Source organism: Aotus nancymaae, unplaced genomic scaffold, assembly GCF_030222135.1.
Source record: "Aotus nancymaae isolate 86718 unplaced genomic scaffold, 86718_ANA_hifiasm-v0.15.2.pri h1tg000004l, whole genome shotgun sequence".
NCBI lineage: Eukaryota > Metazoa > Chordata > Mammalia > Primates > Aotidae > Aotus > Aotus nancymaae.
Window position 1 is genome coordinate 9,014,146 of NW_026988415.1, and position 144,179 is coordinate 9,158,324.

The window sequence follows — 144,179 nt, forward strand, 5'->3', positions numbered from 1 at the left end:
TTAGAAATGAAATGGGAGATATTACAACTGATACCACAGAAATACAAAAGATCATTCAAGGCTACTATGAATACCTTTACATGCACAAACCAGAAAATCCAGAAGAAATGGATAAATTCCTGGAATTTTACAATCCTCCTAGATTGAATCAGGAAGAAATAGAAACCCATAACGACCAATAACGAGCAGCAAAATTGAATCAGTAACTTTAAAAATGCCAAAAAAAAGTCCAAGACCAAATGGAATCACAGCTGAATTCTCCCAGACATTTAAAGAAGAAATGGTATTAGTAATACTGAAACTATTCCAAAAGATAGAGAAAGATGGAATTCTTCCTAAATCTCTCTATAAAGCCAGTATAACCCTAATACCAAAACCAGGAAAGGACATAACAAAAAAAGAAACTATAGAACAATACCCCTGATGAACATAGATGCAAAACTGCTCAACAAAATACTACCTAACCAAATCCAACAGCACATCAAACAGATAATACATCATGATCAGGTGCGTTTCATCCCAGTGATGCAAGGATGGTTTAACATACACAAGTTAATAAATGTGTTACATCACATAAACATAATTAAAACAAAAATCATACGGTTATTTCAATAGAAGCAGAAAAAGTATTTTATAATATCCAGCATCACTTTCTGAAAAAAGAAAAAGAAAAAACAAAATAGTCATAGAAGAGACTTACCTCAAAGTAAGAAGAGCACTCTATGACAAACCCACAGCCAACATCATACTAAATAGGGAAAAGTTAAAAGCATTCCCTCTGAGAATTGGAACAAAACAAGGGTGCCTACCTTCACCACTTCTATTCAACATAGTACTGAAATTCTAGCCAGAGCAATCAGACAAGAGAGAGAAATAAAGGGCTCCCAAATTGAATAAGAGGAAGTCTAACTGTTGCTATTCACTAATGATATGATCACATACCTAGAAAACCCCCAACACTCACCCAAAAAGCTCCTAGATATCATAAATAAATTCAGCAAAGTCTCAGGACACAAAATCAATGCACATAAATTAGTGGCACTGCTATACTCCAATGACAACAAAGATGAAAATCAAATCAAGAACTCAATCCCTTTTACAACAGCAGAAAAAAAAATTAGGAAACTACTTATCAAAGGAAGTATAAGATCTCTACAAGAAAAACTACAAAACATTGATAAAAGAAATCATAGATGAAACAAACAAATGGAACCATATCCCATGCTTATGGATGGGTAGAATCAATATTATGAAAATGGCCATACTGCCAAAAGCAATCTGCAGATTCAATGCAATTCCCATAAAGACAGCATCATCATTCCTCACAGAACTAAAAAAAATTTCTAAAATTCATATGTAACCAAAAAAGAGCTCACATAGCCAAAGCAATATTAAGCAAAAAGAACAACAATGGAAGCATAACATTATGTGACTTCAAATTATACTACAAGGCTATAGTAACCATAAAAGCTTGGTACTGGTATCAAATTAGGCATGTAGCCCTATGGAATGGAATAAAGAACTCAGAAATAAAGCCAAACACTTGCAGCCAACGGATCTTCAACAAAGCATACAAAAACATAAATTAGGAAATGGACACCCTATTCAATAAATGGTGCTGGAAAAACAGAAAAGTTACATGTAGAAGACAGAAACTCGATTCCCATCTCTCACCTTGTACAAAAATCAACTCCATATGGATGAAAGACTTAAATTTAAGGCTTGAAACTATAAAAATTCTAGAAGATAACATTGCAGAAATTTGTCTGGATATTGGCTTAGGCAAAAGTTTAAGACCGCAAAAGCAAATGCAAAAGAACAAAAATAAATAAATGGGACCTAATTAAACTTAGAAGCTCCTACACATCAAAAGAAATAATCAGCAGAGTAAACAGGCAAACCACAGAATGAAAGAAAACATTTATAAACTATGCATCTGACAAAGGGCTGCTATCCAGAATCTTCAAGGAACTCAAACAAAAACAAATAATCCCAGCCAGAAAAAAAAAAAAAAATCCCTGCTGCTTGAGAGGCTGAGGCATGAGAATTGATTAAACCTGGGAGGTAGAGGTTGCAGTGAGCTGAAATTATGCAATTGTACTGCTCCATCCTGAGCAGTAGGGCAACGCTCTGACTTAAAAAAACAAAAAAAGAAAATTCATACAGTATAATGTTGTATCCTTCCACTACACAAATGTCAGAATATATACTATATAATATGCCAAAAGGTTTTTATTAGGTTTTCAATTGTTAGAAATTATAAACAATATTGTGTTGAATTGTTTGCCAGTACACATCAGTATCATATGAAAATGACTGGATGCATTTTCACCAAATTTGTAAAGTATGTTTAGAATAGTGTAACCCAAAATATAAGCTATGTAAGATCTATGAGATTTACTTTGAGAGTCAGGAGGGAAACATTTCTAAAAATATGCTGCAATGCAGCTGTATCTGAGTTTCAGCAAGAGGCCTCTATGATTGCTAATCAGGAAAGCCCTGCTACATGCATTAAGATGCCAAGGAGTCAGAAATCAAGCAGTGCTTAAACAGGGGCTTCTTTTTTAAAAATCACAAGGTCAGATACTACAGTACATCAAATTATAAGGACTCACTTTCAATTAGATTGTTTCTCAAATAGACAACTTTATACTATTAATATGTGATCCAGAGTGAGAAACAACAGGAGTAGTATTTATATTATGGTCATCGATGATTAACATGAATAACTCACAAGAGGACAACTGAAAAATAAGTGAGTCAATGTGTGTCTTATAGGTATTCTAAATGATAAGAAATAAAAAGACAAATGAGTTGATATGGTTTGGCTGTGTTCCCTCCCAAATCTTACCTTGAATTGTAGTTCCCATAGACCTCACATGGTGTGGGAGGGACCAAGTGGGAGGCAATTTAATCGTGGGGGTGGTTACCCTCATGCTTTTCGCCCTTTTGCTCCACACTTCTCCTTCCTGCCATCATGCAAAGAAGGGATGTGTTTGCTTTCCCTTCCGCCATGACTGTAAGTTTCCTGAGACCTCCTCAGCCCTTTAGAACTGTGAGTCAATTCAACATCTTTTCTTGATAAATTACCCAGTCTCAGATATGTGTTTATTAGCAGTGTGAGAATGGACTAATACATGGGTAAAGAAAGAAAAGGACAGGGGCAAACATACAGAAATGGGAAAAATGCATGGCCATTTTTACAATAGACCATGTTCTTCCTGCTGATATATCCCCTACCGCTTCCTTTATCACTTTCTCCCCTTCAGTCAAACTATCCTTCTTGATTTTCTTCAGAAATGGCAGGCAGGTTTTCAACTTAAGGCCTTTGCCTGGAATACTCTTCTCTTCCATTACCTATCCACAGAATTACTTCCTTTATCTCCTTCAAGTCTGTGGGTTGGCAATTTGCTTTGAGCTCAGCTGGGTAAATATTTTAGTCTTAGCTGGGATTACTCATGTGCCTGTGATCACCTGGTAGATCAGCTGGGTGCTAGGAAGGCCTCAGATGTAATGGCCTATGTCTACTCCACATGACTTCCCACCCACCAGCAGACTGGACTGGGCTTGTTTATATAGTAGTCACACAGCAAGTACAGAAGCATGCAAGGCCTCTCAACACATAGCTTGGAACTATGAGGTCACTTCCACATTTTATTAGCTAAAGCAAGTCATAATGGCAATTCAGATTCAAGTGGTGGGGATATAAATTCCACTTTCACTATGAGGGACTTCGGTCACATTGCAAAGGGTGTGAATAGTCAAAGGGGAATAATTTTGGCCTTGCAGCAATATATCATAGTGAGTCATTTTTTCAGCACTTTTTTCAGAGTAATAGTCTTCAGGCAGGGAAGCACATCTTCTGTTACTCATTTATTATTAAGCCACAAAGTTTTCACATGGTTTCTTATACAACAAAAGTTAACAGATGCACACACTTTATAAATTATAAACATAAAGAGAAAATCATGTAAGAAATCAAAGAGGGGGAATAAAAGGTTGGAACTATTACCTAGTATTGAATTCTCCATTCACAGTAGGGGATGCTAATAGACATTGGGCTAATGTTTATGGAATTATGAACGTGAAGGATTTTTAGCCTAAAACACCATTCTGAAAGGAGACAAGTTTTGGGTATACCAGAAAACTATCACCTAGGGGCAGAGAGAATTTCCAGTAACTCAGGGATTTTATTTGAAAATATTCTCTTCAATGAAAGCACATGGATTAATTTTGTATACTTGTATTTGTTTGCTTGGGCTGTCATAACAAACTTGAGCAGACTGGGTAATTTAAATAAAAGATATCTATTTTCTCACAATTCCTAGAAGTCTTAACCTCCTGTCAGCAAGTCTGGTTTGGTTTCTTCTGAGGTCTCTCTCCTTGGTTTGCAGATGACCTCCTTTTGTCTGTGTTCTCACATGGACTTCCCTCTGTATGCACGTGTACATCTCTAGTGTCTCTCTGTATATCCTAATCTGTTCTTTTGAAGACACCAGTCAGATTGGATTAGAGCTTATTCTAATGGCCTCATGTTAACTTAATTGCCTCTTTAAAGCTCCTGTCTCTAAATAAAACCACATTTGTGGGTTTAGGTTTTTACAAATTTTGAAGGGACACAATTCAGTCTGTAACAAAACTGTTCTTGAATAGTGACATCATTCTTGTGAATGAAAGGAAGGCAGTTCAGGAACACTTGAGCTTCTCATGTCTGTCATGATTCTTTTCTGTATAAACAATGTCAATGGCAACTGTACCCCTGAAATGGACTCTGGGGGCCAATGGAGGCTGGTAGGACATTGGCTGCATATGTCCCCAGTTTTGATGTTTACCTTGCTTCCAATAGTATTCTGAATTTTAATATAAAACCAATCAGGGCAATATCAAATCCTACCAGGTGTGGGTGTGCACGAGTAATTTTCTATGTGGTCTTTCTTTCCACCACTTCATAACTCTCTGAAATACTGTAGTTGATATCAGAAGTGGGACTAGCCTAAAGAAACACACCACCACCACTGTGAGATTTGGGAAGAAATTTGGAACAATGGCAAATTGAAATCGTCTTGGAACAATTCATCCACAGCATCAAACAGCCAACTACAGTGTTTCAGACATGGTTTTATTTAGGAATAATGCAACCGTGCTGGTTGATAGCTGGTTGAGATAAAAACAGTTGCCAAGGAAATGAAAGAAATAATAAAATTAAAAATTGTGATAGGAAGTTAACTGTGTGAAAACTCAATAGCCTAAGGCATGAGACTGCTAGATTATTGTGGAATTTTCCTTGGAGAGAGGAACTGTATAATAGCAGAATTCATCAACTCTTCCCTTAACTTGAATCGGTTGGATCCAAAAGATAATTAAACAAGATGGGGTATTTAGAGGAAAGACACAATGAGAGTAGAGCCATGAAATACTTTAACTGAAAGGAAAAAAAATTGAAGAGTTTATATATTTTTTAAACTGCAGAGGCGGGGTGGGAAAAAAAAACTACATATACTCTGCTTTAACAAGATATTAACAGATAAAAACTTACAGCTAGGTAGGAAGAATAAGTTCTGGTGTTCTGTAGCACCTTACGGTGACTATGGTTAACAATAATTTATTGTATACTTTCAGAACCCTAAAAGAAGATTTTTGAATACTCTCAACACAAAGAAATAATGATTTTTTGAGATGATAAATATATTACTCTGATTTGATTATTGCACATTGTATACATGTATCAAAATTTTACTCTGTGTCCCATCCCATATATACATATATATACACAATATGTATATACACATATATATACACAATATGTATATATACACATATATACAACATATACATGTATATATGTACATATATGTATGCATACATATATGTACATATATACATATATACATATGTATATATATACAATACATATATATACACACACACAATTATTACACGTCAACTAGAAATAAAAGGAAAAAAGTCAAAAAGTCAAAGAGAACTATGGCCCTGGAGTACTGCAATTTGTGCAAATATGTTATAAACAAATTTAGTTTTCTTTTTCAATTCACAGAAAAATATTTCAGGAAAAGTTTTCTACAGAAGATAGTTTCTAAATGAAAAAATAACAGTACCAAATTGAAATGATATTGAGTTAATTCAACGAAAGCATTAACCAACCAACTACTGTGTTTCAGACTTTGTTTGTTTAAGAATAAGGCGACTGTGCTGGTCAGTACCTGGTTGAGATAAAAAGGACAAGACGTTCATTTCATGGCTAGAAATCTTAGGGAGAATTTTTCCCCTTTGTCTTCAATGTCATGTTAAAATGTTCACTTGAAACCTTGGCTTCTGTGGCTACTAAGCCAAGCACATGGGTGGGTAGGTAGAGGTAGCATGCTGAAAAGCATTCTGCCTTTTTTTTAATAAACATACATGGTAAAAGATCACAAAAGGAAAAGCGTAAAATGTTTTCAGGTTTGGGGAAATTTCCCAAAAGGTATTCCAAATTGTCTTTTAAACAAAGGCTATCGTAAAAAGGCAATCAAAGATAGGAGAGGAAGTCAACTAACACCAGGTGAATAGCATCCCAAGTCTACTTCTTAGGTTTAAAGTATGTGTACACTGAAGAGGAGAGCAGTGAGGAGGGAGAAATTATACACTAACATGAGAAACTTTACAGAAAATCAAGCCCTAGAAAGGCAAAGGAAACTACTCTAAGGCAAACTGAAAATGAGGCTAAGGAAATCTCCACACAGAACATTGAAAATATCACTTGGTTACTCCTAGCTGTGTGTGACCAGGTACAGCAAGAACAAGACGAGGTAAAGAAAGATCTGGCCAGTTTGTAAGCTGAATTTAGAGGAAACACAGAGAAGCCAGAACTTACTGGTTGAAAAATAAAATTTTTTTTTTTCTCCAACCCCTCAATCCAGTAAAACACCAAATAAAGGCATTGCCAAAAAGACATGATCTTTTTATAAAGATATAATTCAAGTTTTAACTGTAAGATACTTTGATAATACCTCCAAAAGAATTAAAGTGGTATCTGGTATTGCTCCACAGCAGATTGACATGCCCAGAGTAGATGGGGATTACCTGTGGAGAGAATGCTGGTCTCTAAAAGATTCGTAGGTATGGCTTTTGTCCAATGAAGTAGATTCAGATTCATAGAAAACCCACAAAATTTTGAGGATCTGTGCTGGTAAAAGTGCTGCCAATCTAGACTAAAAGGGACTAAATAATTCAGAATGCAAATGAATTCTTGGGCTCCCAACTTTCTATGAACAGAAAGCACATTGAAAAAGTTGCTCAAAGGGCATATCTTCCAACATATTCTTTGCCAACGGCTCAGAATAGAAGAAGAGAAAGAATATCTGAGATATTCTTAGAGGACAGAGTCAAGATCCATGGAGAACAGTAAACTATGGTGCCTCTTAGAACCAGACTGTAATCAAGGACATGCCTTGTCCCTTGGCATTCTTCTGAATTTTTATAATTGTTATAGATCAGTGACTATTATGTGTCTTTCATCCTTCTTCTTTTGGAATCAGAGAATTTATTGTGGCTGCCTCATCTCTGCCACACCATTGTATGTCCAGTATGTGGAGGTCAGACAAACTTCTTGATAGGGGATCATGTATTTTGCATGTGGGTTGATGAGGTTAATTGGGGGCAGAAGGTAAACTATGGTAGATTAACTGCATTGATGATCACCGTTAATAGACTCTCCATATTCACACCTGTTGCAAAGTGACAGTGCAGTTCTCTAGAAGAAAGCGTGGAGTTTACTTCCCCACACCTTGAATCTGGGATGACATTGTGGCTTGCTTTGGTCAACTGAATGTGGCAGAAGTGATGGTGTGCCATTTCCATCTACAGGTCTCAAGAGGCATTGTATACTTTTTCTTTCCCTCCTGAAACTCTGCCATGCCGTGAGAACAAGGTTGCACTATCTTGCTGGAGAAAGAAAGACTATGTGGATGGGAGCCTGGCTAACCCAGCACACTCCCAAATATGTAAGACAGCCCAATCAAGATCAACAGAGCTTCCTTCCTACCTTATCCACAGCTGACTGCTAACACATAGTCTAACCAAAATGAGAAAAAGATGACTCATAGACTCATGAGCAAAAATAAAGGGTTATTAATTTAAGTCACAAAATTTGAAGTGATCTGTTATACTGAAATAGGGAGGTAATATAGGTTCTAGCAACCAAGCAATCTAGAAGAAAGCGCATAGTATTTCTTTTATGTGGTGACCATTAAGTTTCCCATAAACTCAAAATAGAGCTTATAAAGATGACATGACTTAACCCATGAAACAAGTTTATTTTTACACTAAAAATTTAAATGGTTGTTTTATCCTTGGTTTTATAAGAAACCCTGTAAAATATACCAATACCCATATTGGTGAGAAGAGGGGAAGGATTATAAAAGGAGGGTAAATACTGAATATTTTTCCCCACAAAATTAATATGTTGAAACATAATCACCAATGTGATGATATTCAGAGATAAGGTCTCTTGAAAGGAGATTAGAATATGAGTACAGAGCCCTGATGAGTGGGATTAGTACGCTCATAAAATAGGCCCCAGAGAGATGCCTTAACAAAAGGCACCCACACCATGTGAGGAAACAGCCAGAAGGTGCCATCTATGAACCAGAAACTGGGCCCTCACCAGACACTGAATCTGCCTTAATCTTGGACTTCCCCATCTCCAGAACTATGAGAAATAAGTTTCTGTTGTTTATAAGCCACCCAGTTTATGGTATTTTGCTGTAGCAGTCTGAATGGACCAAGACAGTAATAAATGTGACATGAACATAAAATTGAAGTTGAAGTTTGTTATCTTAATTTTCTGGTTTTATTAATTGGTGCTTATGATGAATAATGCTGCAAATTTTACTAATGTACACAAATAATCCCACTTGAAATTTCTGCATAAAAATGTTAATGTCTGACAATTTTTGACATAAATATGGCTATATTTCTAGTATTTTGAATTGCCATTTGCAAAGATAAGCTGATACAGCAATGAGATAATAAATAGCTGCATTTATCTGAAGACTTTTAAAAGAAGCTGGAGTTCAACATTAGAGCTGCCTGCATGCAATTAAAAAATTGTGAGTTAACTTAAAACTAAATCAACAAAGGGAACTTTTAGATAAAGTATGATTTTTTTCAGCTATTTATGATTCTTGCATTCCCTTAAGGAAGATATGGATTTTTCTTTGCACTTAGCTGGAATCTGAGTGATCATTACGGAGATGGTCTAAAGCTACCCAATTTGTGACTGCTTTCAAGAAACATAAGCTATTAGAGGGAAAAAAATGAGAAAAAAATGGAGGCTGCTAAATGTGAGTGAGGAGAACAACACTATAATTTGAATACATGGTGTGGTTTTGTAACACGTAACATGGTAAAATAAAGCCAATGGAAAAGGAGAAAAACTGGTAGCACAAAAACACAAATGAAAGATTGAATTAATAAACTCACATTAAACCAGGTAAAAAGAAACAGTGACATAACAGCAACAATGTGAAACTGTGATGTGTTTCTGAAAAAAATGATACTTTTGATCCACTGTGAAAGTGGGTAGTAGCCTCCATTTTACTTTGTTCTACCCCAAGCACTCATGTGAAATAATTTCAACTTTAATTTTAATATTTATTTATTTGTATATTTTTATTGTACTTTAGGTTCTGGGGTACATGTGCAGATCATGCTGGTTTGTTGCATAAGTACATACATGGCAATGTAGTTTGCTGCCTCCATCCCCCCATCACCTATATCTGGCATTTCTCCCCATGTTATCCCTCCCAACATCCCTACCCACCACTGTCTCTCTCCTAGTCCCCGCCAACAGATCCCAGTGTGTGGTGCTCCCCTCCCTGTGTCCAAGTGTTCTCATTGTTCAGCACCCACCTATGAGTGAGAACATGCAGTGTTTGATAATTTCGACTCTTAGCATCCTGAATTTGATCTGCTTTCTGCTAAAACAAAACTGGAATCATTCGAGAGTTGCATACTTTAAAATGGGATGGAAGCCTCCTATTCTTTTGAGGAAGCAAAGTTACTTTCAAAGATGTTTGGAAGTTGTGACATAGGAACCAGCCTGAAATTGCTCCCACTGGTCTGTGAAAATTTGAACTTTAAAATGCTGATAATGATCACCTGGAATCAGTGGTCTATGAAAGACCAAAAGTCAATGGTAAGGCTTAAGAGGACAACATGAAGTAAGCAATAAACAAGTTTTATGTAATATGTCATTAGAAACCACTTTAGCTTAATATCAAAATCTACCAAGGGTCAGGGGCTGGGCTGTGGAAAATGCATGTGTGATTACAATCCTCAGACAAACTTTATCAGGTCCATCTGAGTCTAGATATTAAATCAGATCTGTGTACTTTCTTGGCTACTGGGAACATGGGGGCAGATATTGCATGGGCCCTTGGGTATTCACATTGCTAACCAGGACAGAACCTTTATGATGATGAAAATGAATTAAAACGAAGCCATATATATTGTGCAAGGTCTTTCTGAATGGCATAATACCACATATAAAGAGGTGGTGGTACAAAAGTAGGTTGAGACGTGTTGGAATCCCATCCTGTGTGGACATTTGCAGCTGTACTTCCCCAGGTATCATAGGTACCAAAGAGGTTTGTTGAGCTAAGAAAAACTCAGACCTTATACCACCATTCAAGAAAAAAAACTACATGCTTTAGTCACCAAAAACTAGAAATGTACACAATGATATAGTTGGGCTTCGTTACCGCCCAAATCTCACCTTAAATTGTAGCTCCTGTAATTCCTATGTGTTGTGGGAGGGACCTGGCAGGAGATAATTGAATCATGGGGGTGGTTTCTCACATAATTTTCTTATGGTAGTGAATAAGTCTCACAAGATCTGATGGTTTTATAAGGGAAAACCCCTTTTGGTTGGTTCTCATACTTCCATGTAAGAAGTACCTTTCACCTTCCACCATGATTGTGACATCTCCCCAGTCGCGTGGAACTGCAAGTCCATTAAACCTCTTTTTCTTTACAAATCACCCAGTCTCAGGTATATTTTTATCAGGAGAATGAAAACAGACTAATACACTAAGTTGGTACAAGTAGAGTGAGGTGCTGCAGTAAAGATACCCAAAAATGTGGAAGTGATTTTGTAACTGGATAACAGGCAGAGATTGGAACAGTTTCCAGGGCTCAGAAGAAGACAGGAAAATGTGGGAAAGTTTGGAACTTCCTAGAGACTTGTTGAATGGCTTTGACAAAAATGCTGATAACATGTACAGTGAAATCCAGGCTGAGGTGGACTCAGATGGAGATGAGGAACTTGTTGGGAACTGTAGTAAAGGTGACCCTTGCTATGTTTTGGTAAAGAGACTGGCAGCATTTTGCTCCTGCCCTAGAGATTTGTGGAACTTTGAACTGGAGGGAGATGACTTAGGGTATCTGGCAGAAGAAATTTCTAAGCAGCAAAGCATTCAAGACGTGACTTGGGTGCTGTTAAAGGTATTCAGTTTTAAAATGAAAACAGAGCATAAAAATTCAGAAAATTTGCAGCCTGACAATGCAATTGAAAAGAAAAACCCATTTTTCTGGGGAGAAATTCAAGGTGGCTGCAGAAATTTGCATAAGTAATGAGGAGCCAAATGTTAATCAACAAGACAACAGGGAAATGTCTCCAGGGCATGCCAGAGACCTTTGCAGTGGGCCCTCCCATCACCAGCCCAGAGATCTAGGAGGAAAAAATGGTTTCATGGGCTGGGTCCAGGGACCTCTGTGTGCAGCCTAGGGCCTTGATGCCTGGTGACCCAGCCGCTCTAGCTATGGCTAAAAGAAGCCAAGTACAGCTCTGGCTGTGGCTTCAGAGGGTGCCAGCCCCAAACCTTGGCAGCTTCCACATGGTGTTGAGCCTGTGGGTACCCAGAAGTCATGAATTGAGGTTTGGGAACCTCCAACTAGATTTCAGAGGATGTATGGCAACTCCTAGATGTCCAGGCAGAGGTTTGCCGCAGGGGCAGGGCCCTCATGGAAAACTTCTGCTAGGACAATGCAGAAGGAAAATATGGGGTTCAAGCCCCCACAGAGTCACCCCTGGGGCACTGGCTAGTGAAGCTGTGAGAAGAGGGCCACCGTCCTCCAGACCCCAGAATGGTAGACCCACCAACAGCTTTCACTGTGTGCCTGGAAAAGCTCCAGATACTCAATACCAGCCCATGAAAGCACCCAGGAGAGAGGCTGTACCCTGCAAAGCCGCAGGGGCAGAGCTGTCCAAGACCATAAGAACCCACCTCTTGCATCAATGTGACCTGGATGTGAGACATAGAGTCAAAGGAAATCATTTTAGAGCTTTAAGATTTTACTGCCCCACTTGATTTCAGACTTGCATGGGGTCTTTAGCTCCTTCATTTTGGATCATTTCTCCCATTCAGAATGAGTGTATTTATCCAATGCCTGTACCCCCATCGTATCTAGGAAGTAACTAACTTGCTTCTGATTTTACAGGCTCATCAGCAGAAGGGACTTGACTTGTCTGGGATGAGATTTTGGACTGTGGACTTTTGAGTTAATGCTGAAATGAGTTAAGATTATGGGGGACTGTTGGGAAGGCATGATTGGTTTTGAAATATGAGACAAGGACAGAATGATATGGTTTGGCTTCCCCACCCAAATATCATCTTGATTCGTAGCTCCCATAATTCCCACATGTTGTGGGAAGGACCTGGTGGGAGATAACTGAATCACAGGGGTGGTTCCCTCATACTGTTCTTGCAGTAGTGAATAAGTCTCATGTGATCAGATGGTTTTATAAGGGGAAACTCCTTTCGCTTGGTTCTCATGCTTTCTTGCCGCCACCACATAAGAAGTGCCTTTCACCTTCTGCCATGATTGTGAGGCCTCTCAGCTACATGGAACTGTGAGACCATTAAACCTTTCTTTCTTTATAAATTACCCAGTCTCGGGTGTGTCTTTATCAGCAGTGTGAAAACAGACTAATACACGCAATAAGGGAGATGACTTGGTGCTCACAGTGATCACAAGGAAAACATATTGTCTCAATAATTATTGTTAATGTGGCTATGAAATTAAGAAAATTAAATACTTTTTTAAAACTAAGAAAATTAAGTAAAGGTCCTAAAATAAAAATGCATAGTATAAACAAACAAAATTATTTTAAAATATAGAAAAAGGGCAGTGGTTCAGCAAGAATTCAGCGTTACTGTTCCAACAGAGCTCCACCTCATGAGGATAGTATTGTTTGCAGCCGTTCTCTCTGCTAGGAACTCTGAGGACAGAGTCATCTGGAGGAAGTGGTAGAAGAAGAAGTAAAAGTATTGAAAATATAAAGTATGCTAAAGACTTTGTCTTGTTGGGTAGAAACAGCATAGAAAGCTGATTACTTTGTGATACCAGTAAGAAAATGTACATTTTTTTCAGTGCCTACAGTTCTTGGGCCCCATTCCTAGTTTCATTCCAGGACAGGAAGGGCCACACTGACCAAAATGAAAGCAAAGGCCTTGTTGGAATCTCAGTCCTGGAGCAACTGATAGAAACTTCCAGAGGAGCTCAAGATCATGAAGCAAATGCTAGCATGGTCAAACCAACTCTCAAAGAAGTGAAAGATCAACTTTCCTCTGGTAGGGAGGATTCAAAAAGTGCAGAAACTGGAGAAAATATTTAAATTGGTGGTGATGGTGACCAACACTGCTACTAAGGTAGAAGTGTAAGGAAAACTCCGGTTTGGTGTGAGGGATTCATATCAATCTCAATGTTATTAGTTTGCTGCAAAAGTAATTGTGATTTTTGCCATTTCTTTTAATAGCAAAAACTGCAATCACTTTTCACCAACCTAATAAACAATTTTTAAGATATGGTCAAAATGTTTCTTTTCAATACAAATCAAATGTTTGAAGGCTTCAGGGTCAAAAATAGTTTATTCTCAAGGTTTTGTAATGAGACTATTTCTCCTTCCTGAAGATGTAGGTGTTCCCTGATGGAAAACTATTGGAATAGAATAATACATCTTCTGAGAGAGGTATGGTTGGGTAGGATGCTGAGAAAACAGAAAAACTTTGGAGAACAACATGAATGAAAGTAAAGGAAGGAACAGATACTGATGTATGAGGTAGTGAGAAAAACAGTCTGACTAGAGTAGATGATCCATGGGCAAGTAGAGAACAAAGATGATTATATAGGGAAGGTCATGGGCACTTGGATGTCACAGGTGGACATTTAGATTTAATGATGAAACTTGAATTGTATGTTTTTGAGTTATGTGAAAAGATGATACGTAAAGAGACTAATCTGTTAGCAATAAACAGGATGGGCAGTAGTGAGAGATCAAGAGATTGGTGGAAGGACCTAAAATTTGAATGATGATAGACTGAGCAAAGGGAATGAGGCTGGTGATGAAGGAACAAATACTAGACATATTAAAAAGCACATGTTTCTTTCCTCTATTTTTATTACAAAAATATTATATACTTCAAAAGTTCTGATAGCACAAAAGTACATAAAGTAAAAAATAAATATGTATGTATATATGTATCTATTTGAGCATAATCACTATTAGAACTATTAGAAGTGATATTTCAAACTTCTAAACCAGTATGGGAAATAGTACATATACTTTGACAAATCTATCAAGACTTCAAAAAGACAGAAAAATTAATGAATATTACCAAATTATAATAAACATGAAATGTTTAATGGTGAGATATTAAAGCAGACATTGTGAGACAGAGTATAAAAACTAATCACATCCTGTTTTGAAAAGATACACCCAAAACAAAACAACAGAGAAAAGTTGAAAATACTGGTATGAATATAGTAGGCAAATGGTAACAAAAATAAAGTAGAGGTAGCATAGGGGAGTCAAGACAAAAATCAATAAATGAGTCAAGGAAGGTATCTTTGTGAATTAATACATATTGTGGACCAATACAATCCAATAAGATAATCATAAAACAATGCTCTGAAAAGCAATTTCAAATATGTCAAACCAAAGCAGTTAGAAATAGGAGACTATAAACAACGAACTGAGACATTTTATATATTTTTATTAGAAAATTTAGATAAATCAGACAAAAATAGAAGATTTGAATAACAATGAACTAATTTGCTTTAATATGTAGAAACATGATATAATATTTATCTCAACAAAAAATACATATTATCTCCAATTGTCCATGGAATATTTTTTAAAAATTTATTTCACATAGAATACAAAGAAAATATTCCAAGAGGTACAACTCATGCAAGACACATTCTCCATCCATGAGACAGTATAAGCAGTAATTAAGGAAAAAAGGGATAAGAAAGCAAAACATCAACTAAAAGCTAACCATACTGAAATACATACACTTCTGAATAACTCTTGGATTAAACAGGAAAACAAAACTTTAACCAAAGATGAGGTGACAAAAGAAACATGAAAATGCTGAAAACTGTTGGATACAATCAAACATGTATTTAGAGGAAATTTTCTAACTTAAATGCACTAAACAGAAAAGAAAGAATTAAAAGTAAACTAGGCATTCACCTAGAGAATCTAGAGAGAGATCAAACAGAACCAAAGAATGTACAAAGAAGGAATTTACAAAAGCAGAAAGTGATATTTGAAAATACTTGGTATTTCAAAAAAAAAGATAACTGAAAATAAAATAAACAAACCTATGGAAAGTCCTATCTAAGAAAATAAAAAAGTGTATAGCCACATATATACAAATTAAGACATATTAGGAAATACTATGTGTAATTTCCAATCAATACATTTGAAAATCCAGGTGAAATGGACAGTTTTGACAAAACTGACTCCAGAAGAGAGAAAATCTTGGATAAAATAATCATACAAGAAACGGAAAGGTTTAAATTTCTAGGCTCCAAGCAAGCACTAGGACAAAATAGTTACATTGGTGAGTGGTACCAATTGTTGAAGGAACAGCTTGTGTCTAAAGTTATTCACATTGTGGAAAAAGAAACAAAATTAAATTTATTCACAAAAATATCATAATCCCAATATCAAATCAGAAAAGGGGTATCACAGAAAGGAAAACAATGAGTGAGAGTTTCCCAACAAGTGTACTTTGGCACGCTGACGTCCTATGAATGGGTAAGTGTACTGTAATTTTTATCTCCTAAGGCCTTTGGTCAGCCAAGCAGATCTTGGGAAGCCCGTTGCCTCTGCCCTAAGCAATCTTGTCTATTTACCCCAGGGTACCATGATGTGAAAGAGGTAAAAGGGTACTTCTGTAGGCATTTGTTAATATAGTTTTATATCCTAAATAAAACAATGAAACACCACAACACCACTACCAAATCAGTTTTATTCCAGGAATCTAACAATAGTTCAACATTAGGTAATTAAGTACATTAATTGATTAAAGAGAATAACCGTATCATCACCTTGATATCAGCTTATCAGATGCCAGAAAAGGCATCTTGATAACATTCTATATCCATCCCTGATAAAATTATAAGTCAATCAAGAACAAAAGGGCATTTCCATAACTTGAAAAGGGGCATTATCAGAAACAATCGCAATTATAATATTTTAGAGTGAAACAATGAGGCATTTCTATTAGAGCCAGAAACAGAAGGTTTCCTGCTCTTTATTAATCAATATCAATCTGTAATGTCCTGGAAGTTATAAAGTCTTTACCAATGTGTTGAAACAAAATTTAGATACAAACATTAGCATGGAAAAGACAAATGTTTTATTACTTACAAATGGCATGATTGTGTACCTAAGAAATCAAGATAATCAGATGAAAAGAAAAACTACTCTTAGAGCTAGGAATAGAGTTCAATATGACACCTGGATACAAGATAAATATTAAATAGCTTTCCTATGCACTAATGATAATGAATTTTTAAAATGCAATATCATTCACATAAGAGGAATTAAAACTATAAACTGACAAAGAATAAGCCTTACAATTGTTTTAATATCTAAATGGAGACTACAATAAATTTAAATAAACTGAGACAGACACCTTGTTACTAGGTGCAAAACTCACTATCATAAAGATGGCAGTTCTTGACATGTTACTCAAAAGGTCTGAAGCTTTTCCAAGGGATGATTTTTTTTTTTTTTTTTTTTTTTTTGAGACGGAGTTTCGCTCTTGATACTCAGGCTGGAGCGCAATGGCGCGATCTCGGCTCACCGCAACCTCCGCCTCCTGGGTTCAGGCAATTCTCCTGCCTCAGCCTCCTGAGTAGCTGGGATTACAGGCACGCGCCACCGTGCCCAGCTAATTTTTTGTATTAGTAGAGACGGGGTTTCACCATGTTGACCAAGATGGTCTCGATCTCTTGACCTCGTGATCCACCCGCCTCGGCCTCCCAAAGTGCTGGGATTACAGGCTTGAGCCACCGCGCCCGGCCCCAAGGGATGATTTTTTTTATGGATATTGATGAGTTGATTTTAAAATTATTCTGTAAAAATAGGATGCACAAAGATAGTGAAAATTTCTGAAAAAAAAAAAAAAATAAATAAAATAATGTAGGGAAAGCAGTACCATCATACGTCAAGACACAATGCTACAGTAGTTAAAGCAGTGAGATACTGGCTCAGTACTAGAGAAATATTATCAGTTGAACAGAAAAGAAACAATAAAAAATATCCACATAGTTCATGATAAAAAGAGAACTCCAATTCAGTATGGACATAATTCAATGGATTAAGTTGAAAAAACTGACTTTTCTGAAAAAATAAGTTTAGATTGCTACTTTCTACCATATACACACTTATAAAGAAAAAAAAGGCAGTGGGGCACAGTGGCTCATGCCTGTAATCCCAGCACTTTGGGAGGCCGAGGCGGGTGGATCACCTGAGGTCAGGAGTTCTAGACCAGCCTGACCAACACGGAGAAACCCCGTCTCTACTAAAAATACAAAATTAGCCATGCGTGGTGGCACATGCCTGCAATCCCAGCTACTCAGGAGGCTGAGGCAGGAGAATCACTTGAACCTGGTTGGTGGAGCTTTCAGTGAGCCAAAATTGCGCCATTGCACTCCAGCCTGGGCAACAAGAGCCATACACCGTCTCAAAAATAAGTAAATAATAAATAAAAATAAAAAAATTTTAAAAGCCAATTCTAGATAGGTTAGAGTACTAAGCAATAAGAATCTACGAAATATTGGAAGAACCGGGCGCACTGGCCCACACCTGTAGTCCCAGCTACTCAGGAGGCTAAGGTAGTAAGATCTCTTTGGCTCAAGAGTTCAAGACCAGCGTGAACAACACAGAGAGACCATATCTCAAAAAAACATATTTTTTAATTAGAAGAATATATAGGAGAATATTTTTATAATCTTGGGAGTGCATAAGCCTACCTAAGTATGAAACAAAAACAAGAAACTATAAAAGAAAGATTAAAATGTTTGTCTATTTATGTAATTAAATCTTCTTTATGGTAAATAGTGCCATAAATAAATTTGAAAGACAAATGATAAACATTTGCAACATACACCAGACAAAAAGATACCAACTCTAATATCCAGATATCCACAAATTAGTAAAGAAAAAAGACAAATGACACAACAAAAGAACAGGCAAAAATACAAACAAGCAATTTTTTACAGAAGAAATAAAAATAACTAGTAAATGTATGAAAAGTTGCTTAACTTTACAAATTATTAGAGAAAAATTATTTAAAGGAATGAGATTAGATCTTCTATCCAAAATATTGACGAAAGTAAAAACTAATGGCATTCAGCATAGCAGGAGGGCAATTTAGCTCAAACATGTTGATGCGGAAATTATATTTCTCGGGTACTAGCTTTTAAAAATCCTTGTAAAAGTGCAAAAAACCTGAAAAGATGCTTTTTATAGCATTATCTATATTAGCAACAAACTGTTAACAACCTAAAGATCTATCATGTGCAAAGAACTGAATAAATAATAGATTGTAAAGATGCTTTATATAGCATTATCTATAATAGCAACAAACTTAACAACCTAAAGATCTAATGTGGAAAGAATTGAGTAAATAATATAGTATACACTACTCTGGAATTTCCTGTAGCTGTTTTATAAAATGACTTTCTACTGAGCTGGAAAAAAGCAAGTTGCAGAATAAATGTATAGGATGATTTTATTTTCTAAAACACATGTGAATACATTCAAGTACATAAAAGAAGTATGAGAATTAGGAGAAGTTTATTTTCACTTTTTACTTTATATACTACTGCTTTTTTTTTTACTTTTTACAATAAACATATATTACTTTTATAACAAAAAATAAGCCCACCCTATAAAACAAACACACACACACACACACACACACATATATATATAAGATAAGCCCACCCTATAAATCTTGGGAGTACAGAAGCCTACATATATATAAAAGAAGCCCACCTTATAAAACAAATGCACATATACATATACATATATATACATATGCATACATACAAATATATATAATGTATATATAATATATAATGTGTATATAGATATACGTGTGTGTATATATTTATATATACATGTGTATGTATATATGGAAACAAAAAAAGTGATTTGAAATCTGACTACACAGAAGCAATTATTGTTAACATATCAACACTTTTCACTTCATGTTATGTATTTTAATCATATGCTATGTAATTTTGAGCTTGTTTTTCAATAAATATAATATTGCATTTCCCTATATCATTAAATACACATTAACATAAAGTTTAATATATTTTAATTTGGAAAATACACATGTTCAAAATAGAAAATTTCGAGAACAAAGAACCAAAAGAGAAAGAAAATCCCACATAGTCTTAACTACCCACAGATAAATTACTTGAAAAAATAATGAAAGACAAATGTAAAGAATGGGATTAATAATCCTTAGATTGTGCACACTGTCTCATTGATTCATGCATGGACCTCTTTTATTTTTACCCATTAACTTGTCTTGTTATTTAATGTTAATAATAATCATACAATTATTATATAATCAATAATGGAATTTTAATTACATAAGCACACCAACCACTACACAACACACTTGGGTACTAGAATATTAACCATAATGTGAATTCATTTACATAATCCTCCCATATCTGACCTTCTTTCCTCAACCTCAATGACCATTATCTTCAATTTTTAAAATTTTTTTTGCTTTATAATAAATTATTTGTATGTTATGTGTATGTAGCCCTAAATAATATAGTGCTTAATTTTACTTGTTTTTGAATAATACAAAAAGGATATCCTATTATATGTAGTCTTTTGAGCCTTGACATCTTAATATTCTTAATGTAAAATGTACCCATATTGTTATATGTAGCTGTAGAATACTCATATCATAACTATACAATATTTTATGTGAAATATACCATGATTTATCCATTTCCTTTTTGGGACTTTTACAACTAACGTTTTAGTGTAAATATTCTAGCTATTTTCCTGAAGGCATTTAGTTTTCCCTCTACAAAACATGAAAATTATACATATTTTCCTGTGACCTATTTCTCTCACTGATGATACCTTATGAACATATTCCCATTTCAGTAAATATTCTTCTATGGTATAAATTTAAATGACTGCACAGTATTCCATTAGATAGTTACAATACAATATTTCAACCACCCTAACTGTTAGACATCTGATTGCTTATAATGTTTTGGCCATGATAAACATTATGAGGTACATGGTCTTGTTTGGCGCAGTAACTCTCCTTTTAGAAATTTATCCTAAGTATAAAGAAAATGTGTCACATATACACATTGGAATACTACACAGCCATAAAAAAGGATGAGTTCATGTCCTTTGCAGGACCATGGATGGACCTGGAAACTATCATTCTTAGCAAACTAACACAAGAACAGAAAACCAAACACTACATGTTCTCACTCATAAGTGGGAGTTGAACAATGAGAACACGTGGATACAGGGAGAGGAACATCACACACTGGGGCCTGTCGGAGGTGGGGGGTTAGGGGAGAGATAGCATTAGCGGAAATACCTAATGTAGATGACGGGGTGATGGATGCAGCAAACCACAACGGTACGTGTATACCTCTATAACAAACCTGCACGTCCTGCACAGGTACCCCAGAACTTAAAGTATAATGGGAAAAAAAAAGAAATTTATCCTAAGTAATATTCAAACATATCTGCACACAAATATGTATAGGAACACCACGTAGAATGACACAGCTTCTGTTCTTCACACCTTACATAAAGTATGCTGCTGATCACAGAAGTTTTTATAATACAAAAAAATTGGAAGGAACTTAATGCCGATCAATAGGACATGGAGTAAATATTTATTAAAATTATTACATAGCTGCACAGTAACTGACATAGAAAGTTGCTCACAACTTATTAAGTGTAAGAAAGAAATAGGTTAAATTGCAGTATGATTACATTTTGTACAAGAAAAATATACTAGTAAAAGTGCCTAGAAGAACATACACAAAAATCTTTACAGTGATTATCTCTGGATATTAAAATTATTTGAGAACTTATTTTTTTCAACTTGCTAACTTATATTTTGAAGCGTTTTCAACAGCAAAACTTGATTCCGTGTACAAGAAAAAAAGATGAACAAATAATAGTTTTGTGCACAATTGTTTAAATATTTTTCTTGACTAGAAAATGCCTGTACATTGTAAGAACTTAAAAGAAAATAAAATCTATCCATCCAGTGATAGTTTATAGTCTCCAATACATTTAGTTATAGTCCTTTGTCATTGATTATATATTTTAAAATAGTTGCCATCACACTTTTGTGTAAACTTGTATGCTGATTTTTCACTTACATTATAAAATGAATATGCCATAGTATTTTAATGGAAGAATATTCCATCATAGGTACATGGCACATTTATTTAATCATTCCTTTAATGTCAGCCTAAAGTTTTTCTGTTTTTCACTATGCCAAATAACCACATGAGGAGTATCGTTGTGCATGAATTATCCACATTTTAGATAATTTCCTTGGACAGATTCCTTGAAGTGGAATATACTAAACCATTTTTATATCCCTTGATATATATTTTCAAGTAATACTTTATATATTTTTTAAAACAAAAAAGTAGCGAGGGAAAAAAAAAAACAGGTCAAAACACCTGGATCCCATGGCTGTTGTTAGCACTCAGATTAGTAAAACTGACATATAAATATGCTTTTATCTAAGTCACAAGGCTATATTGTGAGAACCCAATGAGAAAATAGATTCTTCAGTCACAATAAATGTGACTTCCTGAGGAATGCTTTCCTTGATTTTCCAGACTCTCATAGCATCCCATATGTACTTCTTCTTCATGGCTTTACAATTGATAAGTAAGTTTTTGATTATCTGTATATTGTTTGTTTCTCCCAGATGATTTTAATCTTTATCAAAACATGCCTGGCATACCGTTAGCACTCAATAAATATTTGTTGAATGAATGAATGAATGAATGAATGGACAGCACTTTTAGTAAACTATAAATCATTAGACATTCAGAAGGTATTTCTATTTTAATTGATATTATTGTTATTGTTCCTTTTCATTATCATATAGATGATTCTTAATCTTTAGAGATTCCCTGCCTAACTAAAAATTTCATTATGTGGTTTTCTTGCTTTTCATGCCAGCCAAAGGCATGGGTAGCAACATTGCTGAAAGCACCTGGTGGGAGCTGAGACTTAGAGAACCAAGTAGTTAGTTCTCTAGATCAGCATGTTGGGATATAAGGAGTTGTAGCTACCATCAGTCGGACACAATGAAGTGGTCGGGAACCCAGGAGGTTGTGATATTTGAAGCAGGTAGATGCTGGAAGTTAGAAATAAACTAATGGTAAGTGCTCCACATGGTAAGGTGCAATCTGGAGAATAGTCAGTAATAAGGGATTTAGATAGATAAAAGAGTTAAATTCCAAGCACCGGGACTCAAAGCATGGAGCTAAGAATATGATTCTGAAGCAAAGGGTAATTGAACTCAGTGCTCCCTTATATTCTTCCAGCCAAAACTGAAAATGGTATCAGAAAGTGATTACACCTATTTCCATATACATGACCAAGGGAATGGTAGTAGCTAGTTGGGGAATAAAAGCTGTGAATAAAGATAGATTCTGGTAGTGACAGGATCACAAAAGACCATTTGTATATGGGATTGTATAATATTCTACACATAATATGGAAGCAACCTTTGGATCACATCATTCTATCATGATTTTAAACAGCAGATATTATAGCATAGTGGTTACAATCATGGACTCTGGCAACCGGCCAGCCGGGTTTAAATCCTGGCTCTATTATTTCGTAGTTGTGTCCTGTGGACAATTTACTTCACCTCTGTGTGCCAGTTTCCTCATCTGTAAAATAGGGATAATGATAGTATCTAGATTCAATGGGTTGTTGTGAAGATTAAATGAGTGAATGCATGTAAGGATCTTAGAACAGTGCCTGGACATAGCAAATGCTATGTTAAGTGTTATTGTTATTATTATTATACTACTCTTTAATCACATAAGACCAATGATAAAAGTTAGTATCATTTAAAATGGACAAATAATACACTACATGTTAACTTTACCTATAATACCAGTCTTAAGCAGGACTTTTTCTCATTAAATAAAAATTTCACTTAGACCTAAACATATAAAAACTGTAGGCACTAGTGAAGTAGCAAAATTTATTGCAGCAGTCCTATCCAGTTATTCTGCAGAAGCTTTATTATGGACACTATCTTTAAAAATTGTAGGGATTAAATACTCACTTCCTAATTGTAAAAAACACAAACTGCAGTACAGTTGGTTCATAAGATCTGGTCTATAAGGAGGAATGTCCCATTAAATGTTTTTGAAGCTAATTCAACTAGAAGCAGAAATAGTTGAGTTGGAAGATTTTTCTGTAGAGTGATTTTAACATGGGAAGGCTCAGACAGGGGAAGACTAGATTTGAAAATCCCTGGACATGGGGAAAGGTGGGAAGACTTGGACTATAGAACATGGTAGAATACCTGGATAATACAGACCTGAATGTTAGAAGATCAGCACACTGGAGACGTTGGAAGACATGGATATTGAGCCATTGATGGAAGACTGGGTAGGTGTTGGAAGACCTGAAGATGTTGGAAGACATGAAGATGCTGGAAGACACACAAATGCTGGAAGACGTGGAGATGTTGGAAGACGAGCAGATTCTGGAAGCCCTGGAGATGCTGGAAGACATGGATTTGTTGGAAGACGTAGCTTAGTTGGAAGACATAGCTTAGTTGGAAGACATATTTTCAGGAAGACGTGGATTTTCTGGAAGACATGGCTTCGTTGGAAGACATGGATTTTCTGGAAGACGTACCTTTGTTGGAAGACGTACCTTTGTTGGAAGACGTACTTTTGTTGGAAGACATAGGTAGGCTGGAAGACATTAATTTGATGGAAGACATGGCTTTGTTGGAAGACATGGATTTGCTGGAAGACATGGATTTCCTGGAAGACCTAGATTTTTTGGAAGCCATGGATTTGACGGAAGACAAGGATTTTGTGGAAGACATGGACAGTCTGGAAGACATGGATACTTTTGGAAGACGTGGATTTTCTGGAAGACATGGCTTTTTTGGAAGACGTAGATTTTCAGGAAGACCCGAATTATCCGGAAGACCTGGATTGTTTGGAAGACGTGGATTTTCTGGAAGACTGGGAGGTTACTGGAAGACATGGACTTTCTGGAAGACGTGGATCTTCAGGAAGACATACATTGGCTGGAAGACCTGGATTTTTTCCGGAAGACGTGGATTAACTGGAAGACCTGGATCTGGTGGAAGACGTAGATTTTTCTGGAAGACACTGACTGATTGGAAGACCTGGATTTCTTTCTGGAAGACACTGACTGGAAGACCTGGATTTCTTTCTGGAAGACACTGATTGACTGGAAGATCTGGATATTTCCGGAAGCACTAGATTTATTGGAAGACTTGGATTTGGTGGAAGACATATTTTTCTGGAAGACATGGATTAGCTGGAAGACGTGGATTTTCCTGGAAGATCTGGATTTGGTGGAAGACCTATAATTGCTGGAAGACTGGATTTACTGGAAGACTTGGAGGTTCTTGGAAGACATGGATTGTCCGGAAGACATGGATTGTCTGGAAGATGTGGATTTTCTGGAAGCTCAGGATTGTCTGGAAGACCTTGAGATTGTTGGAAGACTTGAAGTCGCTGGAAGACCCGGAGTTGCTGGAAGACCTTGACACTGGCGCCAGTGGAAACCCTGGACATTGGAAACATTGTGAGCACAGGACGATGGAGACATTGCAATAGATTTTAAAGACGTTGGTTATTCTGGACATTGACGATTCTGGAGGCCCTGAACATTGGCATATTAAATATTGGAAGTCATAGAAATTGAAATCCCTGGAAATTACAGATATTGTAAGTCCTGTACCTTGGAACTCCTAAATACTGGCAGATATGAACAACAGCAGATGAAGATTATTTAGAAATCCTAAAATAAGAAGACCTGTATATTGGGAGACATTGGTAAGCATGGATATTGACATGTTTATGCCAAAAGACAATTTGGAAAAATTAAATTTTAATGAGGCTGGAGGTCAAGAATACTGGCAGCCTGGAAAATACAAGACCAAGATATTAAGAGATTTATTTATTCAAACATGAGGATATTGAAGTACCTGAAAACTCTAAGATCTAGTTCTTGCAGGTATTTAATAACTTGGGCATTGGAGGAATTGGCAGTGAAAAGACACTGTAAAACTAGAATGTAGGAGACATTTAAAAATGTGGAAACTGAATGACGTAAGTGCTGGAAGACATTGAAGAAGCTAGGCTTAAACACTATGAAATACATAGACTCTAGAAGAACTGTATATAGGAGACATTGGAGGATTAGGACCATAGACAACTTGCAATTTAGAACTCTGGATCCTAAAAGACAAGACCTGAACTTCAAAGACAGATTGTTGGAAATATTAGAAGACTTAAATTTTTAATGACTCCAATATTGGGAAGTTTAGAAAACAAAGTCATTGGAGATGGGGCATGATGGGAACTGGAACACATGGATGTTATAATATTTGGAAGAGCTGTCAATTGATATTGGAAGCTGCAGAGCTTAGAAGACTTGAGTTAGAGAAATGGAAGAATAGAAAGGCCTAATCTTAATGGTATTGGAAAGTCATGTTGAAAGATAGTAGCAATATTGGAAGAGTTGTGTATTAGGGCCTAGATATTAAATTAAAACACATCATGAGACTACTCTTGTAGTCTTTAATACTATTGCATCTCTTCTGCTAAAAAGCAAAATACAAGGAAATACCATCTTAGGAAGGTAAGAAAGAGAAGGCATGGAAATTCAAGAAAAAGCATATAGTTTAAATGGGTTGGAAGCTATCTTCATAGTCTCAATGAACTGGCCTTATTGGTTAACAAGATGGGAATGGGAAATTATCAAAGAATAAGCAGTATCTAGGTTAAGAGAACTGCTTGGCTTTAGATCGCAGATAAATGAACATTTTCTGTAAAGGTTCAGAGGTAAATATTTAAGGCTTTACAGGTACATGGTCTCTGTTACAACCACTCAACTCTCCCATTGTAGTGCAGTTACAGACAGTAAGTAAATGAATGGGAATGGCTGTGCTGCAATAAAACCTGACTTAAAAAAAACAGTTGGGCTTCATTTGGCCCAAGGGCCTTAGTTTGCCATGCACTGCTCTAATGCCAAATCAAAGATACGGTAAAGTTAAGTATATTCTAGGCTAGCATTCGCATATAGAGAACGAACAGAGAAATTTGAAGCCCGATGGTAAAGAGCAGTATCATGTGCCATAATGATACTCAGGAGATGAAGCTAGCAAGAACCTAAGAATGGGGTTTAGATCTCTAGGCAACTGTTTGGACAATTGCCCAAACAGGGAGTCTTGTATTCAGAGCCAAAATTAAATGGGTTGCATTCAAGGGCCCAACCAGTAGGGCTGAGGATCAATGAGGATGTCCTCCTAATTTAGTAGGCTGGAAGTTTAAGAAAACTATTGAAGAGCCGGGCGTGATGGTTCATGCCTGTAATCTCAGCACTTTGGAAGACCGAGGTGGGCGGATCACAAGGTCAGGAGTTTGAGACCAGCCTGACCGACATGGTGAAACCCCGTCTCTACTAAAAATACAAAAATTAGCTGGGCGTGGTGGCATGCGCCTGTAATTCTAGCTACTCAGGAGGCTGAGGCAAGAGAATTGCTTGAACCTGTGAGGCAGAGGTGGCAGTGAGCCAAGATTGTGTGACTGCACTCCAGCCTGGGTGACAGAGTGATACTCCATCTCAAAAAAAAAAAAAAAGTTAGAGAAGAAGCCCATCCCTACAAACTGGACATATATGGAGGGGAAAAGGAAAAAGATTATAGCTTGGTAGACTCTTCTTAGGCACCCTGGCTTCAGGTAATATATGCAATTTCTTAAGAGACAAAGAGCTTAAGTGATGAGCTTAAGGGATTAGAGTTGAGCTATGATGGGCTGAAGGCCCTTAGTACTTAGATGAGGCTGAGAAAGTCGGGAACTATCACATATATTACATGAAAGAGAACATTGGCATACAAAACTGGGAAAGTACACTGGAACTGGGCCATGCATGATTTAAAGATCAAGCAGGGGAATATATAAACAATGGGTAGTCATTAAACATCTTTGAACAAAGAGGTATTGGAAGCAGAACTATACATAAGGAAAGTCAGTTCAGCAGCAAGGCACTGAGTAGCAAAGACTACTAGATATGTATAGTAGAACACCCAATACTCCAAGCTAAAACACTTGAAGGGTTGGGATGTGAGGCTAATATAGTTATGCAGGTAAGTGGTAGTGAGGGCTAGAATTAAGGCAGTGACATTTCTGTCACTCAAGAGACAGAGCATCAGAGTTATGATGAATACTTAGCATTCTGAATACCACTATTTTAAACTTCTTGAATGCCATCATAGAATACATGAAATACAAAGAAGTTCAGAAGCCAGCTGTGAGGAATTTCCCTTCCCTACTAAGATTACGTAGACTTACACAAATTCTATCAAAAGGCAGCTGAGCTAACAGCTTGGTGGTCAAGCAAAGCAGGTCCCATTTAGCTTTATCTTTATCCATCTCACAGTTACTTAATTTTCTTTAAAGTGGAAACAAGTGGATGGATTATTTTCTGGAGAATAGGAACATATCCGTGTCCAAAACTGTGATTACCTCTAGTCACCACAGAAATAAATGTCATGCAATAATAACCACATAATAGAATAAAGAATCACTGCAGATCAGGGAGTAACTTACAGACAAGGAAATTATTGATTCAGGTATCCCTCATCAGCAAACAAAAATAAACACTAAAACTCATTTTTAAACTTCCTTCTCTCATCTTAAAACCATGCATACCTTAATTTGAGGGAAATTAACTATCGAAATATTAAAATGTTGCAAAGATAGATATAAATTCATATTCTAGTTGCATAATGCTTATTCATGTTATAATAATAATAAAAACAATTTATTGAGTGCTTACAATGTGCCAGGCACTGTACTAAGCATTTCATATAGTCTTATAACAATCTTATAATGCAGGTACTTTTGACCCCATTTTACAGATCAGAAACTGAGTCTGGAATGGTTAAGAAATATGCCCACAGTCACACAGCTGGTAATTGGTAGGAGCAGGATTTCAAAGCAGATCTGTGTGATTACAAAGCCTTAGCTCTGTGCTGATTCTACACAACCCAGTAACCCAGGGATTATACCGCCAGGACTAAGCACAACTCACCCGAAAAGAGGGAGCCCCCAGCCCAGAGCAAACAAGAAGTCAGTGGCAAAGCCCTCACTTTAAGTCCCATTTTCTTATAATTGTGACACTCACCATACCACCGCCAAGTACTCAAGAACCAACTCTAGGTGTTTGCAAAGATGAGTTAATTATATCTTTGGCTTTATGTAGCAATGCAAGAAAGATGAAGCTGCAATGTCTCAAACACAATAGATTCATACTTAATTTCTCAATATTTGTCATTTGTGCTAATACTTATTCTTTCATCTATTTTCTATTTGATTTTATAGTTCCTAGTAATATATATACTCTGTTCATAGTATATCATATTTACTTCTGAGTTCTTAACCATAACACACTGACTTCAAAGGCCATTAAAAGGTAATAATATTATGTAAAGTTCAGTGAGCAATGCATTTCACATCACAAACATTGCTCGCACAAGCTTTTAGACTGTATGTACTGTCAAAACCCTTTATTAGCATTTGGGTGGTAGAAGCTATGTAATACAAATGCGTAATTTAAAGAGCTTTCTCTGCATCTTGAACTTAAAAGATTTTAAACAAAAAGTTTGTTTTAGATGTAATACAAATTTCCTAACATATTCCTTATATTTCATCAGCCTGGGCTGCCCTTTCTCCTCACCCCCCTTTTTTTTCTTTTTGTAGCAATGGTTAAATATGTTTATAAAGAAAGAAATTTTCATGCACTTCATAATATTTAACTCAAGAATTTACCCAAACCATTGACAACAGATTCTCTCCAATCAAACCGTGCATAAAACATACTAAAAGAAACTTCAGCTTTTATATTTGGGGGACTATTCTTAAAGAAGAAAAAAAAATGCCCATTTACACGGCAGTGTTGTCATTAACTTCTATTTCTACCTTTAGCTTACACCAAACTTTCGGGTCCTCCTACAAGTTTTACAGACTTCTTGAACTCAACCACAGTAAAATGTTCTTTTACTCTCATCAGTGATACTTCCTAGGTTGTTTCAACTGGACATTGTCTTAAACAATAATTAGATTTATCCCAATATTTTATTTCAAATGACCTGGGACCTGGACAAATGTTTCCATATATCAAGCCAAAGTCCTTTGACAACTAAAATCATATAATAGTCAATTTCTCATCACTTATATTAAGAGTTTCTAGTTGATGTAATTCAATTTAAACTTTTACTTCTCTAATTCTGGCCAAACTAAACGAAGAAAATATTGCCAAGGTAGTTATCTCAATAAATGGTAAAATTATCAAAACAGCTCATTCCTTAAAGTCATGTAGAACCACTGATTATACTAATGAAAATATCATTCACTTAAAAATATTTACCTGTATACATGATTAAGAATACGCAAATGACCTATGAAAACAAAGAATTCAGCATAGAGAGTTCTCTGCTTTGGTTTATGGAAACAATAGATACAAAATATTAGAGCATTTTACACACAATATCTGTGCATGTTTTTCCTAAACCCTATAAGCCAGAGGAAAATAAAAAAGCAGTTATCACAGAAAAAGAAATTCCCAGTTGGTACTTCCTCTCTTTCCTTTAAGACAATTGATGCTTCTATTGCCTTGTTTCTATGGCATTATGCTCTACTTTGTTTTCTGGGAGGGACTAAAACATGGTAAAACGTGAACCATGAGTACAATTACGCAATGCAATAATACTCTTCTTTACCTTGGTCTCTATGAAAAAGTTTAGGTATTCTCAAAATCAACCACTGACGTTGATGCAGCTTTCTCTCAAAGTAATGTTAGAATAGAAAGACTTTAGACACCAAGTGGTCTTATCCTCTCACTTGAAAGACAAGGAAAGACAGGAGTGACTTGAATAAGACCATTCATTGAACCAGTGGCAGAACAAACACTTTGAATCAAGGTTTCCTAGTTCCTGGACCCACCACCGTTTATGTTTTCTATCATAATTTTCTTTAGCTTTAAAACAGTTTGCAAGCCATGGCTATATAAAGAAACACTGGAGGAACTTTTGAAATACACAGATTCTGGCCCTATCCCTGATTGAGCACGTCTGTGTGCAGTTCCTTGAAATTTATATTTTTCAAAGCTTTCTGTCATTACTCTGATATACAGTCAGTGTTGAGAACAACTGTGGTTTAGATCAAGAGTATAAGCTCTCCTGGAACTGTGGCAAATCACTAGATCCCTAATATCCTACAATGGGTTTTCAACCTTCATCTTCCTCATTTGAGCATGTTGAAGAATATCTGTCATCTCAACCATAACCATGCAAGCAAGCCCTTTTTAAAATTATTTCACTTTAAGTTCCAGGATACATGTGCAGAATGTGCAGGTTTGTTATATAGGTATACATGTGCCATGGTGGTTTGCTGCATCCATCACTCCATCATCCAGGTTCTAAGCCCCGCATGCATTAGGTATTTGTCCTAATGCTCTCCCTCCCCTTCGTCCCACTCACCAGCAGGCCCTGGTGTGTGTTGTTCCCCTCCTCGTGTCCATGTGTTCTCATTGTTTAACTCCCACTTATAAGTAAGAACATGTGGTGTTTGGTTTTCTGTTCCTATGTTAGTTTGCTGAGAATGATGGCTTCCAGCTTCATCCATGTACCTACAAAGAGTATGATCTCAATTCTTATTTATGGCTGCATAGTATTCCATGGTATGTATGTGCCACATTTTCTTTATCAAGCCTATCACTGATGGGCATTTGGGTTGATTCCAAGTGTTTGCTATTGTGAACAGTGCCACAATAAACATAAATGTGCATGTGACTTTATAGTAGAATGTTTTATAATCCTTTCAGTATATACCCAGTAATGGGATTGCTGGGTCAATACTTCTGGTTCTAGATCCTTGAGGAATCACCACACTGTCTTCCATAATTGTTAAACTAATTTACAGTCCCACCAACAGTGTAAGAACATTCCTAGTCTTCCACAGCCTCACCAGCGTCTATTGTTTCCTGACTTGTTAATAAGCCCCATTCTGACTGGCCTAACACACGGCAGGCGTGCATGAGCCAACACAGGACACACCTGGAGCAGGTGGGTACACGACCGCTGGAGTAACAAGGCCCCCTGGGGGTGGCATGAGGAAGGAAGGAAGAGGGACTGATGGTACTGGACGCACCCGGCCCTGAGCATGCCCCTGGACAAACCCTTGTGTCGAGGGTTCACTTTCAATAGATCACAGTGAGGGAGCTGCTCTGTTACTCATGAAACCCCGACCCAGAAGCAGGTAGTCTAGGAACGGTTCAGCGCCAGGTTTTCCACTAACGTTGGGTGACAGATGAGGGGGCAGCCACCTTTCTGGCCATGCCCCATTTCCCAGGATGAGGAGCTCTCCACACCAGACCCTGGTCTGGTGTCTCATTGTGGTTTTGATTTGCATTTCTCTAATGATCAGTGATGAACTTTTTAAAATATTTGTTGGCCACAGAAGTGTCTTCTTCTGAGAAGTGCCTGTTCATATCCTTTGCCCACTTTTTGATGGGGTTGTTTTTTTCTTGTAAATTTAAGTTCCTTGTAGATTCTGGATATTAGACCTTTGTCAGATGGGTAGATTACAAAAATTTTCTAATATTTTTTAGGTTGCCTGTTCATTCTGATGCTAGTTTCTTTTGCCGTGCAGAAGCCCTTTTAAATTTTTTTTCCTTTTCCTTGAAAATATCAAACTCACACATAGTTCACAGACTGGGGAGAAAATTACTGGACTCCCTCCCGCCAAATCTCACGTTGAGTGGGCTCGTTTCCTGCTTCCTACAAAACCAAATTCAATTTATTCTCTGGTGTCAATTTTTCACACTGCTGTTTACAACATTTTTTTCTCATTACTGTACATAAATTTCATCATTCCAAGTTGTCTTTATGCTGTCTCAAGTTACATAAAGTCTCCTTTTGGCAAGCACATGCCAATGAATTATCTTTCTTCTTTTCTCTATTCAGGTTTTCTGTGCATCATTATCAGATACAATGATGATGCCAGTGCTGTGAATCTGGCACAAATAGCAATTAAGACAGAAACAACAGCAATGTTATGTTGACTTCCTTTCTATTCCCCAGAGTAACTGTCCAACTGAGTTCAAAATGGACATCAGCTGGGAATGTGAACAAGCCGCCAAAAAAACAGGCAGGTTCATCATATGCCTTTGCCCAAAATTCTTAGAACAAGATATCAGCATCATATTTCTGACTGTGATTTTTTTCCATCTGTTAAATCTGCCTGGAAAATTCCAAACATCCAAAATTAAAACAACCATAACAATAACTTCTGTAAAATAATTGAATTGAATAAAGTAAATACGTGGAATTACAGAAGATATTTAAAAACAATCTGAGAATGAAGTCTCCATCACCTTCAGAGAACAGGAAGTATATTTAACTCTTCAAATCACTGGGGAGGCCAGATATGAAAACAGAGGGGAGCTATGAAGATGAACACTAGCAGCTGTTTCTCCTTGATTAGGTATCAAAGGAAATCTGGAAATTTAACATAAACATACTGCCTTTCAGGATCAGCCAACAGCTAACAAATATAATTGCTGCAAAACAAATAATCTTAACGTATACCAAACTAGTCCTTTCTGGTGAGATTGCAAGTTAGGCTTAATCAGAATTAAAGCAAATTTCGGGTCAAGAGTACAAAATCAAATTATCCCGCCAAGTAGAGTAGTAGCTCCCTCCTTAACTGCTATAGTTGAGTTCCTGAAACTCTCATAATAACTGTGTAGGAGGAATTTAAGACCTTTTAGGAAAAAATTGGGACGGGATGTGAGTATTATGAAAGCCCAGACAATTAGCTTATTCAAAATAAAACGAAATAAATATCAATGATATTTTATGTTAGCAATAGTGGATATCAGGCAATTAATTTCCTTTGTGACCTCAAGATGAAGATGATAATGCATCAATGAAAATGCTTGGTCATAACACTGGTAACAGGGAAAGAATAGAGAAAATTGCATTTCATCTGAAGAGATGTAAGCTTGGTCTTCTGTTCTTCTTTCATCCCCAGCACACGAATCATCACATCAACAGAGCCATCAGAGTCTGAATCCCAAGGTTCAACTTGTGTGTGACATTTCTACTTCCTGTTTGCAGAATGGGTTTGAATGACATGGCCTAATTGTCCAACCTCTTCTCCCCTGTCAAGCAAGCAGAGAGAAAAGACTTATTGGTGTTTGTTTGGAGGTTTATTACTACTGCTTTATAGGATTGTGAGTAATCTTATAAGCCTTACCTGAGAGTCAATATGTAGTCCACCAAAGGATCTTTTGAATCATTGTTTCAATTTCATTTGTGGAATAGATACTTGGACACTCTTAGAGTTCTGGATGTTAACCTATGCTGCCTTCTTCTATTACCTTTTGATGTGATCACACCTCCAAAATAGTTCTCATCTATGTTTTGAAGGTGAGAGTCTAACAATTCAGTAATGTCACTTAGCTCAACGTCTTCAACGCCTTCACTACTCAAATGCTTTGCAGATATTACAGTATTTTCCATTTCTTCTACCACAGGAAGGAAGCCTTCTGAGTCAGTCACAATCTCATTCCAAAATTTCTGCCAGACTTCATGAAATGTTAATTGTTTTATTTGTCTCACTGATTCTTCTACACTTGTGAAAGCATTACAAATGGAGAAATTTTGCCAAGCTACTTTCGTGGTAAAGTTCTGGTGTCTCTGGTAAGATCTGCAGGTAGTCAAAATACATGCTGAGTACAGTACATCACCAACTATTTTAGCACTCTCGGATGCATGAGTTGAAGGAGTGCAGTCACACTGGGGTAATGGAGATGACTTCAACACAAGGAGCAGCATTCACAACTGCATTTTTGTCTCGAGGAGCAGTGGCCAGAATCAGCAACACTGTGAAGTCAAGATGTTTTATTTATTTAAATATTATTTAACCTAAGAAGAAAACACTTCAAAGACCAGTTCAAAAAGGGTTTCTCAGTGATCCATATTTTATGGTTTCTCTTCATGTAGACAAAAAAGTGTTTCTGGCTTTCTCTTTAAAGAAGGTAATAACTTTGGCATCTGCAAAGCAACGTGGGTTTAATCAGAAAGCACTGGAACAAAGCAGAACTTTGAGCTTGTCTTTTCCAGGCTGAAGCCTCAGTCCTTTTCTCATGCTTTGCAATGGATGTGCAGGCAAGCATTTGCTTCCAGAGTTTCAGCAGCACTGACAACCTGCTCAGGCAAACTGCCATTTTCCTCAATCATCTTCTTCAGGTATTCATGATACTCTTTGGCAACTTCATAATCTGCTTCCTCTGCCAGCCACGTCTCCACTTCTTTTCATTACAGGACATAAAATTGGTTTTTTTTTTTTGTTTTTTGAGATGGAGTTTCGCTCTTGTCACCCAGGCTGGAGTGCAATGGCACGATCTGGGCTCACTGCAACCTCCGCCTCCTGGGTTCAAGTGATTCTCCTGCTTCAGCCTCCTGAGTAGCTGGGATTACAGGCGCCCTCCCCCATGCCCAGATAGTTTTTGTAGTTTTAGTAGAGACAACGCTTCACCGTGTTGACCAGGCTGGTTTCGAACTCCTGACCTCAAGTGATCCACCTACCTTGCATTTCTTAAACCTACCCAACCACTCATTACTTGCAATGAATGTTTATAACTTTCCATCCAGATTGAAATTTAAATTTGCATTTTTGTGATGCTCACTGGCAGATTTCACATACAGAAAGAGACTTATTCAACCTTCTCTGTTTTAGAAGCCACAAGTACAAATCTTTTTATATTTTCTCTGTGAGATTTTGAGTTATGTATGATTTTCTCATTGATTCTGCTGTACCCCTGATTCACTGGCCCCAACTGCTTTCTCATTTTTCTTTATTGTATGATGTGTAGGTTTCTTTAACACCAAAAATATGCCCTAGGAAGTGTTGCTTTCACTATTATCAAGCATTTAAAGAACTTTCACTGTGTTCGCTATTAACATGACCTTTCTTACCATCTCTGCCCTTCTTGCATTTCTAGCATCCCTCTTCTTGTTCTTTTGCTTGCACCCATTCTCACCCTAACTCATGCAAATTTACAATGACTGAAAGTTCTATATCACTGAGAAGTACACAGTATTAATTTGTAATACCTAAGAACCAAATGATAAAATTCACAAGACAAATAAAAGGCTAACCAGTTTTTGTATGACAACACGTGTGTCACCAATGGCTGCAGAGGCAACGATAACAAGCAGAAGAACAAGGGTAGAAACAAGTAACCCAAATGTTGGTCTTCTCCCAGGAGATAGCAAGAAACATGATGGTGATTTGAACTTGCATATCATTCCAAAGCTCTCAAAGGCGCAGACTTAGGTAAACTCAAATTTTGTATGAGAATGACTTGCAGTTGTGAAGCGATTCCGGAACTCAGGAGTCAAGGACAGGCTACCAGGCTGAGGTGAGAAGCACACCATCTAGGAAAAAGCAAACACAAAAATAAGAAATGAGGTCAGGAACAGAGGCAGTCTAAATGAGTAGCTTAGGAGCTAGTGAGAAAGACAGAAATTGGAGTAATAAAAATATATGCCAAATTGCCCTTACCAACGTCGTGCCTATTTGTATGTTAAAAGCAAATGAGAGTTCTTCCCTCTCATGTACTCACCAACATGACACATAATCAACATTTGTGACTTGTATCAATTAGAAGGTAAATAACAAGGTGTCTAATGTTTGTTTTAATTCATTTTTTAATCATCTTTCCTGTTTAAGTACTTGTTCTGTCCTTTTTCCATGTTATAATTTTTTTCTTACTGATGTGTAGGTACTGTTAACATTTTAGAGAACTTATTTTTAATCCTGTCTATATTGCAAATATTTTCTCCAAGCATGTCATTTACTTTTGAATTTTATTTATTTTGTCTTTTACCATAAAGATGCTTCAAATATTTATGTAGTCAACTGTTTCTGCCTTGCTTTGAAAAGCCTTCCCTCCAGTAAGATAATACAAATATGTTCACTTATTCTTAGTATTTTTATAGTTCTTTGGTAGTATTTCAAGGTATTAAGGGAAGAATGGACTACTCAAAAAATGGTGTTGGAATAAACAACTGACTATTCCTCCACAAGTGTCTGGAGTTCTCTCTCAGTGGTCTTTCTCCTCTCTAGAACCTGAGAGGTTCTGGTAGTGTCATAACTCCTAGGTAACCAGGTTGAGGGCTCAAGCTGATCTTAGCTGATCCCTCAGTTTTCATGGGTTAGTGAAGCTTAGAGAGGAAAGTGTTTTCTAATAATAGTTACTATCTATTTTGCTGGCTTAAGTTTTGTTCTTCTACCAATCCATACTATGACTCATATCAACTGAGCAACCGTACCAAGTTCTCAGATCTCAGATCCTCTGACAACGCTTCACTAATAATTAATAAATTAATAGTCACTCATAGTTTTGGAAGAACTGAGGAAATCTGAGCATTAGTAGGCTGTTAGATGACATTAGGTAAATGCTGTTGATTCTACTGGGTGCAGTAATGGAACTGTGGTAATATAAGTAAATATATGTTCTGTAGGAGGAGGAGCTGAAGCAAATACATATATTATGTTATCAGTAATTTATGTTATGAAAAAGTGTTAACAATTTTTATGTTAGTGTTTTGAGATGGAGTCTCACTGTGTCGCCCAGGCTGGCATGCAGTGGCACGATCTTGGCTCACTGCAACCACCTCAGCCTCCGGAGTAGTTGGGATTACAGGCATGAGCCACCAGGTCTGGCTAAATTGTTACCAACTTTTAAATCCAGGTGCTTGGGAGGTGGGCATTATAATTAGCATATAATGAGCAGTGAGACGACCAAAGGTCACTTCCATCGTGATCTTGGTTTTGGTGAGTTCTGGCTGGCTTCTTTATCACATGCTGTTTTACCAGCAAGGTCTTTGTGACCTGTATCTTGTGCTGACTTCCTAGCTCATCCTGTGACTAACAATGCCTTCACCTCCTGGGAGTACAGCCCAGTAGGTCTCAGCCTTATTTCACCCAGCTCCTATTCAAGATGGAGTCACTCCGGTTCAAACGCCTCTGATACCACCTCTTGAGGAACTTTTCCCTGATCCCTCCTGCTGGCGCTGAATTGATGATGAAAACTCTCAGAGCCTTCCTCCAATGCTTACTCTGATTACAACACTTAGGTTATTTCACTATAGTGCCATCTGTTTCCCTGTGTTTTAATCATTTGGGAATGCCTTGACAATAACTGGAATAGAATAGGTCCTCATTTTATAGCACAAATGTGTATGGTACAGAAAGTAAGGCCAGCATGCAACACTCTCAAAACGAGTAGCATTTGAATGGGACCTTGAAGAATGGGTAGAATTTTTAGGGTGTGAAGGAGAAAGCAAGCAGGTGGAAGGGACAAAGGCAGGGGCACAAAATTGCTGGGTACAATGGAATTAGATTAGGGATGAAGCTGAAACAAAGGATAGCTGAAGTGGGCAGTAAAAATAAAACTGGAAAAGATTTGTTGAGGCAAATGTAAAGGGCTTCAGATGCCAGATTTCTTAGATGAGGTGGAGTTGTTTGGCTGTCTTGATATTAACAAAAGGGTTTATGTTTGCAATGAATAAAAAAGCAGATATTTAGGATTAATCTGACCTATTCGTCCTTGTTACTAGGTTTCAGCACACAAAATGTATGGAAAATTTGCTTTCATGGGGGGGAGAAAAAATGAATTTCATTAGATGCTATGGAAATCAAATGGGATTATAGAATCACCACTTGCAAGTAGAAGACAGAATCTAAGACTGAAATGGAAGACGTCTGTAAAACATAAAAGGACTGGTCTAGAAAGATGTAAAAGCTGAAGTAAATGTAGATGAAGGCATGATTGGGGCCTATGAGGCCCTCCATGATCTGGCCCCAGACTATTACAATAGTTTCCTGACTAATTTTGCTATAACCAAGTCCACCCTCATAGCCACTACCCTTTTATTGCCAAATCAGCACCTCTGCTGTGTTGTGCTTACTCAACAAGCCTTCAGTGGCTTCCCAATACCTACAGGACACATTCCGAACTCCTTGAACTGACCATCAGTGACCTTGTCCTAATTCTTGCTTCCTGCGTTTGGGGGCACTACAATTCGCCTTCCCCAAGAAAGGCTCTCTGGAAAGACTAGTTTACTCATTGGCTCCTGACCAAAATCACATTTGTGCCTCTGCTCACACCATTCCGTCTGGCTGGAATACCTCCTCTTTCCCCTCTACCTATGGAATCTGATGATCCAACTCAAGTCCAATTTACTCCATTAAATCACCATCAAAAAGACATGAAGCCTTACAGACAGTAACTAGGTCTTATACTTACATATATTTGTGCATGTATATTAGTACAAATATATATATAATATATATACTAATATATACATACACTAATATGCATTATATATAATATATATATAATGTTTGAGAATATTATATATACTGCATCATTGATTCATTCAGAGGCCCAGAGAGAAGCAGCAGTGATCTTTCACAGCTTCTAAGATTACTATTGCACTTCTATTGCATAGGTACAGAATGAAAGTGTTAACACTAACCCTTTAGTTACAGTCAAATTATCTTAACATTTCATTTCCTCTCTGTTCCTGAAGTCTTCAATTTATACTTTGAATGAAGCATTATCAAAGGAGGAAGGGAGTAAGGTCAAGGAAATGGAACTAATATGTTTTGATATGAACCCTCGGTATGTGGCAAACCCTTTATAACTGGATCATATTTTGACCTTACAATAGCCTTGTATTTGAAGAAGCAGAAGCTCAAAGATGACATGTGGCATGCCCAAGGTCACACAGCTAGCAGCCAGGCTCCAAACTCCAATACCCATGTGTTTTACACTAAACTAAGCTGTTTTCCCTTAAAATGTCTGCCAAGTAGCTGTCATTCACATTCTGGTTCATGTGAAAATTCTGTCATGGATCTGTGTTATGGTTCGAATGTTTGTCTCCTCCAAAAGTTATGTTAAAATGTAATTACCACTGTAACAATATTAAGAGGTGGGATCTTTGGCCAGGTGCTGTAGCTCACGACTATAATCCCAGCACTTTGGGAGGCCAAGGCGGGTGGATCACCTGAGGTTGGGAGTTCAAGACCAGCCTGACCAACATGGAGAAACCCCATCTCTATTAAAAATACAACATTAGCTAGGCATGATGATGCATGCCTATAATCCCAGCTACTCAGGAGGATGAGGCAGGAGAATTGCTTGAACCTGGGAGGCGGAGGTTGCAGTGAGCCAAGATCACGCCATTGTACTCCAGCCTGGGTAAAAAGAGTGAAACTTCGTAAAAGAGGTGGATCTTCAAGAGGTGACTAGGCTCCACTGTCATGAACAGATTTATGCCATTTTCATGGGAGTGGATTCCTTACAAAAGGGCAAGTTTGGCCTCTCTCTCTCTTTTGCCATGAGATGACACAGCAAGAAAGCCCTCACCAATTGTCAGTCCCTCAATCTTGGACTTCTCATCCTCCATAACCACATGAGCAAATTCCTCTAATAAATCCCCTCTCATCCGTCTATCTAGCTATCTAGCTAGCTATCCCATCGGTTCTGTCTGTCTAGAGAACTCTGACTAATACAAACTAGTTTATAGCGTGTCTAAAAACGTCAGAGAAAAGATGTCTTCAAAATATTCTACTCTGAATAAGAGACAAAGATTACTTTACGAAATTATTCAAGAGTTCTCTTGCATAACCAATGTTTAAGAGGCACAAGTTACTAAATGTGTATAGAACCACTTATTTAGAATTAAATAAGCAATATTATATGCAAATGAATCTAAGCAGCTCTAGACCTAAACAATAAGCTAAGGGGAAATTAATACATCATGTTCAAATTAAAAATATTATTAACAATAATGGAAAAACTAATAAGTAAATAACACTTATAAAGTGATTTTTCTGGGCCAGGCACTGTTCTAGCTGCTTTACATATATCAACTCACTTAATATTTAATACAATCCTATGCGATAGATATTATTATTATTACTTTATAGATGAGGAAATTGAGGTTCAGAGAAGTTACATACTCTGTCCAAGGTCACACATTTATTAAGCAGCAAAGCCCAACATGTACAGCTATGCAATCTTGCTCTAGACGCCACACTCAACCATTACAATATACTTGAAACTAATGATGTTAAGATCTTTTCTTGTAATTCTTAACTGCTCAAAATCATCCTAACACAAGAAACTTCTGGTTAAATAAAACGGCCTCCACCATTAGAAAAGATGTATGATACTACCTGTAGCAAAGCAACGAGCAAAAACCATATTAAAATAAAACACCCAGAATAGCTCATAGGTTCTAACACAAAATGCAAGTCTAAGTTTCTACAATATGAATTTTCTTTTAGTTTCATATATTCCTATCAAAACTGTAAGAAATAAATAATTCCATTAAGTTTCCACAAATATTACCTAAACACAGCGAACAGATTTTAATCCTAATCCCGCTCAGAGTCGTACACATACTTTGTTATTTTATTTATGGTATTTAATTATAAATCTTTACATTTTTAATTTTAAATTCCCACTGCACATAGGAGCATATTTTACTGGAGACATCTATGTGGAAAACTGAATTGTACATTGTAAGATCACATGACTATTCATATCCTAGTTTTCATTCTTCCAAATGAGTAATATAAATTCACAAATTAATTTTCTTTATTTGAAAATTTAAAATATCATCCCTATGAGCAAAAGCTCTAACTACTTATGTTCTAAACAATTTAGGGATATAATGCTGATATTTATTACCACATTGCTTTTTTGTTCTTGCTATTTTAATCTTTGTTATGAAACATCTTCACTTTCTATAGTTCAATGAGTTAACAACCAAATAGACATCCATCAGTTTTTAATAATAATCTATTTTTCACATTAAAATTTCGTGGAAAATGGTTCATACTTCTTAGTGGATGGAAGTTTTTAAAATAGCTGTGAAAATTCACCACCAAAAACAGTCAAAAAATATTATATGTAGCAATAGTGCCCTCTGCTGGCCACAGCGTGGAACAGCTAAACGAGGCCGATAAACGCGAAAGCTAAGGTGATCTGCCGTGATCCCCGTTTGACGATGCTCAAAATGACCGTTCTGCCCACATTTTCCCCATTCCAGGTTAAGTAGAATTTGGCTTGTTACCTCCTCAAGGGAAGCAAACTTTTTTTAGCAGGCCAGGGATCACAAGTGCTATGACAAATTCCGTTTTCTTCCTTTTGAAGAGCTGGCCACGCCCAAAACTTTAAAAGATTTTAAGAAAAGGGACACGGATTTGAACAATAGTTTCCTGATCTTCTCCAGATCGTTTCCAGATCTTCCTCTTAACCTCATTTTTCAGTGGCCCGCATCAGACAAAAAGAAATATTTATAAATAAAACCAGCCCATCCCCTACTCCGGAGCTAGTTGCCCCTCTTGTCACCTTCCTTAACCAAAATGGCATCAAACAATTCAAGATCAGCATAAAATGGCTCCAGAGGGTAATGAGAATTGAAAACCCCTTTAGCCAGCACCTAACAGTGTCTGGTCACTTACTAGGAGAGGTAAATGATGCTTCCTAAGTTACTGAGTGTGATACTCATTGAAGGTGCTTGGATCATTGCAACTTCAGACTGAACTGCCATACCACCAAATACACATGGCAGGCTAGAGAGGAACAAGGCGTCTCCAAGCGCAGAAGCATCCCTCTTCTAGCAAAATAATTCCAAAAGCCGTTCCCTGCTATTTGTAGTTCCTTTAAAGATTTTATAGTCAATCCAATTACTGAAGGGGTTCCTAAATGCTAATTAAGGGAGTGCAGTTTCCCCTTGCACTTTCTTCTGTGGGGGTCGGGCGGTTCCAAGGCAAAGCTTTGCAACCTGAGGAGGCTGCATAAGCTGTCACTTTTGGGCCACTCCAAAATCCATATTGACCCCAGGGCCTCGGTGAACAAAGCACTGGGCTGATTACTGTCTTGGTGCCGCCTTAAATTTTGGACCCGAGGCGAGTGCCTTGCTCGTTTTGCCGTATTTACAACCGTGGTGACTGAGTGAGGGCGATTTTCCAGCTACCGATGTGGTAAATGATAGCCCGGAGGAGGAAGCCGGGAGCCGAGGAGGCCGGAGCCCTCAGGATGGGAAGGAGGAGGAGGTCGCAGAGGCGGCTCAACTGGCTGGCTGTGAGCCAATGTAGACGCTCCGCTCTGGGAATTTGTGCCAACGCCTGGGAAACCAGCTTGGTTAAAGGGGAATACGGGAAGGAGTCGGCTTACCGGGTCTGGCTGCTCCGGGCCACGCAATCTCCTCTCCTCAACCGCTTCCCCTCTCTGGGGAGGATTCGTCTCGTCTATGCAGTGTGCCTACTCGGATGCAGTGTCGTTCAGTGTCTCGTTCTTACCCGGCTGCTCTCTGGAGAGACCTACCCCCGCGGATGGCCTCTCCAGTGTCTGTCTGCTGGAGACTGGCCTCCCTCTGCACTGGGCGGGGTCACCCCCTTCCCCGACTCCCCAAGGAGGGGAGGGCTGACTGCTGACACTTCTGACCTGGTTGCAGTGTGCCAGTGACTCTTCCTCAGTTACACCACTCACCACCACCCCCATCCCCGCCCCACCCCGTCTCTGCAGCGGGATTAACCAACTCGAGTCCAGAGCGGTAAAAGACCCTTCAAGGGTCTGTCGGTCGGTTATTCAACAACTGTAAAATTCGTGGTTGGATTAGATCTTCACGGCGTCAAATCTTAAAACTGGAAAGAACATCAGATTTGGAGAGTATTTAACATTCGATATCTAGTGTGAAAATTCACCAAGCAAATTAAAAGCGGGTCAATATTTAATACCAGTAATGAACCCTAACAGATACACCCAAAAAAGAAACCTCGCTAAAACCGGCCTGTGCACGCTTGAAACCTCCATCAAGGGGTATTAAAAAGCTTTGAGAAGAAGACGCACTTTCTGTTGCGAAACCACCTGAAGGACACTCAGTGTCATAGAACACCAGCTTGGGGGGATTTTTTTGCTCTTCCCACTCAATTCCTTTCTAAGACCTCAAATTTCTCTGAAGCCCTTTGCAACATAAAACGGCAAGGTCTTGTCCACAAGTTACTTTGAGTTTCTTACAAAGCATTTTAAATGGCTTGTCCAACTGAGACTGCCAGCTCAGAAACTGTTCTTCTAGGAAATGGATGTGAAAAACAGCTGTTTATGCCATACAGGTGTTTTAATGTGTTAAAGTGCAGGGAAAACAACCTAGCCAGTGAAGATCCTTATTTCTCCCAATTCCCAAAAGACATGCTATACTGAAGGAGACTTGTCTTCAGATCTTCAAGTTCATTTATTAAGGCCTTAATAAATGAGGATCGTTCAGAACAAGAACAAATGTCAGAGTTAGCAATTTAGTTCACCCAGTTAAAATTGAATCTCAGAGAAACAGCGAATCCCTTTTGGTTTTTGTTTTTTTAACTGAAATTCACATTTAACTGTGTGCTCTGTTTCTTTCTGACAACTCTAAGAACAATATACCAACTACTTGAATTTTTTTTTTTTTTTTTTTTTTTGAGACGGAATCTCACTGTCACCCAGGCTGGAGTGCAGTGGCACAATCTCAGCTCACTGCAATCTCTGCCTCCTGGGTTCCAGCGATTCTCCTGCCTCAGCCTCCTAAGTAGCTGGGATTACAGGCATCCACCACCATGCCCAGCTAATTTTTTGTATTTTTTCTTTTCTTTTGTTTTTTTTTGTAGAGATGGGGTTTCACCATGTTGGCCAGGCTGGTTTCGAACTCCTGACTTCAGGTGACCTGTCAACCTCGGCCTCTCAAGAGCTGGGATTACAGGCATGAGCCACCGCACCCAGCCTACCACTTGATTTCTTTTGTCTATACTCTTTAACAAACAAGAAAATAACAGACGTAGGCAAAATTACCACAGGGATTTTTAGTAATTTATACATGCAAAAGATATACTAACCACATTGAAATATTTGTTATTAAAGTTGTAAATATATAGATTGAGGAGATTGCCAATCTGATAGCTAAGAAGCCTTTAACGTTAGCCCAGGGATCTGCAAACTACTGCTTGCCAGTCAAATCAGCCCTATGGCCACTGTTTGTATGATCTTTCACCTAAAAATAATGTTTACATTTTTTTTGTGCTCTAAAAAAAGAATATTTTGTGACAAGTGTAAGTTATGTATATTTCAAGATTTGGTGTCCATAAATAAAAGTTTATAGTAATCTATTCATGCTCACTTATTTTCATATTGTCTCAAGCTGCTTTCCTGTTACAATGGCAAAGCTGAATAGTTTCCACATAAACCATATAACCTAAAAATCCAGAAATATTTACTGTTACAGAAGCAGTTTGTCAATCCCTGATAGAGATGAAGACATTACTTGTAAAGTGGTGTTACAAATAATCGTTATGTCTGTTAGCTGTAACTGAGTGGGCTAAACATTTTCCTTCTTTGAGAAATTATGTGTTTAGTTATCCTTTCTCACAAGTCAAAAGAAAAAGACCGTGTTTTCATACACGTGAAATGTTGGTAAACGAAACCAATGGGATACAGGCTTACCCTGCTTTTCATGATTTGTAATTCATCCTTTGTCCACTGCTATGCTTATGCTGCCTCACAATCCAGAATGTTGCTGTCGTTTCTAGGCCTAACCCAGTCAGTACCAAGTGGCTAGCCTGCCATCTAGTGGGGAAAGATAAGAGTGCTTGCTTGCTTGCTTGCTTGCTTTTTTTTTTTTTCCTTTTGAGATAAGATCTTGCTCCGTTGCCCAGGCAGGAGTGCAGTTGGGCAATCTCTGCCTGCCGGGTTCAAGCGATTCTCCTGCTTCAGTTTCCCAAGCAGCTGGGACTACAGGCGCATGCCACCATGCCCAGCTAATTTTTTGTATTTTTAGTAGAGACAGGGTTTCCCTGTGTTAGCCAGGATGGTCTTAATCTCTTGACCTCATGATCCGCCTGCCTCGGCCTCCCAAAGTGCTGGAATTATAGGTGTGAGCCACTGAGCCTCTTTCTTTTTCTTTCTCTCTCTCTCTCTCTCTTTCATTTTCAAAAAACTCTGACTAGGTAGCTATAAGCTGTAAGACCTCAGACAGTGATGATCATAATAGCAATTCCTTACATTTTAATAGTACTTTGCAATTTACAAACTATTTCCCAAAGTATTGTATTTTAGTTAATCCTCCTTCACCACAATTCTGTGATGTAGGCGCATCTTCTTTGCCATATATTTTCAGATGAAAAAACTGAGTGTAAATATTGGCTTACTCAAGGTCATATAGGTGAGCTCGAACTCAAATGCCATGTTCTGTTTGCTGAACCTAACACCTCTGAATGTAGGCTCTCTCATTTCTACATTTCCAGTTCTATGAATGATTTTGAGTCTCTATTTGCCAAAAGGACATTTATTTTGGGAAACTCCCTTGGATAGACTTTTTAAACAAACAGGGCCCATCCAAAACATCCCCTCTCAAAAAAATATTCTAAGGAGGCAAAAATAATTTTTTTAGCTAAAGGCTTAATTAATGCTTATCAAAACATGTTATTTTAGACTCATTTTATGATGCAAGACACATAAATTGGGAAGAAGATACTTAAGGCTTAAACCTTGGAGGGCTGTGAGACTACTGGCAGAGTATCTGCTACTAGCCGCCCTCAATCCTTTTCTGATTAAGACATATAATAGTTTTTCCAACTTGGCCGGGTGTGGTGGCTCACGCCTGTTATCCCAGCACTTTGGGAGGCTGAGGTGGGTGGATCACCTGAGGTCGGCAGTTTGAGACCAGCCTGACCAATATGGAGAAACCCCATCTCTACTAAAAATACAAAATCAACTGGGCCTGGTGGCACATGCCTGTAATCCCAGCTATTCGGTAGGCTGAGGCATGAGAATCACTTGAACCTGGGAAGCGGAGGTTGCAGTGAGCCAAGATCATGTCACTGCACTCCAGCCTGGGCAACAAAAGCAAAACTCTGTCTCAAAAATAATAATAATAGTAACTTTTGCAATTCAGTGTGAGTTCCAACTTTTAGGCCTACAAAACAATGTATGCTTAGAGCTTTGAGAGTATAAGCCACAGAGTTCTGAAAAAGAGGTCAGTTGTAATTGTTCAGTGTCTCAGAAACTTCCAGCGGCTTGTCATGAATCTGTCTGCAAAGGGACCTCAGAGCTCACTGTGCTAATGTTCATTTGAGAGGGAAGATTTGTGGAGTTTCCACTACTCACTAAGGTGTATCTGTCTTGTAGCAGCAGCATTTGTGCTTAGCGATGACCAAGAGCCAGAGGAAATGAACCAAAGGTTAGGGCAACCCATAAGAAAGAGTCATGTTTACACTGACATTCATCTGCTGAGTCTGCAGTGTGGTATGCAATGAGAATGGACCAAATCATGGACCAGCTGCTAAATGCAGCTGTACTTGAGTGTGTCCCAAAATACAAGGAGGGTTAATGCAAACAAAAGCAGTTTCCAGAGCTTTGCAAATCATTGTTCCCAGGCTGTGCCTATTTCTAGTGAACAAGCCTCCTGTGAGAATACTTTACTGTTACTCGCAGATAGTCACACTTCCATATTAAACATTTCAAGTTGAGGTAGGGGTGTGAAAACTAAGACACCTGTGACATGGTAAAGAAACAGTTTTATTGCTAGATTTTATGAACAGCCTTAGGTTTAACCACAGGTGAACCTTACTGTTTGCAAGCTCTCCTGATGACGTGATTTGTATCATAGACGGAGGAGCTCTCTGAAACTCTCCAGCTCAGACATGACATTTTATTGGTTGCCCACGTTGCCTTGGTTGCCAACATTCTGGCTAGGCCATTTTTATCTGTTGAGGACCAGCTATTTATGTGGCTATTATGTGGTTCAACTCAGGTGTACCTCAACAATTTGCAAAGAGTGTACACGGTATTGATCATTTCTCAATAGTCCCTGAGGTTCACTCCTGGTTTTCTCAGCTATGCCAGGTCATCCCAAGTATGTTCCTACAAGTTTCCAACACAAGAATTTCCTAAAGCTGCTACGAATTATGTCACAACTATTACTGCTGCTGCTACTACTACTAACAACAAGTGACACTTATATAGTGTTCTCTCCTGTTAGGCATGGTTCTAACAAGACTAAACAAAACTAAACCAATCCTCATTGACTGTACCTGTGGAGTGTAGTTTTACTAATGTCCCCAATCAGACACAAAGCCTAAGAGACTTGCTTAAGTTCACACAGCTAGTGAGTGGCGGGGCAACATTTAAACCCAAACAGTCTGATTCCAGAGCCATCATTACGAATTACTACTGCCTCCATCCTAAAGCATGGTTCGAAGAAGAAAAAACACACCAGTCTCCACTGCCTACTCAATAAAATCCAATGACCTATCTTGGCATTCAGTGCCTTCTGTGACTTTCCTCAGCCTGTGGCACCATCCAGACTATTCCACTTTGGCCACTTCAAAAGACTCACCATTAACAGGCCATGGCTCTATTCAACCTATTTCTTTCCTTTTTCTTTTTTCTTTTTTTTTTTTGAGATGGAGTCTCAGTCTGTCACCCAGGTTGGAGTGCAATGGCGCGATCTCAGCTCATTGCAACCTCTGTCTGCCCGGTTCAAGCGATTCCAATGCCTCAGCCTCCCGAGTAGCTGCGATTACAAGCACTCGCCACCACATCTGGCTAATTTTTGTATTTTTAGTTGAAACAAGGTTTCACCATGTTGGTCAGGCTGGTCCTGACTCGTCTCTGACCCAGTAAATAGACTCAACAATACTTTCTGAATGAATTATTTGTCACAGTGACTGTAGCCACTTAATGCTGGGCTCATAAGTGTTCCCAAAGAATAAACAAGCCAAACATGGTGGCTTGTAACTGCAATCCTGGTGACTTTGGAGGGAGGCAGGAAGACCACTTGAGGCCAGGAATTTGAGACCAGCCTGGGCAACACAGTGAAACCCAATCTGTAAACAACAACAACAAAAATTAATTAGCTAGGCATGGTGGTGTATGGCTGTAGTCTGAGCTTCTCTGGAGGCTGAGGCGGGAGAATGACTTAGGCCCAGGAGTTGGCAGCTGCAGTGAGTTATGATCGAGCCACTGCATTCCAGCCTGAGCAAGACAGTGAGATTCCATTCTTACAAAAAAAAAGCAAAGAAAAAAATGAATAGATGAAAGAAGGCTGAGCCATGCAGAAATCAGCCATCTAGGGTGAGGTGAGTTGTGTGTGACAGAATGGCTGTGAGCTACCAGGCGATCATTCACACCGATACAGAGAAGCAGTCATCAATTGTCACTGTCAGTAGTTCCATTAGAGATAATTCATTATTCTTTGCCTTGCCACACTAGAAGTTAGGAGTACAAATATCAACGTCTTCCAAGAGAATTGAACAAAGGTGTAAAAACCTATAAAGAAAATATAGCTTTTGACCAGGTGCAGTGGCTCACGCCTGTAATCCCAGCACTTTGGAAGGGCGAGGTGGGTGGATCACCTGAGATCAGGAGTTCAAGACCAGTCTGGCCAACATGGTGAAACCCCGTCTCTACTAAAAATACAAAAAATTAGCCAGGCGAGATGGTAGACGCCTGTAATCCCAGCTACTCGGGAGGCTGAGACAGAAGAATCTCTTGAATCTGAGAAGCAGAGGTTGCAGTGAGCCGAGATTGTGCCATTGCAGTCTAGCCAGGGCGACAAGAGCAAAACTCCGTCTCAAAGAAAAAAAAAAAAGGGAAAGAAAAGAAAATATAGCTTTCATACAGTACATCATTTTTTACACAATAGCTGCACATATTCTAGAAAAACATGCATTTATTGGCCAGTCCAAATGTATTCCAATTCTAGTATTCCTTTTACATCACAATTTTAAATCATTGAAAATAAAATAATTGATAATTCTAAAATAAAATAATTAAAGATTATTGTTTCATTATCTTAGCCCCTGGTAAGATAAATAATAGGTTAAAATGCTTATAACACAATGGTAGAAAGGTTTTAAAAGTTCATAAAAATATATAGGTTTACAAGTTAATCGTCATTCCTATGCCGTAATGAATAAATAAATAAAAATAAATTTTCTGAGAATGAAATGATCCCCAAAACTCAGTTCTTTATAAAATAACACAATTCTAATATTTACAGGAAAAAAGAATGACATTTCTGAGAACCAGTTCTGTGTCAAGTACTGTCCTAGATGCTTTGACTACATTATCTAATTTATCCCTCCAAAAACATTATAGAAAGAGGCCGGGCATGGTGGCTCACACCTATAACCCCAGCACTTTGCGAGGCCAACATGGGTGGATCTCTTGAGGTCAGGAGTTTGAGACTAGCCTGGCCAACATAGTAAAGCCTGTCTCCACTGAAAATACAAAAATTAGCTGGATCTGGTGGTGCATGTCTGTAATTCCAGCTACTTGGGAGGCTGAGGCAGGAGAATCACTTGAACCCAGGAGGCGGAGGTGGCAGTGAGCCAAGATTGTGCCACTGCACTCCAGCCTGGGTGACAGAGGGAGACTCTGTCTCAAAAAACAACAACAAAAAATATATACAATGAGAAGTCACACAGCTAACAAGCATCTGAACTGGATCTTGATCCTATCTCTTTGGTGTCCCTCCATTTATTCTGTCCCTTTAATAAAGAATTCATTACAGGTATCAGTACTGTTTAATCTCCTTCCTCACCACAAACAGCATTTCAGATGCTATCTGGGCCAGTTAATTGAATTTCAGAGGCTCATTCAATATATCTAAATCCAAGTGGTCAGCATTTCTGCCATTCAGCTTGCCAATACCTATCATATTGTTCACTTTAGATAGTTTAAACCTGTTTAGTCCTTTAAAAGTTTTTTCATCTCCTCAAGGCACACGGTTGTAATAGCCTGATGACAGAAAGTCAATCATGGCAATCCAAGCAGGCTGAGTTCCATTGGATCAATAACTCACTTGGTGGCCTGCCGCCAAGTGGCCAATCGCCATCAGAAAATATGGAGCCAACTCTTCTCTCATCTGCCACTGATTAATTGGCAGTTCTAGCATCAAAAATGTTTTTCCTTGGCAGCGGTGACAGTCTCTTCCAAGCAATCATAGGCGTGAGAGTGAATGTGCAAACAGCCTGCAGATAGGGGAATCACTGCAAACATTTATAGACATTTTTGGATTGGGGAAAAGTTTGTGGAAATGTATGTATAAAGTACTTATGTAATAGGGCATACACAATCAGTTTAAAAACACTAAACACTTGTCAAAATGGCAGTTACATTTTTTTAGAATTCAATGAAAATGATGGAACAAGAATCAGGAAACTAATTAGCCAGAAAAAAATGTTTCTCGGATTTGTAATTACAGTTAATTGCAAAGAAACACCATGTTGATTTGAAAAGCTGTTAACTAAATTGAAAATAATGATATTGTGAATGCATATGTTTTTATGTTTGCCTATGCGTACGGGCTAGGGTAAAGCCCCAGATGACTCTCTGAACCAGCTCATTATAGCACCTTCCGGACTGACTTTTTATCCTGGTTGCATCTGCTTTCTCTTTCTCACTCTGTCCCCACACATGTGAAAGTTCCCTTCCCCTATTCCATAGAGCTCGTAGGATGGAGATGTCAAAAGAAAATAATTTATGAGATTAAAAAATAATAAAATGAAGCTCTGCAGTTGACCTGGCTTTATAATTGGCATTCCATGGAATCATGCCAAGGTCGAATCTTCCTACACTTTACATAACGTCAAAGCACGTCATTTTTATTCACTGTAGCTACAACTACCTAAATACAAGAGGTTTCCAGTTTCATTCTTCTTGAAGTTTTTCATTCAAATGTGATTTAGGTTATAACTACAGTATGACGATGGACTTTCAGAAAATCTGTCCTAAATAACAAAGGGTGATTTTATCTTTTCAAACTTTACCTGACACAAAAAATAATCTAAGTCCATGGCTCCACGTAATGTCTCTTTGATGAGTTAATATTGCTATCTTCTTACAGCTGTTTTTAAAAAGAAGTTGGGGCCTAGTTACTTATTGTTCTATTTTGGACAGGGGGTTATATAAGTAATTCAAAGAAGTCTACCTTTTTGTTGAAGTAATTACATGTACATGTCTCAATAATATTTAAATACCGATCCAATACATGCTTGTGTGCTTGTCCATTTTAATGACTCTTTATTTAGTAAAATTTATTTATATTCGACTATAATTTACCCTCATTATCTTTCACATTTGAGGACAATCTGACCCTCTAAAATACCTCTATCTTTGCAAAATGCGTACTGTCGTAGAAAGTGGTAGAGGAGTTTTACTAGCTTTCCATCTATGCCTAGCCTCTATTTTATGAAAATGTGGCTGGGCACATTTTCATGTGGCTCACACCAGTACTTTGGGAGGTCGAGGCGGGTGGATCACGAGATCAGGAGATCGAGACCATCCTGGCCAACATGATGAAACCCCTTCTCTACTAAAAATCCAAAAATTAGCTGGGCATGGTGGTGTGCACCTGTAATCCCAGCTACTCGGGAGGCTGAGGTGGGAGAATCACTTGAACCCAGGAGGCGGAGGTTGCAGTGAGCTGAAATTGTGCCACTACACTCCAGCCTGGGCAACTGGGCAACAGAGTGAGACTCCACCTCAAAAAAAAAGAAAAAAAAAAAGAAAAGAAAAAAGAGGCTGGGCAAGGTGGCTCACTCCTGTAATCCCAGCACTTTGGGAGGCTGAGGCAGGTGGATCACGGAGTCAGGAGTTCGAGACCAGCCTGGCCAACATGGAGAAACCCTGTCTCTACTAAAAATACAAAATTAGCCGGGCGTGGTGGCACATGCCTGTAATCCCAGCTACTCAAGAGGCTGAGGCAGGAGAATCTCTTGAATCTAGTAGGCGGAGGCTCTGGTGAGTCAAGATCGCACCATTGCACTCCAGCCTGGGCAACAAGAGCGAAAACGCCATCTCAAAAAAAAAAAAAAGAAAGAAATAGAAAAAAAATGCCAGGGAAATGGAGATAAGCTGAATTTAAGTATTTGATAGAAAAACTAATTAGGCTTTGAGAGTTAGCTACCAAATTAAAATCTGGTACCTTCAGACTGACCCAAACAGAGGGCAACTCTGTAAGCATATACTTTTACAAGATTAATATTCACGAATTCTTTCATCTATTCATTCCACCAACCTTTCATTAGCTGCTATTCTGGAGACATCACTGTGCAAGGTGTGGGAAATAGGTAAAGCAACTCATGAAATCTTCACAAGACTATGCAGTGGATAGTATCATGATTCCTATTTTACAAGTGGAGATCAGAGAAGTTATTTGCCCAAGGCCATACAGCTAGTAGTGGCAGAGCCACTCCAAAACAACTCAAACAACAGATACACCTTTAATTTAATCTTTCACTCAGGGAAGTAGTATTTGATCAAAAACCTTAGGCAGAGGATTGGTAGAGTTTTAAGGCACTGTGGACACATAGGATTATTTACTGGAACTTTTATCAACTCTTTACTACCTTGACAAGATAGTACCACCACTAAAGGTGGCACCAAATATGGGCATTCACGATCACAGTAGCTCACCATCTCTTTTTTAAGCACCTGTGGTGTCAGGAAGTTCTCTGTGACTTACCAGGATCACAAGATACAATTCAACAGAGTCTGATTTAAAAGCTTAGGGTTTTTAGTTATTTTGAAAATCTGCTCTAAATTCATTACCAGGACTCCAATTTTAGTCATCCATAGGAGTTGGGCAAGTACCTATGGCTCTGAGAATCAAGAGGACAATTAGAAAAGGAAAGAGCAGCTTCCCTTCTTACCTAAGGCCCATATCTAGAGCCTAACCACAAGTAACTACAGATCTTATGATCATATAGGGATGGCAGACTTCAGTGACAGTAAACTCCAAAATTGGAGGATGAGGCTAAAAAAACAGCCTATGCTGCCAGAAATCAACATGAAATCGATGGCTGCTTGTTCCATGTTAGAGGTCCATCTAATTTCTATCTAGCCACATTGCCCACTTTACTTCCTTCATTATCTTAGGAGTCTAAAAAAAATCCCCCAGTAGAAAAAGTAATCTCCTGGAAGAAATTTTCTTTACCTAGGCGATAGTCACACTTCTTGAGCTCCATTTTCCCCTCTGAAAACAGACCAAGCAATGTCAAGTATCTCCCTGGGAGATGATGGGAGATGAGATGGAATGTAATAAACTGATTTTCAGAAACTCAAACAAGAAGCAGCAGCTAAGACAGAATTATTTCAAGATACTAATTCCTGTCCGTTTGCTTGATTTTTAAGTACTAAAGAGCTAAACACTTTTGCCCTTGAGAATGGTTAAGTGTCAATAACTAAGCCTGCTTCAGTGATTCATGCCCCCTTAATCCAGTGACTGTCCAACTTGGATGTATACAAGTTTCTGGTATACATATAACAAAGTCTTATTTTTTTATGATTACACCACCCATGGCCTTACAGAAAAAAATCAGAGCATATAAGAAAGATCACTATGAGTCAGTTTAATTAGAATCATATTTTTCATTTTTTTTTTTTTGAGACAGAGTTTCGCTCTCGTTGCCCAGGCTGGAGTGCAATGGCACAATCTCAGCTCACTGCAACCTCTGCCTCCTGGGTTCAAGCAATTCTCCTGCATCAGCCTCCCAAGTAGCTGAGATTACAGACATGCGCCTCCAAAACCAGCTAACTTTTGTATTTTTAGTAGAGACGGGGTTTCTCCATGTTGGTCAGATTGGTCTCGAACTCCTGACCTCAGGTGATCCACCTGCCTCAGCCTCCCCAAATGCTGGGATTACAGGCATGAGCCACTGAGCTCTGGCCCATATTTTTCAAAAGATGCCAATGTGATTCCAGTGTACATCCAAGACTAAGTGCAACTAGTTTGGATGGTTTCAACCTTGGGAGGTTTTTGAACTTGAACTCAGGTCAAATGTAGCAGGAGTAACTCTCTAGACCAGGATTTTCCAATAGAAATATAGGAGCCATGGGTGTAATTGTAAATATTTGGAATAGCATATTTTTTAGAAGTGAAAAGTAACAGGTAAATTATTTTTATAATATATTTTATATAACCAAACATATCCAAAATATTTCCACACATAATAAACAGAAAAAATAATGGGATATTTAATAAACTTTTCAGACTAAGTCTTGGAAATGTAGTACATATTTTTCATGTTACCCATCCTCGGTACTAGACAACACAGCTCTAGAAGCTAAGGCACTCTTCCACCATGGGAGTATGCTCAAATAAATACCCTCCAAAGTATATGGCTCTTACTGACCTATTGGTTATCACTCCAGCATGGCACTGTATAAAACAATAAAGGCAAAGATGTTTCACAAAGTCACAAACACTCAAAGCTGAAAAGGCCCATAGATATTTGGTCCAATGTCCAGATCTACTAACAAGGTAATTAAGGCCCAAGAGTGGAAAGCTTGTCCCAAATTATACTGATAATTAGTAGCACAGACTCTAATTAGTACAGACTTTGGAATCTTAGTCTGCTCTCACTATCTTGAAAGAGACTGGTAATTGAAAAGGTGGCATCTGTCCTAATTTTCCCTTTTCTTGATTTTCAAAACAGTATTTAATCCTGAAAACAACTAAGAAACTGATCTTCCTCTTCTACTCATGTATGTAACAAAGAAAATTCTGTTGTCAGCAATTCAATCATATCACCTAGTCAAATATATCAGAAACTTTACATTTTATGTTAAATAATTAAAATAACTAATTCTCACTTCGTTGGAATTTTTTGTTGTTGTTGTAGCAGGCTTTAGATAGCTTATTTGATGCTTCCTCAACCGTCAATGTCACCACACAAAGAATGAGATGGCTAAAGGCCGAATTAACTCAGGAGGTTCCCAGTTGAATGGAGTCATTGATTTCTGGAACAATCCACACATCTGGTAGGAGCAATCAGATGCCTCATTAACAGACTTGGTGTTAAACAAAAGGCTATTTGGGGTGTCACAGGCCATTGCTTGGTTATACAACCTCCTTAGTCTCTCATCTTTTTTTTGAGGAAATAAGTGTCAGCAAAGGTCACAAATACTAATAGCCACCTGCCTAACATTCAGGAATGTGCGGTAACAAAAAAGCCTTTTTTAAAAGAGAGATGCTTAGTAACTATCAACATGTGCTTCTCTAACATGCAATTGTGTGTACCAGAAAGAGATGTGGGTCAGTGTGTTTGGGTCCTTCTTTGTTCTTTTAATTATTCTCCTCTGTGGTTTGTGTTGGTGTTATCCTGGAGACAGTTCTGTCCCACTCAATGTTGGCTTGTCTATAGCTTGTCACTTTACACCACATAACTGTGCAAATAACCAACACATGGATACATACCAACACATACATACTGATTCTATTCTTCACGCATTCATTCATTGACTGAACATCTCTATAGAAGGCACTGTGCTAGGCCCTCCGTGGGACATAAAGAAGATATGACTTCTACCCATAAGATGCTTAGGTGCATGTAGAGGGAACATAGAAACAGCTGAAACAGATGACAAAATCTTTGTGTTCACAGACATGAATTGTGCAATATTACGGGATATATAACATATTTTTACAGCTGTGTATCTGTATAATTTGTTACTATATCGTTTTGAGTAGATGTATGTAAGAAAGGGACACACAGATGAGGGAGGGACAAGTGACAGGCAGTTTTGACAAACTCCAACACTTGAGTGTTTTCTCTTTATTCTGCTTTAATTGCACAGTGGTAAGAAAATTTCTATTCGCCTAGAAAAGTAATGTATTTTTGCTTCTCCAATTTTACATTACCTGATATGTGTTGGGCATAATTTTTTTTACAAAAAAAGTGAAAAACAGCCTTCATAATCAATGATACTTTTACAAGCTATTCATACAGTGAAAGTCAGGGAATCTTTACTATGGGGCTTGCACAGAGCCCAGTTCACCTGGCAATATTCATGCACCACATTGTGAAGATACAAGCAAATGACTATGCCTGGTGGTTGGACCAATAGACAAGTGAAGTATTATTGATGCTAGAGACAGAGAGGCCCTTCCTCACAAAACATCTAGGAGCATTGTTCTCTCTACCTCCTCCTCTAGACCTTGGAGTTGATAGGATTTTGTGATGTCACTACTATTCAAGATGTGGAAACACCAGAGATTGCTGAAAACTGTTTATTGTTTATGGTGGAAGGGATAACAGGGATGCATTTGAGATGAGCTTTAACAGATGGGATGAGTTTTGAACAGCCGAATTGAGGACAAGTGGCACTATAGGCAAACGCAGTGACAGAGAGATCCTAAAGAACTGGAAGAATCCAGAGCAAGGGGGAGCTACTACTATGCCCTGTCCCTAAGATAATTCTCACCAAGGGATCAAGGGAGGGGGATAAGAAGATGATTGTGGTAAAGGTGAAGAAGCAATTGCAAACATCTCTGTTCCTTTTGGCCAAGTTCCTCCTAAAACTCTTCCAACTCTCATTTATCTATTTATTTTATTTTATTTTACTTTATTTTATTTTATTTTATTTTATTTTTCTGAGGCAGAGTTTCACTCTCGTTGCCCAGGCTGGAGTGCAATGGTGTGATCTCAGCTCATCTTAACCTCTGCCTTTCAGGTTCAAGCAATTCTCCTGCGCCAGCCTCCCAAACAGCTGGGATTACAGGCATGGGCCACCACGTCAAGCTAATTTTGTATTTTTACTAGAGGTGGGATTTCATGGTGTTGGTTGGGCTGGTCTCAAACTCCCAACTTCAGGTGATGCACCCACCTCAGCCTCTCCAAGTGCTGGGATTACAGGCATGAGCCACCCTGCCCGGCTCCTTTACCATTTTTTAATTCCTATGTAATAAGGATGCCTGTGGGATAGATATATAGACTCCTTTCTGAGTTGCTGCAGGAAACTGAATAATGGGGCTTTGTAAACAAGGCTCTTTAAAAGTCCTTAATCCTAAGACATTTAGTAATATTCACGTATACAAGTTTAAATGAAAAATGTGAAAAGCAAAATATGCCTGCTACATTAATAAAGTATTATTGAACTATAATAAGGTTTTCATTTAATCTCTTTAGGAAGCCCGTAAAACCTGCATTGACTACAAAACGATTCTTCTTGTTTCCTCTGAAATTCTACCTCAGCAAATTGTTCATCCAGCCATGGAAAGATATTGAAGCCTCTTCAAAATGTATTCTGCCCACTGGCAGATCAGTTTAGGTTGTCAAGTCTTATTTTATATAACATGCATCTTGCTTTGGTCTCACAGTGATTATTTCCTAGATTAAATAATCCTCTATTAGATATACAAACAACCAACAAACATATGAAAAAATGCTCAACATCACCAATTATCAGGGAAATGCAAATTAAAACCACAATGAAATACCACCTTACTTCTGCAAAAGTGGCCATAATTTAAAAACCAAAAAATAATAGACGTTGGCATGGATGTGGTAAAAAGGGAAAACTTTTACACTGCTGGTGGGAATGTAAACTAGTACAGCCACTATAGAAAACAGTATTGAAATTACTTAAAGAACTGAAAGTAGAAGTTCCATTTGATCCAACAATCCCACAACTGGGCATCTACCTAAAACAAAAGAAGTAATTATACAAAAGAGACACATGCATATGCATGTTTATATTAATAGCAGCACAATTCGCAATTGCAAAAATATGGAACCAACCTAAGTGCCCATCAACAAATGAATACATAAAGAACATGTGGTATATATGCACCATGGAATACTACTCAGTCATAAAAAGAATGAAATAATGTCTTTTGAAGCAACTCGGATGGAGCTGGAGGCCATTATTCTAAGTGAAGTAACTCAGGAATGGAAAACCAAATATTGTATTTTCCCACTAGTAAGTGGGAGCTAAGCTATGAGAATGCAAAGGCATAAGAATGATATGATGAACTTTGGGGATTCAGGGGGAAAGGAAGGTGGAGAGTGGGCAATAAAACACTACATATTACAGATGGGTGCGGTGGCTCACGCCTAGTAATCTAAGCACTTTGGGAGGCCAAGATGGGCAGATCACGAGATCAGGAGTTCAAGACCATCCTAACTAACATGGGGAAACCCTGTCTCTACTAAAAATACAAAAATTAGCTGAGCTTGGTGGCACACACCTGTAATCCCAGCTACTCAGGAGGCCGAGGCAGGAGAACCGCTTGAACCCGGGTGGCGGAGGTTGCAGTGAGCCGACATCATGCCACTGTACTCCAGCCTGGGCGACAGAGCAAGACTCCATCTCAAAAAAAAAAAAAAAGAGACTACATATTAGGTACAGTGTATACTGCTCAGGTGACCGGTGCACCAAAAGCTCAGAAATCACCACCAAAGAACTTATCTATGTAAACAAAAACCACCTGTACCCCAAAAACTATTGAAATAAAAAACAGTCCTTTATCAATAGACATAGTTTTTAAAAATTAATTCGTTTCTAGTTGACCAAAAATGCATATATTTATCGTGTATATGATGCTTTATTGAAATATGTATACACTGCGAAATGGCTAAGTCAAACTAACATATGTATTACCTCACATAGTTATTATTTTTGTGGTGACAACACTTAAAATCTACCCTCTTGACAACTGTCAAGAATATGATATATTGTTATTCACCATATTTATCATGTACAATAGATTTCTTGAACTTATTCTTCCTGTCAAACTGAAATTTTGGATCTTTTGACAAACGTCTCCCCATGCCCCCTCCTCCTTACCCCAGTCCCTGGCAAATGTCATGCAACTCTCTGCTTCCATGAGTTCAACTTTTTTCAGACTCCACATATGAGTGAGATCATGCAGTATTTGTTTGTCTGTGTCTGGCTTATTTCATTTAACAAAATGTTCTCCAGGTTCATCCATGTTGTCACAAATGACAAGATTTCTTTCTTTTTTATGGCTGAACTGTATTCTATTGTGTACATATACCACATTTTCTTTATCTATTAATTCACTGATGGACTTGTAGAACATGTTTTTAAAACTTCAAAACTTGGCCAGGCATGGTGTCTCACACCTGTAATACCAACACTTTGGGAAGGCCAAAGCAGGAGGATCACTTGTGCCCAGGAGTTTGAGACCAGCCCGGGCAACATAGGAAGACCACGTCTCTACAAAAAACATTTTTAAAAATGTTTAAAAATTAGCCAGGCGCTGGGCACAGTGGCTCATGCCTGTAATCCCAGCACTTTGGGAGGCTGAGGCAGGCGGATCACGAGGTTAGGAGTTCGAGACCAGCCGGACAAACATGGTGAAACCCCATCTCTACTAAAAATACAAAAATTAGCCAGGCGTGGTGGCACATGCCTGTAATCCCAGCTACTCAGGAGGCTGAGACAGGAGAATTGCTTGAACCTGGGAGGCAGAGGTTGCAGTGAGCCGAGATCATGCCACTACACTCCAGTCTGGGTGACAGAGCGAGACTCCATCTTAAGAAAAAAAAAAAATTTACCCAGGCAAGGTGATGGGAGCCTGTGGTCCCAGCTACTCAGGCAGCTAAGGTGGGAAAATCACTTGAGCCCAGTCAAGGCTGCAGTGAGCTGTGACTGTGCCTCTGCACTCCAGCCTGGGAGACAGATCAAGACCCTGTCTCTAAAATAAAATAAAATAAAATTAAATTAAAACTGCAAAACTTAAAATACTTTTCAAGTAGTTACCCACAAACATTACTTCTCTTCCTCCTTCCATCACTGTCTTTCCTCCTCCCCTACTTATAATTTGTAGAGACTCTGAGTCTTCTCCCCTGGAGAAGCTGCATACTGTGTACCTCCTTCTTCCTTGATATCTGGGCAGTTCACTGAGCCTCAAATTGCTCCTCTGTTCTGGCTCCTCCAGTCTTCACTGGAGGAGTCAATATCAAATTCATTGCATTGTCAACTGTGTGCTTCAGAATAAACCCATTCTGCCCTGCAAGCTACAATGCCTCTTCCCCTGTTATTCACTATTTTTAAAAATGAACCAAATAGTTTAACTTCAAAATTAGAGAAAATAAAACGTATCACAAAACTTTCCCATCCCCATTACTCAGGAGGATTACATAATGTTTTGGCAAATTCCTGATGTTAAAAAGTTTTATATTCCTTAAACTATAGGTATTTAGAATGTAACATCTAGACAACTGTGTCACATATGAAGGGTTGTCACCTAAAAGCTATTTCAGAATTGGATAAACCACCTTTTTTTACACTCATGAAAAGTGACCAATTGTAAGAAAATGTTGGAGTCTAATTCAGCTGAATGACTCTTATCTTTATAAAGTACATCAAAACATGTCTGCAAATTTTATCTGAGAATCAGAATTATACACTAAAATCTACAGTTGCAGTAATTTCACTGGGGCAATAAATGTCACTAATATTCAATGCAATATTGTTGTCCACATCTAAAAAGTTACTTATACACATTACAATTAACAATTATAATGCTTCACAATTATATATCACATTATATTTTATAATGTGTGTTCATACGTACTTTCTCACTTGCCCTCACAATAACCCTGTGAAGAAGGCACAGCAAATATTATTGTTCCTCCCATTTTAAAAAGGAGAAAACTGGAAATGAGATCAAGATCACCCAACTAATTAATAGTGGAGTTAGATGTTGAATTTACTTTCTGACTTCCTGTTTGACAGTAGACAGCAATGGGGTACTTATCTGGCACTCAGTAGTAAGATGTTTCATAGTCTGAATAAAATGGATGGCAATTATGTCAGAGAGCTGACCCTTAACTGATTAGGTTGAGGGAAGAGAAAGAAGGTGAATAGAAAGACAAAGAGATCTGTACCACTCTCAGATCAAGTGTTCACCTGCAGCCATTCAAGTGAAATTCAATGAAATGCTTTTGCTGGTTGATGGTCCCACTTTCTCCAAAGAAGAAGCATATTTTCCCCAACATTTCTATTAATTTTTAACCTCATAACTTTAACAAATTTTCATTAAAACAAAAATGAGGTGGCTTCTTCTGGGGTGGAAGTTAATATTTCACATTCTTCTATCCCAGTTTGTTTATCTGAAAAGGATCATGAAATGCCCCTTTAGCCGCATAAAATATTGTCATCCACTGTATACTCTGCTTCTTACAAGCTGTTGGACAAAGAGGAGGGAAGAGACCAGGGCAGGGATGGAATGTGGCCAAATAGGCCAGGGTTGCAAGGACACAACCAGAGGAATTTTGCTTTCCATAGCCAATTCCACACCTTCAAAAATAAGGCAGCTCTTAGCGAAGACAGTTGGGCACAGCCATCCCATCCCATTGCCAGCTGGAAGAAAACAAAAATCAAAGCCAGTACACCTGGCTTCACATGTTTACAATGCCTGTGCTGTTCTGCAAGAAAAGGCAGGGCAGGATTCAATGAAGACCAATGTCATTCTTTTTTTTTTTTTTTTGAGACAGAGTCTTGCTCCATCACCAGGCGCCAGGCTAGAGTGCAATGGCTCGACCTCGGTTCACTGCAACCTCCGCCTCCTGGGTTCAAGCAATTCTCCTGCCTCAGCCTCCAGAGTAGCTGGGACTACAGGCACGTGCCACCACACCCAGCTAATTTTTTTTTTTGTATTTTTAGTAGAGACGGGGTTTCACCATGTTGGCCAGGATGGTCTCAATCTCTTGACCTCGTGATCCACCCGCCTCGGCCTCCCAAAGTGCTGGGATTACAGGTGTGAGCCACTACACCCGGCCCCAATGTAATTCTTTATTCATCAGTTCAGACATTTTCAAGCTTTGAAAAAAATGCAAATTATGGCCCATCTTACCTCATAACTAAATTTTTTTTTCAGAACACTTCCAAATACAACAAAGTTTTTGTTGCATTTATTATTTTTCCTACTAAGAAAACTTCTAGGCATTTATTGTAGAAAATTTTGAAACTGCAGGGAAAATGTATTTATCTTTCCTTCTTAAGATGAATTCAGTTGTGCTTTAGAAGCTTACATGCTCTATCTTTCAGAGCACCAATCTTAGGGCAAAAAGAAGGAACCATATTTGAAACTGGTTTTGGAGTGAGTCAATATGTGGGAACAAAATAAGGTAGATACTGCAGGAACTCCAGTCCCAAGAAGGGAGTTAGACAGAACAGTAAATATAGTAAATGTCAAGGGTGGAGCTCTCTCTCATCCAACTATATGAAACATAAATCTGCCAAATCACATTTTCTTTACATTCTACTGGGGATTATTACTTAGTTAATTAGATAAAGAATATATCACACTTTTTAGCCCACGTAGTGAACAAACTTAGTGAACATCTAGAGGAATGGAAGAAGGACAGACGTTGATCCGAGGATACAAAGTTTCAGTTAGACAGGAGGAATAAGCTTTAGTGATCTATTTCACAGAATGCTGACTGAACTGACTGTAATAAATAATTATGCATTGTATATTTTAAATGCTTCACCACAAAAAGTTATTAATTAGCTAAAAGAGTAGATTTTAAATGTTTTCACCATAAAAAAAGATTAAGTATGTGAGGTGATGGATTTTTGTCAGTTTGAGTTAATCATTGCACAATGTCAACATGTATCAAAATATCACACTGTGGCCAGGCACAGTGGCTCACACCTGGAATCCCGGCACTTTGGGAGGCCAAGGAGGGCAGATCACCTGAGGTCAGGAGTTCAAGACCAGCCTGACCAACATAGAGAAACCCTGTGTCTACTAAAAATACAAAATTAGCTGGGCATGGTGGTACATGCTTATAATTCCAGCTACTGGGGAGGCTGAGGCAGGAGAATCGCTTGAACCCAAGAGGCAGAGGTTGCAGTGAACTGAGATTGCACCATTGCACTCCAGCCTGGGCAACAAGAGCGAAACTTTGTCTCAAAACAAACAAACAAACATATGAAAAAAAGCTCATCATCACTGGTCATTACAGAAATGCACATCAAAACCACACTGAGGTACCATTTTACAACAGTTAGAAATGCGATCATTAAAAAATCAGGAAACAACAGATGCTGGAGAGGATGCGGAGAAATAGAAATGCTTTTACACAATTGGTGGGAGTGTAAATTAGTTCAACCATTACGGAAGACAGTGTGGTGACTCCTCAAAGATCTAGAACTAGAAAGACCATTTGACCCAGCAATCCCATCACTGGGTATATACCCAAAGGATTATAAATCATTCTACTACAAAGATACATGCACATGTATGTGGATTGTGGCACTGTTCACAGTAGCAAAGACTTGGAACCAGCCCAGATGCCCATCAATGATAGGCTGGATAAAGAAAATGTGGCACATACACACCATGGAATACTATGCAGCCATAAAAAAGGATGAGTTCATGTCCTTTGCAGGGACATGGATGAAGTTGGAAACCATCATTCTCAGCAAACTGACACAGAAACAGAAAACCAAAAACTGCAGTTTGTCGCTTATAAGTGGGAGTTGAACAATGAGAACACATGGACACAGGGAAGGGAACATCACACACCAGAGCCTCTCAGGGGGTGAGGGGCTAAGGGAGGGAGAGCATTAGGAGAAATACCTAATATAGATGATGGGTTGATGCATACAGAAAACCACCATGGCATGCGTATACCTATGTAACAAACCTGCACGTTCTGCACATGTACCCCAGAACTTAAACTATAAGAAAAATCATACTGTACCCCATTAATATATACAACTACAATTTGCTAATCAAATAAATATTTTCTAATCTAGTGGAAGAAAAAATTTAAAATGCTATATCTGTGAGTGACCAAGTTCTCTTTTCCTCTATTTGCAGGCAAAGTCATTCATTCCTAACACATTGGTTGGGGGTGGGGGGTATGAAAAGAGAAAGGCAGTTTCAAGTTCTCTCCTGATTTATTGTGAGCAATGCATATGACTAATAAAACTCCTCAATCTTATGTAAGTTTCACTTTTCCATATTTTCTTGGGCCTGGTCCCAGGCAGCATAGGAAATGACAAGTGACTAAACTAGGGATAATATATAGAAGAAAAACAGACACTAAAATTATCAACAGAAAATATTATCAGATAACATTCTGTCCTCCATTTTATTATTTTTTATTATTTTCTGTGTCACAGGACCTATTTTCAGTAGTGAAATACTTTTGGTTGGAAGCACTGGCTGTCCCTATAGTTCTTTGTGAAGCAGCATTGGGGCATCTTCCAGCTGGGTTTAGACTGTCTAGAAACTATGGCTGAGTCAACAATGCAATCTGACCATAGATGTCACATGGTCAATAGAACAATGAGGTTCATCTTGGGGAATGAATAGTCAGACTCACCAGGAATACTATGTAAGACTTTGGTACCTTGGCCCATGGACTATTGAGAGGAGAAAGCATGGATAACAGAAGCCTCAAAATTGTCAGATGAGGATTGAGAGAAACTTAGCTAGGCAAAGATAAGAATTAAATGACACATAGGTGCTGTCTTCAGTTATCAAAAGGGTCATGTATCAGCAGGAGGTGACTTGCCCGACAGATCAGAACCTGTATCAAAGGAGGCAGATTTCAGTTCAATATGAGGAAGAATTATCTAATGAAGATGGCCAGAGACTGAATGAGCTACCTTAGAAAACACCAAGCTCCCCAGTACCAGAGATGTTCAAGCAGAGGTAGAAGAGATAATTTCAAAACTGCGATATAGGGATTACACTAAATGGCCTTTAAGGGTTGTTTGCAACTCTAAGACTACATCATCATCTTCCCTTGACTTGTCCTCAGTCTCAACTGGGATCTAAGGGAAGCACTGGAAATTTTTCCTGTATCATAAATTAGGTCATTGCTTAGCTTTCAACCCACCTTCACCGACAGGTGTGCCCTCTCTTGGTTGGTCTGGGAACACAGTAGGGATTTCAGATAATACTGCAGGTAGCTTTAAAAAAGCTCTGATCCAGGTCGCACGTGGTGGCTCACGCCTGTAATTTCAGCACTTTGGGGGGCCAAGGTGGCTGGATCACGAGGTCAGGAGTTCGAAACTAGCCTGGCCAACATGGTGAAACCCCGTCTCTATTAACAATACAAAATTAGCTGGGTGCTGTGGCGGGCGCCTGTAATCCCAGCTACTCGGGAGGCTGAGACAGGAGAATCGCTTGAAGCCGGCAGGCAGAGGTTGCAGTGAGCCAAGATTGTGCTACTGCACTCTAGACTCTAGCCTGGGCAACAAGAGTGAAACTCCATCTAAAAGAAAAACAATGGTTCTGATCTAAACTAGAGCTGGACTTGACCTAAGTTACCAATAGGCACCTGCACAGATGACACCCATCCAACTAGTTCAGGAAGCCCTCTAGAGCACGTTCCCCACTACCAGCTTCTCATATACAAGGATCTCTATGCTTGAACAGACCTCTGCACAACAACCAACTCCTCTCTGTAGGCTCCTTTGTGAGGAAAGCCTCTCAAAATGCACGGGTTTAGTAATAATGCTCAAGACCTCTTTAGCACAAATGCAGATGCCCAACCACATCTTTACCTCCTATCTCCCTAACTGATCTAGATTGTGACTCATCCTTCTCAAGCCAACTTGTAAAGCAGTTGGAAGTCTCTGATCTGAACCAGTAACAGATCAGAGGTTGGCTCTTTGCTATTGGTTAACCAGGTTTAGAGCCCTTGCTGCAGCCTGAACCTAGTGAACAAACTCAGGGGCAAAAAAATCAAAATATTGCAAATACTCCTACCTACCTTACCCTTGCATTCTGACACAACACAACAAACCCCTCCTCCTCATTTCCCAACAGAAATGTGCAACCAAATACATTGTATCATTTTAGCCACGAAAACAGCCTTCTCAAGAATGCTCACTCCTAAAAACTGCATTCTTTCTGCACTTACAAGAAACAATTTCAGCAATTCTGATATTTTCAGGGCAGCAGAGTCAGCACCAACACCTAAAAATTTTACCAACTCCAAGGTCAAAAGGAGGAGGTGGAAGAAAAGCCTCTCGACTTTCTCATGGGGGAATGGCTTCCCAGTACCTAACATCAGTAGTGCTTCCAAATGTCTATTGATGTAACTGCCCGCAGGATCCTGTGCTTGTATCTTCACAATATGGTGCATGAATACTGCCGGATTAACTAGACTCTGTGCAAGCCGCATATTTTCTTGCTTTCTCTATGCAAATATTTTAATATCTTATAAATGCATCATTAGGAAGGCTGTCTTTATCTTTTTGTGTAAAAATTCACACCCAATTCATATTGGGTAATATAAAGTTAGACAAGTGAAATGCATTACTATTCAAGGTAGAAAGGGATTTTCTCACCATTGTGCAATTAAAGCAGAGTGTAAGGCTGGTTGCGTCGCGGAGAGCTTGGACACGCCCCCCTCCCTCGTGGGGACCTCGGACACGGCCCCCTCCCTCGCAGGGAGAGAACAAGAGTGTAGGGACGTCTCCTCTTAACACTCAGGTCCTAAACTGGAGTCACGGACTCGTGGGGAAGGAAGCAGGAGTCACGGACTCGCGGCGGGAGGCCTCCCAGGGTCACGGACCCATGGGGAAGGAAGGGAGGGAAGCCAGAGTCACGGACTCATGGTGGGAGGCCTGCCAGGGTCACGGACCCATGGGGAAGGAAGCCGGGGGTCACAGACCTCACAGCAGGGAAGCCAGGGGTCACGGACCCTGCGGCGGTGGGAATCCCTGATGCTGCGCAGCTGTTTTCGGACAGGGACTCCCTGAAAGCAGCAGGTGGGGTAGTGGGTAACAGAAGTCTTACCTTATGCTGAAACAGCAGCTCCCCGGTCCGGCTCTGCATGGAGGAGTCAGTTTCCCCCAGGAGGGGTTCCCGGGTTTCGGCACCATCTGTAAGGTCTGTTCTTGCCGAGGATAAAATGAAGAAACTAAGGCCAGCACGAAAATAATCCTATGTAAAGGAATTTATTCAGGCTCCCGGGTGAGGTTCTGCGGTCCAACAGGAGGGGCCCGGAGAAGTCTCCCAGACTCCTGTCAGGCACAGGGTTTTATAGGGAGTGGAGGCGTTTGATTGGCTGTGCCCAAGGTGAGTGAGACAAAATGGTGGGGAGTGGGGCCCGGATGAAACAAAATGGCAGGGAGTGGGGCCCACATAGGACAAAATGGTAGGCAGGGAGTGGGGCCCAGATAGGACAAAATGGTAAGCAGGAAGACAAAATGGCAGGCACAGAGTGGGGCCTGGATAGGACAAAATGGTAGGTAGGGAGTGGGGCCTGGATGGGACAAAATGCTATCAGGTAGGTCCTGACAGGGCTTTTTTTTTCCCAGGCTCCCGAGGCGGGGTGGGTGGTGGGAGGTGTGTCTGAGCTCCCGGCAAGGGAAGGGGGCGTGTCCGAGCTCCCCTCGAGGGAGGGGGGCGTGTCCGAGGTCCCCGCGAGGGCTGGGGGCGTGTCCGAGGTCCCCGCGAGGGAGGGGGGCATGTCTGAGCTCTCTGCGAGGCAACCAGCCTTACACAGAGTAGACAGAAAAAAAAAAATCTCTCTTATTGCAGAAGCTGATAAGCTTGTAGCTATCATCTTTAAGCCCTGATTCCAAGTGTTGAAGTTTGTCAAAACTGCCTGTTACTTCTCCGTCTTTCATCTGTGTGTCCCATGTCTAATAGAAATGACCTAATAACAAACACCTGGCATTTTACCATATATAAATCTCTATTTCTATTTCTCTCTCTATCTTATTCTCTCTCTCTCTCTCTCTCTCTCTGAGACAGAGTCTTGCTCTGTCGCCCTGGCTGGAGTGCAATGGCATATCCCGGCTCACTGCAACCTCCATCTCCTAGGTTCAAGCAATTCTCCTGCCTCAGCCTCCCTAATAGCTGGGATTACAGGTGCCCATCACCATGCCTGGCTAATTTTTGTATTTTGAGTAGATATGGAGTTTCGCCATGTTGGCCAGTCTGGTCTCGAACTCCTGATCTCAGGTGATCTGCTCTCCTTGGTCTCCAAATGTGCTGGGATAACACGTGTGAGCCACCGCACCCAGACACTATTTCTCTCTCTCTATCTCTCTCTCTGTCTCTCTCTCCCTCTCTCTCTCTCTCTATATATATATCACCTTCTACCATAAGGCCTTACCAAGAAATATTCTTTCTGCTATTCACTGAGTGTTTTGTCAGCTCAAAGTCACACTAATTGCTTTCTACATAAGTATTTTAGAGGGATACTTTGTTGTCGTGCAGGAATTTTCTATCTACATGAATATGAACAAATCTCAGGATATAGAATCGCTGCCTGAATGCATGCTCTCTTTAGGGGATTTAAGTAGTTTGATTTTTTTTATTCACTTGCAAAAGAGACCACGTTTCAGCAGGGCAAAATATAGTACAGAAAGAGGAAAGTTAAAAAGTTGTCTACTTGGATCTACCTGGTGGGCTGCAGGAAAAATTAAAGTGTTTCTGTCCTGCCTTTTAATACCTTGGATTCAATGTACAAATCTAAGAGCAAAGCTCAAATAACTGTGAATTAATAATCCTCACTTTGCCAATGGGAAAGTCATTTACTTGAAGATTTTGACCTTTCTCTCTCATAGAAATCCCAACAGTGCACCTACTCTAATCAAGCTAAGAGCCGTACATATTAACAAATATGTATCAGGTGTAATTGGTGGCTTTTCAAGATATTCAGCACACAATCTGTTAACAAGCTCTACTCAATAATTTTAACCATAATCCAACTTACACAAAAAATTTCCAATAAACTTTTGCAAAACAAAGTGTCCCTGGAAAAGCTTTCTTTAGGTAAGTTGCAACCAATATAGTCAGTCTATTTATTATAAAGATAGATTAGAAGTTCCCTACAAAGATCAGTGAGGTTTAATTAAGTTGATTCCCTAGGACTGATTAGAGCTGAGAGACAAGGAGGAGCACACTGGCCATTTTGCCAGCAATGCCGAAGGGACAGTGTGAAATAAGGCAAACTGTTGTTCGCCATCTCCCATCAATGAGAAAAAGCATTGCCAAGATTGTTTGTAAATCATCTTTCAACTGGCATTTTCATTTACTTATTTATTTATTTATTTGAGACGGAGTTTCGCTCTTGTTGCCCAGGCTGGAGTGCAGTGGTGCGATCTCGGCTCACCACAACCTCTGCCTTCCGGTTTCAAGCGATTCTACTGCCTCAGTCTCCCGAGTAGCTGGGATTACAGGCGCCTGTCACCACACCTGGCTCATTTCAACTGGCACTTTCTGTGGCCTCATTCGAACTTCTACTTTCACCTCTGTCCACTGCACTTCATAGCAAGACCCTGTAATTGTTTAAGTCAGACCCTCAGGATGTACTACAGAAGTCAGTATCTACAGGCATTCTTGCATACTCTGGAGCCATCTGGTTATTTCCTGCCTTCCTCAAGATCTCTATTATGAGCTATTCCCTTTATGGGATAGCTTTATTCCATTTATGAAAGGAAAATAAATTCCTTCATGCAATAGAGTCAGGAGAGTCCTTTCCTTATTCAAATAATGGCAACTCTGAATACAATTCTCTTCTGGGTAACAGGAAAACTTCTGTTAGTCTGAGATGCCTGGCACCCTTGGCCATTCCCTCCTCAATCCTGGTGCCCAAGATAAGTGCATGTGACCATGCCCCTGTGGCTCAGAGGATCTTTCCAAGCTGCATTTCCTCTCCTCCCTTCCAAATCCTCTAACCCTGTCTGCGTTTCTGTGATTTGCATCCAGATGCCTCAACCCAGCCCTTTTGACAGCAGTGGGATGCCCTGGTTGGACTCAAGATTTCAAAGGCTTGATTTCCTGGCTTTAGTACCCCCTGGAATACTTACTCTGCATTCATGGGTCAGAGCAGCCTCACTACTGAGTCAAACTCAGATCACTAGAGCCCCTGGCTGGCGCTTGCCACCCAGGCTCCAAGCTCTGGAGAGGAATAAACAATCTTTTACATCTGTTTCAACCTTTACAGTTTCAACCGTTGCAGGTCACAATTGAATTTCAATTTCATTCTAACAATTGCCTTATCTGGGGTTAAGCAGGGCAAGTGTAATGTCACAGACATTTTATAGATGAGGAAATAGAGACACAGAATATGCCCCAGGTTGTGTCATGGAAAAATGAAGAGTTAATATAAGGTACTGTTGAGTAGTACTAACTACTCCTGTTCTACAACTATGAATCCTAACAACACAACAGTAACAATAATAGCTTATGAATCCTATGTTATAAGCTGACAGCAAGAATTCAGTGCACATTAGAAAAGTAATGCTTCTCATTTAATTTTGCAACTTCAGTTAATTATTCACTGGCAAGTATCTCCTTTTGAACGGCATCAGCTGCATAATTGGTAGGGCCTAGTGCAAAATGAAAATGTGGGGCCCTGTTTTCAAAAATTATTAAGAATTTCGGCCGGGCATAATGGCTCATGCCTGTAATCCCAACACTTTGGGAGGGCGAGGTGGGCAGATCATGAGGTCAGGAGATCTAGACCATCCTGGCCAACATGGTAAAACCCTGTCACTATTTAAAAAACACAAAAAATTAGCTGGATATGGTGGCATGTGCCTGTAGTCCCAGCTACTCAGAAGGCTGAGGCAGGAGAATCGCTTGAACCTGGGAAGTGGAGGTTGCAGTGAGCCGAGATTGCACCACTGCACTCCAGCATGGGTGACAGAGCTAAACTCCGTCTCAAAAAAAAAAAAAAAAAGAATTTCAAGACGGTAACAGCAAAGCATTAAGTCAAGCATGAAACCTTTGTAAGCAAGGGGCCCTGTTCAGAAGCCCCTTTTGCCCATGAAGTTGGTCTTGCTTATAAACCCTCAAGAAATACCTAAGTCTTAATGTAAGGTTTCACTGTAGGGACAAGAGAAGAAATGTGTCATTGGTTCTTTTATTCTCCTTGCATAAAAACATTCACTTTGTTACTTCTTGTAAATCCTTATATCATTAAGAGTATCATTAGAATCAGGGAGGTGCCATAATTCCTGGTTGACAAATCTCGTTATTTTATTGATTTCCTGAGATAATGTACTTCCTGTGAAATTTTGATGCATCTTGCTGACCTCCCAAATATAATATTAAACAAAAACTAGGGAAGCTGCTCAATCTTCATTCCTTCCCTTCTTAGAACCTTCAGTCAAGAAAGGATATACTGATTATGTTAAGACTAAACTAAGCCTTGACAAGAACTCCATCTGTCAGCCTACTTATGAAGAAAAACAGAGTCACTGAAGTCATAGCTTCACACGAGACTGTGCTAAGCAGCTCTCCCAATGGAGATACTAGACCTTTTCAGTCTGGAGAGATCCAGTCTGTCCCAGCCCTGCCCCACCTGTCACCATTCTTCCCTAGTCTTCCCACTTCCAAACCAGGAAACAACTAACAGAATGCCAAGAAAACCGTGAAATACCGATCATGATGAGACGCATGATGGAATGTTATTTAAGGGGACTATGACAAAATTTTAAAGAGAATCACATTTTAAGTTTTGCAAATACAATAATATATAGAAAAAATGTTTTCACTAGGCTGATGTCTTCGAGTTTGACTTTCTGCCCTCCATGATCCTTTTCTCTTGATAAATGACCTGTTGTATTTTATCAATTCTAGGATGCATTTTTTTAAATCACATTTCACATCACTAAAATCAGAATGGATCTTATAATCAATGGCATTTTACAGTCACTGTAGGCCAGAAGGTGGTTGAATGGGGGTAGACATTGTCTGTGTATGCTCAAATTTGGTCACGGTTGTTGTTATATCATGATACATAATAAAAATGTATATCTAAATAAGTCTAAAAGAGTTCATTAGTAAGTATAAAATTAAAATTCTATAAATATGAAAGCATTACATCATAGTTTATCTGAAAGTATATTTTTCTCTTAATTTTACATTTAAAAATTACATTAAAAATTTCAGATGTGATTAAATACTTCATGTCTTCAACAGAATGCATTATCCACCACTAGAATTATGAAGAGTTTGAAAAGCTTTACATGTAACCACCAAGAAGCCTTTCAAAGTTCATACTGGAAAAGTTTCCAGGTACTAATAGAAGACTTTTCCCAATATTCTTAATGAAATATTACTTTTTTAACTTTTTCCTGTTGACTACTAAAAATCCCCCAACATGGAAACCCAAAATCTAGTAAAAGGCACAGGTTACATCAGAATAGCAATATACTGAACCAGATTAGTGGAAAATCAATTTTTTCCACAGAAGTCGTTTTAGAGAAACTTGGAGAGATTTCCTATATATACTTTAGACCAGCACTGTCATCTAATATATATAATGTGCGCTTCACAGTAATTTTAAATTTTCACGTTGCAACATTTTTTAAAAGTTTAAAAATCAGGTAAAATTAAATTTAGTGATATGTATTATTTAATTCTATATCATCAAAATATTATTTCAACATGTTATCAACATAGAACATTAGTGAAATACTTTGTTTGTCCTGTCCTTGAAATCCAGTGTGTATTTCATACTTATAGCCTATCTGTTTGTACTAGCCACATTTCAAATGTTAAATAGCCACATGTGATTGTGGCTCCCATATTGGACAAAACAACTTTAGTCAATATATATATTTATCAACAAAACAAAAATATTCCCTTCCAGAACATTTTGCTAAAACATGATCACTCATGGAAGCATCTGGCAGAAATTCAAAAGTGACTTCCACTGCACAATTGTGAACATGAACTACAATAAATGGGTTATTTCAACAATTACAACAATATATTGTTCTTCTGGAACAATCTTGCAGGAGACATACTAGAACATTGGTCTTCAAAGTAGGCTACTGTTACACAAATTCTTTTGGTTTTTTTTTGTTTTTGTTTTTGTTTTTTGAGATGGAGTTTCACTCTTGTCACCCAGGCTGGAGTGTAGTGATGTGATCTCGGCTCACTGCAAACTCCGCCTCCCAGGTTCAAGCAATTCTCCTGCCTCAGCCTCCTGAGTAGATAGAATTACAGGCATGCACCACCATGCCTGCCTAATTTTTTATTTTTAGTAGAGACGGGGGTTTCTCCATCTTGGTCAGGCTGATCTCCAACTCCCAACCTCAGGTGATCCACCCGCCTTGGCCTCCCAAATTGCTGGGATTACAGGTGTGTGCCACCACGCCCGGCCCACAAATTCTTTTCAAGAAGTGCTTGAGTAGAAACAGTATCAATGAATCCACTTTCAGGTTCTCAACTCTCACATGTATTCTGTCTTAAATGAATCTGCCTAAGAACACCATTTTTTCCCACATGCTTAAAATTAAGCATTATTTTCCAGCTGTTCTCAATACTAATCACTAACGTGTCATCAACTGGAAAAAAAAAAAGCATCTCTTAACTAATTGCAGTATATATTGCTGGCGCTGATGCTTTTCAATATAACTGGACTGTCTTTTAGTACTAAAAAATTATTTAGACTGGTAAAACTTATGTATAGAAATTGGCAATACCACTACTGGGTATTTATCTAAAGGAATAGAAATTAACATATCAAAGGGATACATGCACTACCATGTTTATTGCAGCACTATTCACAATAGCAAAGATATGGACTCAACCTCAGTGTCCATTCACAGATGAATGAATAAAGAAAATATGGCACATATAAACCATGGAATACTACTGGGCCATAAAAAAGAATGACATCCTATCATTTGCAGCAACATGGATGGAACTGGAAGTCATTATCTTAGGTAAAATAAACCAGGCACAAAAAGACGAATAGCACATGTCCTCACTCACATGTGGGAGCTAAAAAAGTTGATCTCATGGAGGTAGAGAGTAGAATGATACACATCAGAGACTGGGAAAGGTGTATAGGCAGGAGGGGAGAGATGAAGACAGGTTTATTAATTGCTTCAAACATACGGTTAAATAGAAGAAATAAGTTCTAGTGTTTGATAGCATAGTAGGGTGACTATATGTAACAACAATATATTGTGTTTTTCAGAATAGCTAGACGAGAGGATCTGAAATGTACCCAACACATAGAAATGATAAATACTCAGGTGACAGAGACCCTAAATACCCTGACTTGATCATTACAAATTCTATGCATGTAACAAAATTTCACATGTACCTCGTAAGTATGTACAAATATATCAAAAATATTTTAAAATTTAAATTTTAATTAATTAAAGAAAAAATTATGTGATTTATTTAAGAAATTATGCGATCATTCTATTACACCTGTTAGAACCTGTTTTCTCAGACTGTAATGTAAAATTTCCAATTAAAATCAATCATTGGCCAACTGCGGGGACTAAAAAAAAAGCACTTTGGGAGGCCGAGGCAGATGGATTGCTTGAGTCTAGGAGCTCGAGACCAGCCTGGGCAACATGGTGAACCCCTGCCTCTACTATTAGCCAAGTGTTGAGGATCGCACCTGTAATCACAGCTACTCCAGAGGCTGAGGCGTGAGAATCATTTGAACCCAGGAGGCAGAGGTTGCAGTGAGTTGAGATCGCACCACTGCACTCCAGCCTGGGAGAAGGAGCAAGACTCTGACTCCAGATAAAATAAAATAAAATCAATCTTCATTTCATTTTATAAATAACCTTTATATTTTCTACCTCCTATTATCAAAAATAAAATGATTTGCTAGTTTTATATTTAGCAATATTTTTAGATTCTTTCATAAAATATCGTTAAAAAGTTTAATTCTAGGCCGGTAATCCCAGCACTTTGGAAAGCGGAAGCAGGTGGATCACTTGAGGCCAGGAGTTCAAGACCATCGGCGCCAATGTGGTGAAACCCCATCTCTACTAAAAATGCAAAAATTAGTTGGGCTTGGTAGTATGCACCTGTAATCCCAAGCTGCTCTGGAGGCCGAGGCATGAGAATTGCTTGAACCTGGGAGGTGGAGGTTATAGTGAGCCGAGATGGCGCCACTGCAGTCCAGCCTGGACAACAGAGCAAGACTCTGTCTCAAATTATTTTTCATTTTACTAATTACCAAATGTGTGATATTTTGTGTTCTTCAGATTAAGTGTGTACTACTAATAATTTTATGATAAAAATTTTAATCTTGGCCAGGCGCAGTGGTTCACGCTTGTAATCCCAAGCACTTTGGGAGGCTGAAGCGGGTGGATCATTAGGTCAGGAGTTCAAGACCAGCCTAGCCAACATGGTGAAACACCATCTCTACTAAAAATACAAAAATTAGCCGGGGTGGTGGTGGGCACTTGTAATCCCAGCTACTTGGGAGGCTGAGGCAGAGAAGTGCTTGAACTTGGGAGGTGGAGGTTGCAGTGAGCCGAGATTGCACCACTGCACTCCAGCCTGGGTGACAGAGCGAGACTCCATCTCAAAAAAACTAAACTAAACTAAAACAATAAATTAAATTAATCTTTTGAGGCTTAGAGTCACAGAAAATTTATTTCAATTCTTGTATGCTTTTTGCAGGCATGTATGGTAAGGTGAGAAATAAAGGGCCTTTAAACATTAAAAATATATAAATTACTATACATTATGTAGAGAAGTTTACTGGGATGGCAAGTTCAAGGAGATAGAAAAATTATGTAAAATTTCTGACTGCTAAAGAAGACCTTGTTCATGTTTTTTTAATCAACAATTACGAATATCAAATGAGTATGGTATTTTTATTTCATTGAATGCATACAAAAATTTGATGAAATCAATTTAAAAGTATGAGTATTCACAATATGCTGGAAATAATAACACTACAAATATTTAAACTTACGATAAGAAATTTCAGATGTTCATTTCAAGATGTGTGATGGAGTTGATTATTTTCCAAAATGATTTTAGGTGGTAAATAATTCGAAAGTATGAAGATCACTGCTATAGAACACAGTCTCAGTGAATTCCAAAGGGAAATACGGGGTGGCAGGGGGAAAAGTTAGAGATAAAGATTTCTTTTTATTTTATGACTTTTTTATTTCTAGATATGTAGCAGAAACCGCTATAACCTTATGTATACATGCTTATTCACCAGGGTGGTTACACAACCTTGCAATGGGTGAAGTTTAGGAACGTTTCTGAGCAATCCACAAATACAGTACTTACTCAGTTTGGTCACTAGGTGGCTAATGTGCACTGGGCACGAAGCCCTCTTCCCCTTCTTGCATCCCGCTCTCTCAATCTTCCATCTCTTCCTGAAAAGAGGAAAAGAATACTAACAACAGTAATAACAACAACAAACCACACTAGCAGGAAATATTTGCTTCAGGTCTTTCCATTTGCCAGAGACTGTAATAATCCCTTTGATCACTGAGAATTTCAGAAGTGACCTTGTTTGTGAACATAATCTATATTACTACATTAATAAATTATTTTTTATTTATTTATTTTTTGAGACGGAGTCTCACTCTGTCTCCCAGGCTGGAGTAGAGTGGCGCAATCTTGGCTCACTGCAACCTCCGCCTCCCAGGTTCAATCGATTCTCCTGCCTCAGCCTCCCAACTAGCTGGGACTACAGGCACACGCTGCCACACCTGGCTATTTATTTATTTATTTATTTTTGTATTTTAGTAGAGATGGGGTTTCACCGTGTTGTTCAGGCTGGTCTTGAACTCCTGAGCTCAGGCAATCCACCTGCCTTGGCCTCCCAAAATACTGAGATTACAGGCGTGAGCCACCACACCCGGATAATTATTCTTTATTAATACATTTACAAAAAAAGTTGAGTAATACATCTCTATGAAATAATCATACAGCTTGACCACAAAAACCAAACCCTATCTAGCTAAGCACTTTGTATCCAAACCAAAAAATACCCAGGCTAGAGCGCAGTGGCACGATCTTGGCTCACTGCAACTTCTGCTTCCCAGGTTCAATAGATTGTCCTGCCTCAGCCTCCCGAGTAGCTGAGACTACAGACACACGCTGCAATATAGCAGCAATAGCAGCAGAATCTATGACATTCTAAGCACTGAACTAAGCCCTTCATTTCATTACATCTTCAAATGACTCTAAAAGATAGGTGCTAATATTACTCCCATGTTACAGGTGAGAAGGCAAGAAAATGGCCCCAAATCATTGAACTAGTAAGTGATAGAGCTGGGATAAAAATGCAGGTTTGGTTTTGTTTTTAACTTCAATAGACATGCATTTAAATATTACAGTTTGACATTTCAGTGAGGTGTGTGTCTGTCTGTCTATCTTTCTATACATGTCTATGCACATGTTTCCATTTCTGCGAGTCCACGTGATTTTATGTCTCCGATTCTCTGCACGTGAAAGTGCATTTGCATGTGGGTTTGTGAGGTGTGTACATACTCACATGTGAACTCAAGATCTTTTAGAGATACTTCTCGTGATGTCCACATCTACTTTTATACAGTATATGCAGCAGAAGGAGCTTGATAATTTCCATTCTCTCTTGAAGAGATTAAGACAAGGGCATATTAAAAGTCCTAGCCTCCTTTGAAAAAGTGCTTCTGGCTGGGCGCAGTGACTCATGCCTGTAATCCCAGAACTTTGGGAGGCCGAGGCGGGTGGATCACGAGGTCAGGAGATCAAGACCATCCTGGCTAACACGGTGAAACCCCGTCTCTATCAAAAATACAAAAAATTAGCTGGGCGTGGCAGCATGCACCTGTAGTCCCAGCTACTCAGGAGGCTGAGGCAGGAGAATCTCTTGAACCCGGGAGGCGAAGGTTGCAGTGAGCTGAGATAGCACCACTGCACTCCAGCCTGGGCAACAGATTGAGACTCCGTTTAAAAAAAAAAAAAAAGAAAGAAAAAATGCTTCTTTGTGGTTAGGTGTCTGTGTTTTTCATATGTATAAATTGCATGTGTCTCTAGCGTCTGTTTATGTGTAAATCTTTGTTTCTGTTTGTGGCATAATTAAGTCCGTGAATGCATCCACGTACTGACACTGGCACATGCGTGCATGTATACTCATATATTCAATGTGCATTTAGGACTTTTATTTCATGAACATAGGCATACATTTGTAGATCAGTGTATGTGGATATGTGCATGCCAGTGTGTATATATGTTGACATGTGAGGGTGCATGTCTCTACATCTGTGCATTTGTTCGCCCACGGCTATCTATATGTACATCTGCATGTTTTAGAGTGTATTTGGGTAGGTATTATCTAGAAATATGTGTATGTCTCTTACATGCTTAAGATGGAGTCTGCTTGAGTGTTTCTGTGTGAGTATACACAGCATGAGCGTACATCTGCATGTGCATTTAAATGTCTATGTACACAAGTACATTTACGAGGCGCTTTGTGCATGTGCCTGTAATGGTTTTTTTTTTTTTCTTTTTAAGGTGGAGTTTCAATCTTGTCGCCCAGGCTGGAGTGCGATGGCACGATCTTGGCTCACTGCAAGCTCTTCCTCCTGGGTTCAAGCGATTCTCCTGCCTCAGCCTCCTGAGTAGCTGGGATTACAGGCACCTGCCACCATGCCTGGCTAATTTTTGTATTTTTAGTAAAGATGGGGTTTCACCATGTTGGCCAGGCTGGTCTTGAACTCCTGACCTCTGGTGATGCACCTGCCTCGGCCTCCCAAAGTGCTGGGATTACAGGCATGAGCTGCCATGCCCAGCCTGCAATGTGGGTTTTGAGTGTGTCATAATTTCAGTGGGTGAAATCCTGTCTTGTTTGGGGGCAGTAGCCATGTCTAGGTGTACATACGTAAGTCTGCGGGACCTTATCTGTATTCACCTGTATTTATCTCTGCACAAGTCCAGGCATATAAGATAGCATCTATGTCTGTGTGGACATGTTTGGTCCCTATGTTTACCACTTGCAAATATTCATCTGTGTGAGCTTCTGCATGTCTATGTATCCATGTGTACATAATATACATATACTCATGCACTGGGTGTGAGTCTCTGTCTGTGCCTGTACATTCTTCCTTGTTAGATTAAGATGCCAGGAATCATTTAATTCTTAACAACAGCCTTGAATGCAGGGACCACCATCATCCCCAATTTATAAGTGGGGAACTAAAGATCAGTGAATTAAAGTACCTTGCCTACGGTCATATGGCCAATACGTGGCAGAGACAAATTTCAAAACCAGGTCTGACAGACACCAAACACATATTTCTTGTGCTCTATCACAGAGCATTTCAATATCTAATGTGCCCAGGTCATAGCACCAGGGAGTGGTGGAGCCAGGACTGGAAGCAGGCAATTCTGCCTCTAAATTTTGTTCTGAACCTTGATTCTTTCCTGAAGTTATCTCATTTAATCCTTGGAATATTCTAAAAGTAAATATTGCATCTGTGTTTACAAATGGCTAAACCAGACTCAAAGAAATAAAGTCACTTGTCAAAGCTCTGTGTGAGCATTTAGGCCCTCTCCTCATATTCTGTGTAGCAAACAACATGGTATTGGGTATTCGATGTAACTGACTGAGTTTGTCCCTTATGAGTGAATCTGAATGTTCTAGAGTGAGCGTACATATCATACTGCTTTTTTTAGGTGCTGTAAGGCCTTCTGAGTGTTGTGTAGCAAGCCTGGGAATTATGAGAGCCAGCTTTGAAATTTGGGACAAGTCTATGTGTTGTGGACTGAGAATGTGCATTGTGGATTACACTTCCCTGTATGTGCCTCTTCTCTGCATCCTGATATGAGTCTAAGGTAGGAGTGTATAAAGACCATGAGGCAGGCTGGGTGTGGTGGCTTATGCCTGTAATCCCAGCACTTTGGGAAGCTGATGTGGATAGATCACAAGGTCAGGAGTTCAAGACCAGTCCTGGTCAAGATGGTGAAACCCTGTCTGTACTAAAAATACAGAAATTAGCTGGGCGTGATGGCGGGTGCCTGTAATCCCAGCTACTCGGGAGGCTGAGTCAGAGAATTGCTTGATCCCGGGAGGCAGAGGTTGCAGTGAGCCGAGATCACACCACTGCACTCCAGCCTGAGCAACAGAGCGAGACTCGGTCTCAAAAAAAAAAAAAAGCCATGAGCCAACTCTGAGTGTTCTGGGTGAAATGGCATGTCTCTGTGTAGTGGTTCAAGGCCAGATGTTGTGGGCCAAGTGTGGTGAGGTGAGGTAAGTCTGAGTGTGGTAGAGAACATCTTTTTGTTACAAGGGAAGTCTCTTTGCGTTGAGAGTTGGTTCTATGTGCTTTGGAATAATGAGCTTTATGTTGTGGCATGAGTCTTTCTGATAGGAACGTAGGTTGTGATCAAGTATGTGGGTTATTCAAAGTATAGGTAAGTGTAGGTCCTCTGAGGGAGTTCCTTGTGGTGCCAATCTGTGCCAAGTGGGATACATGTCTGCGCTGCAAGTTTCTTCTCTACATTAAAAGAGGCATATATAGTCTCGGTGCAGTGGCTCACGCTTGTAATCCCAGCACTCTGGGGGGTGTCGAGGAGTGGATCACGAGGTCACGAGTTTAAGAACAGCATGGCCAAGATGGTGAAACCCCATCTCTACTAAAAATACAAAAATTAGCTGGGCGTGGTGGCACATACCTGTAATCCCAACTACTCAGGAAGTTGAGGTAGAGAATTGCTTGAACCCAGGAGGCAGAGGTTGCAGTGAGCGAGGTCGCACCACTGCACTCGAGCCTGGGTGACAGAGCGAGACTCCATCTCAAAAAAAAAAAAGAGGCATATCTAAATAGCACACAGGGAATCTGTGGGTTGTCATACATCTCTCTCTGTATATTTTTTTCTTCTCAAATTCCTTTTTACCATAGGTTATCTCTATAAAATGTGGACCCAGTCAGTCATGGGCATCTGGTTTGGGGTGAGTATGCTTTGTGGGAGTGATTCTAGGTGCTGGGACTTTTATGATTATGATTTTCTAGATGCAATTATATGCAGAGCTAGGGGAGTCTACAGAGTGTGGATCATGTCCTCACCTTGTAGAGCATGTCCTGGTGTTGTGGTCTATACATGACTGTCTGCACATTGTGGGATGTGTCTTGAAGTCATGGGGTGAGACTATGTATTTCATAGGTTGATTCTGGACAACTATAGTAAATCTCCATGTGATGGAGCAATATTTGCATTTTATAGTGCATCTGTGCCTTACAGGAAATCTATGGGTTTTTTTTTTTCTCTGAGGTTTGCAGTCCCTCAGGAATGCGGCTCTATCTATACCTAGCATGGCAGTTCTGGAACTTGTGGTCCAATTCTGTGCATTGTCAGGCAAGTTTATATGATACATGCTGGTTCTAGATGTGATATGCGGTGTGTCTTGCTGTTGTAAGCAGAACGTGGGTGGTTAGGGGCAATTCAGGGGTGTGGTGAAGCTTGCGTTTTTATAATACTATAGGACCATGACTATAAAGTCAGCCTGCATTATAATGCAATTTTGTGTGTTGTGGGGTATGCCAAGTTATAATTAAGCATGCCTTGAATTGTGGGTTTTTGTGTTATGTGATGGCTTGTTTTGTCGGGTTATTTCATGTGATAAGGTGTGTCTGTGCATCACAGGGTATGTGTCTCAGTGTTGTGGGGCAAGTCTGTACATTGTGATGCTTGGTGTGAGTTGTCATGTACACTTTATGTTTTGTAGGTCACGTATTGATGTTGTGGGGTGATGTGAGGTTGTGATGGGATTCTGTGTGTTCTAGGAGAGTCTGAGTGCTGTGGAGCATGTCCGTGCACTATGAGGAGAATCTAATATGGGTTGAGTCTGCAGGTGTAATTTGATTCTAAGTGTTTTAGAGTAAGTCTGCATTTGGAAGGTCTAAAAATGATGTGGCAATTCTGGGACTGTGGGAAATGTCTATGAATTTGCAAGATATTTTGTACATTGGAGGACGTGCCTTTCATTAGAGAGTTTTCCAAGTTGTTGTGGGGATAAGTATACTGTAGACCATGTCTAGGGTTTCAGTCAAGGGTACCTTATGGGGTGAGGCTGTATTGTAAAAGGCATGCCTGGTGAGGAGCATGTCGGTAGGTCTTGATCCTGTGATGCAAGTCTGTGAGTCCTAGGGTAATTTTGGGTGTTGGGGGGGGCACATGGTTTTTTGTGGGGCATTTGCATTGCAGAGTAATTGTGTGCATTTGTGGGGTAAATCTGTACATCAGAATGCAATTTTGTGTTTGTAGGAAAACCTTTCTGTCATAGGGTTCATGTGTCCACTGTAAGTTGTATCTAAGCATTGTGGAGCTAGTTTGTGCCTTGTAAGACATGTCTTAATGTGGTGTGGCAGGACCACAAGTTCATGGGTGAGGCTGGATATTTGGGATCTCTTCCTCTCACAGTGGAGCAATTGTATGTTGTAGAGTGAGGCTGTGCATTGTTAGGGAGATTTTTCCATTATGGAACTTATCTGTGGGTTACAGGGCATGTCCCGGTGTGAGTATGGGCAATATAGGGCAAGGCATTTCCTTGTAGGTTCATTGTAGGCATTGTAAGGCATATGTGTAGTACTCTGGTACATGACTGACTCTAGTCAACTTTAGGTGTTATGGTAATATTGAAGGAGCTGTGGGGTATGTCTTGGCATTTTGTGAATTTTTGCACTGTGAGGTAGAATTGTTCATTGTGACAGGGTTCCGTGGGCTGTGCTGGGAGTCCTATGTCATGGAGCATGTGTGACGTAGTAAGCTGGTCTAGATATTGAGTGATGCGTGTGGAAGTTATGGAAGAGACCAGACAACGTGGGCTCATATGCACGTTGTAGAGTGTTTCTTGCTGTTGTGGCACATGTCTATGTGTTTGGCTGCATAGCTGGTGGCTCTGTGAATTTTGAGGTAATCATTTGCTTTGTGGGTAAGTCTCTGCATTGTGGGGTAATGCTACATATGAGTAAAAGTCTGTGCATTGTAGAATGAATTTGAAAGTTGAGTAGAATTCCATGCAGAGTGGGGCAAGTCTGTTTTCTGCAGTATATCTTAGACCTGCTGCATGCACTAGCAGGGGGTGGTGGGGAGGAAGGCAAGTCTGTGTGTTTGAAAATGTGACTAGATGTTGTGTATCCATTAATTATGGAGTGTATGTTTTGAGAAATGCTTGTAAGTTCTTATACAATACTTCATGTTTTGGAGGAGTCTATATCTTACAAGACATATTTGTGTATTGTGAGCTGTATCCAGGAGGTGTGGAAGAAGCCATATATTTTGGGTGGAGTGTCTGTTCTGATACAATGTGGGGTGCTGTGAGGTAAGTCGACATTGTAGGAAGAGCTCTGTGATGTTACAGAATTCTGTGCATTGCTCAGGCAATGTCTACATTGCAAAATGTCTGTACATTGTAAGGTGTGTCTGCGCATTGGGTGACAAGTGTGAGCTGTGAATTTATTCTAAGTGAGGGCAAATCTATGTGTGGTGCTGCATCTGTTCTAGGGTGGGTTTATGTATTTGGGGATGAGTGTGAGTGTTTGGTGTAAATTTAGGAATTGTGTGGTAAGTATGGGGGTCTTTGTTCTGTAGGGTAGATCTGAGTTGGTTGTAATTGTGCACTATGATGCCATTCTTTGGAGTCAGTCTATGTTGTGTAAAACATTTGTGTATTGTGGGTGTGTCCCTATGTTGGAAGGTATGTGCATACGTTGTGGAGCATGGACATGTAAGTATATTCTGGGGCCAAGCTGAGTGTTCCAGGGTGAATGTATATAGTATAGGTACATGAGGGTGCCATAAGGTAAGTCTGAAAGTAATGAGGCAAGTCTGGGTGCTATGAGGCACATCTTTGTGGTTTATTTGTGTATTATCCAGAATGTCTTTGTATTGTGAGACAAGTGTTGGCAGTGTAGAGAAAGTTTGTGAATTATGTGGCATACCCTGTATTGTAGGGCATGTCTGTTAGTTGTAGATGTTGTTTGTGTGTTTTGAGCTATGTGTGTATATTGTGAAGTAATCAGTCTTATTAAGTGAGTCTGAGTGCCATAGTGTGAGTCTGAATCTTGTGCAGCAAGTCTGGGTGTCATGGGACATGTTCCTGCATTGTCTGATTTGTCTGTGTTGTTCATCCCGTGTTCTGTGAGGTAAGTCTTCATGCTATGAAGAAGGCAAAAAGTTGTTTGGTAGGGCATGTCTGCAGTTGTGGGCCACATCCAATTGTTGCTGTGTTAGTCCTTGTGATTCAAGGTGAGTATAGGTTAATGGGCCAAGTCTGTATATCATGGGGTAAGTCTGGGCATTTTGCAGCAAACCTTCAAACAATAGATATATCTGGGCAGTGTAGGTTTCATTTGTGTGCTTCAGTATTTATGTGTGCTCTGAGTCAAGTTTGGGTGGTACAGACGTCCAGAAATATTTCGTTGGGTTCATATGCACATAATGGAGACAATCTATTTCTTTGGGGGCATATCTGTGTGTGTATATGGAATGTGTCTGTATATTGTGGAACCAGCAAGGATCTTGTCGTATTACCCTGTGTAATGTGAGGTCAGTACTGGTGTATATCTGCACATTGCAAAGTTTTTCTGCATGTTTTCAATCCTTTTGTATTCATTCTGTGTGCTTTGAAGTAAGTCTTGGTGTGAGACTGTCAAGAAGTTGTTTTTCCTGGCAAGTTTCTGTGTTCGGGGAAGGTTTGTTGGGTGTGGAGTATTTTCATGAGTTGTGGGACTGCTTTGCATTATGTCTGGCTGTTGTGAAACTAGTCTGGGTGATATAAGGTGTATCTAGTTTTGTGGAATAGTATGGGTTTCATGGGGTTAGATTTCATGTTGTGGAGTGAATCCGGGTGATATTTATATATGTTAAGGGTTTTGTCTGAGTGTTCTCCCGCATGTCAGGCTTGTGCTAAGAGGTGAGTCTTCGTACTGTAGAAGCAAGCAGGTGTTTTATGGAGCTAATCTGGTGCTGGGGGGTAGATACATGTGCCATAAGATGATGCCTGTTATTACGTAACACATTCAAGTGATGAATGCTATGTCTGTGAGGTTGAGTTTTTTTAATTGCATGTGCACTGTCCAGCATTTCTCTGTTCTGTGAAGCTAGTCTTTTTGTTGTTGAGGCCAAAAAGGTGTTTGTGGGGACAGTGTGACTGTTGCGTGATGAATTCATATATTAGACGGCATGTCTGTTTACTGTGGGTATTAACTCTGTGTTATTGGGTCAGTCTAGGTCATGTGTTACGGGTTGAGTCTGGATGTTATGAGGCATACCAGTATACTCTGGGGTTTTCTGCACTTTGTTCATTGTTTCTATGTGCTGTGTGGGAAGTCTTGATGTTGTGAAAGCAAAAAGATGCTTTCTGTGGCCAGTCTGTAAGTTGTGAGAAGTCTCTTGGCTGTGGGCCATTATTATGTATTGTAGGGCAAGTCTGGGTTGCCAGGCAAGTCTGATTGTTGGAAGGTGGTTGAGAGATATGTGATGTTTCTGGTTATGTGGGGCATGTCTGGGTGCTGTGGGGTAGGTCTACGTATTTGGGGTAAATCTAGCTGTCACAGGTGAACCTGAGCATTATGAAATGAGTGTAAATGTTACAGGGGATATCTGTTATTTGTGTGTTTCTTTGCTGTGTGTTATCCAACATTTCTACATGGTCTAAAGCATGTCTTCATGTTATTGAGGCAAGTAACTATAGAGTCAGTCTATGTTATTAGGAAGGTTTGTGTATTATGGAGAATGCCACGTGGTGTAAGGCAGGGGCCCCCACCCACTGGGCTATGGACCAGTACCACTCCATGGCCTGTTAGGAACCAGGCCACACAGCAGGAGGTGAGCAGTGAGTGAGCAAGCATTACCACCTGAGCTCTGACTCCTGTCACATCAGCGACAACATTAGATTCTGGTAAGAGTGTGAACCCTATAGTGAACTGTGCATGAGAGGGATCAAGATTGTGCACTCCTTCTGAGAATCTAATGCCTGATGATATGAGGTGGAACAGGTTCATCCCAAAACCACCCCTCCACCTCACACCCAGACAGTGGAAAAACTGTCTTCCATGAAAACGGTCCCTGGTGCCAAACAGGTTGGGGACTGCTGGTGTAAGGCATGCTCTGGTGTTGCAAGGCATGTATTCTTATTGTGGTGCATTTTGGTGTTGTGAAGGGACATTCTGGGTGTTGTGTGGCAAATCTGGGTGCTATAGGTGCGTATCTTGGTGCTGCAGGACTTGGTTGTGTGGCAAATCTGGGTGCTATAGGTGCATATCTTGGTGCTGCAGGACTTGGTTGTGTGGCAAATCTGGGTGCTATAGGTGCGTATCTTGGTGCTGTAGGACTTGGTTGTGTGGCAAATCTGGGTGCTGTAGGTGCGTATCTTGGTGCTGCAGGACTTGGCTGTGTGGCAAATCTGGGTGCTATAGGTGCGTATCTTGGTGCTGCAGGAGTTGGTTGTGTGGCAAATCTGGGTGCTATAGGTGCATATCTTGGTGCTGCAGGAGTTGGTTGTGTGGCAAATCTGGGTGCTATAGGTGCGTATCTTGGTGCTGCAGGACTTGGCTGTGTGGCAAATCTGGGTGCTATAGGTGCGTATCTTGGTGCTGCAGGAGTTGGTTGTGTGGCAAATCTGGGTGCTATAGGTGCATATCTTGGTGCTGCAGGAGTTGGTTGTGTGGCAAATCTGGGTGCTATAGGTGCGTATGTTGGTGCTGCAGGACTTGGTTGTGTGGCAAATCTGGGTGCTGTAGGTGCGTATCTTGGTGCTGTAGGACTTGGTTGTGTGGCAAATCTGGGTGCTATAGGTGCGTATCTCGGTGTTGCAGGACTTCGTTGTGTGGCAAATCTGGGTGCTATAAGTGCGTATCTTGGTGCTGCAGGACTTGGTTGTGTGTCAAATCTGGGTGCTATAGGTGCGTATCATGGTGCTGCAGGACTGGTTGTGTGGCAAATCTGGGTGCTATAGGTGCGTATCTTGGTGCTGCGGGACTTGGTTGTGTGGCAAATCTGGGTGCTGTAGGTGCGTATCATGGTGCTGCAGGACTTGGTTGTGTGGCAAATCTGGGTGCTGTAGGTGCGTATCTTGGTGCTGCAGGACTTGGTTGTGTGGCAAATTTGGGTGCTGTAGGTGCGTATCTTGGTGCTGTAGGACTTGGTTGTGTGGCAAATCTGGGTGCTATATGTGCGTATCTTGGTGCTGCAGGACTTGGTTGTGTGGCAAATCTGGGTGCTATAGGTGCGTATGTTGGTGCTGTAGGACTTGGTTGTGTGGCAAATCTGGGTGCTATAGGTGCGTATGTTGGTGCTGCAGGACTTGGTTGTGTGGCAAATCTGGGTGCTGTAGGTGCGTATCTTGGTGCTGTAGGACTTGGTTGTGTGGCAAATCTGGGTGCTATAGGTCAGTATCTTGGTGCTGTAGGACTTGGTTGTGTGGCAAATCTGGGTACTGTAGGTGCGTATCTTGGTGCTGTAGGACTTGGCTGTGTGGCAAATCTGGGTGCTGTAGGTGCGTATCTTGGTGCTGTAGGACTTGGTTGTGTGGCAAATCTGGGTGCTGTAGGTGCGTATCTTGGTGCTGCAGGACTTGGTTGTGTGGCAAATCTGGGTGCTGTAGGTGTGTATCTTGGTGCTGCAGGACTTGGTTGTGTGGCAAATCTGGGTGCTGTAGGTGCGTATCTTGGTGCTGCAGGACTTGGTTGTGTGGCAAATCTGGGTGCTATAGGTGCATATCTTGGTGCTGTAGAACTTCGTTGTGTGGCAAATCTGGGTGCTGTAGGTCAGTATCTTGGTGCTGCAGGACTTGGCTGTGTGGCAAATCTGGGTGCTGTAGGTGCGTATCTTGATGCTGCAGGACTTGGCTGTGTGGCAAATCTGGGTGTTATAGGTGCGTATCTTGGTGCTGCAGGACTTGGCTGTGTGGCAAATCTGGGTGCTGTAGGTGCGTATCTTGGTGCTGTAGGACTTGGTTGTGTGGCAAATTTGGGTGCTGTAGGTTCGTATCTTGTTGCTGCAGGACTTGGTTGTGTGGCAAATCTGGGTGCTGTAGGTGCGTATCTTGGTGCTGTAGGACTTGGTTGTGTGGCAAATCTGGGTGCTATAGGTCAGTATCTTGGTGCTGTTGGACTTGGTTGTGTATTTTTCAGCATTTGTGTGTGTTCTTAAGAAACTGTCAGTGTTGTAGAGACAAGCAAACATTTTGGGGGTTTCTGTATATATTGTGTGGATGGTCTTGTCTAGTTGTTATGGGACAAATCAGACTATTACAGGTCAAGTCTGGCTACTGCAATGTAGCTCTGGTGACAAGGGGCAATTAGGGTTAGGTGTGGGTAGATCCTGGTGCCATAAGTTAGTCTGAGTGTCTCAGGGTGAGTGTGCCTCAGTGTGTTGCAGTGAGATTGTGTGATATGAAGTGACTTTGGGTGTTGTAGGGCATGTCTATGCATCGTGGGCTTTTATGCATGTTTTGCTCAGCATTTCTGTGTGCTCTCAGCTAAATGTTGGTGTTATGAAATCAAAAACCTGTTTTTCAGAACCAGTTGTCTGGAAATTCTATGTGTTATGGGACATGTCCATGTATTTTGAGGAAGGCCTGGGTGTCATGGGTAAGTTCAGTTGTCCCCAAAATACATGGACATTTCCCATAATACATATAATGTTGTGATTCTGTGTGGCTTGGATAAGTCAGCATGTGTTACAGCAAGTGTTACTATTGTGAATCACATCTGTAAATTATAGGAAGTGTCTGTACTGTCCAGCAATTCTATGCACTGGGAGGTAAGTGTTGGTGTTGTGGAGCAAGAAAGTGTTTTGTGGGATCAGTTGTTATGTTGTAGGAAGGATTTATATATGTGGGGTTATGTCCATATACTGTGGCTCCTATTTGGGTGTTCTGGAGCTAGGCTGGGTTGTGGGGGGTCCATTCTAGGTGTGACATGATGAATTTCTATGTTTCAGATGAGTCTTGGAGTTATAGGACAAGGTTAGTTGATGTGGGATATGTCTATGCCTTGTTGCGTCTATGTGTATTTTCGAGCATTTCTTCTGATATTAAGCTAAGTTTTGAAGAGATAAGAAAGTGTTTTGGCCGGGCGCGGTGGCTCAAGCCTGTAATCCCAGCACTTTGGGAGGCCGAGACGGGTGGATCACGAGGTCAAGAGATCGAGACCGTTCTGGTCAACATGGTGAAACCCCGTCTCTACTAATACAAAAAATTAGCTGGGCATGGTGGCGCGTGCCTGTAATCCCAGCTACTCAGGAGGCTGAGGCAGGAGAATTGCCTGAACCCAGGAGGCGGAGGTTGCGGTGAGCCGTGATCGCGCCATTGCACTCCAGCCTGGGTAACGAGCGAAACTTCGCCTCAAAAAAAAAAAAAAAAAAAAAAAAAAGAAAGTGTTTTATGGACATTTGTGCGTTAAAAGTAGAGTCTGTGTATTTCTATGTATTGTAAGGCATGTCCATGCCTTGTGGTTTTCTCCATGCATTGTGAAACATGTCCATGGGTTGGCAGACTAACCTGGGATATGAGTCTTTATGATATAAAATGGATATGGATGTTTCCGGGCAAGTCTAGGTCTTGTCCAGGAAGCCTGTGTGTTGCAGAACATATCTGCACATTGTGTTTTTCTGTGTGAGGACCATCTTTGTGGGATGCACTGCTGTGGGGGAAGTTGTGGCAGGAAGAGGCTATTTTGTGTGGCTAGTCTGTGTGTTAAAAAGAGAGACTGGCCAGGTGAAGTGGCTCACGCCTATAATCCCAGCACTTTGAGAGGCCAAGGTGGGTGGATCACGACATCAGGAGATTGACACAATCCCGGCCAACATGGTGAAACCCTGTCTCTACTAAAAATACAAAAATTAGCTGGGGGTGATGGCGTGTGCCTATAATCCCAGCTACTCGGGAGGCTGAGGCATGAGAATCACTTGAACTCAGGAGGCAGAAGTTGCAGTGAGCACTGCATTCCAGCCTGGTGACAGAGTGAGATTCCATCTCAAAAAAAAAAAAAAAAAAGACAGAGAGAGAGACCAAGGCTGGGCATGGTGGCTCATGCCTGTAATCCCAGCACTTTCGGGGGCCGAGGTGGGTAGATCACCTAAGTAAGGTCAGGAGTTCAAAACCAGCCTGGCCAATATGGTGAAACCTCATCCCTAATACAAGTACAAAAATTAGCTGAGTGTGGTGGCGCATGCCTGTAGTCCCACCTACTGGGGAGGCTGAGGCAGGAGAATCGCTTGAACCTGGGAGGCAGAGGTTGTGGTGAGCCGAGATTGCGCCACCGCACTCCAGCCAAGGTAGTGACAGACAGAGACTTTATCTCAAAAAAAAAAAAAAAAAAAAAAGGAGACACTGTTTATGGGGTATTGCCATGTGTTTTGGGGCAATTGTCTGGTGACTGTGAGTCAAGTCTGGGTGATATGGGGTATGTCTAAGTGTTGTATAGCAAGTCTGTCTGTTATGAAATATATATGTACATTTTGAAATATTTTAATTTGTGTTGTCCAACAGGTTTGTATTTTATGAAGCAAATCTTAGTGTTGTATAGGCAAGATAGTATTTTGCTGGACCAGTATTTATGTCATGGGGATAATGTATGTGTTACGGGGCATGTCCTGGTTTCTTGTCTGTTCATTGTAGTCAAGTTTATGTGGTGCGATGCCATCCTGCATATTGGAGAAGGCTATGGTTTGTGGGTTGTTTCTAGAGATTTTAAAGTGAGTTATTTGTGTTGTGGAGCCAATGTGATGTTCTGGAGTGAGTATGTGTATTGTAGAGCACATATGTGTATGGTAGGGTACATTTGGTTACACTGAGATGAGTCTTTGCATAAATGAGTTTCTGTTTCATCAGTATGTTGTACATAGTAGTGTGTCCAGGTGTTGTGTGATAAGTCTAGGTGTTATGCAGAGACCTATATGATAGATGCTTCCAGGCATTATAGAATAGGTACAGTCAGGGCAGGTGTGGTAGCTCAAGCCTGTAATCCCAGCACTTTGGGAGGCTGATGCAGGTGTATCACCTGAGGCAGGAGTTCAAGACCAGCCTGGCTTACGTGGCGAAACCCCATCTCTACTAAAAGTACAAAAATTAGCCGGGTGTGGTAGGGGGTGCCTGTAATCCCAGCTACTCGCGAGGTTGAGGCAGGAGAATTACTTGAACCCAGGAGGTGGAGGTTGCAGTGAGCTGAGATGGCACCACTGCACTCCACCAGGGCAACAAGAGTGAGACTCTGTCTCAAAAAAGCAAAAAAATAGGTGCAGTCAATACGGGTGTTATAGGAAAAGAGTGGTGAGAGTATTCATTGTGATGTGATTCTGTGATTTATGAGGGATATTCTATGCATTGCGGGTTGATTCTAGTTGTTTTAGATTGAGTCTTACTTACCTTTATGGTCCAGTTCCACACGGAGTAATGACAACAATGACAACCTGATCAGCTAACACCAATAACACTACCAAGCATTGTTCCAAACACTAACTCTTTACCAAGCATTGTTCTAAACACTTTGTAGGCAGTAACTCATTTATTCTTCTGAACAGTCATGAGATAGGTACCACTATTTACAATATTATTCCTAATAAATAGCTGAGGGTCGGGCGCAGTGGCTCAAGCTTGTAATCCCAGCACTTTGGGAGGCTGAGGCGGGCAGATCACGAGGTCAGGAGTTCAAGACTAGACTGTCCAATATGGTGAAACCCCGTCTCTACTAAAAATACAAAAATTAGCCTGGCATGGTGGCGCACGCCTGTGGTCTCAGCTACTCGGGAGGCGGAGGCAAGAGAATCTCTTGAACTCAGGAGGCAGAGGTTGCGGTGAGCCAACATTGCATCACTGCACTCAGCCTGGGTGACAGAGTGAGATCCCGTCACAAATACAAAAACAAAAAAAAATAGTTCAACTCTCTAGGGCACAGAGAGTTCAAGAAACCTTTCCAAGATCACACAATTAGTAAGTGATACATGTGGGATTGGAACCCAGGCAGTCTGAGACCTGAGTATAAGCTTTTCACCATTGTAGAACAAGTTTTATATTATGTGGGTTGAGACTTGATGAGTTGAAGCTAGTCTTTGTCGTGTTCCAGTCTGGGCACTGTGTGGTAGGTTTTAGCATTGTGGGCCTGGGTTTGCTTTCTGGGAGTCTCGGTGTTTTAGTACAAATCTGCATGTTATGGGATGAGTTTATGTGTCTGTTGTGATGTGACACGGTGCATTTAGGAGAGTTTTGTGTTTAAGAGGATATCTCTGCATGGTAGTACTTATCTGGGTATTACAGATACCTGTGTGGTGTGGCACCTGGTCATATGTGTGGTAGTATTCTGAGGTAAGTCAGATTTGTGGGCAACTTAGGAGATGTGGGGCATGTAATTCTTTATGGGATAAGCATGAGATAAGTGTTAGATGCATTGTGGAATGGGGGCTCTGTATTATAATGTGATGCTGCCAATCTTAGGAGCATGCATTTAGGAACATGTTTGTGATGAACAGGAGTATCCACATGTTGTAAAACAAAAATATGTGTGTGATAGGATCTGTTTGTGTGAGGTAGGGCATATCTATGAGGTTAGGATGTATGTGTGTGTGTGTGTGTGTGTGTGTGTGTGTATGTTGTGTGCCTGTGCTTTGTGGGGTAAGGCTAGGTACAACACACAGCCTGGCTTCCAGTCTGGGTATCGTGGGATGTGTTATGGAGCAAGCCTGTGCACAAATTTCTTACTTGTGATTTGTGATGTAATTCTGTGTGTGGCGAGTGATGTCTGGTGAGGGTTCTGGTCTGTAGAGTATGTGGGTAATATGGTAGGGTATCTGTGTGCTGTTGAGCGTTTCCAGATATTCTAGGGTATATATATATATATTCTTTAGATGAAATCTCGCTCTGTCACGCAGGCTAGAGTGCAATGGCACGATCATGGCTCACCATAACCTCTGCCTCCCCAGTTCAAGCAATTCTCCTGTCTCAGCCTCCTGAGTAGCTGGGACTATAGGTGCCCACCACCACACATGGCTAATTTTTGTACTTTTAGTAGAAATGGGGTTTCACCTTATTGATCAGGCTGGTCTCGAACTCCTGACCTCAGGTGATCCGCCGGCCTCGGCCTCCCAAAGTACTGGGATTACAAGCGTGAGCCACTGTGCCTGGCTGCTAATCTATATATTATATGGTGAGTCCTCGTGTTGTCAGATGATTCTAGGTATCTAGGGTAGGCCTTTTTGGTTTTAGTAGTAATGATAGTGATGGTTGTAATATAAATTAACAATTCTAATTGTCACTATGTGTCAGGCACTGGACTAAGCACTTAACAAATCTTAATGTATTTATTATTCACAACAGCTCTTTGAAGTAGGTACTATGTTATTTTTGTTTTACAGTGGTGCAAACTAAAGAACAAAGAAATATACTTACCCAAGGTGACACAATCAGCAACTGATGGGGCCTTGATTCAAACCCAGTTAGTATGGGTCTAGAGGCCTTGCTGGGAATCATTACACAAGCTGTATTCTGTTGTTGTAGGCCAGAGGTGTAGCTCAATAGCATGGTTAAACATGTCTGTCTACTGAAATCTTTACATTGTAGCGGTAATATGTGTGTTGTGCATCTGCTGACTGGGAAATGTTTATGTGCATTGTTAGTTTTGCACTGTAGAGTAAGTCTGTGTTGTCAGGCAATTCTGTGCATTGTGGAGGCAATTTATGTGTTTACAGGCATACTGTGAATTGAAGACACATCTAAGTGTGGTAGATATGATTTAGTATGCTACAGAGTAAGTCTGTGTCCTGAAGGGCTTGTCTGTACATTTAGGGTGAGTCTAGTGCTCGATGTTGTTTGTGTGAGTTGTGAGGAAAGGATGTATATTGATGGGTGAATCCGTGCATTTTGGTGAATTTCTGTTCATGACTGGACATATCCTGTTTTGTAGGCAGCAGCTTGAACAGTGAAACTGGTCTATGTGCTTTGGGGTAAACCTAAGAGTGACATAGCAAATAGATTCATATATTTTGGGATACATGTTTGCATTGTATAGGCACTGTCAGAACGTTTTTCGTGTATGAAATAAATCTGTATGGCAAATGTGTGCTCTGACATTTCTGAGCACCGTGGGGTTAGAGTGTTATGCTGTGGGATGTGTTTCTATGATGTGGGTTGCATCAGTATTGTGGGATGAGTGAGGGTATTGTGGATCACATCTGTGACTGTGCCCAAAAGGGTAGGTCTGAATACCTTAGAGAAAGATTAGGTGTCTCTACAGCACAAGTATGTCTGTTGTGGAATAACTCTGTCTGTTGTAGAGCCAGTTTTCCCTGCTCTGATGCCAACCTGTGTATTGTGAGGTATGTCTATTGACCAGAGTGGGTCTGAGGAATTTCAGTTGTATTTTGATGATGCAGGGACACAGCATATGTTGTGTGGTAACTCTGTTTTGGGGAAGGTCCAGATATTTTAGGGCAAATGAGTGCACTCTGGAGCAAATATTTGTATTATGTGGTAAGTATGTCTTTTGTGACATAAATTCATGCATTGTAGAACAAGTTTGTGTGCTGTTGCACAATTCTGTGCATCAAGGAGTGACATATGTTGTAAGATGTCTTGTTGCATTTCTATGTGGTGGGGTAAGCTTGTCTGAAAGCTATAGGGAGAGTCTCTGTAGTATGGGTTTACTCTGCTTTGTAGGGTGAGTCTATGTGCTCTGGGGAGTGTCTGTGTAGTGTTGGGCAAGTCTGTGTGCTGTGGGGTCTGTGGCCTGTGGTGCTTGTCTGTACACAATGGGGTGAGTCTGTCCGTTGTGGGAGTCTTTGTGTCATGAAGCGGGTCTTCAAGCTGTCTTATGAGTCTGTTCTTGGGGAAAGTCTGTTTCGTTGGCAAGAGTCCCTGTGCTCTAGGATGAGTCTATGATCTGTGGTGAGAGTGTGTGATGTCAGGGGAGTCTTTGTGCACTGGGGAGAGTCTGTTTGCTGTAGGAAGAAGCTGTATCCTCTGGAGAAAGTCTGTGTGCTGTGCAGTGAGTCTATTGGCCTTGAGAATATGTGTCTTGTGGGGGGAAGCCGCGTTCTATGGGGTAAGTCTGTAGGCTTTGTGTTTCCTAGAAAGAGTTTGTGTGAGGTGGGAACAGTATGTGATGTTGGGAACGTTTGTGTGCCATAGTGGAGTCCTTATGGGAGGGCAAGTCTGTGTCATGCTGGGTGCATCAGTGCGTCTTAGGTGAGTCTCTGCATTAAGGAGAATATAGGTGCCTATGGGAGAGTCTATTGATATAGGGAATGGGAGTGTCTGTGTGCTCTGGGGAAAGCCTTTTTGCTGTGGTGCTTGTCGGTGTGCCTTTGGTTATGTCTGTGTACTGGAAGGCAAGTCTGCGTACTGTGACAAGAGTCTGTGTGCTGTGGGGATAAATGTGTGTTTGTGTTATCTGGCCATTGTGTGCATTACAGGGTGAGTTTGTACACTGCGGACACAAGTCTGCTTCCAGGGAAGTCTCCCTTTGTATCTACAAATAATAATAGACAACACTTACATAATGGTTACTATGTGCTAGACACTGTTCTAAACATGCTGTCATCATCCTCATTTTACATCTGAGGAAACTGAGAGATTTAAGTAGCTGTCCCACAGTCATGCAACTAGCAAGCAGCAGAGGTCTGAAACCAGGCAGTCTATTTCCTGTTCTCATACTGTTATGATTTCCCTCGGGGCCCTGAGGGCATCGGTGGCCTCAAGCCTTAGAATGACTTTGTGGTCACTGGTGAGCATACAGAGAGCAGTTAATTTGGGAGAAAAGAAAGGGAGTGGCTAAAAACCTTCCAAGCTTTATTTAAAAAAAGAAAATGTAAAGCTGTATATACAATAACAACGGCAGTTTAGCTCAGAAAAATTGACGTCATGTCTGCCAAATAACTCCAGCCGCTGCGGCCCTCAGGATCCCTCCCCCGCAGCCGCATTCTGCTACTGCAGTGGAGCAATTGCGCATGCCCTGGCGAGCTGCCATTGCCAGGGAAACCAGCCTCCTAATAAACAAAACACGGCCTAATGCGGCAAGTCAGGAAACTACTGGGACTGAGGCTGCGAGCCAAAGGAGCCCCTTGCAATAACCGCTGGCCAGGCAGCTTCCCACTCACGTGCCATCCTCCGCCCCCCTCCCCCCCTTTTTTTCCCCAGAATCAGTAAAGCTAGAGGCCCGGGCCCGAAGTCAATAGAGAAAGAAAGCTTCATTGGGGGCGAGAGAAGGCGTTGGTAATGGATAGCAAGTGATTTTATTATGTCGGATCTCTCTGGGCAATATTTAACCCATCTCCTACTAAAAAACTCCTTGCTTTATAGCTCGAGCCTTACATCTGCAGTGAAAAGAGGTGGACCACTGGGGTGTGTCCCTATTTAGAAGAGGTAGTGGCAGTGGTAGCATATGGATTAGGACTCACCCTAGCTCCTTTAAATCCTTACATCAGACTACTGTCAGCAACAGGCTGGCAAACATTTACTTCAACTCCTCACACATTTCTTCTATTTCCCTCTTATATCATTCTAGAAAATTCCAGAAACTGAGTCCATGAAACTAACTCTTTGAGTATCTAAGGAGCGAAAAAAAGAAAAAAGAGGTTGAAGGACAAACTTTAACCCTGGGGGCATTTTTTAAACACACAATTGGGATATCAGGTGTGCCCAAGAGGAATAGCACACCTCAAACAGTGGTTTCATATATTTGGATTCCTTAATTTTAATTTGTATCAAGCATGTGACAAACATATTTAAAATGAAAAAACAAAATCCTGTTTAAAAACCACTACCCTAATCTGCATGTCCCTAGGATTTTTGAAAGGCACAAGCACAAACATGGTGCTCTAGTATGCTGTAGAAGCTGCAAGAAGGTAGGAGTACTATTGCGAAATGTAACCATCTTGGGTAAAGAAAATGGCCGACCTGTGTAAAGCTACACCCTATCTAATGGAAGAACAGTTGTTGCGTTGGATTTTTCAATAAGTGATGCTGAAACAATTGGTGACTTATTAGGAGAAAACACATTAATTCCTTCTGTATACCATAAATCAAAATGAATTATAGGAGGATCAACGAGTTAACTGTAAAAAATGAAGCAATTAAATAACTAGGAAAAATACAGGTGAATACACTAATCAAAGGAAAGAAAAAAAATCACAACACTTAAAATGGTCAGATATGGAAATCTAACATGTAGAACTATAACGTATTAAAAAATCACAACTATAAATGATACAAATCAATAGGCAAACAATGGCTAAAAAATAATATTTCTATCACATATAATAAATGAATTAGGTGATAGGTGTTTTGAAGAAGAAACCTTAAACTGGTTCATACCATTTGATCCAGGAATTCCACGTCTACGAATTTATCCTAGGGGGGAGAAAACCAGAAAAGCACACAGAGATTTATATGGAAAGACATTCCTTCAGTTATTTATAACAGCAAAAATAATGCACATATAAACATTCAATAATTGGACATTTAGTGGGACATCTAAATGACAGAAAATTATACATCCACAAAATATCACATTCTTGGGGAATATTTTAAAATATGGGGAATTGCTCCCAATATATATTTAATGGATAAAACAGGCTAAAAATTGTATGTACATGTGATCTTCATTTTGTATAATATATATATATTTCTATGCATTTATTTGCATATATTCAGACTAAAGAGATTGGCAGTAATTAAATTAGTAGTAATTATCTCTAAGTTATGGGATTGTGGGTAATTTTTATAGTCATCTTTAAATTATTCAAAATTTTCTACAATAACTATGATATTTTTGTAATAAAGGGGAAGGCATCATTTTTAAACGTTTTAGTAAGTGTATAAAAGCACATGAAGCACAGAGAGGAAGGTGTAGACGCAAAGACAAAATACCAATATACACCAGTAGAGGATCACGCAAAATGAACTCATTATGTACTACAGAAAGATTATAGCATTATTTGCATGCTAGTATGTATGGAATTTCTTATACAAGATGGAGTCCTGGCAAATTTTCTTCGCCACACCAGAGAATGGTCACATGTCCCTGGATGCGTCAGTCACTCTCTTTGCCGCAGTGCTCTGTTCAACACCCCCTCCCTTTGCCTCCAGTATGTTCTCTCCCTTTCCCTCTGCAAAACATGCTACCAGCAGACATGTTCAACCTGCGAAAATGGCCCATCCTGTGGACTTTCTTTTAAGCTTTTTCATTCTTCTTTTTCCTCCTTGATTGCTGCTGCATTGTCATCTAACTCAAAAACCAATCTACCTATTTATCTGTCATTTTTCTTTTCCTCCCGTTCAAGTGTCAATCTGAATTTCAAAGAAATAAACCACCACGTCACTTTTTTTTTTTCTGGCAGAAACAGAACTACAAAAGCATAGATATTTTCAGAAATGTTTCAGAAACAAACATTAAAGCTTTGTTGATAAGAATCCCTGCTATCCTTCTTACATCCCTTTAAAATAATAGAAGCACCGAGAACATTCTGTCTTTACTGTATAAATCACTATCCAAAAGTACAAATAAATTTTTTCCTATGAAGGCACGATCACAATATTCATTACTTTTTCATGATTTTTTCATCCTAAAGCCAAATTTTAATGTTTCTCATTGAGTACACGTTCATATCTCACATGAAGCAATCAGTCTGAACGTTATTACAAAGTGCCCCTTCCTCATTTTCTCTCTAGTACAGACATCCAGTCACACATCTTTCTTAATTCTAAAAAATGACGCATCATATCATTTTCTCCACTGCAAAATAATATTGTTCTTATGCTCTCCCAGCACTGAGAAAATAAACCAGATTTGAGAACATCTTGAATCATAACCCATTTCATCATATCAAATCCAAATATCTTAAAGCCGAGGTACAATTCTGAAAGCAATTTTCCAATTTAGTAACTTCGTCATTAAATCTTATTTTGGAAACATCTTACAAGAATCACGAGGGGAAAGTTTCTACATTTCCTCCTAGCAACTCCATGATTTAAGAAACAAGCTTTAAACTAGAAAAATGACCAGGGAATATTTAGAATTAAATTAATCCATTCCCCAATACTGCTGATTAGAATCAGATTCCTACACAGTTTTGCATTATTCTATTCCATCAAAACACGTCACTTGCTTTAAAAATCTTAGTCTGGTTATCTATGTTACAAAATATTTCTCTGCTACTTACCAGTGGCATGCAGTCTTTCCACCAGCTCTGAGGCTGTCGCACTGAAGGAGTGGGGGCAAACAGCGGCGCAACAGCCACTTGGAAATGAGATGTGCTCTGAAAAAGGGATTATCCCTATTGAAAGAAATGAAATGCCTTGAGATTATTCTCAAGAATTCTCCAAAAATATGAAATCATACTAAACATTATATGCTAAAATGTGCATGCTCATCAAAGGGCAGATTTTAATAGCTAAACCTCTAATCCAAAGCATACTTAAGTTGCCTTGATTTCCAGAGGAACCCCTACAAGACTATGAGCTTTTGGCTCTCCCGTCTCCTAGCAACAGTCTCATTAACTTTTTTTTTTTCCTGCAGTGGTCCTACTAGGCATCAGAGAACATTGACAAGGTCTAGCCTCTGAGGATGAACACTACCATTTTGTTGTTCAATATGCGTTTTCCCCCAGGCAAGTAATAAGGAAAGTTAGAAATTCAAATAACAAAGTCCCCAGAAGAAGATTTCTGATTCAAATGACATTCCACGGTGAAAAGCAGAAACTGTTCTGGTCCCCTCACTTGGTACAATGCTGCCACTAGAACCCTGTTCTAATATAAATGTGCTCAATGCTACCAAACTATACAGTTAAAATAAAGTGGAAAATTTTTGTTACATATTTTTTTCCTACAATAAAAAGGAGAGAAAGAACGATTCATTCCCTCCCCCCGCAAATACATGTTGTGCAACAAAATGAGATATTACCACAGTCAAAATATGGTGCTGGGGACAGGGATTATAAAAGTGAATAAAAAATAGTCCATCCTCCCTCCAAAAATTCATAATGTGATAATATGCACATGCTGCAAAATAGAAGTATTTTGTCAAAGTTATTCTTTTTTCATCAGTTTTGGGTAACATTATCATTAGAGTTGATATATAATCTGCCCAAAAATACTGGACTCCCAATGGGTAAAGAAATACATATTTAATTTTAAAATATGTAAACATATATTCATATATCTCAACTGATCATACACACTTATCTTTACAGTGTAGCTTTTATAAAATTTTCACTTCAATTTTCACAAATTTATTCACTTCAGAACAACTTTACAATATTACATCATTACACAAACTGATTTTAAAACTAATTTAATTTTTGCCAGATAGGAAATATGTGGCAATCCAGTTCTATACCTTATAATAAAAAAGATCAGTACCTTTATTATGCATTTATTATGGGTCAGGCACTTTTCTATGTACCAAGTGATGAACCTGAAAAGACTGTTATCATCACATTGCACAGCTGAAGAAACTGAATAGATTAAGTAACAGAACAAGGACACCAACCTTTCTTTTCTAAAGCTCAAGCTCCTCATCACGACATCATTGAATCTCAAACATCAGAGTTCTTATAAATCACCTGGAGTGTTAATTTTTTTAAATGCGGACTAAAGGGACCTATTCCCAAGTATTCTGTTTTGGCAGGCTAGGGGCAAGCACAGTAACAAACGTCATCATTTGATTCTGACCAGAAAACCTAAATATAATCTTTGTTATTGGTAATGTTACTGGAGAAGTAAATTCTAAAACTATCTCTCTCTCTCTCTCTCACACACACACACACACACACACAACCACGTGCGTATATACTGCATGGTTAGAACAAATGAGTAAATGAATTTTTGTTTGGAACCAGAGTTCTCACTATAGAAGAAAGGAGATAGAAATGTGAATCTGAGAAAGTTAAGAGAATCCTGAAGAAAGTGGTGGTAATGAATTCGAATTGGAAGTTTTAGTATGAACTCATGATTTCCTAAGACAAATCTTGCTAGGTCTGTCCACAGAAAGGAGGTAATGACACCCCAGTAGCAATTAATATGACACACCAGCAGCAATCAGTATATCTAATGCCCAGGTATTAGTTTCTAAATACAGTTACCTACTAAAAGAAACCAAGGTTTATTGGAAAAATAGCTGACGCTATATATGGGCAGATAAAATACAAGTGAGCTTGAAGTATCTTGTACAATAAAGCCAAAAAGCACTTGAAGACTGATGAGAACATATCAAAATGACACAGGAGATGGCTTGAAAGGGTTCTCACTGGCGAAATCTGCTACGATTTTAACATCAAAAGGAATAATGATGGTTATTGACTATAAAACCTAGAATAGAAAGAATCCAGGAGTCCATAGTGATATAGTAAAAAAGAAAAAGTGCTAATGGAGAGGGAAACTGCTTTTTTCTAAAAGAATAACAGTTTATATATTTGTAAAGAATGACAGAATCTGTCACTGACCATTTAGAAACCATTAGTATAGGCCAGTCATGGTGGCTTATGCCTGTCATCCCAGCACTTTGGGAGGGCGAGGCAGGTGGATCTCCTCAGGTCAGGAGTTCGAGACCAGCCTGGCTAACTTGGTGAAGCCCCCGTCTCTACTAAAATACAAAAATTAGCTGGGTGTGGTGGCACTCACCTGTAATCCCAGCTACTTCGGAGGCTGAGGCAGGAGAATCACTTGAACCCGGGAGGCGGAGTTTGCAGCAAGCCGAGACCATACTACTGCACTCCAGTTTGGGTAACAAGAGCAAAACTCCGTCTCAAAAAAAAAAAAAAAAAGAAAAAGAAAGAAATAAAAAAGGAAACCATCAGTATAATAAGAGATTTAGCCAAGAGTAATCAATGCCTACCAAAAGCATGAGATGAAACGTTAGGAAAGAGAATATCATCACTCCTAGGCTACTAATTAAATATAAAAAAGAAAACTGTGCATTTTCTTTCTTTTTGAGATGGAGTCTCGCTCTGTCGCCCAGGTTGGAGTGCAGTGGTGCAGTCTTGGCACTGCAACCTCTGCCTCCCAGGTGCAAGCAATTCTCCTGCCTCAGCCTCCCAAGTACCTGGGATTACAGGCGCACGCCACCACGCCTGGCTAATGTTTGTATTTTTAGTAGAGACGGGGTTTCACCATGTTGTTCAGGCTGCTGTCGAACTCCTGACCTGAGGAGATCCACCTGCCTCGGCCTCCCAAAGTGCTAGGATTACAGGCGTGAGCCACCTCGCCCTGCCAAAAATGTGCTTTTCAATGGAGAGATTTGGCATACCCCTGCCTTAACTGATTAAACTTCATGTCACGAATAATAGCACAAACTGAAATGTGCCTCTTGATGTGATGAAATGGGAAGCACACATCATCCATTTAAGTACTAGCCAAGAATATTTTATCTGAAGAATCAAGCATTAAATCCAGATTGTGGAACAATCTAGAAGACAGTTGACCTGAACCCATCAAACTGTCATTGTCGTATTTTTAAAAAGTGTGTGTGGGGAGAAAGTGGCAGGGAAAGTATCCTACATTAATGAAGATTAAAAAGATACAACTACCAAATGCAGTTAGCAATAGGTTAATCACTGGTAAGTCTAGGTCAACTATACACAGGGGTTAACTGTGTTATTTTTAGAGCTTTTCTGTAGGTTTGAAGCATTTTAAATGAAAAAAAAAAAATTATTGGCCAGGCATGGTGGCTCACGCCTGTAATCCAGGCACTTTGGGAGGCTGAGGTGGGTGGATCACCTAAGTCAGGAGTTCAAGAGCAGCCTGGCCAACGTGATGAAATCCATCTCTGCTAAAAATACAAAAATTAGGGCTGGACACAGTAGCTCATGCCTGTAATCCCAGCACTATGGGAGGCTGAGATGGGTGGATCAGCTGAGGTCAGGAGTTCCAGACCAGCCTGATTGATATGGTGAAACCCCGTCTCTACTAAAAAATACAAAAATTAACAGGGCATGGTGGCAGGGGCCTTAGTCCCAGCTACTCGGGAGGCTGAGACAGGAGAATTGTTTGTACCCAGGAGATGGAGGTTGCAGTGAGCCGAGATCATGCCACTGCACTCCAGTCTGGGCTACAGAACCCAGGAGACAGAGGTTGCAGTGAACTGAGATTGCGCCACTGCACTCCAGCCTGGGCGACAGAGTGAGACTCTGTCTCAAGAGAAAAAAAAAGAAAGAAAAAGAAATTATTAAAAGGTAAATTCATAAAATAAAGAATAAAATACTTTCAGAAAAAAATTATTGCATAATAATTATATTTTAAGTTAAAATTCATATACATTTTAGAATTAATCATTGTCTAAGCTAGTGAAAGAACTTTCCATCCTGACCAATTGGAGGATGAATACAACTGGTCTTCCATATCCACGAGTTCTGCATCTGTGAATTCAAAATTGAAAATATATTTTTTTAATTCATCTGTACTGGACATGCATAGAATTTTTTCTGTGTCATTATTCCCTAAGTAAAACAACATAGGGATACATCATTGTATTTTATGTCACTTTATCGCACTTTGCAAATCTTGCATTTTTTACAAATTTAGTGTTTGTGGCAACCCTGCATCTAGCAAGGCTATTGGTGTCATTTTTCCAACAACGTGTGCTCACTTGGTGTCTCTGTCACATTTTGGTAATTCTTGCTATATTTCAAACTTTTTCATTATCATTGTATCTGTTATGATCTGTGCCTAGTGATCTTCGATGTTACTATTATAATTATTTTGGGGCACCATAAACTGTGCCCATATAAAAGGGGACTTAATTGAAAAAGGTTGTGTGTGTTCTGACTGCTCTACCACCCTGTCATTTTCCAGTCTCTCTCCCTCTCTTCTAGATTTCCTATTCCCTGACACACAACAATAATGAAATTAGGTCAATTAATAACCCAACAATGACCTTTAAATGTTCAAGTGAAAGAGTCCTCACACATCTCTCACTCTAAATCTAAAGCTTAAAATGATTAAGCTTAGTAAAACAGGCAAGTGAAAAGACAGACTGAGAGCAAGGCCTCTGGCACCAAACAGCCAAGTAGTAACTACAAAGGAAACATTCTTGAAGGAAATTAAAAGTGTTACTCCAGTGAATACATGAAAGATAAGAAAGTGAAGCAGTCTTATTGTTGATACAGACAAAGTTTGATTGGTCTGAATAGATCAAACTAGCCACAACATTCCTTTAAGCCAAATCCTAATCCAGAGCAAGGCCCTAATTCTTTTTAATTCTGTGAAGGCCCTAGCCTTCAACTCCTAGGAGGTGAGGAAGCTGCGGAAGAGAAGTTTGAAGGTAGCAAAGGTTGGTTTATGAAGTTTAAGGAAAGAAGCCATCTCTATAGCATAAAAGTGCAAGGTGAAGCAGCAAGTGCTAATGGAGAAGCTGTAGCAAGTTATCCAGAAGATCTAGCTAAGATCATCAATGAAAGTGGCTACTCTGAACAACAGATTTTCAGTTTAGATGTAACAACCTTCTATTAAAAGATGTCATCTAGGACTCAAATAGCTAGAGAGAAAAAAAATCAATACCTGGCTTCAAATCTTGAAATGACAGACTGGGTCTCTTGTTAGGGGTTAATGCAGCTGGTGACTTTAAATTGAAGCCAGCGCTCATTTGTCATTCTGATAACTCTAGGGCTCTGAAGAATTATGCCACATCCACTCTATGCGTGCTCTGTAAATGGAACAACAAAGCCTGGATGACATCACATCTATTTACAGCATAATTTACTGACTATTTTAAGCCGACTGTTGAAACACACTGCTCAGAAAAAATAAGATTCTTTTCAAAATATCGCTGTTCATTGACAATGCACCTGTCTACCCAAGAGCTCTGATGAAGATGTACAAGGAAATGAATGTTGTTTTCATGTCTGTTAACGCAGTATCCATTTTGCAGTCCATGGATCAAGGAGGAACTTTGATTTTCAAGTCTTATAATTTAAGAAATAAATTTCATAAGCTTATAGATGCCATAGATAGTGATTCCTTTGATGAATCTGAGCAAAGTCAATTGAAAATCTTCTGGAAATAAATCACCATTCTAGAAGCCATTAAGAACATTTGTGATTCATGGGAGGAGAATATCAGCATATTAACAGGAGTTTGGAAGAATTTGATTCCAACCCTCATGAATAACTTTGAGAGGCTCAATACATCAGTGGAGGAGTTACCTGTAGATGTGGTGGAAATAACAAGAGAACTAGAATTAGAAGTAGAGCCTGGAGATGTAACTGAATTGCTGCAATCTCATGATAAATCTTGAATGGATGAGGAGTTGCTTCTTAGAGATGAGCAAAGAAAGGGGTTTCTTGAGATGGTATCTTCTCCTGGAGAAGACGCTGTGAACATTGTTGACATTATTACTAAGGTTTTATTTTTTTTACTTTTTTATTTTTTTTGAAAAGGAGGAAGAAAAAAGAGAAAGAGAGAAAATGGGGAGGTGGAAAAAGGAAGAGAAAGAGAGACAGAGAATGGGGAGGAGGAAAAAGGAAAAGAAAGAGGGAGAGAGAATGGGAGTATTGCTTTCTTGCCCAGGCTAGAACGCAATTTAATAATGGTTATTAAAAACCTCTTTTATAATGATAATTATACTTAATGATGTAATCAGGAAGGAATAAGGGATGAAGATAACAAACAAACAGCCAACCAATATTTCATTTAAACCTATGAAATGCTATGCGATTACTGAGGAGTGATTTACTTCCAATTATATAGTCACTTTTCTAATAGGTGTGAAGTGGTAATGTATGTTTTGTGTATTTGAAGTGGAGAGTTCTATAAATGTTTATTAAGTTTACTTGTTCCGGGTCTGAGTTCAAGTCCTGGATGTCCTTGTTAAGTTTCTATCTCGTTGATCTATAGAATCGTTAGCTCTTCTTGTTACATTGATCCTTTTACCATTATGTAATATCCTTCTTTGCCTCTTTTGATCTTTGTTGCTTTAAAGTCTACTTTATCAGAGGCGAGAATTGCATCTTCTGCTTTTTGTTTATTAGTTTATTTTTACTCTCTGTTTGGTTGGTAAATCTTCCTCCTTCTCTCTGAGTCTTTGTGTATTGTTGCATGTAAGATGGGTCTGGATGCAGCATACCGATGGGTTTTGGCTTTTTATCCAATTAAAATATATATAAGTTTAATACTGGCGTTTGATGCTAGCTGGCTGTTTTGCCCATTAGTTGATGTAAATTTTTCATTATGTTAATGTTCTTTGCTTTTTGATATATTTTTGGAAAGGCTGATATTGGTTGTTCCTTTATATGTATAGTGCTTCTTTCAGAAGCTCTTGTAAAGCAGGCCTAGTGGTGGTGAACTCTCTAAGTACTTGTTTGTTCGCAAAAGATTTAATTTTTCCTTCGCTCATAAAGCTTAGTTTGGCTGGATAGGAAATTTTGGGTTGAAAGTTCTTTTCTTTAAGAATGTTAAATATTGATCCCCACTCTTTTCTGGCTTGTAGGGTTTCTGCTAAGAGATCTGCTGTAAGTCTGATAGATTTCCCTTTATGGGTAACCTGACCTTTCTCTCTGGCTGCCCTTAGTATTTTCTCCTTCATTTCAACCCTAATAAATCTGGCGATTATGTGCCTTGGGGTTGGTCTTCTTGAAGAATATCTTTGTGGTGTTCTCTGTATTACCTGGAGTTGAATATTACCCTTCCTTGCCAGGTTGGGAAAGTTTTCCTGAATGATATCCTGAAGAGTATTTTCCAACTTGGATTCATTCTCTTCATCACATTCAGGTACACCTATCAAACGCAGATTAGGTCTTTTCACATAGTCCCATATTTCCTGGAGACTTTGCTCGTTCCTTTTCATCCTTTTTTCTCCATTCTTGTCTTCTCGTTTCATTTCACTGAGCTGGTCCTCGACTTCTGATATCCCTTCTTCTGCTTGATCAATTCGACTCTTTAAACTTGTGCATGTTTCGCGAAGTTCTCGTGTTGTTTTTCAGCTCCATCAATTCACTTATATTCTTCTCTATCTTGTCCATTCTTGTTAACATTTCGTCAAACCTTTTTTCAAGGTTCTTAGTTTCTTTGCATTGGGTTAAAACAAGTTCTTTTAATTCACAGAAGTTTCTTATCACCCACGTTTTGAAACCTGCTGCTGTTATTGGAACACACGTGTAATCTATTAAGCCTTGTTCCGTTACTGATGAGGAATTGCAATCCCCTGTAGAGGGAGAGGCATTCTGATTTTGAGTATTCTCTACCTTTTTACGCTGGTTTCTTCCCTTCATTATATATTTGTCCGTCTGTCGTCTTTATAATTACCGACTTTCTAACTAGGTCTCTGACGTCCAACTTGTTGATTCCCAGCGCCGAAATCTGAGCAGTCCACTGTGCCGGCCAAAACAGCAGTGTTAAGATTGATGGTGCTTTTCTGCCCGGGAATCTCCGGACTCTGCACCTAGAATTGGCGTGCTAAGGCACCAGCAAAACCGCCGAGCTGGCCACAAGAGTCGCCCTGGCGACCCGTGGGGCTCCTCCACTGGGAATCTCCTGGTCCGTGAGCAACAAATATTCATCTGAAAGCATGACGTCCTCTCGTTCTTTGCGCTTTCACTGGGAGGTATGTGCCCGAGCTGCTAGTCATCGGCCATCTTGGATCTCTCTCCTAAGGTTTTAAAATATTCCATAAACTTAGTTGATAAAGCAGCTGCATGATTTGAGAGGATTGACTCAAATTTTGAAGGAAATTTTTGTTTGTTTGTTTTCTGTTTGTTTGTCTTCTGTTTGTTTGAGATGGAGCCTTGCTCTGTCACGCAGGCTGGAGTGCAGTGGTGTGATCTTGGCTCACTGAAACTTCTGCCTCCCGGATTCAAGCAACTCTCCTGCTTGAGCCTCCCAAGCAGCTGGGATTACAGGTGCCTGCCACCACGCCTGGCTACTTTTTTTGTGCTTTTAGTAGAGATGGGGTTTTGCCATGTTGGTCAGGCCGGTCTCGAACTCCTGACCTCATGATCCACCCACCTTGGCTCCCAAAATGCTGGGAATACAGGCATAAGCCATGAAAGAAATTTTACTGTGAGTAAAATGCTATCAAAATGGCACCACATCGTACAAAGAAATCTTCTTGTGAAAGGAAAAGCCAATGAATGTGGCAAACTTTATTTATTTATTTATTTATTTATTTTGAAAAAAAGGGTCTCCTTCTGTCACCCAGCCTGGAGTGCAGTGGCATGATCTCCGCTCATTGCAACCTTCACCTCCTAGTCTCAAGCGATCCTCCAACTTCAGCCTCCTGGGTAGCTGGGACTACAGGTGCATGCCACCACCCCTGGCTAATTTTTTTTTTTTGTAGAGACAGGGTTTTACCATGTTGCCCAGGCTAACTCTTGAGCTCAAACGATCTGCCTGCCTTGGCCTCCCAGTGTGCTGGGATTATAGATGTAAGCCACTGCACCTGGCCTCATTGTTCTTATTTTAAGAAATTGCCACAGCCACTTCACCCTCCAGTAACCACCACCCTGATCAGTCATCAGTAATCAACAATGAGGCAAGACCCACCCTCTACCAGCAAAATGATTATGACTTGCTAAAGGCTCAAATGATTGTTAGCATTTTTCTCAATAAAGTATTTTTTAAGTTATGGTATGTATTTTTTTTTAGGCATAGTGCTATTGCACATTTAATAGACTACAGTACAGTGTAAACATACTTTTATATGCACGGAGAAATCAAAACAGTTGTGTGACTTGCTTTACTGTGATATTTGCTTTATTGCAATGGCGTGGATACTGAACTGAACCTGGGATATTTGCAAGTTATGCCTATGTAACAACTATTTACATGGTATTTACATTATATTAGATGTAATAAATAATCTAGAGATCACTGAAATTATATAGGAGGAAATCCGTAGGATATATACAAACACTACGCCATTTTATATCACAGACTTGAGCATATGCAGACTTTGGTAACTGTGGGAGGTTCTGGAACCAATCCTCCACAGATACACAGGACAACTGTATTTGTCATGTGCCATCTAGTGGTAAAGTGCTGATTTACTGCATCTGAAAGATTTCTAATAACACTGAATTTAACAAACGACCTATTAAATATTACTATAATGTAACATTTTTGTATTATTGTGTATAAACAGAGTTAAAACGTATTCCCCTTAATTTTCAGTATTTGTTCTTGGTTATAAAGTTTAAGGAAAGAAGCCATCTCTATAGCAATCTAGAGATCGTTGAAATTATACAGGAGGAAATCCGTGGGATATATATACAGAGGGGAAAGCCTCTGCTGAGATGTCCTGATAATCTTTTGCATGTTTCCAAAGACTACATAGGCAAGGCTCATCTGGAAGCTGACCTAAATCTTGGCGAAGTGGCCTGTAATTCTCCCTGGGATATGATAAGTGGTCTTGTGAGGACTGTTTCTTTCCGTCTCCCTATCCTGTGGGAGGCTGCCAAAAGACAGTTCTCACCTACCTTCCTCATTCTGCTGAGGCATGGGATTTTCTATCTTGCTGCTTCTCTTATGGTACAACTTCAGGCTACAGAACCATTTTGACATAGTATAGGAACAGCTCTTCTATGACAGAGTAACACACTGCTCATGCCATCTGTCATCTGACACCTCTAGTTCATTGTAATCCTGTGGAACTAAGGATGTAGGGAGATGATACCATGATATTCTTGTTCATGCCGTCTGTATTAGTAATAAACTGTGTCTATATCCATTTGGGCTCCTTTGATTCTTACTAGCTGAATCTGTGACAGAGCGGCAATTCCTGCTGATTACAGACTGCCTGATTGCTTGATAAGGGTATTTTTCTTTCTCAAAATGAAAGGGATAGAGTTAGAATAGCCCAATCTTTTCTGATTTAAAAACTGTTTAAACAGTAATATAAACTCTAATTTAAAAAATCATTTTGGAATTCAGTGTGTGCAACATAGAGTCAGTCTCTAAAAAAATAATTTGGAACTTTTATGTAATATGCAATAACAATCCATTTTAAAATACAGTTTATTAATGACTCATTTCAATTTGTATACATCAAAAAATTTTTCCTTTTTTTGAGACAGAATGTCACTCTGTCTCACCTAGGGTGGAGTGCAGTCATGTGATCTCGGCTCACTGCAGCCTCTACCTCTCAGGTTCAAGCGATTCTCCTGTCTCAGCCTCCCAAGTAGCTGGAACTACAGGTGCACGCAACCATATCCAGCAATTTTTTTATTTTTAGTAGAGATGGGGTTTCACCATGTTGGCCAGGCTGGTCTCGAACTCCTGACCTCAGGTGATTCACCCACCTTGGCCTCCCAAAGTGCTGGGATTACAGGCGTGAGCCGCCACACCCAGTCTAAAAATTTTTTTTCTAAATGTTTTTTTCATTGAGATCAAAATTTTAGATGTTTTTATACATTTTTAAATGCATATTACACATAAAAATGTTAACTTCTAACATACAATGAGCAAAATGACTAATAGAAAAAAATTTAAACTAGTATAATGATCAAAACCAACATAATTAACTCCTAGCCTTCAGCTGAATAATAAATCCAATTGAATGACTGAGTTATGGGTATGATCAGCTGATCTCTACTAACCACCATGCAATACACACCAAGAAGCACCAAAACAATTGTTTAGTTTTTTTTTTTTTAAGGAAAATAACCAATCTGCTGCTTTTTAAAATTAAAAGCTGATGTGATCTTTTGCTTTTTAGATTTAGAACATTTAGAACAGCTCCACAACCACTACAGATAAGTTCTTACAACAGCAGCGAGAAATTCTGCTCTCTAGTGCAAAGAGTTTTAACAAAATTGATGTCAACATTTAACCTCATCGATAAATCTCAAATAAAGTTTTATGTAAACACACTCTTTGAGGCTGATGCAAATCTGACTGATTTTCAATGTGAAGAGAAAATGTAAAAACTGTTCTTGAGTTATTTATAAACAGAACTAATATCAAAATCAAAATCATCTGAATCATCAGAATAATCTATTTCAGAAAAATCTGATTAATCAAGTAAATCTTCAGGCAACAACTGTTCGAGAATGATATTAACATCAGGAGTAGGAATGCTGTGTTTTCTAGGATTTCACATTTTCAGTGATTGAGAATTACTACATTTTGTAAATAGAAATGCCATCACTAAAAACAGAATGCTATAAACAGAATGATGTCTTGTTTCCAAAATTGATATACTAAAGCAATGGGAAAATAATAATAAAGATGAGATATTTCGAGGCAAAGTTATCTTGAGGTAAACTCTGCACTCTCAAGAGCTGCAGGTGAGTATTCTCAGGGCAAACGGGAAAAGCATTAAAATGATTAGTGGTTTATTTTACGTTATGTGACTTTTACCTCAATGAAAATAAAAATAATAATATTTTAAAAGGAATGAAGTACTGATACATGATGCTACCACATGAACGCACCTTGAAAACTTTATGCTAAGTGAAGAAAGCCAGACACAAAAGGTCACGTATTGTATGGCTTAATTTATATTAAATACACAGAACAGGGGAAAACGTAAAAACATGAAACAGATGAGTGGTTGCCAGGTCTGGAAGCAGGGAAATGGATAATGAACTAATATTCAAATAAAATAGTTAGAATTGTATTTGGTACATGCTAAATTCTTGTTTTATTTTCTATAATTTAAAGTTCAATATGTTGTGGTATCCTTTCACTTAAAAAATGTCATTGACCTAAGGAAGTAATCTGGTAAACACCTTGTACTATTGCCTATTCTTAGTTGTCTTGTCATATTAAAAATGAACTGCCGGGCGCCATGGCTCATGCCTGTAATCCCAGCACTTTGGGAGACCAAGGCATGCGGATCACTTGAGGTCAGGAGTTCGAGACCAGCGTGGCCAGCATGGTGAAACCACGTCTCTACTAAAAAATAAATACAAAATAATTAGCTGCGCATGGTTGCAGGAACCTGTAATCCCAGCTACTCGGGAGGCTGAGACAGGTGAATTGCTTGAACCCAGGAGGCAGAGGTTGCAGTGAGCCAAGATCGTGCCACTGCACTCCAGCCTGGGTGATAGAGTGAGGCTCTATCTTAAAAAAAAATAATTAATTTAAAAATGAACGATATCGCTACACTGTTTAAGGTTATTCCCAATGTTGCTTAAATTCACTCTGAAAATATATCATTACACTTCATCATGTAGTGATTTTAACTTGCTAAGTTCACAGTAGAAATGCATCCAATATTCTCATGACATGAATACATCTCCTAAACCTGTTTTCTCCCATTTGTAACAAATGAACTACATGGAAATGCTACGCCCAAGCTTCCCAGATTTCTTGCTTGGCAGATGTTCAGCTCCTCATACAATTTGGATACAATTCATTAATTGCAAATTAAATTATTATAATAAATTTATATAAATACATTTAATTTAATTTACAATTAAATTAATCCAAATTAATTTGTTTAAAGAGTTCTTTTGCTGAAAGGTATATTTGTTCTCCAGACCCTATGTGGTTTGGATGTTTATCCCCTCCAAATCTCCAAATCTTTGGATGTTTGTCCAAATTCTCACTTTCACTTAGACTTTTTGCCTTGTAGCTCCTTACTATCTAGTCAACTTTTCCATACTTTCAAAAAAGTAAGCCAGACCTACTTATAATCACTCATGCCTGTAATTCCAGTACTTTAGGAGGCCGAAGTAGGAGGGTCACTGGAACACAGGAGTGCAAGACCATACTGGGTCACATAGCAAAACTCTGACTCTACAAAAAAAAAAAAAAAAAAAAAAAAACCAACCAGGTGAAGTGGCACCTAGTCCCAGCTACTCAGAGGGCTGCAGTGGGAGAACTGCTTGAGCCGGGGAGGTCAAGTCTGCACTGAGCTACGATCGTGCCACTGCACTCCAGCCTGGGTGACAGAGCAAGACTTGGTCTGAAAAAAAAAAAAATGCACATTGCAAATATTTTTTTCTTTTTAATTTTTTGAATTGACAAATAATAATTGTATATATTCATGGGATACAAAATAGTCCTTCAATACATATGACGTATAGTGTGATCCGATCTTTAGCATATCCATCATCTCACACATTTATAATTTCTTTCTGTTGGGAATATCCAACATCCCCATAGCTATTTTAAACTATATATATTACTGTTACCTATAGTCTAACATTTTTTTTTTTTTTTTTTTTTTTTTTGAGATGGAGTCTCACTCTTGTTTCCCAGGCTGGAGCGCAGTGTCACAATCTCAGCTCACTGCAATGTCTGCCTCCTGGGTTTAAGTGATTCTCCTACCTCAGCCTCTGAAGTAGCTGGGATTACAGGTGCCTGCCACCACACCTGGCTAATTTTCATATATTTAGTAGGGATGGGGTTTCGCCATGTTGGCCAGGATGGTTTTGAACTCCTGACCTCAGGTGATCTGCCAGCCACGGCCTCCAAAAGTGCTGGGATTATAGGCATGAGCCACCACGCCTGGCCTAGTCCAGGATTTTTAATTGTTTTCAGCAAGATTGGTCTGAATCACATCATTTGAGCACCAAATTTAGGTGCCCATTGCAAATTACCATTTTTTACTTACACAGTGAACAGTTTTGAAAAGTAAAAATGTTCTAAATTAATAGAGAGAAATTTTATTGCTTTTTGAAGGGGAATTCATGTGTCTGGAATGCTACTGCACCCTTCGCTACTGTTTTTTGAAGGACACAAAAACATCTCAGTTGGCCAGCTCTTGAGGCAATCAAAGATAATCCAGCATGGATTTGATCTCTATATGTACCAGTTAACTTTGTCCAGGGACTATATATTCCACACACTAAATTCTAGCCCACCGAGGAACACAAGGGAAGCCCCTTATTATCTGAAACAGAATTGGAGCACATAACAACTAAGGTTGATATGTTAGTGCCATATTAATAATGCTATAATGTGCCAAACATCACAACGTATAGACATTATCTCATTTAATCTTCATCACAACCATGCAAGGTAATTGCTACTCACCCCATTTGTTTCATATTGGGAAACTGAAGCTAAGCAAAGGACACATAAGAAATGACAGAATCAGCAGTCAAACCAAGATCTGTTTTTATTCCAAAACCATATTCTTTCCAATGATTCTTGCTTCCTTTCATCTTCATATATGAAATACTTGGGTATACTGTATCAAACAAGACATGCAAGGGAGTGTAGTCTCACAGGATTGGGATCTCAAATAAACTGTGTGCAACTGACAAAAGCAAACATCTCTGCAGTTCCTACCTAGTGTCAGTCACTATGCCAGGTTATTTCATATGCATTCTCTCAGTTTTAGTCCTTTCCATTACTTTACTAGGTAGCTTTCATCAAATTCTAGTCCCTTTAAAGTTTTATTTTAATGGACCTCTCAAATTTAAAATAACTCATTTCAGCTGGTCACGGTGGCTCACACCTGTAATCCTAATACTTTGGGAAGCCAAACCAGGTGGATCACCTGAGGTCAGGAGTTCAAGACCATCCCAACCAACACAGTGAAACCTCATTTCTACTAAAAATACAAAAATTAGCGGGGCATGGTGGCGGGTGCCTGTAGTCCCAGCTACTCGGAAGGCTGAGATAGAAGAATCACTTGAACCCGGGAGGCAGAGGTTGCAGTGAGCCGAGATCGCGCTACTGCACTCCATCCTGGGCAACACTCCATCTCAAAAAAATAAAAATAAAAAAATAATAACTTTCATTTCAAAAGTAAAATAACGTTCTCAGGGGCATGCAATTAACTGGTAAGTAACCTAAAGGAAAGTGATCTCTAAAAAATCATTCCTGGCCGGGCTCAATGGCTCACGTCTGTAATCCCGGCAGTTTGGGAGGCCAAGGAGGCCAGATCATGAGGTCAAGAGATCGAGACCATCCTAGCCAACATAGTGAAACCTGGTCTCTACTAAAAATACAAAAATTAGCTGGGTGTGGTGGCATGCGCTTATAGTCCCAACTACTCAGGAGGCTGAGGCAGTAGAATCAATTGAAGCAGAATCTCATTCTGTCACCCAGCTGGAGTGCACTGGTGCGATCTCAGCTCACTGCAACCTCTGCCTCCTGGGTTCCACTGATTCTCCTGCCTCAGCCTCCTGAGTAGCTGGGATTACAGGCGCCCACTACCACATCTGGCTAATTTTTGTATTTTTAGTAGAGATGGGGTTTCACCATGTTTCCCAGGCTGGTCTCAAACTCCTGTCCTCAGGTGATCCACCTGCCCCGGCTTCCTGAAGTGTTCGGATTACAGGCATGAGCCACTGCACTCAGCCAAATATTTTTCTTGGAGAGTTCTGGAAAGAATATTTATACCAAAAAAATGAACCTGTTCTAGGTTTGACCTAAATTATTCCTGGATTAAAGTACAACCCACTTTAAATATTTGAAATTAAATGAACTGTTTAGGGAGGGTCCGCAAAGATATTAACCTGGAACTCTAGACTGTAAAGGCAGGTCATTAATGGTACTGTTTGTGTGAGATGCCTGGGATGTTGGAGCTGCTCCTTGGGTCCCCATTTGGCATTAGGAGAACAGTACCACTGAGCCACAGCAGGCATGCTAACAGATTGAACAGCAGACTTGCTACTTCTACAGCAAAGTAAAATATTCAAGACCTATTTCATTGGAAAAATAGGATCTAGTCTCTGGAGAAGGACTCACAAAATCAAGAGTTCATTTAGCAAAACAGAATTAGAATCACATTCCATTATGGTTTTATCTTGAGCTGTTGATGTGCCCATGCCTACTGTTGCTTGGGAAAATAAACCCTGATTTATTTTAAATCAATTGACAAAAAGGAAGATGGTGGTGTTTTCAACCTAATGCATACAAAATCTAAGAATATAATGCATTTAAGTACTTTACATTAAAGGTGACTCAATTGAATGCTCCAGTCATCTGCATTTATTGGAACATATCTTCTAGCAAAGCATTGTACCCATGTCAGTACAGCATAAATAAAATCACAGAAGGTCACCTAGCTAGCTGAACTTTTCTGCTGAGAATTTGGAGAAAACTTTAATTTCCATCTATATTCACAGAGAAAAAAAGGTCCAGAATTAGGACTTATCCTTAACACAACTAGAAGCAGTAATAACTAAAAAATTGGGAAGAAGCATGAGAAAGCACAAATGAGCAAGAGAAGAATGAGAAACAGTGATGAAAGTGAGATGGCTGTCTCTAGTCTGCCCTTTTCCAGATTAAACATCTAAATTCATGATCTGTTTCTTCTATAATAGAAGTTTCAAAATTCTCACCATTTTTAATATCATCCTCTGGAGATTCTCTGGTATGTCCTCCAGAGTATGGTGTTAAAAATTCACCAAAATAATCCAGCATTTGGCTGAAGAACAAAGAAAAGACTAGTATTGTTACTTCCGATGATCAAGAATACTTCTAGACACTGTAATGCAAAGCGTGGGGTAATGGGGGAAACCTGGCACTGTATTAGATGCCGATATATAACAGCAAAAAGGACAGACAAGGTCCATGCCTTGAAAGAGCTTATGAGTTTGACAAGGAATCAAACAAATAATTAGAATGTAAGCTAACAGGCTGGGTGTGGTGGCTCACACCTGTCATCCCAGCACCTTGGGAACCGGAAGTGGGCAGATCACCTGAGTCCAGGAGTTCGAGACCAGCATGGTCAACATGGTGAAACCTTGTCTCTACCAAAAATATAAAAATTAGTCACATGTGGTGGTGCACACCTGTAATTGTGTGTGCCACCTACTGAGTTGGCTCAGGCACGAGAATTGCTTGAACCTGAAAGGTGGAGGTTGCAGTGAACTGAGATCGCACCACTGTACCCCAGCCAGGGAAACAGAACAAGATTCTGCTTCAAAAACAAACAAACAAAAACGTAAGATAACAATGAGCGCTACAAATAAAATAAAGCAGAGTGATATATGCAGCCTAGGTAGTCAGGAAAGGCCACTCAGAGAGTGACATTTGAAGTGAGTCCTAATGTCAAGAGTAAACTAAGAATCTTACATGTGGAAATATCTCCTGAGCTGAAGGAACAACTAATGCAAAGATCCTGAGACTGAATGAGCTAGACATGTCCAGAGACCAGAAAATGGAAAATGATAAGCGATAAGACGAAAAAGGTGAGCAAGAGCCAGGTCACGTAGGGCTCTATTAGCGATAGAAATCAACTTGGATATCTAATTTCATTTGAGATGGAGTAGGGATCCCTCTTAGGGGCCAGCCAGGCACCTTCTCAACCCAAGAATGGAAATAAAGGAAAATCTTGACTTCCTTCAAGGGAAATTCCAGGCACCTAGCTAACCTTGAGAAGTAAATGAGCAACCTGATAAGCAAGAAGGTAATAGCAGCCTATAACAGCAGCCAAGGAAGTTCGAGTCATAATGTGTTTAGTTCTGTATAGAAGCTAAAGATAATGTCTTAACATATGTCCCTGAATTGTTCTTCAGAAACCTGGACCCCCCGCACCAGTGGAAAAATGCCATCTGCTGGCAGGTGGACCTCAGATTGGGGGTACTGAGGACTGAACTCTGATACCCATTCTGTGTTCTGAGTTTCTACCTGCGGGGGCCTGGAGGAAGTCACACCCACAGGCCAGAGCTCAGAGCTCAACATTTCTTTCTGCTGATGCCAAATTTTTGACAAACCTTCACCTCCTTAAACAATTGCAAATCAGAAAATCTGTGAATCCACCTATAACCTGTGGGCTCCTGCTTTAAGGTGTCCCACCTTTTTAGGTCAAACCAATATATAGCTTTCAGGTACTGATTTTTCACTTTGCCTGTGATCTCTGCCTCCCTGCCTTCAAAAACCTTTAAGCCATCAGGGAGTTTGGGTCTTAGGCATAAGTTGCCTATTTCTCCTTGCTTGGGGCCCTGAAATAAATTCCCCCTTTCTTTCACTGCAAATTCCAGTGTCAGTGTTTGGCTTTGTTGTGACAGGCAGGAGGATGGGCCCAAGTTGGGTTGGTCACAAAATGCAAAGCTACTGCAAGGTCTTTAGTAAAGAAATGACATTATATATCTATTTAAATTATAGCTTTGGCTACTGTGTTGAGAATGGACTGTAATCTGGCAAGTATGGAAGCAGGGAAAGCTGTACAAAGGCTCTTGCAGTAGTCCATGCAAAAGATGTTGATGGATTGATTTAGGTGAAAACAGAATAGGATGGTGACAAGGGTTCAAATCCAGAACACATTTTAGAGGTACAGTCAGCAAGATATTATTGCTGTAAAAGGGAGAAAGAAATCTAGGATGATTGTTAGTTTATGGACATAAATGACTAGGTGGATGGTGGTAACTGGCAATTGATAAGGGACGAGAGAAACAGATTTGGGGGAGGAAACCATAAAACAGGAGCTCTGTTTTGGAAATATTGAATTTTATATTCTATTGGAGGTGTTGTATAGGAGGGTAGATTCACAGGAGAGGTCTGAATGAATGATATAAACTGGGAGTCATCAGCCTATAAATGACAATTCAAGCCATGAGAATAATTAAGATTATCATGGAGTTGAATGTATAATCTTGGACAAGGCAATGGACCTCACTAAACACCAATACCTTCATCTAGAAAATAGCGACTATACCCATTAATGCTGGTGTTGTATTGACTTGTCGTAAGGATTAAATAAAATCAATGTAGCCTAGAATTGTTTAAACAACTTTTAGTATCTCTGCCACATTGCTGCTCTGTGTTTAACTCAAAGTTCTAGAACTTTTCACATAACATACTTCCATTCAAACATATATCCTCCTCCATCTTGTGCTAGTGTAATTGATGTCTTTCATCAAAATGGATCTCTTCCATCTCCAATCACAATCTTAGACCAGATTTGCTGTCTCCTTGTGTCTACATGCTGCATGCTGCCATGAAGCACATATATAGAGTGCACTCTATCATGCTTGTTGTCTATGACTTCCCTATTGAGGCTACAGAATAGACTAGACTTCAGAAAAGCAACTGGACTACAGTAGGCTCAGTCATGGTTCAGCAATACCACCAACAACCTAAAAGATATAGGTAAATATCAAAATAATTTTGAACTATAATGCGTATTTAATGTTCACACAGTAATTCAACTAGCCATGGGTATTAATCAGTATTATCATCCAATACAACATAAGGAGAAAGGATCATAGAAAGAGAAGTAAGGGTATCAGTGGCAAAAAGAGAGAGTGGGAGCCAGACTACAGAGACTTAAAGAGCATCAAATAAACACTCAAGAAACCTTTTAAAAATAAAGCAGAACCCTAATCCTGAAAGTAGTAAGCCAAGGCAAGGGTTTCTGTTAATAACACAAGGACCAATGTAAGAGATCAGTTAAAATTGCTAAGACTTATGGTCAAAAGTAGGACTGTAATGAGACTAGCAGTATTGAGTATGGGTACAAAGGCCCTTCTAGTACTCTCTCTAGAGCCCAGACTAGTCACAGATTCTGGAGTAGGACTAATCGTATTTGTAGGAGGTTGTAGCCCAACTAGAAGAAGTAAAGAAATAAAAGATGCATAATTAATCTTATGGCAGAAAATTAACCCCAAAGGGGACCCTTTCTTAGAAATAAGAGAAACATTCTGAAAGACAGAATGGATAAGCTGCACAGATAGGTTGAAAGATTACTGCAAGAATTTCCTTATCAGTCACACAAGGGGGTCAAACTTCAAAAAATACACTTGCTTCGAAGTCACCATGAGAAATTTTAAAATCAGGGATTAGGATGTAGAGGCAGATTTGGAAGCCACTAGTCTAGAAGATTGCCAGCATTTTATTATCTGAAATGAACTATTTAACATATCACAAATATTACATTAATTATGTTATCTGAAGCCTAATTACTTCCTAAAGCCCCCATTTTGGGATTATTCAATTTGTTTCCCAGGTGAAACTGGGAGATAGCCACTTGGGTCTAGGTCTCTGAATACTATCCTAGAAGTTAGAGGCGTACTCAGTTGTTATGTAGATGTTATTATAAATAACATCTGGCATTTTTATATAGAGATATGTAATTTTGGATATATTTATTATCTGATATATATAATCATATATAATAGCTGACATTTGTTCAGTGACAGATACTTCTATGTGGGCACTGATTGTCTTATTTAATCATCACAGTAACCCTATGAGAGAAGTACTATTTATTATCCCCATTTCACAGACAAGAAAACTGAGGTTCAGTCTGCAAGTAACTTTCTTGAAATAAGTGAAGGAGCAGGATTAGAATCCAGGCATTTTGACAATAGAATCCCTCCTATTTATGTTCCACTGCCTTCTCTATTTCCATCTGGTGATGTGTGCTACTCTGAATTAGGTGACTGCCTTCGTTACTAAACCACAATCTCCCTGAGGGCAGGGACCTAGTATCATTTACCCCTAATTTTATAGGCCAACCACAGTCCCTAAGCAACCATCTAGGCCCACCTCCTCATTCTCTTAGTCACCCCATTAGTTGGCTTGTTTCTATGATGCAGTATCATTATTGTGATGTATACTGACTTCATATTGGGGATTTCCCTTCAGAATCCTGGAAGGAGAAGATCATCTTCATTCGAAGGAGAGAGAAAGGGCAGATAATTGGACTAGAGTTAAACTTCTCCTTTTGTCCATAGGACAAAAAATATTATACATATTTAAATAATGAACAAAATTCTAGTGTTCTTTTATTTTCTTATATATGTATTTTTAGTGGAATACCAATTTTATTTACATTTGGCTTATTCAGGTGAGTGAAAGTCAACAGGACAACTAACAGGCTAAAAGAATAACATTAAGCACTGGGGAAACAAAAGTTGTACCTGGGGGTAATTATATTTCACTGCTAAGTATTCTCAAGACAATAAGTTCTCACAGATATTTTGCAGTACCCGGAAAAGTCAATGGATCAACATCCAGATAAAAGGATGAAAACAGAGCACATCAAGATCATGAATGTTCTTCAAACTTCTCAGGTAAATCAATGCATTCTTCACATTCAGTGAGATTACAGTTACTTCAAAAGATAATATAGGTTAGGGCTTCTTTTGTATGCTGTGTGATTCTGTCTCTGCCTATGTATAGGTTAACAGCACAGTACATAAAATATAATAATTGTATGAGCATTTCCTCAGATATTAAATACTATAATCTTTCATGTCTGTAAACTGACCATTCTCTTTAGGGATTGCTGCCTTGTTCTCTTTCACTTGCTTTTGCTTAACACCCCAAAAAACCTTGATCACAGCCAGATTATATGAACATGGCTGTATGACTTTAATTGTAATTGGATGTATGTGTTTTATGTGTTTTAATTGGCAGAGAATATTAGTCCAGACATAGACGATTTGCAAGTGTGTAGCTTTCCTTTTTAAAAATTATACTTAAAGTTCTGGGATACATGTGCAGAATATGCAGGTTTGTTACACAGGTATACATGTGCCATGGTGGTTTTTTGCACCCATCAATCTGCCATCTAGGTTTTAAGCCGCACATGCATTAAGTATTTGTTCTAATGCTCCTTCCCCTTTTCCCCCACCCACCGACAAGCCCCAGTGTATGACGTTCCCCTCCCTGTGTCCATGTGTTCTCATTGTTCAACTTCCACTTATGAGTGAGAACATGTGGTGTTTGGTTTTCTATTCCTGTGTTAGTTTGCTGAGAATAATGGCTTCCAGCTTCATCCATGTACCTGCAAAGGACATGAACTCATTCTTTTTTATGGCTGCATAGTATTCCATGGTATATATGTGCCACATTTTATTTATCCAATCTATCATTTATGGGCATTTGGGTTGGTTCCAAGTCTTTGCTATTGTGAACAGTGCCACAGTAAACATACATGTGCATATGTCTTTATAACAGAATGATTTACAATCCTTTGGGTATATACCCACTAATGGGATTGCTGGGTCAAATGCTATTTCTAGTTCTAGATCCTTGAGGAATCGCCACACTGTCTTCCACAATGGTTGAACTAACTTACACTCCCACCAACAGTGTAAAAGTGTTCCTACTTCCCCACAGCCTCGCCAGCACCTGTTGTTTCTTTAGTTGTCTTCTGCTTTGCATTTTTAGGTTTTTGCTTGTTTTTTGTTGTTTTTGTTGTTTTGTCTTTTTAGAGACAGGTTCTTGCTGCTGCTCAGGCTAGACTCAAACTCTTGAGTTCAAGTGGTCCTCCTGCCTCAACCTCCCAAGTAGCTGGGACTACAAGGAGCAGCTGAGACTATGGCAGGCATTACCACGCTTGGCTGCTTTTTGGTTTGCATGCTGGTTGGCATTTCATTTATCTCAAAAGACAGGAGTCAACATTTGGTAATTGGAAAAGTCAGGAAAGAAATCTTTGTTGGAGAAATGTGGTAGGCAAAAACGATTCAGTTTATTACAAAGAAAATGAAATCTACACAATATATCATTTAGTTAGCATTACTCCTGGTCCCTCCCTGATACTGGCTTTCTGACCTTCTGATGAAAACACAAGCTTCCCTCCAGGTCCTCAACCCAGGAAAAGGTTTCTCAATATATACTATAATAGGAGCAGACCAGAAATCAAATTGAACCAATTGTTAAGGTTCCATATTACTGATGACAAACATTCAATATGAATATTGAATAATTTTGCACGTACAGCAAAATTATCATACTTAACACTGGAATACATTACATTACATTTATTAGCACTTAGCATTTTTGCTATTTGGAAACTACATTTTAGTGTCCTTGTATAATACCAAGTTATTTCCTTATCTTCCTAAATATATCTCTATCATTTGTCCACCCTCTAATTTCCCTCAACAGCCTTCTAACTGGAATCCCTGTATCCAGCCTATCTATACAATTCCTGGAGCAGTACAGAAAGTGGAAGACCTGGAGGGTGGGTGGGGAGGAACCATAGCCATTGCCAGGGGCATTGTGCTACATGACTCCAAGAGGCACTAGCGTGGCCACCACTAGCATACATAGAGTACATTTATGCAAATTAGAGAATGGTGCTCCCTCTGAACAGATAGATTAGAAAAAAGACACCTCTCTGGATTAACAGATCAGTAAAGCACTATGTCTTATGGGACATATTAAGAATGAGAACCCTCTGTGTGGGCTCATGGCATAGCAAACACAATACAGGCTGAATTCCAGGCCCTATTGCCTACTCTTACCCACTAGGTACCTTTGTGCAACGCAAATTGCGCAATCACACACAGCAGTCCTGTGAGCAGCACTTCTGGCACTTTTTTCTTCTGTCTTGGCTTTCTCTCCTGGAACCCTATAAGGCCACTTGATTCAGAGTTCTTTGGGCCAGTAGGACACAACTGTGTCTTGCAAGGTTTCTCCCTTCCTAGAGTGGGCCCTTTTTCTTTCTCTTCTGTATGTTTACTAAATGCCTGCTAGGAGCAAGCCACTGTTCTTCACCCATTCTCAAGCATTGTAAAACAAATGGGTTTATTGATCTTCCTAAAGCTCAGGTATGAATGTTTCATCACTTGCCTGCTTCAAAATCTTCGTCCTCCCCAAGCATCGAGCACAGAGCTTGAGTCCTGGCCACATATCAGAAGTCGTGGACTGTGGTTCTTATTCTAACACTAACTTGTTTCTTGAGATCCTAGACAAAAATCTAAAAAATCTTCTTAGTCCTTTTCTAAGAACTTTCTACTCCAAAGTTTCTGTGTTCCTGGGCTCTGGGTACCAGCGTAGGTTTTAGTCATGTAGACAGAAAATAGAATGCTTTACCTCATCAGATTGAGAGGTGGCTGCCTAGAAGATCCAATTTTCTTTTATAACTTCTGACTCTTAATCATATGGAAAGATGCTTATCACATGCATAATAAGAGATATACAAATTAAAGGTACACTGAAGCACGGATTCTCAGCTATCTTATTGAAAAAGGTCAATTTGTTTGATAATATATTGTGCTGTAACAGTAACAGGAAAATTTAAATTCATATATTATTTGTAAAAGTATAAATAAGTATAATATTATTTTATTTTTATTTTTTGAGACAAAGTCTCACTCTGTCGCCTGGGCTAGAGTGCAGTGGTGCAGTCTCGGCTCACTGCAACCTCCGCTTCCCAGGTTCAAGCGATTCTTCTGCCTCAGACTCCCAAGTAGCTGGTATTACAAGCACCTGCCACGATGCCAGGCTAGTTTTTGTATTTTCAGTAGAGACGGAGTTTCATCTTGTTTGCCAGGCTAGTCTTGAGCTCCTGACCTCAAGTGATCCACCCGCCTTGGTCTCCCAAAGTGCTGGGATTATAGGCGTGAGCCACTGCGCCCGGCCATAAGCATAATTTTTATAGAGGTAATTTGTAATTTGTCAACATCTATCAAAAGAAAGAAACAATTTTTGTAGAAGTAACTTGTCAATAGCTATGAAAATAAAGGAATCTGTATACAGTTTTTTACCCATCAATTCAACTCTTAGGATGTTTTTCCAAAATACATATATACATATATACATAATATTTCAATTCCTGAGTCTATGCACACCCCCATTTTCCTAGAAGAATATCTCGTATATTTTCCTCTCTTCTCAAATCCTTAACATAGTTTCCCACAGCCTCACTCTCAGGTGATGGTCTTGTTTCTTCTTTCACTGAGAAAATACAGGTAATCAAAAGAGAACTTCCATTAACTCCCATCAGTCTATTTGACTTACATCTGTACATATTCTCTTCCTTCCCTCCTGTTGTTATACATGAACTGTACATATTCAGGCCAACCCCTCCACATATACACAACATTCCATCCACCAACACCAACTCAAGGACGTCCCTCCATAATCCTTTTCCTTTCATGACTCATTATGTTTTTACCTCTCTACTGGATCACTGCCATTAGCATAAAAGCATGCTGCCATTTCTCCCATTTTCCTCCCTCAGCCCTCTCCAGCTACTGCTCCATTCCCAGTAGATGTCTTGTTCCTTTACAGTGAAGCTCCTCAAAAGAGCTGCTAAAACTCACTATTTCTAGTTCCTTTCCTCTTCTTCCCTCTTGAATACGTTCCAACCAGGCATGTATCCTCACCTCTCCACCAAAACTTTCCTTACCAATATTTCCAATTACCTCCACATTGACATTTCATAGTTAATTCTCAGTCCTAATCTTACCTGAACCACATTTTTTCTAACTTTTTTTTTTTTGAGACGAAGTCTCGCGCTGTTGGCCAGGCTGATGTGCAGTGGTGCCATCTTAGCTCACTATAAACTCTGCCTCCTGGTTTCAAGCGATTCTCCTGCCTCAGTCTCCTAAGTAGCTGAAATTACAGGTGCCCACCACCACACCTAGCTAATTTTTTGTATTTTTAGTAGAAACAGGGTTTCACCATGTTGGCCAGGCAGGTCTTGAACTCCTGACCTCAAGTGGTCAGCCCACCTAAGCCTCCCAAAGTGCTGGGATTACAGATGTGAGCCACTGCGCCTGGCCTTTTCTAACATTTTTGATGACAACTTTTAAATACACAGAAAAATTAAAAGAATTGAACACTGAACACACCCATCACCTAGATCCTGAAATTAAACATTTTAGTATATTTGCTTTTTATAACCCCTGCTATTTTTATCATGCCATTCTCCCTTTCTGTGTGATGGCATGAACCTCAGGGCTTTTTTCAGCTCTAGTAGGCTAAGTTATCTCATCCTTTACCAATGAAGAGACAGAACTAGAGAGAAGGCAAAGCGTGGGGCTAGTGATAGTCAACCCAAATTATCAGATTTAAGGAATGAATAATATATTTATGTCACCTCTTGCACTTCAATTTATGCCAACTATAACTTTTTATTGTTTTATTCCAGGTGCAATGAAAAATGGAAGTGTTATGTCAAAAATTAAAACTGAGAGGGATGAAGATACAGCATAGGCTATACCTAAAAGATACATCAGATGGGATATTGGAAATCTGAATTTATGAAATTTAATTTACGATTGTACTATAATGTCTTTTCATTACAGTACCACACAAATTGAGGCAATAAATGCATATTTCATCAAAAAAGTATGGCCACTCGTCTTTTAACCAGATAGATTGCAAGTGTCATTAGAATTCAGATTCTACGAGGCAGGAAAGAGGTGTTTTGGCTAGAGACAAAGGCAGATGAAATAAGAGAGTCAGGCATTCAGTGGGAATTTAATTTGTATTTGCTTAGACAAGGCTGTTCAGTCTAGTCTCAGTTCTGTATTTATTTAAAGTGATATATCTTACTTCTTTCGGTATATCTGATTTTCTAATAACAACATGATTAACAAATATGTTACTGACAGAGAAAGTTAAAATAAAATTATCATGGGGACTTCATTTTTAGCAGTAATTGCATAGACAACCCCTTGCTTAAGTAATTTTAATTGGATATAGCCAGGCATCACATTTCCCTGAAAGATGGAATGACTACTTTTTGGCAACATGTACTTACAGTCATGTGTCATATAATGACATTTCAGTCAATGGCAGACTACATATGGAACAGTGATTCCATAAGATTACAATAACATATTTTTACAGTACTTTTTTTTTTTTTGAGATGGAGTCTTGCTCTATTGCCAGGCTGGAGTGCTGTGGTGTGATCTCGGCTCACTGCAACCTCCACCTCCCTGGTTCAAGCAATTCCATTGACTCAGCCTCTCAAGTAGCCGAGATTACAGGCATCTGCTACCATGCCTGCCTAATTTTTTTTTTCTATTTTTAGTAGAGATGGGGTTTCACCATGTTGGCCAGACTGGTCTCGAACCCCTGACCTTAGGCAATCCGCCTGCCTCAGCCTCCCAAAGTGCTGGGATTACAGGCATGAGCCACTGTGCCCAGTCTTTTATTTATTTATTTATTTTGAGACAGAGTCTCGCTTTGTTGCTCAAGCTGGTGTGCAGTGGCACCATCTCAGCTCACTGCAAACTCTGCCTCCTGGGTTCAAGTGATTCTCCTGCCTCAGCCTCCCAAGTAGCTAGGATTACAGGTACCCACCATCATGCCTGGCTAATTTTTGTATTTTTAATAGAGACGGGGTTTCACTAGGTTGGCTAGTCTGGTCTCGAACTCCTGGCCTCAAGTGATCTGCCTGCCTTGGCCTCCCAAAGTCCTGGGATTACAGGTATGAGCCACTGCGCCCAGCCTACAGTACATTTTTTATGTTTAGATACACAAATACATATCATCATGTTACAACTGCCTCCAGTATTCAATACAGTCACACACTATGCAGGTTGGTATAGCCTAGGAACAGCAGGCTACACCATATAGCCTAGATCACAAAACAACAAAATCATCTAATGCATTTTTTTTTTTGACACAGAGTCTCACTTTGTCACCCAGGCTGCAGTGCAGTGGTGTGATCTTGGCTCACAGCAACCTCTGCCTCCCGTGTTCAAGTGATTCCCCTGCCTCAGTCTCCTGAGTAGCTGAGACTACAGGTGCATACCACCACGCCCAGCTAATTTTTGTATTTTTAGTAGAGACGGGGTTTCACCATGTGGGACAGGATGGTCTCAATCTCTTGACCTCGTGATTCACCTGCCTCGGCCTCCCAAAGTGCTGGGATTACAGCGTGAGCCACCATGCCCGGCCCACCTAATGTATTTCTCACAATCTATTCCCATCAAATGACTGTATATACTAAACAGCATACACTATCCATTAGGTAAGCAACTACACATCAAATAAGGTCTTGTTTATTGTCAAATAATGATGATAATGATGATAACAACTAAATTATTATGGTAAAATAAATGTTTCAGATCAGTGTTTTTCAAAATTTGGGGATTTACTCCTGAGTTGCACCATGATATCAATTTTTCAAAAAATAAATCAGAACATAACTTAGAATAGAAAATATTGCAGTACATCACATGTAATATATGTTTTGTAAAACTTTTCAATTACACACACACACCAATACAAACACTTGGTTGTGATGCCAGGCACGGTGGCTCACGCCTGTAATCCCAGCACTTTGGGAGGCCGAGGTGGGCAGATCACTTGAGGTCAGGAGTTTGAGACCAGCTTGGCCAACACAGTGAAACCAGGTCTCTACTAAAAGTACAAAAAATGTAGCCAGGCGTGGTGGCAGGTGCCTGTAATCCCAGCTACTTGGGAGGCTGAGGCAGGAGAATCGCAGGAACCCAGGAGGTGGAGGCTGCAGTGAGCCAAGGTCACACCACTTCATTCCAGCCTGGGTGACAGAGTGAGACTCCGTCTCAAAAAACAAGAGTATATTGCCATGTAAGTGTATTTATTTTTTCAGGTAGCCATTTTAGGATCACTTGTCATAAGCAAATGTAGGCAAAATGAAATGGAAAACAAAAATCAAAGGAACCTTGCTACTGAGAAAAGATAACTGAAATGCTTGTCTCTGGGTTACCTAGTTTGGTTATTTAGATATCTGGGTTAACTAAATCTACACTGATCCAATTTAGTCAAAGCTGCAGTTTTTTGTGTATTTCATTAGTACATACAAATATCAACACAAGCACAAAGTTTCCAAAGTAATTCTCTAAAAATTAAACAGAATATCCCCCTGAAGATTCACTGCTCAATAAAAGAGCTGAGTTAAAGTAATCTCTCATAGTTTTCATATTTGGCTTATCCATTTTCTTGAGCATCTTTAATAATGCTTAGTGGAAGCCAAATTCTTCCCAAGCAACCAATAGGCTTCTGGAGTGCCCTCTCTCTTCTCATCCCTGTCTCTTTGACTACAAATAAGCTAAGTCAAAAAAATTACTTTCCATTACATAAGTCAAAGAGAGGTAAGAAAGTCAGTATGTTAGGAAAAAGTAAAATTTTCTATTATACTTTTTTGCATGAGAAATGCTGTTGGATGATCCACTCTTTGCTATTATCAGAGCCATGCCTTTCTTACTTATCAACACAGAAATTTGATGGCATTTCACCTGAGGTTAGGAGTTCAAGATCAGCCTGGCCAACACGGTGAAACCCCATCTCTATTAAAAATACAAAAATTAGCCAGGCGTGGTGGCGGGCACCTATAATCAGCTACTCAGGAGGCTGAGGCAGGAGAACCACTTGAATCAAGGAAGTGGAGGTTACAGTGAGCTGAGATTGGGCCACTGCACTCCAGCCTGAGTGACAGAGCAAAATTCTGTCTAAAAAAAACAAAAACAAAACAGAATAAAACAAATCTGATACCCGACCACAATGGTTTAAAGGTCCATTTCTGCCTTTCTCTCCCACTAACCCCAACTCACAAGAGACTCATACAAATTGTTTTACAGTTTTCCAGTAAAATGGTCACATGATGAAGACATGATAGTTCTCAGTTACAATTTATTCTTATATTCATATATGTTAATATGTCTAGTTATCTGGAACAGTTTGAGAAAAGATCTCAATTAGCTGTATCAAAATGTTAAAATACTACTATTAGTAGTGATTAAAATACTACTATTAGTAATGGGAAAAGTTAGCTAGGAGGACAAAAATGTGTCCACAGAAATTAATAAGCTACTAGAAATGTTCTTTTTCTCAGGCAAGAAATCTGCTAGTTTAATTTGTCAGATCCCTGCTTACATGAAAGCTAAATGGGACTTCATGCAGTTAGAGGTAATAAAGATTAATCTCCAGGCCACAGTTACAGAAATGAAGCAGTTTTCATCAGGTTATGCTCAGAGACAGCTTATTTGGTTGCTTGCTTCATTTTGCAGGGAAATTCCAAGCATCTAAAGCAGAGTTCACTGAACAAACTGTTTTCTTAGGCAAAGCATTTTCCATAGACATACACAGTGATGTGGTGCTCTTCCTGCTGTTAGAACACAGATGGTACCTCTTCAACCCATGCCAACTGCCTCAATCTGATATACAAACATGATCCAAGCCCACTTAAGTGTATCCTTGAGCAAACATTAGAGAATATATGGGAAAATATTCATCCCCAGTGAAATATCCCTATTTTGGAGACATGCCTGTGATTTTAAAAATTCTGTATATAATAGTACTAAGAGTAGAACATGCATGATCATATAAACTTGCTTTTGCAGTTCTAAAATTTCAGGATACTTGTTTCAGAAAATCTAAAGCAAAAACATTTCAATAACAAAGTACACTTTTTCAAGAAACATTAATTAGGGCACGCATAGGTTATATATTTGACAATCAAATGCATACACAGAAAATCATTCAAAGGCATGGATAAAAGGCCCAAGAAACAAAGAGATAATAACAAAGAGATAATTGATGTTTACTGAGGTAGATGGCCCTTGCCATACTCCATAGGAAATGAAAAATTTGATATTGTTTCTAGCACAAGTTAAGAACTTATTTATATACTTAATACATTTTTAGGAAAGTGGAAAACCAAATTTATTTATTTTTAATTTTTATTTTTTGTAGAGATGAGGTGTTGCCCAGGCTGGTCTTGAACTCCTGGCCTCAAGAAATTCCCTTGCCTCAGCCTCCCAAAATGCTGGGATTATAGGCATGTGCCACCATGCTCAGCTCCAACTTTAAAATTCAATTTTTATTTTTCTAACTTTCATTTGAGTTTCAGAGGTGTATGTGCAGAATTGTTATATAGGTAAATTGCATGTCGCTGGGGTTTGGTGTAGAGATTATTTCATCACCCAGGTAATAAGTATGGTACCTGATAGGTAGTTTTAGATCCTCACTCTCTTCTCACCCTCCACCCTCAAGTACGCCCTGGTAGGTGCCTACTGTTTCCTTCTTTGTGTCCATGTGCACTCAACTTTTAGCTCCCACTTATAAATGACAACATGTGGTATTTACTGTTCTTGCATTAGTTTGCTTAGGATAATGGACACCAGCTCCATCCATGTTGCTGCAAAGGACATGATTTTGTTCTCTTTTATGACTGCATAGTATTCCATTGTGTATATGCACTACATTTTCTTTATCCAGTCTACTATTGATGTGCATTTAGGTTGATTCCATGTCTTTGCTATGGTAAATATTGCTGCAATGAACATACATATGCATGTGCCCTTATGGTAGAACAATTTATATTCCTTTGGGTATACAGAATTTTATATTCCTTTAGATATATAAGATTGCTGGGTCAAATGGTAGTTGTGTTTTACATTCTTTGAGAAATCGCCAGCCGCTTTCCACAATGGCTGAATTAATTTACATTCCCATCAGCAATGTATAAGCTCCCTTCTCCCCACACCCTCACCAGCATCTGTTAGTTTTTGACTTTTCAGTAGCAGCCATTCTGACTGATCTGAGATGGTTTCTCATCGTGGTTTTGTTTCACATTTCTCTAGTGACTAGTGATGTTGAGCGTAAAATTCTATTTTCAACACCGTTTTTAGACAATTGGCACATTTCATTCCCTCAAAATTCCACTGTTAATATTTTTATCTTTCCCTACTTTGCTCTTTCCCTTTTTGTACTTATTTTTACTCCTCAACAATTATTAGCTCGATAATATTTTGAATAAATGTTGGTAATAAAATAAAAAAGAAGACCAGTATGAAAAAAAGAGATTAAGTGAAAATGAAAAGTTGGAAAAGCTATTAAAGAAAAGAAAATAAAGAATACTTGTAGTAGCCAGGAAATCTCTCTTTTTTTTTTGGTGCCTCTCAGAATTCAAACTACAGGGAATATATTTCACTCACATAGCTGCTGTGCTCTGAAATCTATCACTGTATTTGCACTGAAGCCACACTTTTCATGAGTTGCTCCTAGGCTATAACCAAATGAGGTAGGGATGTTTCCAGCGAATCTATATGGATCTGCAGCAACCTCAATTCTTGCCTCCTCAGAAGAAATAATTCAACCAAGGGGCATGAGGCAGAGGCAAGTTTTAGAGCAGGAGTGAACGTTTAATCAAAAGCTTTGGAGTAGCAATGAAAGGAAGTACACTTGAAAGAGGGCCAAGCAGGTGACTTGAGAGATCAAGTGCACGGCTTGACCTTTGACTTGGGGTTTTATTCACTGGCATTCTTCCAGGGTCTGCATTTCTTCTCCCCGATTCTTCTCTTAGAATGGGCTGTCCACATGCACACTGGCCTGCCAGCACTTGGGAGGGGCGGCATGAGCAGTGTGTTTATTGGAGTTGCACACGTGCTCGCTTGAGGCATTCTTTCCTTACCGGTTGAGTGTTCTTAGAAGAACGTCTTATACCGGTTAAACTTTGCCATTTTGCCTCTTAGTGCACATGCTTGAGCCCAATTGCCCAACTCCCGAGATCTTATTGGGAAGCAGCTGATTACCAGTTTCAGGTGTTTTCTATCTACTGGGAGGCTGGCTTTCCCTGGTGCCAGCCTCGGCGAATAATTATTTTATCGAGTCAGCTTAACAACTGTCTGAACATCACCTGATGGTCACCTGACATTCCTGGTAAAGGGGAGCCATCTCCTGTCCTGCTTATATTTGACTAGCTACCTACTGTGACAGGGGTACTAATGCCAGTCCATTCCTGGGAGATGAAGGACTCCTCTAACACTCGGCTTTGTTTCAAGGATCCTTTGCACTGAGTGTCAGATTCTTCCACTCAATCTTCTCCTCTTGCTCCTTCACAAGGTCAACCTGCATCAGGATCTTTCAGCTCTGCCAACTTCCTCTGACAACCTTCACATTTTCCTTTATAGGTATCTTCCCTAATATCTCTCTTGCATGTCTAATTCCATTTTGGCATCTGCTTCTTGGGTACCTGAAATAGCCCAAATGGTACTAAGAGTGGCCTGAGGGTAAAGGCAGTAAAATGGGGATGTTAGACTGGCTCACTCACTGCCCGTGAGGGAAGAGGACACCATCCTGCATGGTAGATGGAACATAGACACAAGCTAGTAGCTTAATTGCGAAAGGTTTCCCCAGTGCTGACCTGGCAAATGTCCCAGTGGAGGAAAATGCTGTTGCAGGCATGATGATTTAGGCATTTGCAAGATATGGGTGTAATAATGCCTAAAAAAATGGAAGAGTTGGCTGATAAGCAACACACATGCACTAAAGAGAGATAATGGGAGATTGTGGGCCTCTAACAAGCAGTTAATGGCTAAGAGTGAAAACAACAAGGCCTTGGTGGTAGCTTACAAAGAGGCTCTTATCTCTTGCAGTGAAGAGCAAACAAAACTAAAGACCTAATTGTTTGAGTCCCTGAGGAAAAGATATTTGAATGATCAGCCAAGGCAAAATCAGCTATGGAAATGCTAGGACCTTGGGAAAGGAAGCCTGGTGCATTGAACTATGCAACGAGAACATCTAAATAAAATCCCAGAAGACGTTGACTCTGCAGTCCTCCCCATCACCACTGCCCACAATCACAGACACACCTTGAACACTCTGGGATTACGGAGCTAGCCCCGCCTTCCTTAATAAGTGCCAGTGCTTTGGTTGTGCTTAAAAGGTGCTGCAAAGGCTTCTCCCTTGCAAGAAAATAGATGTCCCACTAAAGAACTGCCTTGGCCAGGCGCGGTGGCTCACGCTTGTAATCCCAGCACTTTGGGAGGCCGAGGCGGGCAGATCATGAGGTCAGGAGTTCAAGACCATCCTCACTAACATGGTAAAACCCCGTCTCTACTAAAGATACAAAAAAATTAGCTGGCCATGGTGGCTCGTGCGTGTAATCCCAGCTATTCTGGAGGCTGAGGTAGGAGAATTGCTTGAACCGGGACTCAGGAGGCAGAGGTTGCAGTGAGCTGAGATCATGCCACTGCACTCCAGCCTGGGCTACAGAGTGAGACTCCATCCCCCACCCCAACTCCCCCTCAAAAAAATAACTGCCTTCACCTTCTCTCCTAACTGCCAGACCAATAACAAAGGTTAAAAATCCCGGTATCACCCAGATGAGGATGCGCCGGGCCTGATAAACAAACAACTTGGCTAGACAATGAACTGCAAAAATTAGCCTGTGTGTATCTGCAGAATCCAGGGGATCCATGTGAGTGTGCCTGGGATTGGATATTGAGACTGTTCTGGGGACCTGGAGTGTAAAATTATATAATCAAGAGTTTATTGACCAGGGAGCACTTTCTTAACATGACATTTAACACCAACAAGAACCTCATGAGTGCAGGCATATATGTTACCGGAAGTAGCTCAGAAGCCTGGAAAAAGCCATGGCCAATATTGACCAGTGAGGAAATACTTGAGTTGTCCTAGCAGATGGCAGAAGTAGAAATAAAAGAACTATGGGAGGGAGCAGGAATGTGGGAATGATAGAGTGAGGAGCTCAGCGAATTCCCTCCTCAAAGTCAATGATGAAACTGAAAAAGTTTTCGAAAACAGCTATTTCAGGACTCTGTCTATTGACTAGAGGCATTCCACAGATTGAAAAGCATTTACATAAGAAAAAGTACTGAACTTTGGTGATAACAATAGGGGCCTCTGATGCTGACCTCTCAACCACCCAGCTCCAATCACAGTCATTGTACTAGAGCAAGGCAAGCTGTGAAACCAGGAAGGAGCTCTACTGCCAGAGGGCACTGACTTGATTTGGAGATTCTGGAGTGGAGAAAAAGCTTCAAGTCCAGGAGCATTGTCAAAAATAATGGTTCTCAGTGTCAAACAGAGAAGGCCAATGTCGCAGCTGTTTGAGGCTGCAATACTGCTTGAGGTGATCAACAAAACAGTCCAAATTTTGTTTTTGTTTTTTTTTTGAGATGGAGTTTCGCTCTTGTTGCCCAGGCTGGAGTACATTGGCACGATCTTGGCTCATCACAATCTCCGCCTCCCCCGTTCAAGTGATTCTCCTGCCTCAGCCTCCTGAGCAGCTGGGATTACAGGCATGCGTCACCATGCCCAGCTAATTTTGTATTTTTAGTAGAGACGGGATTTCTCCATGTTGGTCAGGCTGGTCTCAAACTCCCGACCTCAGGTGATCTGCCTGCCTCGGCCTCCCAAAGTGCTGGGATTACAGGCATGAGCCACCACATCCGGCCAACAGCCTGCAATTTAACAGAAAAATAAGACAGCCGTAGCGGGCCTTGACAAGCTACCAGATATCTCTGGTGTTCTGGAAGGCTCTGCAAATGTGTAAGGCTGCTTGTACTTAGAAGAGACAGAAGATCCCAGAGATGTGGTGGCGGGTGCCTATAATCACAGCTACTTGGGTGACTGAGGCAGGAGAATCACTTGAACCCGGGAGGTGGAGGTTGCAGTGAGCCGAGATCACGCCATTGAACTCCAGCCTGGGCAACAGAGCAAGACTCTGTCTCAAAAAGAAAAAGAAAAAAAAATGAAAATGTATTTCTCTCTATTGATATTTGTAATTTAATGAGTTATTATAATCGTATTTTCATTAATTTTTAAGTAGTGTTTTCTATAATTTTTTAATAAAAATATTTATAATCACTGGCTGGGCACAGTGGCTCACGCCTGTAATCCCAACACTTTAGGAGGCCAAGGAGGGCGGATCTCCTGAGGTCAGGAAGCTGAGGCAGGAGAATCGCTTGAACTCAGGAGGCAGAGGGTTGCAGTGAGCTGAGATTGCGCTCCTGCACTCCAGCCTAGGCAACAGAGCAAAACTCCATCTCAAGATAAGCAAATAAAAATAAATAAATAAATAAATGGATTATGAAGAATACTATGAACAACTGTGTACAAACAAATTAAAAACAAATAAAAAGGAAAAAATTGCTGGGGGCAGTGGCTCATGCCTGTAATCCCAGCATTTTGGATGGCTGAGGCAGGAGGATCACTTGAGCCAAGGAGTTAGACACCAGTCTGGGCAACATGGCAAAAATCTGTCTCTACAAAAAAATACAAAAATTAGCCAGGCATGGTGATGTGTGTCTGTAGTCCCAGCTACTTGGGAGGCTGAGGTTGTAGGACTGCCTGAGCCTGGGAGGCTGAGTTGCAGTGAGCCAAGATTGTGCCACTGCACTTCAGCCTGGGTGATGGAGTGAGACCCTGTCTCAAAAATTAAAAAAGTAAAAATTCCTAGAAAATTTCAAACTACTGGAATTGACTAAAATAAAAATAGAAAATTTGAACTGACCTATAGCCAGCAATGAGATTGAATTAGGAATTTTAAAACTTCCCACAAAAAGAAGTCTAGATCAGAATAACTCCACTTGGGAACCAAACATTTGAAAAGGACTTAACACTAATTATACACAAACTCTTCCAAAAAGTGGAGGAAGAGGGAATATTTCCTAACACACTCTATGAGGCCAGTATTACTCTGATACCAAACTCAAAAGCATTATAAGAAAATGGTACTACAGACCAATATAATTTATGAATATAGACGCAAAATTGTCAACAAAATACTCTGGTGAGTATTTAGCAGCACACAAAAAAGACATAGCCAATAGAATTTATCATAGAAACCCAAAGTTGGTTCAAAATACAAAAATTGAGCCGGGCGCGGTGCCTCACGCCTGTAATCCCAGCACTTTGGGAGGCCGAGGCGGGTGGATCACGACGTCAAGAGATCGAGACCATTCTGGTCAACATGGTGAAACCCTGTCTCTACTAAAAATACAAAAAATTAGCTGGGCATGGTGGCACCTGCCTGTAATCCCAGCTACTCAGGAGGCTGAGGAAGGAGAATTGCCTGAACCCAGGAGGTGGAGGTTGCGGTGAGCCGAGATCGCGCCATTGCACTCCAGCCTGGGTAACAAGAGCAAAACTCGGTCTCAAAAAAAAAAAAAAAATCAGTCAATGTAATACACCATATTAGTTGAATAAAGAAAAAATCCTCATATCAATAGACATAGGAAAAACATTTGACAATATCCAATATCCTTTCATTATTTCGAAAAAACACTCAATATACACACTTGTACAAGTGCAAGATATGTGCATTGAAAAGGTATAAAACAATGCTGAGAGAAATTACAGAAGATTTAAACAAATGGGGAAATTTTCTATGTGTGTGGATCAAAAGACTCAATATTATTAAATGGAAATTGTCCCCAAATTGACTCAATGCAATCTTTATCAAAATCTCAACAGGCTTTTAATTTTTTTTGCAGACGCTGAGACACTGACCCTAACATTTACATAAAAATGTAATCAAACTCTAATAGGCAAAACAATCTTGAAAGAGAACAAAATTAGAGGACTTATACTTCCTGATTTAAAAACTTACTATGAAGCCACAGTTATCAAGGAGAAAAATAACTTGGCCAGTTAGTAATAGCTATCTTTTCTCACTGACCAGTTTAGAACTGTCAAGATGGGCACATGAATGGAACATTCACATTGGCAAAGACAGAGGCTGCATATTGGCCCAGCAACATGAACTCCCACTTGTCAAGGCCAAACTAGCTATTGCCTCTTAATGTCCAAATTGTCAGCAAAAGAGACCAACTCTATGCTCCCAATATGATACTATTCATCAGAAATGACTTTAGTTGGGCCCTCCTATCTGGGATGGGGCAGCAATTCATACTGACAGGGATAGATACACATCCTGGCAATAGATTTTTTCCCCCAGCAAAGCCTCAGTCAGCACCACCATTCTGGGCCTTACAGAATGCACAGGCATGGAATTCCACACAGTATAGCATGCAATCAGACCACTCAATTCACAGTAAGGAGAATACGGGAGTGGAGCCATGACCTTGGGTCCTACTGGATATGTCATACACCACACCATTCAAAAGGAGCCAGACTCAGACAGTCTTTTTAGAGACACAGCTAAAGCATTAGCTTGGAGGCAATACTCTGAAAGGATGGGGTGTCATCCTGAGAAATGTAGTATATGTACTAAAGATCTCAATATGATGCTGCATCCCCCAGCTGGGTACTTCCTGGTATTCCCTTGCCCAATTCTAAATGAATAGGGAGTACAGCAATTCCAGACTGAGAAGGTCTCTGACCACTCAAGAATGAAGGTTTAGGTCACACCACCAGGTAAGTCAGCAAGACCTGCTGAGGAGACAGCTGAGGAAGAGGTGAATTTAGAATGGATAGTGGAAGAGAGAGAGGATGAGGACCTGTTCTGGCCCCAAGACCAACTGCAATGAGTAGCGTTGTAGGTCATCCCAGTAATCTCTCTCTTCTGATTTCTACTCAGAAAAAAAGTGCACAGGAACCATGGAACGGCTGCTCCCTGAAACTGTAGTGGAGAAGGAGATCTTTGCAAAGCAATAGAAGGACTACTGCAGTCATGAGAATGGACCTTTCAGATCCTCATCAACAGTGAAAATAACCAATAGATCCAGCTTCTATGCTCTGAATCCATTACTACATTGAGGCTGGGGCTACACTTCTAAGGACTGAGAGCATCAGGTGTACTGAGGCATGTACACCCATTCCTGGAAGATACAGGCCTCCTTGGGCTGTTAAAACCCTGTGAATGGCTTGGAAAACATTCTAGGTTCCTGATGCCCAAAGACTTGTGTAACTCTACTGCACTGAGTCAGAATGATCAAATCTTTCAGGATTCATTATTTTGCCAGCTTTAAGAACATTCAGAAACCAGCCCTACTCCTCCTTTCCATCTGAAGAAAACACCACCACCACCACTCCCCACCACATAAATGATTTAAATTTTAAGTAGAGATGATTTTCTGGGATCTAAAATTATAACAATTTTAAAATTCTTTTTTCTGTAATTATAAAATTTTACAAATTGAATATGATAGAGACAAAAAAATAACGGGCTAGAAAAATTAATTTCAATTCTGTTAGTAAGCGGTTATGTGAGCTTGGGCAGGGTTTATTTACTCTTGGGGCCTCACTCTCCTCATGTGTAAAACAAGAAAGTTGGATTAGATCATCCCTAAATCCTCTTTTAACTCTAATTATGATTCTGTGTACAACACATACTCTCTCAGGTCAACCAATGGAATTACAATATCACATATACCCTTAAATGACCACAAGGTGTCAGAATGTGTTCATCTAACACTTAAATAGTTCTCAACAATTCTGCTTATTTTGCATCAGACTGGAAGACTAATTTTCATGTATTTCACACGTTTCAAGTACCTTCATAATAGCCCCATCAAAAAGGTAAGGCAAGCAAAATTGATTCTGGAGATAATAAGGAGCCACCCATATAGCGTGCCTATACAATTATTAACCCTTAGTTTCTCCTAGACACTATGTGCCTATTTTCCTTACTTTGTACTATTTTTGTTTTTGAAATCCAAATTTTATCCATTATTCAAAAGCTACCTCTATCTATTCACAATAGCAATAATAATAATTGCATGAAAGAATGCAACTATGTTACTTGACTGAAGGACATGAAAGATGATGAAGATAAATGGACAGATAGACCATGGTCTGGAAAAGTTTGTTCTCTACAAATTAATTTTAAACTGACAATTTTTTTTCCAATAAAACTTATAAATATCCATCTAATCACACATCCAGGAAAAAAAAAAAAGCAAAAATGGCCTGCATTTTTTAGCCTCTAGAAAATATTAACAAAAAATAAGAAATGGATATGTTCTACAAAAATATCAAAACATTTTAAATTACAGTCATTATAACAATAAAATGGCATAGGACTAGGTAGATAGATAAATGAACTAGAATTGATTTTTTTTTTTTGACAAAGTCTCACTTTGTCACCCAGGCTGGAATGCAGTGGCTCACTGCAACCTCCACCTCCTAGGTTCAAGCCATTCTCCTGCCTCAGCCTCCCGAGTAGCTGGGATTACAGGTGCATACTACCACATCGGGCTGATTTTTGTATTTTTGGTAGAGACGGGGTTTCACTATATTGGCCAGGCTGATCTTGAACTCCTGAACTCAAGTAATTGACCTGCCTCAGCCTCCCAAAGTGCTGGGATTACAGGCATGAGTCAATGCGCCTGGCTCCAGAATAGAGTCTAGAAGCAGATCCTTTATATATGGAAATTCACTATGTGATAAAGCTTCCATTTAAAATAAGTGACGAAAGGATTCAGTAAACAGCAATTGGAGAATCAACATTATTTGGAAAACTTAAGTTAATTAAAATCCGAACAGCGGGCCAGGCGCGGTGGCTCACGCCTGTAATCCCAGCACTTTGGGAGGCCGAGGCGGGTGGATCACGAGGTCAAGAGATCGAGACCATCCTGGTCAACATGGTGAAACCCCGTCTCTACTAAAAATACAAAAAATTAGCTGGGCATTGTGGCACGTGCCTGTAATCCCAGCTACTCAGGAGGCTGAGGCAGGAGAATTGCCCGAACCCAGGAGGCGGAGGTTGCGGTGAGCCGAGATCGCGCCATTGCACTCCAGCCTGGGTAACAAGAGCGAGACTCCGTCTCAAAAAAAAAAAAAAAAAAAAAAATCCGAACAGCATGCTACAGTGAATTCTAAATGAAATAAAGATCTTTAAAAAAGAAAAACTACATATTAATAGGAAAGAATAAATATTCCTTCTATGTCTCTCAGTTTTTTTCTTTATAAAAATATGAATTAATTTCCTGTAAAGAAGAGATATTAATACCTACCTCACAGGGCCATTATGAATGTTAGAAAGGCTGATGAATGGCATATCGCTAAATATACTAGCAATATTTAACAGTATAATAGAATCTCAATAAATATTTAGTAAAAACAAATTATTTTTTATTAGACTGGAAAAATACAGGACTGAAGAATAACTCACTTGCTCCAAATCACTCAGTATATAATGGATCCAGAATTTATAACTGAGCCACAATTAGAAACTGGGTCCTTTGCTTCAGCTCGGTTCTTTTTGCTATAGATTCTCGATTTTTATAAATATTAGGTCATTTTAACATTGAAATCTTTCATTGACTTCCATATGATGCTTGTATCTGTCCATTAAAAACTCTTTACTGATATATTGCTACTATACATTTAGTAATGCTTTAAAATCAATTTATATTTATTTAAACATAACATTTATATACTTTTTTTCAAAACTACGATGTGTTTATGTTCCTGAGATGTTATTATTTAGTCCACAGTAAACGTCTGCTATAGCCCCTAGGGTAATAATAACTGAACTATGGACAATGCTTCAGTTTATTACTGCAGAGAAAGCACACAGTCAGCGAAATCAAAAGACCGATTGCAACATGTCAAGAAACAGCCACATATGAGTGTACAGTCCTATGCTGCCTCTCAGTAGAGACCATAATCCTATCCATAAAAAGGAAGCTGACAGCCATTTGGGAAAAATCGTACAGGCCAAAGTAGTCCCACTTATGGCATCAACACAGCAATTTACTCTAATTACCAAAACATTCATTTCTCCTAGGATAACAAGTCTTAATTTTTCTTCAGAAGAGGAGTATGGGTTCCAGTCTGGAAGAGGCATGACATGGCTCCTTGAGCTTTGTATAGAGTCAAAGGAAGAGTTAGCAGTGGCTGCAGGAGAAGCAGGGAAGAAGAGGAAAGGCACTGGCCAGAAATTTAGAGACAGGGGTTGGAGGGCAGAAAGGGAGGAAAGCAAGGAAGGGATGAGCATTTCAAGGAAAGAGGTGGTGCTGTGCATGATGTATATTTCATGAGAATTTCTTACTTCAGAATCCTTCCAGAGATAAATGCCTTTCTGAGGTCTCTGAAGTTCGGGGTTTTGGTTCTATTTAACTATTCTCATGTATCATTTAGTGACTTTTATCATATCATTTAATTTCCATACCTGTTTGCTCATCTGCAAAACAGGGAAAAACCACTTCCTCTACCTCACAGGTTATTTAAGAGATGTGCAATCCTAGGGTGCCACACAAATAGAAAGGACTGCTGTGATTCAAGGCATCTGCCTAGCCTGGGTAAGAAAGAAACAGGAAATAGAGCCACAACTATCCTTGCAGGATTATGCTGGAGTAGCCAAGGAATATAATAACCCTTCTTGGCCCTACTTTTTGGTGTGTACAAATGTGGGGATGTGGCCAGGTGCTGTGGCTCACGCCTGTAATTCCAACACTTTGGAAGGCCAAGGCGGGCAGATCACGAGGTCAGGAGATCAAGACCATCCTGGTCAACATGGTGAAACCTGTCTCTACTATAAATACAAAAATTAGCCGGGCATAGTGGCATGTGCCTGTAGTCCCAGCAGTTTCGGAGGTTGAGGCGGAAGAATCACTGGAACCCAGGAGGCGAGGCTGCAATGAACCGAGATGGCGCCACTGCAAAAAGAAAGAAAGAAAAGAAAAGAAAAGAAAAAGAAATGTGGGGATGCTGGCATAATGGATGCTCAGATAGTTCATCCAACAATCTGTCTTGACTGCTCATCACCCCAATTTATGATTGCTTCTGAAGTTCACAAGCAGGTAGACTTGAGCCAGAAAAACAAAAACAAAAACAAAAAACAAAAAACCACACCTCTCTTGAGGAAGTTTGTTGTCTCCCCCCAGCTCCTCTGCACTTCTGTATCCCAAACCAATTCCATAATTTATAATTCCATTTCCACTCCTTCTCTTTGAGCCTTACTTTTACCTGGAAGACCTTCTTATCAGAAAGCCATGCAACAACAGATATTATTCTGAACCACTGGAATACTGGATAATTTATTACAAAGATTTTGAAAAATTGCAACAAAGGGATATCACAGCATGTGTGAAAATGCCTGGCCTCCAATTATTAATTATATCTGTGAAAGATGCACAGGCTTAGCTCTTGGATGAGACAGGCATAGACCATGTTCTTCTGGTACTATATATACTATATGTACACCTGCTATCCCAACAGAACTTTTTCACTTCCATTGCACAAAATTATGATCATCTCTTCCATAGAATGACACATTCAAAAACACCTCAAAACAACTCTACCTTGAGAAAAAAAAAAAAATCACTGCCTTTTAAAGTAGACAGCAGAGGTCAGCAAAGCCCAGTCCCCTCATCTACTCCTGCATAGGCTGGCTGATCGAATTTCATATTGCAAATTTCAGGTCCATTAGCAACCCAACCTGCCTTACAAGGATGTACAAGATAATTGAGAGGTTTCTCCTAGCTACAGAGATGGAACACTAATCGTTTCAGTATTGGTATAATGAGGATGAACAAAGCCATGGCTCTTGTGATTATGCAGTAAACACAAACAACCTAACAGACTTCAGGAGACATTATTTTCAAATGAATAGGCTCCTCCCAGAATTGGTCAGGAGCAGGTGATATAATATACGAGTAAACACAAAGCACATATATATGTATCACACTTGAATAAGAAGACCACAATGAAGGAAAGCCATTTAAAAATATAATTGATAATTTTTAAGTAAATATACCCTTGTAACCAAATGCAGATGGCAAACCTACCATACCGCTGACCCCTGAGCATGAAGAAGAAATAAACAGGAGGTGCATTACATGCTATTAATTATTTTCACTGCTACAGTTGTTTGCTCTATAATATAGGTCAAGGGGTTAGCCAGAAGCTTCTCCTAATATATTAGTAAATAAATTTGAACAGATTTTAATTTGCTAATGGAAAGGTCTGGGCCAGTTGCAAATAAGAGTGAGGCTACTTTGTCTCCCTTATTAGCATGCAACCAGGCTTATCCCTTCCATTCATACAAGATGTTACATTTCCATAAAGTGTAGTGTAATTTGTCAGAAAAAAACTCTGTAAACTATATTAGAATAAGGATAAATTTGTATCATGTGGTCATCCTCTGCATAGAGTCTTTATGATAATTGCATGTCTAACACCTGCCTCTAAATAATAACACCTATCAAATAATAACACTCTGAATCTTCATAGTATGCAAAAATGACAGGGAATAAAGCGGCTATTCCTCTTAATGTATTTCTATGTATCTATACTTATAGCTATAGCTTTTATTACTATTCACTAGTATGTTCCAGGTTTCGTTTGTTTTGTTGTACAGGAGACTCTCCCTGCTTGGCAATTTTACTTCATTAACATGGATTTATGATGTGTCCTGAAAGCTGTCATTAAAATAACAAAACAAATCATTGTATGCTTTGTGACGAAAGTCTTTGCTTGAGGTGAAATGACTGTTTCGAGTTATGCATTGTAGATAATTTAATCTAGCTGTAGTTCATAATTTTCAGTGCCTCCCACACTGACCCTCCCTCCAATCATTTATTAAAACCTCTGAATCACTAACATTTGTAGGATTTACTTCTCAAGTAAGGAAGAGTCAATATCTAAAGCTTAGAGCTTTGGAAAAAAATTTAAATTCTCCATTGTCATCTTATTCTTTTTCCCCACCTAGACAGCAAGGGGCTGTACCCCTACTCTCTACCTCCTTTCCAACTGCTGGG

The 144,179-nt window shown here is 39.6% G+C and overlaps 2 protein-coding genes across 3 annotated transcripts; one reads left to right on the plus strand and one right to left on the minus strand.

Moving 5' to 3' along the window:
* Window positions 1-21,237: 21,237 nt before the first annotated feature.
* Window positions 21,238-99,487, minus strand: LOC105729236 (uncharacterized). Of its 2 annotated transcripts, none has more exons than XM_064360822.1 (5): window positions 99,420-99,487; window positions 97,573-97,608; window positions 93,652-95,728; window positions 76,563-76,651; window positions 21,238-36,131 (listed from the first exon to the last, which is right to left on the minus strand). In XM_064360822.1, exons 1-3 carry the CDS (start codon window positions 99,426-99,428, stop codon window positions 95,459-95,461), a joined length of 315 nt encoding a protein of 104 aa, XP_064216892.1. In that variant the 5' UTR covers window positions 99,429-99,487; the 3' UTR covers window positions 21,238-36,131; window positions 76,563-76,651; window positions 93,652-95,458. The 2 variants fall into 2 exon arrangements, with proteins under 2 accessions (XP_064216892.1, XP_064216894.1); XM_064360824.1 differs by lacking the exon at window positions 21,238-36,131 and adding an exon at window positions 58,550-58,900.
* On the plus strand, window positions 23,960-24,989 carry LOC105729237 (cerebellar degeneration related 1). The gene is given in 3 exon segments (XM_012469910.3): window positions 23,960-24,167; window positions 24,202-24,802; window positions 24,805-24,989. Coding segments are annotated over 3 exon segments (906 nt in total). The 5' UTR covers window positions 23,960-24,047.
* Window positions 99,488-144,179: the final 44,692 nt, after the last annotated feature.

Excerpts from the sequence above, each read along its gene's own strand:
- LOC105729236 (XM_064360822.1), bottom strand. Across the intron at positions 95,729-97,572 it reads TGGAATTCCTGGATCAAATG|ATACAAAGGGAGACTTCCCT; the intron begins GTATGAACCAGT and ends TATTATTTGTAG.